Consider the following 144179-nt stretch of genomic DNA (forward strand, 5'->3'; position numbering starts at 1 on the left):
ATTTCTTTTATGAGTTTAACTATTTTTACATGTAATTGATTTAAAATCCCAATTATGGTAAAAGATTCAGAGAACTAACTAGAGTGAAAAATTATGTGGTATGAAAAAGATTAATAGCCCCCCAGAAAGACAGAGGTCCTTTGGGTGGACCATCATGTCTTAAACATGTAGAAGTATGTGCTCAGCATAGTAGGAGTGCAATAGGGATTAATTTCCTAATCACATCAATAAGTGAATGAATTATGAAAACTCTGTCAAGAGAGGACAGAAGAAGAAAATTTAGCACAAAGAAGTGGCCTTTCTATTCAGAAGCCAACACAGATAGGCATGTCCAAGCAGGCATGTCCAATGTGTCCCACGGGAAACATATCATCTGTCTCCCAGGTTAGCTATGAGCAGGACTCAACACAAAATCATAGTAACTTGCAACATTATGGGACGTTTTTGTGATTATTTTTACTTGATGGTGCAGTTTTCAAACAGAAATTTTGTAGATGACAACATCATGATATGATGTCAAGATTTGGACAAGCCTGATAAAGTGGCTGCTGAGGGCCTTGTGTTGGATCTTATTTAGAGACCCAGCACAGTCTGCTTGTTTCGAAGAAGTTTGTTCTCTTAAACAGTCAAGAATTTTTCATGTACTTGGGAAAGAACAAGAGAGTCACTGAATGTTCTAACTATCAAACTCAGCAGAATCAAGCACAACAATTGTATTATATGCATGGCTTCTGGTGGTTTAGATTTCAGCCACAGAAGTTGAAATGGCTTCATAATGCCCTGATTCATAATGTGTCTTAAGCAGGGAGACTTAAGTAGCTAGATGGATCCATGGCTGGGGATAGAGATTAGCTGGATGCTTCTTTACCAACATACACAGTGCCTAGACTGGGTTGATTTAAAGGCTTGTCTCACCCAGTATAATTGGTCACAACATCTATAAATAAGGTTTCCCCTGCTTGCTTGGGTTTCTCTCAGCACAACAGCTAGCTTCTGAAAGGGACGTCCTTAGAGAGAGCAACTAGAGAATAAACAATTCAAGAGACACAGGAATAGTCTTGATAGTACATGGCCTACTCTTGGACTTCACAGACATAACATGCTTCTACTGTTCTCTTGGTCAAAGCACTCCCTAGACTTCGCGATTCACAAGGAAAAGAGTCAGTTTATCATCTCAAAATAAGAACTTAAAAGTGTTATAAAAAAAGATTTTAAAGACATTTTATCTTAAAGCCAGCACAATCAGGTTGAGGTAAGAGGTGTCAAAGGCAAATTATCCATGTATTTGGAATCCTCCTGGAACTTCCCCTCCGTCAGTTGGCCCTTCATTGAATGCAGAGGAAGCTCTGGATGTTTGATATCGACTCAGTTCAGGAATGATTCATGTGATTGTTGCTGCCACATCCAGAGGATGAAATGGAAGGGAAGACAGCTGAAATATTAATCTATGGAGGCCTGTCTTTTCATGGGCTCTTATAAATTATACAAAGCGAGTCACTGGTTTTAAGTGGATTAGCTGCCCATCATGGAGGCAAGGTCACGGCCCTGGGCTCCAGTTAAGGAAGATTGTTTCCCCCTAGTTTAAATGATAATGTATCTAGAGAAACTTGGTACTTAAACACAAGTAGGCAAGCTGAAATCTTTTATCACGAAACCAAATAAATTTCCTTATAATGAGGCACAGCAGTAATTTTGTAAATTCTGGAGGACAAAAGTCAGAATTGAAAAACAAAAAAAAATTTCAGTCTATTATTATCCATAGAATTTCAGCCTAGCTATTTTCTAAAATTATCTAGGCTAGAGGAAAAATCACTGGTATTAATAACTCCATAGCGGTCTAACCAGGTCACTCAAGATTATCCAAATGATTGGCATAATGCCTTTAACGGTGTATCTTTCATAATAGTGTGACCACATTTTTACATTTAAAGAGTTCCTTTAAGTTTGAGGGGAGGGGAAGCTTAATGTCTATTATGCCATTTTATCTTCATGATTACACCTTAAGATGGGAAAGGAGGTAAAAGTATCTCGCAAATAAAGAAAATAAATCAGTAAGAGATGTAATGAATTATCCTCAGCTATCCAATAAATTATTGGCAGACCACACCTCAGCATCCTCTATCTGGTTCCCAGGTAAGCAGATCATCCTGCAATATCTGTGTAGTCCTCAAGAGAATTATATATATATATATATATATGCTTTCAGTTTCTTACTAGATATGCTCTCCTAAAGGTCACAGACCAAAGGATGAGGAAATAGAGTCTTCAAAGTTTCCCTCCCAGCAAGCTTGCTCCTCAAAGTCTACTAAGCATATTGAAATCTTATGGCTTTTTGACTCTTCAAAGATGGTTTAAACTATAACAATAAGAGGCTGTCAAGCTAATGAGTTTGAGAGTGACCATAGATGGCTGTTGCTATTGTCAATTAATCTGGGCACAAATCCCTAGACTTATATTTTGTAATTTAGTTACTTGCAGTAGACTGCCATCCTATGGGCTATTTTGTGCCCTCCCCCTTCTGTAGGACAGTTACTTTTCTGTTGCTTTGATAAAACAGTATGAAAAAAAAAAGTCATCTTGTAGAAGAAAGAATTCATGTGGGCTTACAATTCTAGAGGAGTAACAGTCCATGATGGCGGAGAAAAGGCAGGGCAGCAAGTGGCAGGCAGCATGGCCAGAATAGGAAGCTGATAGCTCACGTCCGGAAAGGTAAGCAGGAAGAAGAGAAGGGCAACTGGAGGTAGGTTGGGGATTTAAACTTTCAAAGCCCACCCCAGCAGTGTACTTCCTGTAGCAAAGCCACATGTCCTAAACTGCTCTCAGAGAGTTTCACCAAGTAGAGACTCAAATGCCCAAGATTATGGGGAGGGGGGACATTTTCCATTTAAACCACCACATCCTTCCTGTGTAATTCACCATCAGATCCTCTCTAATACTGACAAAGAAGCGTCTCATCCATAGATAGACTGGCAAGTGTTGAACCAGCAATTCTAACAACAACAAAAGGAAAACCAAAAGCATGCCAAGCAACAACAACAGCACCATGAAACCAACAATTTGTCATCCCTTCTGGGTCGTAACATTTGCCGATTTCTGCTATGGAAATACAGAAGTGAGGAGGGACATGTTGTCATTGAATATGGAGCTGGGGGAGAGATGTGCACAGTTCACCCTCGCAAGTAAGTTCAATCAGCTCTGGCATACTGCTGATTCATTCTACCTCTCGTCTCACTCCTTGTTGTGATTGATTTGAGTACACAGTAAATCACTTTCCAGTAGGATTTGTGCAATATCTTTCCAGTTGGTCTGTCTCTCTCTCATCTTAAAATCCTGTCACATATATCGTAACTGCTGTTCCCCACCTACTTATCGCTCAGCACCCAAAGCAACTTTCCCAACCAGACAGCTGATGATATCTTCTTGTTTCCTTATGCCCAGACCTGGTTCTCTGGCACACTACAAATCTCAAGATGGTATTCAAGTTCCTTTTAGGTCTAGAGCAGTGGTCCTCAATGCTGGTTGCACCTTATAACCATCTAAAAAGTCTATCTCTCTTTAAACATTTTGTTTTGCTTGTTGTGGAGTTTTGGCATTAATCCTAATTTCCTAAAATATTGCATTCAAAGTATAATTTATCATGGTTACTGAAAATGTTTTGGTTGTTTCCTTAAAAAATGTATTTTATGTGTTTGAGTGTTTTGGCTACATGCATGTGGAACACATGCATGCAGAGCCCATGTTGATCAGAAGGGGGTATCAGATGCCCTGAAATTGGAATTACAGACAGTTGTGAACTGCCATGTGAGTGTCAGGAACAGAACCCCAGGATTTCTGTAAAAGCAGCAAATGGCCTTAACTACGAAGCCACCTTTCCAGACCAGTTACTGAGTTTTGTGATTTTCCCTTAAATTTTTTTCAAAAGACAAACACCACAGTATGTATGTATATATGTATATATATATATGTATCACACACACACACACACACACACACATACACACACACACACACACACACAAAGTTAGGGTTGTTATCTATGTGACCCATTCTGTTTTTCTTTTTCTTTTCTTTTCTTTTTTTCGAGACAGGGTTTCTCTGTGTAGCCCTGGCTGTCCTGTTGTGGACCAAGCTGGTCGCAAACTCACAGCAATCTACCTGCCTCTGGGTCTCCAAGTGCAGGGATTAAAGGCATGTGCCAGCACACCCTGCTTTTACCTGAAGAATTCTTTTAAAAATCTAATGCCTGTGTCAACAAAGCATACCACATGCATTTCAACAGTGATAACAGACACCAGGATTTTCCATACACCTGGTTAATTTTAGGATTCTAATGCCCAGTGAAGTTCGAAAGCGACTGTCAACTTTTCTTGACTTCCTGGATTCATCTCTTACCAGGTACTCCCATGTCTAGCAACACTACAGTAGCCAGGACCTTGTATTTGCTGCTTCTTCAGTTGATTATACTCTTATTCCCCTTTGAAAATATATTCTTCCTTACAAACTTGCTCTAAGATGCTTCTCTGGGTGTCTCCATCCCACATCATTCGTCATGAGATTAGTTATCTTCTGCTGGGTACCAAATTCCCACAAACCTAACAACTTCAAGCATTGATTGTTTCACTGGGTCTGGGGTCAGGAGCCAGGGTAATTCTTTAGTTGAGTTCTTTACTTCGGAGACTTTCAGGAGGCTACAGCAACATTGTTAGCTGGGCCTTGGGAACAAAGCCTCAGATCTCATCTGCATCCTCATGGCTGCCCTGGACCTTTCGCCCTTTTGTCATAAGGTAAGGGCTTCAGACTAGAGTGTTGTTAGTCATCTGCCTCTGTGCCTTCAGCAATATGTCCTGTGTCCCTGAAGGTTGGAATCCTACAATTTTTTTCCCTCAGACTCCTTTGCAGTAGACTTTCAGACAGTTTCTAATTGGAAGAACTGGTGAGTATTGGGAAAGTGAAAGGAAGATAGAAGACATTTTTTTTTTTTCTATTTCTGGTGGCATCTTAATCAGCATTGGGCAGCTCCAGGCTCCAGCGACTTGTGTGATTCAGAAAGGCTTCTGGACTTGTCAGCGATGGCTCAGTTCCAAGCCTGTCAAATGTTCCAGGCATGTCAGTGGTAAGTGGATTCTGGGCTCTGGGGACCTGCCTCCTGCTCTGTAGCTCGAGCCTAGAGGTGTCTGCGACTTCCTGCAATTAGTCACTAATCTCTGGGCTACCTCATGCCACAGGTAGGGTTCTCTGGAAGCTGACACTGAGCTGTAGTTTGGCAGGCTGGATATTTATTATGGCTTAACATTTGTGAGTGGGAGGAAGAGGGAACAAGATTGGGCAGAGAGAGAGAGAGAGAGAGAGAGAGAGAGAGAGAGAGAGAGAGAGAGAGAGAGAGAGAGAGAGAGAGAGAGAGAGAGAGAGAGAGAGAGTGTGTAAAACTGGGATGCAGGTCTGTGACATCCTGAGCCAACCTCTCAGGGAGATCTAGAGCAGACAGGGCGCATCAGTTATCTGGCAGTGGGCCAAAATAGTGTCCCAAGAGAGCGTAGCTTTGGGCAAGATGTTGTTGAAAAACTGAGGCAGGTCCTGAAGACTGCTGATGCCTGCAGGCTGCTAACTTGCAGAACGCCCAGCACGCAAGACAACAAGACCTTCCTTGAAGGGGCTTTGGAGTGTCACTTCTTTTTTTTTTTTTTTAAGATTTATTTATTTATTATGTATACAGTGTTCTGTCTGCATGTACACTTGCACACCTGAAGAGAGCACCAGATCTCATTATAGATGGCTGGGGGCTACCCTGTGGTTGCTGGGAATTGAACTCAGGACCTTTGGAAGAGCATGCAGTGCTCTTAACCTCTGAGCCATCTCTCCAGCCCCCGCTTTTTGATATCCTCCACATATCCCTTCTGCAAGCCCCTTGAACACATTTATAATCAATTCTCTGTGCCCAGTTTCCTTTCTTTTGAAATACCCGGAGCACTTTATACTTCCTTGGCTGAACATGAACGAATACAGAAGGCATGGTGCCACCTACGAAATGAGAAGGTCATTTCTCATTTAGCATACAAAGCCAGCAGAGTGAAGGTGCAGAGGATTGCTCTGGCAGTGAGAGAAGGGGGCGGCTCAGAAAGAAGGAAGGGCCAAAAGTCAGGTGACAGCTCTGGCAGGCTCATGCTCTCCATACACCCACAAGCATCACAGTTGAGACAGGCAGCAACCGAGGGATCTAGAAACACTAAGATAGCTTGGGAAAACTCTAAGCCTGGAGCATATGTGTTGTTTCTAGCTTCCTAGAGAAAGGTACAAGTTACTCAGAAGAAACACCAGTGCCATGCTAGTGTGCCATGTTCCTACAAAGGTACTTATTTTAAACTGAAAGAAGGAAAGAAAAAGAAGGCAAAGAACCAAGCCAACCAGGCTATGTACACGTGTCTTTTGGGGTATTCTCGGGGGTACTCCATCCCGATGCCCACAAGAGCGGGGAAAGATGGTGTTGACTTTGCTATGGCACCACAGGAAGAAAAATAGCACTCTGTTTATCAGGAAGAAGGGGGGGGACAGATATTTAGTATGCAATTATCAGCCTTGGCTTACAGATGGTGTAACTGTAAAGTTGAGTACTTTTTTTCTTGCCAAAACTTGGGGTTCACATCATTATGACCCACCCCCTTGAATTTTGAAAAGTGTAGTCCTTGAAATTCCAAATCTAAACCCACTACTCTTAATCATTTTTCAGTATGAGTTTGGGCTGTAGAAAAAAGAATATTTAGATGAAAATTAGCACTGATTGAATTGTTGAAGAGAAAAGACAAGGAGACCATCCCTTACGCAGGTAGTCTTCCTTCTTGCTGTCCCATAAAGGGGCCTTTAACATTGGGGTTAGTATTTTCTGGGTATATTCCAAGGAGTGGAATAGCTGGGTCTTGAGGAAGCCCTATTCCCAGTTTTCTGAGAAAGCACCAGATAGATTTCTAAAGTGGTTGTACCAGTTTGCATTCCTACCAGCAATGAAGGAGTGTTCCTCTTTCTCCACATCCTTGCCAGCATGTGGTGTCACTTGAATTATTTTTATTTTTTATTTTTTATTTTTATTTATTTATTTATTTATTTTTGGTTTTTCGAGAAAAGGTTTCTCTGTGTAGCCATGACTGTCCTGGACTCACTTTGTAGACCAGGCTGGCCTCAAACTCACAGCGATCTGCCTGCCTCTGCCTCCCGAGTGCTGGGATTAAAGGCATGCACCACCACGCCCAGCTTGAATTTTTGATCTTAGCCATTCTGATGGGTGTAAGATGGAATCTCAGAGTCATTTTGATTTGCATTTCTCTGATGACTAATGACGTTGAGCATTTCTTTAAGTGTTTCCCAGCCATTTGATATTCCTCTGTTGAGAATTCTCTGTTTAGTTCTGAGCCCCATTTCTCAATTGGGTTATTTGGTTTGGTGGTGTTTAATTTCTTAAGTTCTTTATAAATTTTGGATATTAGACCTTTGTCAGATGTAGGGTTGGTGAAGATCTTTTCCCAGTTTGTAGGCTGTCGCTTTGTTCCACTCCTTGGAATATACCCAGAAAATACTCCATCACACAACAGGGACATATGCTTAACCATGTTCATAGTGGCCTTATTCATAATAGCCAGAACCTGGAAACAGTCTAAATGCCCCTCAGTAGAAGAATGGATAAAGAAACTGTGGTACATTTACACTATGGAATACTACTCAGCTATTAAAAACAAGGAATTCCCGAAATGTGTGGACAAATGGATTGAGCTAGAAATGATCATAATGAGTGAGTTCACCCAGAAGCAGAAAGAGTCAAATGGTATTTACTCACTTGTATCTGGACACTAGCCCAAGAGGCATGTCCTATGGAAGTCTTCACTTACTAGGAAAGTGGGTCAGAGGGGAGGACATCCTATTGGGACTCTAGGTGAGAGAAGTATGGGAGAATGGGGAAATAGAAGGATCCAGAGGGTCCTAGAAACCTACAAGAAGAACATTATGATGGGCAGATCTGGGCCCAGGGGTCCTGCTCAAACTATGGCACCAGCCAAGGACAATACATGCAGTAAACTTCGAACCCAGATCTAGCCAATGGACAGGACATTCTCCACAGTTGAGTGGAGAGTGGGGATTGACTTTCACATGAACTCTGGTACCCCATATTTGACCACATTCCCTTGTTGGGGAGACCTGGTGGCACTCAGAGGAAGGATAGCAGGCTACCAAGATGAGATTTGATAATCTATGAGCATATACAGGGGGAGGAGGTCCCCCTCAGTCACAGTCATAGGGGAAGGGAGTATGGGGAAAGTAGGAGGCAGGGAGGAATGGGAGGATACAAGGGATGGGATAACAATTGAGATGTAATATGAATAAATTAATAAAATATTTAAAAATCATTGGGGTTAGTCGCCCTCTTACAGTTGGAAGTGGTGCATCATGGGACTTTCTAGCCTTCAGTCTCATCTCTTCTACCTATTCACTGGCCTGTAGCCTAGTCACCCTAAGTGGCTTACTTGGCATGTATCAATCACCTGGCCTTCATTCCCATGTCGAGCCTGCATTTCTACTTAGTTTCTGTCACGCTGGCCAAAAGTCCTTCTATGTCATCAAGCTCATTTGAAATGCACAACTTTCTGACATTGCTTTCAACGGGATCCCCCACCCCCGTCTCCCCCAAGTACCCAGAGAACCTCAATGGCACTCCACATGGGTAGTGTGACGAGTCCATAATATGGGTGAATGCTTCATTTAAGTTAAGACCTTTGCCCTATTTATCACTACAATGTCAGACCCTAGAATAGTACCTGGTAGATGGAAACTACTCGGGGCATATTTATTGGGAGAACATCCGATGAACAAACAATATAATTAATGGTTCTAGAATGAATAAATGACCATGTACTAAAAGAAATGGTGGGGAGAGTGTAAAAGGTCAGCAAAATGGCTCAGCAGGTAAAGGTGCTTGCTGCCAAGCACGATGACCTGAGTTTGCTCCCCAGGATCCACATGGTGAAAGAAGGGAATCTACTTCAGCAAGTTTTCCTCTGGCCTTCATGAGTGTGTTGAGGTGCATTCTCATGTGAACTCTCTCTCTCTCTCTCTCTCTCTCTCTCTCTCTCTCTCTCTCTCTCTCTCTCTCTCTCTCTCACACACACACACACACACACACACACACACAAAGTCACAGTCCACAAATTAACTAAAAACAATTAAAAGAAGGGAAGGAGGAAGGAGGACTGGGAAGGGCAAAAGGCGAGAGAAAAAAGGAAGGACGAAGGAGAAAAGAAAGGAAGGAAGGAAGGAAAGAGGGAGGGAGGGAAAGACAGAAAGAAAGGAAAAATATGAATGAGTGACTGAGTGAGCCCGCAGCTCACTCTGGGTGAGCATCCCCCGGCATGGGCACTGACAGCTTCCAGGGTGGATAACTCACACTCAGCAGTACTCACACCTTCCCTTTGTCAGATTTTCTGTGACAGGAGCCCTCTCTTGTCACTGCTCATTATCTTTCCTAGATCTGAGCTGCCTTGTATCCTCTTCCCCACAGATAAAGAAGGAAATCCAACTTAGCAGGCTCAGCATGACCACGGGGAAGAGGAAGCCTCAGCTGCCTGTGTTCCAGACAGCGCCTGCACTGCAATGACTGGCTGAGACAGATCTCCCTGAGGTAGACAAAGACAGGAGCGCAGTCCAAAAGGGACCTGCCAAAGTGACTTGTCATTTAACAAGAGGAAGCTCCCCCTTCCCCACCCCGTCTTTCCATAAGAGAAGCAGACAATCAGGCCACAAATGCAAAACCAAAGAGCTATGTTGGCCAAACAACATGAGTCATACTTGGCTTAGCTTTAAAGTTAAAAAAAACAAAAAAAACAAAAACAAAAAGCAGCAAACTAAGCAAGCCACTAACCAAACAGGCAGATAATGTAAAGCCAAGTAAAACAGTCCCTACCACCTTAACTGGAAAAAGCAGCTGGTCTGAGTTAACAGTGATCATATCTTTTCTAAGACCACGTTACATTTGCTTTCAGCGAGCTTTACAAAAATATAAGGGCAGGCTAAAACTCTCTGATTCTGACAATAATTGGTTCTCTCTCTCTCTCTCTCTCTCTCTCTCTCTCTCTCTCTCTCTCTCTCTCTCTCTCTCCCTCTCTCTCCTTCTTCATCTCTTCTCCTCCTCTCTCTCTCACCCCCTTTCTCTTTCTTCTCTACTCCCAGTCCCCTGCTTCCATCCTCTTATAATTCATGCTTTCATGGTCTCTTTCCCTCAATATGCCCTCCTCTTATATCATCCTTGGCCACTGGGCAGGGCCCCAGTGCCATGTGTCCACCCTCAGATGTTGTCCTTTGATCTGGAAGGAAACAGCAATCACAGTTCCCAGAAAGGCCCTCTTCAGAGCTAGGAACTACATTTGCCTCCTGTGATATCACATGTAGGGGTGGAATCAGATTGAATATTTGGGGACAGAAGGACAGAAGACATTTCATATCAAAGCACTTAACAGATATTAGCGAATCCATCCTCCCTGGTGAGGGAAGTGACTTCGTGCTCTCAGGAAGGTGTTGCTGGGTTCCTAGCCCCCTTAGCACACGCCATGCTTTTCTTTATACAAGAGGGTTAAAATGAAAAGGAGAGCAGAGCAAAGCGAAACACTGGTATGCTTTGTGTAAGTCCTTTGTCCTAGGAAGGTACCTTCTTATCAGATTCCAAATCCAAGTCACAGCTTCTGTTTCAAGCTTGACTTGAGCAGAGGTAATCATTTCCACCCATTTCTCCTTCCAGCTAATGGGAATGTGACTATGAAGGCAGGAGTACTGAGATTAATAACAATGTAACCCAGATCTCTACTAAACACTGGATGGAGATGCTGACATACAAATGACATGAGGTGGGAAGCAGGCTAATGGCTCTGCTCCTCAAATAGAATGGTGTCTGTGGCAGAGTGACCTCTCAGTGCTCGAGAGAACGCAGACTTGTTAAAATTAAGATTTAGGAGATGGTGTGAGTGTGTGTCCCTACACATGTGTGGGAACAGAAGGCAGGAGCCAATAGTGTATGAGAGAGTGCCCTAAGCCATTATTTAAAAGGCAACCCAGTCCCCATGCTAACTCTCCTCTAGAAGACATCACAGTCTTGAGGGTAAAATGGGTTCTATTTACTTTTAGATTTATTTATTTTATGTATATGAGTGTTTTGCCTGCATGTATGTATGTGCACCATGCATAAGTCATGTCAAAAAAGAGATCAGATCCCCTGGAACTGGAGTTACAGATGGCTTTGAGCTGCCATGTGGGTGCTGGGAACTGAACCCAGGTTCTCTGAAGGAACAAATGCTCTTAACCACTGAGCCATCTCTGCAGCCCCAAACAGGTTGCATTTTTAAATGATCCTGTTTTGTGAGTTCTCCACACAGCCTTTGTTTAAGATCTTCTGAATTTCTGTGGATGTGCCTCTTTCCAGATTCACACTTTGTCAGAAAGGCAGGGGTAGCCTCATTTGGTTGTTTTCCAGGCCAATTTCAGTGTTGGCCACGTGCCTCATATTCGCATGCTGGAGACTTCAGTCATCTAGCTACATAGTAAGCACCAATTCAGTCAAGATATCTAATTCTATGAGGATGTCTTGGAGATGCAACTCTGTTTTCTCTTTCCTTTAGATTTATGCACTTTCAAAGCTGGGAGGGACAGTAGTAGCCACCTCAGTTATCTTTTTAAAAAAGATTTATTTATTTATTATTTATTGTATATGAGCGTTTTTATCTGCAGAAGAGGGCATCAGATCACACTACAGATGGTTGTGAGCCACCATGTGGTTGCTGGGAATTGAACTCAGGATCTCCGGAAGAGCAGGCGGTGCTCTAAACCACTGAGACATCTTTCCAGCTCCCTATCTTTTTAAATGCATATTTTATTTATTATAATTTATTCACATTACATCCTGATTGTTAACCCCTCCCTCTTATCTTCCCATCCTCCCTCTCTCTTCTGCCCTATTCCCCTCACCTAGACCTCTGATGGGTCGGGGGGGGGGGGTTTCTATTCCACCATATGACCTTAGCCTATCAGGCCTCTCAAGATAGCCTGCATCCCCTCCCTCTGTGTTCCCACTAGGCTGTCTTTCCGAGGGGTAGTAACCAAATCATGGGCACCAGAGTGCATGTCAGAGGTTCAGCAGTAGTCCCTCACGCCACCACCATGTGGAGAATCGGCAGTCTATCAGTTGCATCTAAACAGGAGGTCTTGGTTCTCTGCATGCATTGTCCTTGGCTGGTGCATCAGTTTGTGCAGGCTCCCCTGTGCCCAGATCTGCAGGTCTTGATGAAGCTCCTGCTCCCTCCAGGACCTTCCATACCCTCACTCTTGCCTACAACTCTCAGCACTCCGCCCAGAGTCCAGCTTCGAGTCCCAGTATCTGTCCAGATACCCCACTGAGTGGAGTCACTTAGGGGACATCTATGTTGGGGTAATATCTGTTTATAAGGGCAACTCGATTATCTTGATCATCCCTTAAGAAACTGCAGCCTCACAGAGTATAGGTAACAGGAAGCTACCCAGATGTGCCTTACCCTATGAGTCTCTGTAATGTATCCCTGGTCTCTAGTTCAGGATATGTGAGGAAAATGCACCAAATTCCAAACTGCTTTCTTTCTAACCATAAAAGATTTAAGCTTTTAAGGAACAACTTGTCTGTTCCTCAGCCTGCATTTTCCATGCCTTCCTTCCAAAGTCTTTTGTGGGAAGGAAAGCCTGCACTACAGCTCTGTTTCCTCTGCTAGGAAGATAAGAAACAGACAGCTGAGCCAAGATGGACTTTCCTCCATGAACTCGAGTACGTTTGTGCTGTGGCAAATGCCAGGAGTCTCCAGAGAGGCAGAACCCAGGGAATAGATAGACATACATAGGCTAGATTAAAATTATATAGTTATAGAGATGTAGACTTAGGCATATTGAATAATATTTAGTTGAGTCTTTGGTCCATAAGGTTATGGAGGCTGAGAAATCCCAAGTAAAACAACTCACTACCTGATCATAAATACCTTTTAATTTCTGTTTCTGTTCTGTTTCCACTCTTCATGCCCTTGGGTTCATGGAGACAATGTCATATTCTTGCAATGCCTGCTCCTTTCTCTTAAAATACTTAAATTAGATTTCTTACATGCTCCAAAGTCCATGTATTACTCCTACTTTCATTGCCTCCATCAAATTCAATGCCTTCTATATTAATCTTCCTTGGCTGTCTACAAAAAATTCTCACAAAATTTAGAAAATTAGACTTTGAGGATCAAGAACCTAGGTGTGACCTAACTGATCTTGTGATAAGCACTTCTCATAAGCTTACAATCAAGGTGTCGTTTGGGCCACAGATCAATCTGAAGTTAAAACTTGAAGAAAGTATTCTTCTAAGTTCATTCATAAGGATTTGAAAGTCCACTTCTAAGTTCATTCACTCATATTAATCTTTCTGCATTGTTCTCTAGCCATGTGGCACTTGGCTACTCTAAAGCAAGTAATGTAAGAGAGTACGAGAAGAAGATTCCAGAACAGAAGCCACGATCTTTTCAGTGAACCAATTCCGCAATCCATATCCTACCATTTCTGCTATATTTTGTTGACTAGAAGTGAGTCCCTAGGACTAGCCTACTCTCAGGAGAGAAGGAATTTCACAAGGGCATGAATACCAGAAGGTGGGGTTCTTCAGAGAAGCACGTTCTTAGATACTGCCTGCCACAACTTCCTGACTCTATAGTTATAGCAGGTATCCTATATTTTCTGTACCCTTTTGGCCTCTTTCTGTTTCTGGACATCATCTGATTGTACAGTGAATCTGAAGCCATCCCTCCTCTAGTACATGCTTATACTGATAACTGAGGACACAACTTATCACCAGCTTGCAAATTCTTTGGAAGCAGACACTATTGCTGTACTTTGCAGTGAATGGCGTAGCATGTCAATAAAGATACCATTAATGACTGACTAGATCTATAATGACACAGAAGAGAGAGCTCTGGCATGACTCTCTGGCACCTCTACTCTAATTCTGACTGATTTAATCACTTTGACCTTGGGAAAATAGAAGCTTCATAGGGCCCCAGTCTCTCCTTTACCATAAAACATAGAGATTAGACTGGAACTGGAAAACCTCAGCAATGGTATGTTCTGAAGAATCCCTTTTTATTTAAATTCTCCTTGGGGTGGCATAACAGAAATTTCCAGTGGCCTTTTCTATTCCCTTGACCCACTTTTAAGATCTGCAACACCTATGGTGGGCACTCTTCACGCTGAACGCGTCTGTCTTCCTACCTCAGGGCTGTCTCTAATGACTCTGGAGTTTGCCTGTTCTTTGTATTTGCACATCTTGCAAAAGGGGAGGGGTATTTACATCCCTGGAGGCAATCCTTAACTGTGGTCAGATTGCAGATAGTGGGTAAAGGCCTCCTGATCTCCCTGTAGACTCCACAGAGCATTCTCTGCTCTTTTTTTTTTTTTTTTTTTTTTTTTTTTTGTATTTACAGTGCTCTGCCTGTATGTACCCGTTTATTCCAGAAAAGGGCACCAGATCTCATTATAGATGGTTGTGAGCCACTATGTGGTTGCTGGGAATTGAACTCATGACCTTTGGAAGAGCAGGCAGTGCTCTTAACCTCTGAGCTATCTCTCCAGCCCTCTCTGCTCTTTCTTGACAACTAAGGCTGGTTTGGTTGCCCTTCATTCTATTGAAGTTTAGTCCTCCCCTATCTCCCTCTTTCCCTTAATCTTTTTCCTACGTTCTTTCACATGGATCCACCATTTCACCATGACCTCCCGGGGTCTGTATTTTGCTTTGAAGAGAACTCCAAACTAAACCAGGAAATCATTTTTTTCTCTGTTGGGTCTCAACCATTAAAACCAAAAACATGAGGAAACTTGGATAAAAAGAGACAATGCATGTGACCTGAACAAAATCTCAAACAGATCAGAAAAGCCTGGTCCTTCTGCTCCTCTAAGCCAGTTTCAAAGTAGACATTGTCTAAATACAGTGAAGCGCAGAAATGCAGCCACTCTTCTTTGCCTGGCCCTCTAAGAAGAGCCAGGCACCACAGTCCCCCCTAGCAAGTGACCTAGAGCAATTAGAGATAAAATACAGAGCAATCCAGAGTTCCCAGTTTTGAGTTGTCCTAGGATACACTGGGCATAGGAGAAATCCCAGCAACATCCAAAGCCTCCTGGGATTATACATGAGGCCAGTCATTGGCCAGAGAGCTTCTTAGAGAGATTTACTACCACGGAGCAAAATAGATCCTGGAGCCAAGTGAATTGATTTGGCCACCTGAACTGACTGGGTTATACTCGAGGCCATGGCTCAACAGGTGTCAGTAGCAATCAGGCCTGAGGAGGAGCTGAGACAGGAAGGGGGATCACACAGCCTTGGGAAAAGACACCACGGCTCCATTCACATCAACCTCATGAGAACTTTAGCAGCTGGCAGTTGCCAGGCATTGTAAACATCAGTTGCCATGGAGACATGAAGGATTCCCAAAAGGAAACAATAACACCCTTAAAGAACCTTTTCTTTCATAACTATGAGAGGTAACGTGCTCCTTCCTCACACTCAGGTGACATCATGAAAAAGATGAAGGGGGAAAGAGCAACACAAACGAACCATTGAAAGCAAAAGATAGCAAATTTCTAAGAGATTATTTAAATTATTAAAATGGACCACAGTTGTCAGATCAGAACCAAGTTCAATCTCTCTCTCTCTCTCTCTCTGTGTGTGTGTGTGTGTGTGTGTGTGTATGTGTGTGTGCATGCACATACATATACATGTGTTACTTAAGAAATTACTTTGCATAAATTTATGGAACCTGTAGGCATCTTTAAATTTTTTCAGGTGCCAGCGGGGCTGGAAATAAGACTTCTACATCAAGGAGTGGTCTCGCTATGGAGATTTCCCCAGGTTTCTCAACTGAGACCGCACTCCCTGCTCAAGGCAGGCTCGTTTAAGGTGGAAATCCACAAGCTGCAAATGTACCTCCAGTGTCTGGTTTAACCCGGAAGGCAGATTCCAGGGGTCTGAATACACTCCAGAAGAACTGTGAAAGAAGGATTGAGGTGGAGATGGCAGCACTTATTCATTTCATCTCCTGGGGCAGTCTGTTTTTCCCTGCCGCCTTCTTCCGCTGTATCAGTGCTCCCTGTGCCTCCCTTCTCTCTCCCGGCCTCCTCTGGCTGTCTCCTCTGCTGGTGACAGTTGCTGAGGGTTCCCCAGGGCAGGGCAAAGTATGATCTGCTTTTCAAGCTCGACCCACTTATTGATCTCCTGTCTGAGAAATGTCAGCAGCAGCCAGGAGTTCTCCCAGCTAAGGCACTTAGCTTGGCAATCTGCGGCATTTGCCCATATAAAACCCTTCCACTTCTACCTGTTTGGCTTGAAAACCCCGCCCACCACTACCACCACCACCACCACCACCACCACCACCACCACCACCTGGAGAAACGTCTTCTAAGATGAGATGGCGAGAATTAAACAGGAATGTGCTTTGAACACTGGGAAAGGAACCAAATTTAAATTGGGCAAGAAGACAGGAGCTCAGAGGCACCGCTCTTCACTTCCTGTCTTCCCTTCCCCTTCACTTATCTTGGTCTGGAGAGCAGGTAGGGACATTTTTCAAAAGAAGACAGCCAGGGACAGATACTCAGTGATTTCAGGAGTCAGAAACCGGGTCTCTGGTCTAGGATGGGGGGGGGGGACAGAAGCAGTAACCTGTTATTCTCTTCATCGTCCCCTCCCCTCACCGCCCCCCCACCTCAGTGAAATTTAAATGTGGGCTTGTAAAGAGGGAGGGGAAGAGAAAGAGACTGTGTGTTTAGTGGTTAAACCTTTTAAAGCTTAAGTGCATAAACAGGGCCTTCTCCGTATCTGTCTATAGCAATTCCCCTGACAGTTACAGCAAAATTACAGAAACTGGGTCGTTTATATAACCCTTTGTATTGTCAAAGCACATTAAACGGCTGCCTTTCTGCACCCTGCTGAGCTGTCTTCAGCTGTCAGATCCCCATACTGCAGCTCCACACACTGAGGGTAAAGGACTCTGGCAATGAGCATGTGGGGAATACTGGACCCTCAGGTGCAACAAATTTTTTTTTTTTGAAAAGGAGATTTTAATTTCCTTTGTGTATGAGAGTCCCACAGTTTTAGAAAATACTGGATGCTCTGGTTCTCGGCCAGATGCTTAGCCACCTGGCTAGTGGGCTTTTTTTTTTTTTTTTTTTTTTTTTTTTTTTTTTTTTTTTCTCCCCAGTGGGCAAAACACTATACCTGTCTTTCTTTTTGGATAGGGTTGAAAGGGTTCATTCATCCATTCACTGAAAGGAGAATTATTGAATGTTTTTGAAACTAATAGTACTTTGAATAACACAAATTGGTCGCTGGTTTTGTCTTCTTAAGTTAGCACGGAAAATGATAAGTTCCATTGTTTTACACACACGTGCGCGCGCGCACACACACACACACACACACACACACACACACACACACACACTTTAGTATTATCTTCCCTATCATATTCCCCGCTCCCTTTTGTTAGTCCCCTTCATCCCCTCCACCCCCACAAAGTGTCTCTCATTCTGCTTTCACATACATACACATCTTTACCCTCTTGTGCCCCTTAAACCTCTTCTTCTCCTTTCATGCTCTTTCTAATTTCTGTGTGTGTGTGTGTGTGTGTGTGTGTGTGTGTGTAGAGTTGGGGGAATAAAGTTCTTTATTAACTCCAGATTCTAATTTCAAACTGGATACTGCTATCACTCTAAGGAAAGCGAAGCACAGAACAGCACGGCGGATGTTGTGGTATGCTGCCGAGAGTATTGACAAGGGGACAGTTCACATGTGATGCCCACTCCCAAAACTGACCTGAAGAGCTTCATTCAAGGACAAAGTGAGGCAACATTTTACTGGTCCATTGATTCATTTAGATTCAGGACACTTCACTATAGCCACCTTCAGTCCCGAGGGCCCAGTGAGCCAACGGAAGTCTATTTATCGAAGGAGACCCTTCTGTGATCCTCTTGCATTCTTGTCTCTGCCTCCACTGTCGCTAGCCATGTGACCTTGACAAGTTGGATTTGATTTCTCCCTCTCCCTCGGGTGGGATGCCAGAGAACCCTGAGCAATGCAGACAGAGAGATGGAGATGAAGAGGGAGAAGGAGCTGCAGATGCTGATGAAGGTAGAAATGGAGGTGGAGAGAGAAATGGAAGTGGGGGGGAGTGATGGAGCTAGAGATGAAGGTCAAAATGTTTTCTGGGATCCCACCTGAGCTAGGGGAAAAGTAAAAGCAAACTGAAGGTCATGTGGCTAGTGGAGGTGGAGGGAGTTTTAACCTTGTAGCCAGAGAGGTTTCTCCCTGCTCTTCCTGGGGCTGACACTTCCTTCATATTCTTTGAGTTGCTTCATCTTGAGGGGTCTTGAGGTCCAATAAGTTCAGCAAGAAGATGGAGCCTGCCTCAGGATGGGACTCTGCAGATTTCAAATTCTAAAGACCTGGCTTGTTTGACAGCCCCAGCCTCATCCCAAGGCCTGCCTTGCTCCAGGCCAACCCACTCATGTGGACAATGTAGCATTTTTCAGAAGTACTTCTATTTAACAGACTTCTTCCAGATCCTGGAACAGGCAATTCTTTCCTTATCTCTCTGCTCCATGTGTTCATACATGCGTATCAGGAAGTTTACTCCTAGAGGAAGCAGGGATGCTAACTGGAAGATGCGCCCCATGTTGTGATTTGTGGAGCGGTGAGAAAATTTCAGGATTAGAAATGTCCCTTATTCACCAGTAACACCACCTCCAGTTTCTTTCTTTCATTCGTTCTTTCGTTCTTTCGTTCTTTCTTTTCCTTTTTTTTTTTTTTTTTTTTTTTTTTTTTTTTGAGACAGAGTCTTACTCTATATCCCTGGCTGGCCTGGAACTCACTATGTAGACCAGGATGGCTTTGAACTCACAGAGCTCTACATGCATTTGCCTCCTTAGTGCTGGAATTAAAGGCAGATGCCACCACATCCAGCTCCATGATTTCTTTAAAAGTTAAGTATACGGAAATCAGCCCCCTTCCCAGGCATTCACAGAAGTCGAGAGGAATCATACATCTACGTGCTTATGTCTGAATGCTGGAAAAAACTGTACTTATTCCAAGCCTGGAAATAACTCAAGTGTCCATCAGCAAGTGAAGAGCCAACTTGCTGTGGCATATTGATATTTTTCAGCAATAACAACACAAATTGATCAATGTCTCAACAGAGATGAGTTTGAATTCCAACAACATTAAACAAAAGAGCTAGCTGCAAAAGGGTACGTGCTTTCTGCTTTGCACTTAGCGGAAGCTCTTAAACAGGTGAAGCCAATCAATGGTGATAGGACTTAGAATTACTCGGGTTTATGTTGTTGCAGGACATTTTGGGCTACAAAGGAGAAAAGAGAACTTTGAAGAGAGTTTTCCATAACTTGCTGGGGGAAAAATGCTTACATGAGTGTACCCGTTTGTCAAAATTCATCAAAATGCACAATTGAAATGGCTACATTTTGTTACATGTGACTTATACATCTCTAAAACTGGGTTTCAAATCCATTGCGGACACAACAGAGGTGACATCCTTAGCACGGATGTACATACATACCATTGGGAACCTATTGGTGTTTTCAAGAAAAGGCCTTACATTTTCCTTCTGCTCTGCATTCACAAATGTGCATACCCTCAGTGAACTCAAGCACATAGGAAAACAAACACCCCTAAATGCTAGATATGCATTCTTGGTTGCATATGTACATATGTAGCAGACGCCTTGCTAACAAGAATTTTGCCTACCTTGGGGGTCAATTCTCCTCCTCCTCTTCCTTCTTCTTCTTCTTCTTCTTCTTCTTCTTCTTCTTCTTCTTCTTCTTCTTCCTTCTTAATTATTCTTCCTTCATCTGCTCTTTTCCTTCCCTTCTCTCTACTCTCTCTCCCTCTCTTCTCCTCTCTCTCCTCTCTCTCTCTCTCGGTTTTTTGAGACAGGGTTTCTTTGGGGAGCTCTAGCTGTCCTGTAAGTCACTCTGTAGACTAGGCTGGCCTCGAACTCACAGAGATCTGCTTGCTTCTGTCTCCCTGAGTGCTGGGATTAAAGGCATCAGCCACCACTCATGGTGGCTTTGTATAGAAAGAGTCCAAAATAGGATATTAACCAATCTTGCATTGTGAATGGTAAGGAAGGGCTGAGTCAGTTATTCGGCTGAAGAATTACCAGGCTGTTTCACCTGCTTTGCCAGGAAATGGTAGAGACGCCATACAATCACACAGATGTCTATGACTTAATGTAGGTTCAAAGTTACAATCTTGTCATGCTTGCTTAATGCACCACAATGCATTGCAATCCTATTATCTGCCATATATTAACTGTGCTGACAGATGCAGGATGGAACTCTGGGCACTGCCAGGCATACCTCATTTTCTTGGGGACCATGAAGCCCAGGAGATTCCGTCTCAGCAAAAGTTTCCATGAACAGTCATCTCTGCAACCAGATGCATGCTGGGATGGAATGGGGGTGTCAAGCAGTACCTGGTAGAGGGAAGCACGTGAGTGTGTCTGTGTGTGCATGTGCACATACCCTCGAAAGCAGGGGCAGCATTTTGCAAGCTATTTCAGAAACAACTACTGCTACTGCTACTACTACTAGTAGCAGTAGCAGCAGCAGCAGCAACAGCACCAGCACCAGAACCAGCACCAGCAACAGAATCAACAGTTGGAAAGTTGAAATGCTGAAACTTGTGAGTCAATCCAGGCGCAAAGCTTTCCATTTCTAATTCTGTACCTACTTCTACCACCTTGCAAAAAGTCAATCTGTGCAGAACCTTGCACTCTTGGCATTTTTTTCATATTCAATTCTACAGGGATGCAGGGACAGCAGGTGTGTAAGCCATTTATTTCTTTGAAAATACATCTCCCCATCAATGATGGCTCTTATAAACACTCAGGAACTTTTCAGTGTCCACATTTAGAAACAGTCAATAAAATATTCTCACCTGGGCTGATCATGCTCCCTCCTAGAGTCAAAGATGATCTAACAAAAACCGCAATACAAGGCATGAGAAGCCTCTTTTTAGTTGTTGGTCAGGGTTATTCAAGAGACTTGCAAAACATAGACTATCATTATTGCCCTTGGTTTCCTCCAAGAGGTGAAAAGCATGTCCCTATTGCTAAAGACACCCTGCAGTTCAGTAACAGGTCCCAGAGGACAGAGCAGGAACTGGCATGAATGCCTCCTCCCTGAGAACTATCTTTAATGGTACCATGCAAGCTTCCAAAGGAGGGAGACAACCAACAGCCTTACCAGCACAGCAGGATAACTCTAAGGATATAGGCATGGTGACACACATACCTCAATGTTACCACTAGCCCTCTGCCTGGACTTGTTTAACAAGAGAAATCATGCCTGCTACTAGAAATCTAGCCAACTTCTCATAGGTAGTTAAGTCTTGGGTCTTGGAGGAGAACCTACAATGTCTATTTTACTAAAGCAGCAAATTCCCTAGCTACCCTCTAAAGGTTTATTCTTATATGCACAGATAAATGTAATTTCCTCCTCTTGTCTTTTTATCTCCTAGTAATGTCAGAAGCTACACAGCTAAAGTCTCTTTTGTGCCTAAGCATGAGTGGAAGACAGCAACAATAGACATGTCAAATTGGACAGGAGAAAGCCCTTGGGGCCTAAACCCTACATAAAGAACTACAGGCAACCAAAAATGCTAAGAGTGAGAGAAATAGTCTTTCTCAGGGAAGAACATACCAATTGGTTGTCCATTACAAAATGGTAAGCTCTGAATACAAATACCAGACAAATAACATTATACAGACTGAGGAGTTTATGTTTCAGAGTTTATATGTACTTACATGTATGTACATAGACGCATGTAACAAGTGTTAATGAAAAAAGAGGCCATGAATTTTAAAGAAAGCAAGGAAGGGTATATGGGAGGATTTGGGGGGAAGAAAGGGAAGGGAAATGTGATTTAATTATAATCTCAAAAATAAAATAAACCCCCAATCTTTTTCTGGTCATGTTTTTTTTTCACCATCTATTTATCAAGCCTCTACTGCATGCTAGATTCTGATCATATAGTCAGAAACAAGACAAAAACCCCACATCCCCTCAAGAAGCTATATTTTAAATGATCCATGAATATTTAAATTGAGTCACGTGTCTGATAAGTCTGGGAGAAAAGTAATGCAGGGAGATGCAAAGTGGGCCTCAGTTTTAGGCAACCTTGTTGGGCAAAGTCTCCGTGAGGAGAATGCAGTTGAGCAAGGCCTTAAAGAGGTGGGAGGGGTCTGCTCTATAACATCTGGGAAGACAGACACCGGGATTAAGAGCAGCCGAGGCAGAGGCTATGGAAAAGGACTGTGCTGGAGCAGGAGACATGAGCAGGTCCATATCTCAGCCCTAATGAGCAAGAGCAACCACAACTAGGAGGGGAAACTGGTGAGGGTCAGACTGTGACGATCCTGGCAGGCAGTTAGAAGATTTGCACTTTGACTTGCGTGAGGTGGAGGCTTTGAGTCAAGGATTTGCGCCAACTCAGGTTTCCAGCCTGTCTCTGGCTGCTATGCTGAGAACATGCTGTCTGTCCTACAGGGGCAGAAGCAGGCCAGCTACAGTTGGGAACATTTTGATTTTCTGATGTTCAACTGAAATGCTGAGTAGGAATTTGAAGGTACAATTCTGGCTGGAGATTAAAAACTTAGAAGATATTGGCACATATATGAAGGTTAAGGTCATGAGAGTGCATTGAATTATTACAAAGCTTGTGATTGGAGCCAGGAAACACATACCTGCTTTCCTCTGCTATTTAAACAGTTAAGATGTTCTCTTAAAAAAAAAAAAGGTATGCATTTTTTCTTCAAAACAAAAATGTCCAGATTGAAACCACACTAAATTATCTTAAGATGACAGTAATCACGGTGATAACTAGCATAGATATTATTAAAAACTCAAGAGTGGTATATATAGAGAGAACATTTTTTCGACTTATTGTATTTATATTAGTTACTTTTTTATTATTTCCATTCCTCCACTGGTGTCTTGGTCCGGGGCCAGTAGAGCAGTGCCAATAAGACAGCAGAGTCTTCCAGAGTAAGTGGGACCACAGGACTGTGTCACCAGATCCAGATTCTCCTCCTCCTCCTCCTCCTCCTCCTCCTTCTTCTTTTTAGTTTTCCTTTTCTTATTTTAAGTCAATTGTCTCACATAGTTGGTCATGGTAACCGAAAGCGAACAGAGAAGGTTTTCAGATATTATTGCTTCAAGCTATTTTTAGCACCATACTTTTACTCTTCGATGGAAATCTGATGACATGAATATTAAATCCCACAGATCCCTAAGCCCTATTTATCTTCTTTAAAAGTCTTTTTCTCCCGTTACTCAGATTAATAATGGTCTGTCTTCACATTCACAGATGCTTTCTTATATACATTAGGTCAATTTCTGAAGTTTTAAATTTCACTTGTTTTACTGTTCAGTCCACAAACCACTATTGATTGTTGGGTATGGTGACACAAGTTTATAATCTCTGCTCTTGGGAAGCTGAGACAGACCAGTGAAACCCATGCCAGGTTTGATTACATAGCCAGATTTAGGCTAACCTCAAAAACAACACCTCATTTCAAAAACAAAACAAAAATTTCCGGGAGTATTTGTAGTTACTTGTTTGGATTTTTTTTTTTTCAAAATACGTGTCAGATACTTCCAACAAATGTCTTTGGACTCATCAGTGGGGTTTGTTGTATCTTCCCATGCAAATTGGCTTTAGTGGTCATTTGTATGATGAGTAACTTGGGTTTCTACTCTGGACTTTTTAATTTATTACACTATTAGAGTAGTGAAGTGAATATTTTTATTTTGAAGGACACTTGATCTAGTTAGGTTCAGGCTAGAAGGCACCACTCACAGTCTTTGAGTATCATTCCTAAAGGAGTTCAGCTTTTAAAGCCTTTATAGTATACATAGGAACTGTTCTGGGTGTGAGCATCCAGGACTTTGTTTGGGACCTAGGTAGTGATCTATTTATTAGTGCAATTTTCAATGTCATTGGAATGCAAATATGTAGCTTGAAATGAACTGACAAAAAGTATTAAGAACTTTTTTTGGATGATAAAAAAAAAAACAATGAAGGAAGAGGACAGATATGCTAGCATTTCTAGGGGAAAACCTTCTAAAGTGTTAGAAATATCAAAATTTAAAGATCTGCCTAGGCTACAGAGAAAGGTGAAGGCCTGCCTAGGCACTTTATAATATGCTATTTCAAGTTAAATATTTTACAAGTGAGCTAGGGAGATATAGATAAATATAGTTGTATATATATATATAGTACTTGCCTAGGATGCTCACAGCTCAAGGTTCAATTCCAAATACCAAAGTAAGTAACTGGATGGGTGGATAGACAGACAGATAGACAGATAGATAGATAGATAGATAGATAGATAGAAAGAAAGATAGATGATAGATAACAGAAAAACAGGACAGGTTTATTTGGGTTCAGGGTTTCAGAACTTTCAGTCCATGGTAACTTGGATTTATTTCTTTTTGCCTGTGGCAAGGCAAGTATGTCATGGTTGGCGCATGTAACAGAGGAAACTGCACACCTGATGACAGGCAGGTAGCAAAGAGATAAACAGGAAGGGACAAGACTTCCAGTATCCCCTTCAAGTTCATGACTCCAATGTCCTAATTTCTTTTTCTCAGATTTTACCTCTTAATGTTTCTACTACCTTCCAATCTTGAAGGCCATGCATTTAACACTTGGAACTTCAGAGACTATCCTACCTCCAAACTATAGCACTTTACAAGTTTGGCAAAACACATAAAACTAAAACATTAAGAAGTTAGTGAAACCAAATAGAATAAATCAAAGGAAATCCATGCTCAAATACATTATAAACTGGTATTTTAAAAGACTGAAGAAAGCCTCACATGAAAACTTCCCAAATAAAAAGCATATAAACATTCAGGGTAATAGCAACCTGAATGGACAGTTCCTAATACACGATTAAAGCTAGTAGAAAGTAGGATAGTATATATATATATATATATATATGTGTGTGTGTGTGTATGTGTGTGTGTGTGTGTGTGTATGTGTGTGTGTGTGTATAAAATTTATTCATATTACATTTCAATTGTTATCTCATTCCTTGTATTCTCCCATTCCTCCCTCCCTTCCACTTTCCCCCTATTCCCCTCCCCTATGGCTGTGACTGAGGGGGACCTCTTCCCCCTGTATATGCTCATAGGGTATCAAGTCTCTTCTTCGTAGCCTGCTATCCTTCCTCTGAGTGCCACCAGGTCTCCCCAACAAGGGGATGTGGTCAAATATGGGGCACCAGAGTTCATGTTAAAGTCAGTCCGCACTCTCCACTCAACTGTGGAGAATGTCCTGTCCATTGGCTAGATCTGGGTAGGGGTTCGAAGTTTACTGCACGTATTGTCCTTGGCTGGTGCCATAGTTTGAGCAGAACACTTGGGCCCAGATCCACTCATCATAATCTTCTTGTAGGTTTCTAGAACCCTCTGGATCCTTCTATTTGCCCATTCTCTCATGCTTCTATCACCTAGAGTCCCAATAAGATGTCCTCCCCTCTGTCCCAGTTTCCTGGTAAGCGAAGGCTTTCGTGGGACATGCCCCTTGGGCTAGTATGCAGATATAAGTGAGTGTATACCATTTGACTCTTTCTGCTTCTGGGTTAACTCACTCATTATGATCATTTCTAGTTCAATCCATTTGTCCACAAATTTCAGGAATTCCTTGTTTTTAATAGCTGAGTAGTATTCCATAGTGTATTTTAAAAGTAACTTATCTTAGAGTTTCTGTTGCTATGATAAAACACTATGACCAAAAGAAACTTGAAGTAGAGAGGTTTATTTCATCTTACAAGGCCCAGGTCACAATCCAACATGCAAAGAAGTTAGGGCAGGAATCTAAGGCAACTAGAGGCAAAAGCTGAAGCCAAAGCCATGGAGGAGTGCTGCTTACTGGCTTGCTCAGGCAGCTTTCTTATTATAACTCAGAACCACAATGGGCTGGGCCCTTCCCCATCAATCATTAATCAAGAAAATTATCCATCCATAGACGTGCCTATAGGCCAACCTATTGGATACATTTTCTTAGTTGAGGTTCTCTCTTCTTGAATATTTGTACATTGTGTCAGGTTGACAAAAACAAAGCAGCAGAGTACTGAATTTTTAAAAAAGATTGTCAGCATGATCATAAATATACAAGTAATACATTTTATGAATAAGGGAAGGACAAATAAAGACATCCCTTGGTGTTAGAAAATATAAAATAGATTGTCTCTAGAATAATTGCTACGGAAAGCTCTTCAACAAAATAAAAATGTTAATAGGAGAAAATTAAATGAAATAGTCTATAACTCAGTGAAGGTATTCTTCTATTTTGAGATATTTACAATATGTTTCATAGTTGAAAGAAATCAAGATTTATAACTTTACTTTCTGGAATTTTGAGTATAAATAGATGTGATATGTACAAATACAAACACAATACAAACAAATACAACACAAAAGTGTTGTATAAAGGACTACAAAAGAGGTAACATTTCTACATTTTCCATTGTTTTTCTCCCCCCACCCCCTCTCTCTTTGTTTTTAATTTGTTCACTTTACATTCTGATTGAAGCTCCTTCCATTGTTGCCTCCAAGTCTCACCTTTCCTCCCTAATTCCCCCTTCCCTAGTCCCCAGAAATGGGGAGCCCTCTTTCCCTCTCATCTGTCCTCAGCCTATCAAGTCTCATCTGGCCTGCCTGCATCCTTCTTCCTCTGAGGTCTGGTAAGGCCGCCCAGCTAGGGGGAAGTGATCAAGGAGTGGGCAGCAGAGTCTATGTCAGAGGTGGCTCCTACTCCCACAAGGAACATTTCTACATTTTAATTAAACTGGAAAAATATTGATTCTAAGTTGATGGCAAAACATTAAGTATGTATTTTGTCATCATTAGAGCCACTAAAATAGAACCACTAAAATAATTATATGACATATAGTAAAAAAGTCACAAAAGATAATACTGAATTCTTTTAAAAAAGGTTCATATAATGATATGATTGAGCAGTGTGTTATCTTGGATTTAATATCAAAAAAGAAAAGTGAGATGAATAGGAAAATTAGCAGAAGTAAAGCCTGGAATTTAATAATAGTAATATATCATGTATATTTTTCTTAATTTTGAAAAACGGGAGGAGTCTAAGATGGCATTGACCAGTATGCACCATAGCTGATCTACTCCAAGGAGACCAGGGATGTGAATGGAGCCACAGACTGCTGGATTTTGAGAACTGTAGGTGAGTGGGGCCCCAAACTCTGCAGACCGCCAGTGGGTCTAACCCCGGGACAAGCAACAGCCTGGAGGTGCTAAACGCACTCCCCAAACTCTGAAATGGAATCTACAACCAAGCTGCAGCTGGCACATAAAACCCAAACTCGCCATTTGGGGAGGAGATTTCCCGGAGCCCCCAACCTGAGGAGTCTCAGTGAATAGGGTGAAACTACCATTGAACCTCTCCATCCACACCACGCCAAACTGCGGAGGTCACCTGCCTAGCCCGAGTGGAAAACACAGATAATGGGACTCACCAAAAGCAGCTAGAACTGGTGTGTAGCTCGTGGTCCGTGTCCTGGGCCCAATCTGAGCCCAGACACAAAGGATTGACCTTGCAAACAGGGGCAGTTAGAAACAAGCGTGGACTGCTCCCGCAGCCCAGTGGGACCGCCCACGTTATCGGGAGACGTGGGTCTTGCTTGTGGTGCCTAACTGCTGACCTAAAGCTATCTGGGAGCATTCTGGCTTTCACTGGCGGAAAGAGAAGATACAGGGGATTCCCGCCAGCGGTCTGAATCGCCATTGTCGCCAGCCACCTGCCTGGGGTACCGGCACTGACCTGGCACTCCCCAAACAACAGATCCTAGCTGGGTCCATTCTTGCGGGCACGACAGGACCTCCCACGATATAGGGAGCCATGGGTCGTGCTTGCAGGGTCTAACTGCTGACCTAAAGCGATCTGGGAGCATTCTGGCTTTCACTGGTGGAAAGAGAAGATACAGGGGATTCCCGCCAGCTGTCTGAATTGCCATTGTTGCCAGCTGCCTGCCTGGGGTGCTGGCACTGACCTGGCACTCCCCAAACAACAGAAGCTAGCTGGGTCCATTCTTGCGGGCACGACAGGACCTCTCATGATACAGGGAGCTGGGGGTTGTGCTTGCAGGGTCTAACTGCTGATCTAAAGCAATCTGGGAGCATCCTGGCTTACAGGGGTGTGGAAATTGCTGCCTCCTTGGATACTGCCAGTGGCCTGAAACCATATTGTCTCAGGCCCACCAGGCACTGATCCTGTAATCTCCAACAGGCAGATCCTAGCTGGGTCAGCTCCTGCAGACCCAGCAAGAACTCCCAAATTCATGGGAGAGGCTGGACGCTCCTACAGAGTGTAGAGGCAGAGCTAAAAGACAGCTGCAGCCCAGAAGATCTGATCCACCTGGGGTCTTGGCTACAAAGAAACAGGAAGGACAGGAAGCTGGGATCAACCTACGCAACCAGAGAGCTTGTGTGCTGACCTTACTCTAGATCCCAAAACTGCTGATCTGAATTACAGCAGTAAGGTAAAAAGGCCCAAAGAGAAACCTACTTTGCATGACTCAGCCTGGAGCCTAAGGTGTTGAGAAACATCTCCAGGAGTAGAATCTGAATCACCTTCCTGGTCCAGGGAAATACTCCCTGATCCCCACAGGCAAGGGCGCCCTACCTATAATCAGGCATCAACTATCCACTCTCAAACAGGGAAGGTCACTACAAACCACCTCCCAACACCAGAGTCACCAAAATGACAAGAGGACAGCGAAAGAACGCTAACAAAAACCAAAACAGGTTGGCATCTCCAGATCCCAGCAATCCCAATGAAAACAACCTGGAGAACCCAACAACAATTGATATACAAGAAAATGACCTCAAGTCCTTAGTAAGTAAGATGATAAGGGAAGAAAACAAATAAAATATGTAAACAAATGCAGGAGGAGACAAACAAGAGGGCTGAGGATTTAAAAGAGTCATATAAAGAGGCATTTGAAGAATTTCAGAAAAATACAAATAACCAGATGAAGGAAATCATTAAAACAGTTCAAGACGTGAAGAGAAAAATGGAAGCTATCATAAAGGAACACACGGAAGAAAAACGTGATCGAGAAGCATCAGAAAAGAAAGCAAGCATCTCAGAGGTGGCCTTATCTAACAGATTGCAAGAAATGGAAGTACGAATATCGGGACTTGAAGATACAATTGCAGAACTGGAAACATCCATCAAGGGAAATTCTAAATCTGAAAAGTGCCTGACACAGAGCATTCAAGAAATCAAGGACACCATGAAAAGACGAAACTTGAGAATAATAGGGATAGAGGAAAGAGAAGGCAACCAACTCCACAGCCCAGAAAATATCTTTAATAGAATAATAGAAGAAAATCTCTCCAATTTGAAGAAGGAGATGCATACAAGAGGCATACAGAACACCAAATAGAATAGACCTGAAAAGAAAATCTTCCCGCCACATAATAATAACAACACAAAATATACAGAACAAAGAAAAAATATTAAAAGTGGCAAGAAAAAAAGCCCGAGTAACATATGAAGGCAAACCTATCAGAATTACTTCTGACTTCACAGCAGAGACCATGAAAGCCAGAAGGGCCTGGACAGAGGTTCTGCAAACCTAAGAGAACACAGATACCAGGCAAGACTACTATACTCAGCGAAATTATCAATAACCATTGACAGAGAAAACAAGATATTCCATGACAAAAACAAATTCAAACAGTACCTAGCCACAAATCCGGCTTTACAGAAGTTACTAGAAGGAAAACTCCACCCCAAAGGGTCAAACTACAACCAAAACAACATAGGAAATAGGTAACTATACCATCGCAAAATCACAACCTCACAAATCTCGACTATTACAATACCAAAAATGAAGGGACTTATCATCACTGGTCATTAATATCTCCCACATCAATGGTCTCAAACTCTCCAATAAGAGACACAAGACTAATGGAGTGGATGCATAAACATGACCCAACATTCTTCTGCATTCAAGAAACCACACCTCAACCACAAGGACAGACATTGCCTCAGAGTAAAAGGCTGGGGAAAAATATTCCAAGCAAATGGGCACAAGAAACAAGCTGGGGTAGCCTTCTAATATCTAATAAATAGACTTTCAACCAAAATTAATCAAAGGGTGAGGATGGACACTTCGTACTTGTCAAAGTAAGTCAATCAAGAAAACATCACGATTTTGAACATCTATGCTCCTATAGAAGGGCTCCCACATTTGTAAAAGAGTTTATTAACAAAGCTTGAACCACTCATCGATACCCACACATTAATAGTGGGGTGACTTAGCACCCCACTTTCACTCAAGGATAGGTCTCTGAATCAAAACTAAGCCAGGAAATAACTTCATTAACCAATGTCATGAATCATATGGATCTAACAGATATCTACAGAACTCTCCACCCAAACGCAAGGATTATACCTTTTTCTCAGCAACCCCATGAAACGTTCTCTAAAATTGATCACAAAGTTGGGTCACGAAGCAAACCTCAACAGATACAAGAAGATTGAAATACCTTGTATCTTATCAGATCACCATGGTCTAAGGCTGGACTTCAACAGCAACAGAAATAACAAAAAGCATACTAACACATGGAAACTAAACGACTTTCTACTTAATGACACTGGTCATGGAAGAAATAAGGGAAGAAATAAAAGACTTCCTGAAAATTTCAATGAAAATGATGGAACAACATACCCAAATTTGTGGGACACCTTGAAAGCCAGTGCTAAGAGGAAATTCATAGCATTAAGTGCCTTTAAAAAAGAAAAATGGAAGCATCCCACATAACAACTTAACAACACATCTGGAAGCCTAGAAAAAAAAAAAAGAAGCAGAAACACCCAAGAGGAGTAGATGCCTAGAAATAATCAAACTCAGGGCTGAAATCAATAAATTAGAAACAAAGAGAATCCGAAGAATCAACAAAACCAAGAGCTGGTTCTTTGACAAAATTAACAAGATAGACAAACCATTAGCCAATCTAACTAAAAAGACAGAGAAACACTATCCAAATAAACAAAATCAGAAATGAAAAGGGAGACATAACAACTACACTGAAAGAATACAAAAAATCATAAGAACCTACTTTAAAGGCATGTTATGCCACAAAATTTGAAAATATAAGGGGAAATGGACAATTTCCTCAACCGATTCCATTTGCCAAAATTGAATCAAGACCAGATAAACAAATTAAATAGCCCTATTTCTCTTATAGAAATAGAAGCAACCATTGATAGTCTCCCAACCAAAAAAAGCCCAGGCCAGATGGTTTCAGTGCAGAATTCTACCAGTCCTTCAAAGAGGAGCTAATACCGATACTATTCAAGCTATTCCGAAAGATAGAAATGGATGGAATATTACCAAATTCATTCTATGAGGCCACAGTCACATTGATACCTAAACCCCACAAAGACCCAACAAAAAAAGAGAATTTCAGACCAATTTCTCTTATGAACATTGATGCAAAAATACTCAACAAAATACTCGCAAAGCGAATACAACAGTATATCAAAGACATCATTCACCATGACCAGGTAGGATTCATTCCAGGCATGCAGGGATGGTTTAACATACGGAAATCCATCAATATAAACAAACTGAAAGAGAAAAACCACATGCTCATCTCTTTAGATGCAGAAAAAGCATTTGACAAAATCCAACACCCATTTATGTTTAAAGTTCTGGAGAGATCGGGAAGACAAGGCACTTATCTAAACATAATAAAGGCTATATACAGCAAACCAAAAGCCAACATTAAATTAAATGGAGAGATACTCAAGGAAACCCCTCTAAAATCGGGGACCAGACAAGGCTGCCCACTTTCCCCATATCTTTTCAATATAGTTCTTGAAGTTTTAGCCAGAGCAGTAAGACATCAAAAGGAGATCAAGGGGATCCAAATGGGAAAGGAAGAAGTCAAATTATCCCTATTTGCAGATGATATGATAGTGTATATAAGTGGCCCCCAAAATTCCATCAGAGAACTCCTACAGCTGATAAACACCTTCAGCAAATTGGCAGGATACAAAATAAACTCAAAAAAGTCAGTAGCTTTCCTATATACAAATGACAAACAGGCAGAGGAAGAAATTAGGAAAATTACTCCCTTCACGATAGCCACAAGCAATATAAAATATCTAGGAATAACCCTAACCAAGCAAGTGAAGGACCTATTTGAAAAAAAAAAACTTTAAATCGCTGAAGAAAGAGATTGAAAATGACATCAGAAGATGGTGGGATCTACCTTTTTCATGGATTGGGAGAATTAACATAGTAAAAATGGCCATCTTAACAAAAGCAACTTACAGATTCAATGCAATCCCTATCAGAATACCTACAAAATATTTTGAAGATATTGAAAGAACAATTCTCAACTTCATATGGAGAAACAAAAAGCACAGAATAGCAAAAACAATCCTGTACAATAAAAGATCCTCTGGAGGAATCTCCATACCTGATCTCAAGCTGTACTATAGAGCAACAGTAATTAAAACAGCATGGTACTGGCACAGCAATAGGCTAGAGGATCAAGGGAATCGAATTGAAGACTCAGAGATGAATCCACACACATTTGGTCACTTGATTTTTGACAAAGAAGCCAAATCCATTCAATGGAAAAACGACAGCATCTTCAACAAATGGTGCTGGTCTAACTGGATGTCTACATGTAGAAAAATGCAATTAGACCCCTATTTGTCACCATGCACAAAACTCAAGTCCAAGTGGATTAACGACCTCAACCTAAAACCAGAGACATTAATCCAGTTAGAAGAAAAAGTGGGGAAGAGTCTGAAACACATAGGCACAGGAGACAACTTCCTGAACAGAACACCAACAGCCCAGGCCTTAAGGTCAACAATTAATAAATGGGACCTCATGAGGCTGAGAAGCTTCTGTAAGGCAGGTGACACTGTCAAGAGAACAAAGCGACAGCCTACAGACTGGGAAAAGATCTTCACCAACCCTTCATCTGACAAAGGTCTAATATCCAAAATATATAAAGAACTCAAGAAATTAAACACCACCAAACCAAATAACCCAATAGAGAAATGGGGCTCAGAACTAAACAGAGAATTCTCAACAGAGGAATATCAAATGGCTGAGAAACACTTAAAGAAATGCTCGACCTCCTTAGTCATCAGAGAAATGCAAATCAAAATGACACTGAGATTCCATCTTACACCCATCAGAATGGCTAAGATCAATAACTCAACTGACACCACATGCTGGCGAGGATGTGGAGAAAGAGGAACACTCCTTCATTGCTGGTGGGAATGCAAACTAGTACAACCACTTTGGAAAGCTCTCTGGGGCTTTCTCAGAAAAATGGGAATAGGGCTTCCTCAAGACCCAGCTATCCCACTCCTTGGAATATACCCAGAAGATGCACTACCACACAACAGGGACATATGCTCAACCATGTTCATAGCTGCCTTATTCATAATAGCCAGAACATGGAAACAGCCTAAGTGTCCATCGGTAGAAGAATGGATAAAGAAACTGTGGTACATTTACACTATGGAATACTACTCAGCTATTAAAAACAAGGAATTCCCAAAATTTGTGGACAAATGGATTGAACTAGAAATTATCATAATGAGTGAGTTCACCCAGAAGCAAAAAGAGTTAAATGGTATATACTCACTTATATCGAGACACTAGTCCAAGGGGTATATCCCCATGAAAAACTTTACCTACCAGGAAAGTGGGTCAGAGGGGAGGACATCCTATTGAGACTTTAGGTGTGAGAAGCCTGGGAGAATGAGGAAATAGAAGGATCCAGGGGGTCCTGGAAAACTACAGGCAGATCTGGGCCCTGGGGTCCTCCTCAAACTATGGCACCAGCCAAGGAAAATATAGGCAGTAAACTTCAAACCCCTACCCAGACTAGCCAATGGACAGGACATTCTCCACTGTTAAGTGGAGAAGGAGATCTGACTTTCACACAAACTCTGGTGCCCCATATTTGACCATGTCCCTTGGAGGGGGACGCCTGGTGACACTCAGAAGAAGGATAATAGGTCACCAAGAAGAGACTGGATACCCTATGAGCATATACAGGGGGAGGAAGTCCCCCTCAGTCACAGACATAGGGGAGGGGAATAGGGGGGGAAGCGGGAGGGAGGGAGGAATGGGAGGGTACAAGGGATGGGCTAACAACTGAGATGTAATATGAATAAATTAATAATAAAAAAGGGAAAAAAACAAAAAACGGACCTAGTAGTATAAAATTCTAATGTTTGGGAAATCTGGGGTATATTTAACAATTTATTTTATTATCACCACAATTTTCTATAAATTGACATTTTTCCCAAAATGAAAATTTTACTTAGATACATTCCAGGTAACCCAAAATTAAGTCAGAAACCTGCAGCAGAAGAATTTTTAAAAACTTAAAAATTAAGTGAAAAGCAAAAATCAAAATGTGGAAGTATTCAAAACATGTCAATGATTACTATAAATGGTCTAAACTCATTTATTAAAATAATGATGAGCAGAATTTATTGCTATAAGAATATGACCCATCAATAAGCTGTCTACAAGAAACTCATCTCAAATATAATGATGTAGGTAGGTTAAAAGTGAGAGGAGATAAAAGATGTACTTGACAGGCACTAATTAAAGGAAAATGAGCATAACTTTTTAAATATCAGACAAAGATGATGTTAGAATAACAAAAATTAGCAGAGATCGAGCAAGGCATTAAGTGCTGACAAAAGGATTAATTCACTAGGAAGATGAAACAATGCTAAATATGTTTGTACTAAACACAAGGACTTCAATTACATAAATTTTAAAACACTGACATAATTAGAAACAGATTTTAGTGAGAAACTTTTCAACATTTCTTTCTCAGTAATAGAAATGATAGGCAGAACATTGACCAGTACATGAAAGAATCACTCAACAAGAAGGAGAACATGATGTGGCCAACGAACCACTGGGCAAAATGTTCTCGTTTTGTCCACAGGCAGAATTCTGCCTAAAAGGGGACAAGCTTGGATGCAGGCAGAGTCGATGGCCAAGCTCTGCCAAGAGAGGGTAAGCAAGTCCTCAATAGTTCCTGCCTCACCAATAGGTCTGTCAGATATATTGAACCAGAAGGCTGAAAACATGTTCCAATGTTATAGAGAGTTTTGGGTGACTATTCAGGTAGCAAACTGTCTCTGTCATCTTCTCATTTGGGAAGCTGCTAACCTGTACTTCCTATCTACTCAGGTAATTAATTTTATTCCTCCTCAAGTCTCTGATGGGGTTGAAGACCAGATAGTTTAGTTTTACAATTAAGCTTAGTTGTTTAGGATTTAAGATGTTTTTAGGTCTAGAAAGATGTTTTAAGTTGATAAAGATAAGATATAAGAGATATTGATTTACATTCAGAATTTTAGACTCACCAAGATAGGAAAGATGTTTTCTTCAAGGCTGTCAAATACAAATAGCCAAAACACTAAGAATGTAACAGTTATATAATTCCTGATTGTTTTGTGGCTCTTCTTGCTGTAGGTAGTTTATTGTATATATATATATATATATATGTGTGTGTGTGTGTGTAATAATATGATTATAAATATATATGAAAACCGAGATAGATTTGAACAACTTTCCACAAAAAAAAATTGTTTAAAAGGCTTAAAAGGAGAAAAACCCTGGACCTAGGTCCCCTACACATATATAGCTAATAGGTAGTGTGGTCTTCATGTGGGTCCCCTAGCAATTGAAGCGGGGCCTGTCTCTGACACAGACTCTGTTCCCTTAACTGGGCCGCCTTGTCTGGTCTCAGTGGAATAGGGTGCACTTAGTCCTGATGCAACTCGACACGCCAGGTGTGTTTGTAAGGGGGGGGGCTCCCCTTTCTGAGAAGAAGGGGAAGGGGGAAAGGGGAAGAGGGGGAAAGGGTAGGAATGAGAGGAGAGGAGGGAATGGGCTTCAATAGGGATGTAAATAAATACAAAGAATTATATTTTTTTTTTCAAAAAGGAGACCATGCTTGTTACTGAAACTGTAGCTAACTGCCCAGTGCTAGTGAAGTCCTGGTTGTTAGAGGAGAAACAGTAACCACTAATTTGCTCCACCAGCATATTCCCTCCAGCAATCTATAAACATTGTCTTCATCCCTCATCAAGGAAACTTCTTTTTGCAACAGACAGTGACCATTACAAAAAAAAAAAAAAAAACAAAAAAACAAAAACCCACAGCCAATCAATGTCAAGTTGTGGAGCGCAGTCCCAATGGATATATCTATACAACAGTCCCACAACTCAAGTTCCAGGAACATTGCAGAAGAGGGAGTGGAAAGATTATATGAGCCAAAGGATTAGCGAGCTGGCTGTGAGATTTTTGACTCCTAGTAACATCAGAATCTACACTCATGAAGTCCCACCAACATGACTGCCCAAACATGAGCTGAAGAAGGAGAATACCCACAAACATGTCAGGCTGCCTGGGGAAATGCCCAGAAGCCCTTAAGCCAATACAAAGAACTATAGACACCAGAGGAAAGCTGGAAGGAGAGGTAGCCTTCTCCAGGGTCGGCCCTGAAAACATATATACAAATAATATTTTATTAGCTCAATGGGTTATATTTTGGAATATATGCATATGCAAATCTATATGCATACAGTAACAATTGATTCAGAAAAGGTCATGAATTTGAAGGAGAGTGAGGAGTGAGTGGGACGACTTGGTGGGAGGACACGGAAGGGAAAGACATAGCAACAAAAATACAATCTCAAAACCAAACAAATGAAAGGAACTGAATAATAACACCAATCAACTGCCATTTATAGAAAATTTTATCCAACAACAGCAGAATGCACACCAAATTTTCAGGTGACAATGAAATAGTCACCACAATACAAAGCATACAACAAGTCTTAACAATTTAGAAAGAATTGAAATGATGCAGTGCATAGTCTTCGGCCATAAGGAATCAAACTAGAAAGCAGTATTAGACAAGCAAAAAGGAAAGGTCCAAACACCAGGAAGACTCTGCTTTTAACCCTGTACATTTAAACAATCTGTGGATCAAAGAAACAGTATGTGAGAAAAATTTAAAACATTTGAACTGAACAAAAGAATACTACCATACCATGAAATTCATGCTAAGTATATATAAACTGTTTAAAGAAAAATTCATAGTCCAAACTCTTTATAGTAAATAAGAAAAAATGCTGCAAATAATAACAAATAATGACTATCATAATGAATTAACAAAAGAAGAACAAAATCAGCTCCAATTAAGCAGAGGGAATGAAACAATGAAAAATAGAAACCAATGAAATATAAAACAAATAACAGAGAAAAATCAATCAAACAAAAAATGGGTACTTTGAAAAGATCAATAGAATTGATAAATTTCTATTGAGAGGAGAGAGTGAACACAAATCTTCAGTGTCAGGAAGAGAGAATACTACTACAGATCTTTCAAACACTAGTAAGATAATAAAGGAATGAGATGGACAATTCTATGCGCAAGAATTTGGCAAGCTAGATGAAATGGATCAAGTCCTTATAAATCACAAGTAAGAAAAATTCACTCAAGATGAAGTAAATAATCTAAAGAAGTCATTCAGTTACTAAATTAATTACATTTTAGTTCAATTCCTTCCATAAACTAAACCTCCAGACAGGTGATAAATTCTGCCTAATACTTAAAGAAATGTCATCAGTTCTAGAAAACAGTAAAAGATGAAGCTCTTCTCAGCTCATTTTCTGAGGTCAACAACATTTTCCTGATACTAAAACCAGACAAAATGATCACAAGACAGAAGGCTACATATTAATACGTCTCATGAACATACATAAAATCCCAAGTGGAACACTAGAAAGTTGAATCCATCAAATAATAAAAATTCAAATCAACCCAGTGGGGTCTATCCTAGAAATGCAAAAGTCAAAAAGTGAATACCTATAATTCACAACATTGGCATTTTAAATGAAGAAAAAGACAAGACCATCTAATCGTTTTCCTGACCAACTGATGCCTGAAAAGCAGATGATAAAACATGATGTCCACTCATGATTTAAAAACACAAACATTACAAATACAGGAAATACACTAAAAACAGAATGCTGCTTCCTCAGCCCGATAAAGCACATGTACAAAATCTTACTGTTTTTCCCCCCCGGCCTGAAAAAATTATTTTTATTTTGTTAATTTATTCATATTACATCTCAATGGTTATCCCATCCCTTGTATCCTCCCATTCCTCCCTCCCCCATTTTCCCCTTACTCCCCTCCCCTATGACTGTGACTGAGGGAGACCTCCTCCCCCTGTATATGCTCATAGGGTATCAAGTCTCTTCTTGGTAGCCTGTTATCCTTCCTCTCAGTGCCACCAGGCCTCCCCATCAAGGGGACGTGGTCAAATATGGGGCACCAGAGTTCGTGTGAAAGTCAGACCCCACTCTCCACTCAACTGTGGAGAATGTCCTGTCCATTGGGTAGATCTGGGTAGGGGTTTGAAGTTTACTGCCTGTATTGTCAAAGTAGAAGGATCCAGAGGGTCCTAGAAACCTACAAGAAGAACATTATGATAGGCAGATTTGGGCCCAGGGGTCCCTCTCAAATCTTACTGTTAATACAATATTCAATGGCAAGGAATGAGATCCTTTCTCCCTGTGATGAGAAAAGAAGAGTGATCAAAATTGTCCTTCTAATTTGGTAGTGGTGACTTGGGCCCTTTAGTTAAGGAAAAGAAATCAAATGCATATAGACTGGAAAGGAAGACATAAAATTGTCCCCTTATAGGCTATGTTTGTCTATATAGTATATGCTAAGGAACCTACAAAAAAGAGGCAACCCGAAATATACTCACAAAACTAGTGAGTTTAGCAAGTTCACTGATATAAGTTAAATGTATGTACTCACAGACAATTGAAAACAGCAGCACAATTTAGAATAGTTCCCAAAGAGTGAACCACTTACTAGTAATGAAATGTGTAAAGGATCAATACAATGAAAACTACATAACAGAGAGGGGAAAAATAGAAGCAGTCTTTTGAAAAGTGGAGAAAAGTGGCTTCTTATGGGAGAGTGGCATACTGTACGTGGTGGTTTGAATAGGAATGGCCCTCAAAGGACCATAGGGAGTGGTGCTATTAGGAGGTGTGGCTTTGTTGGAGGGAGTGCGTCACTATGGAGGTGGGCTGTGAAGTTTCATATGCTCAAGCTACGCCCAGTGTGTCGCACAGTCTTCACTTCTGCTGCCTGTGGATCAAGATATAGAACTCTCAGCTTTTTCTCCAGCACCATGTCTGGCTGTATTTGGCCATGCTTTCCACCATGGTGACAATGGCCTAAGCCTCTGAACTGTAAGGCAGCCCCAATGAAATGTTTTCCTTTATGAGAGTTGCCATGGTTATGTGTCTCTTCACAGCAACAGAAACCCTAACTAAGACACCATGGTCATGCATTGTTGCAGTTCCACACAATACACTCTTGCCAAAATGATTTATAGGTGTAATGTAATAACCAATCAAGAAGCTAGGAGGATTTATGTGCATGTCGACAAGTGGTTTCTACAATTTATATGGAGAGGCAAAAGAACCAGAAGACCAAAAACAAATTGGAAAAATAATAAAGAATAAATAAAACACACTACTTGATTTTAAGACATATTCCATAGCTAGGGGGCCTCCATCTCTAGTTGAGGAGCTCTAGGCAGTTAATGGCTCCCGGCGAAAGGGTGTCATTTTTCTTCAGTGATGTGGCCACTGATACACTTCCCATGATCCAATTAACAACCTCATAAACTTGCACATACAGGTAACTCGAATTAAACTCAGTAGGTTATATGCAACAACAACAATAATAATAACAATAATAATTATAATAGGAATGTAGGAGAAGGACTTACAAGGATAAAGCATTCTTGAGGAAGTAGTAGGAGAATAAGGGAAGAGAGAATTGTGTGTGTGTGTGTGTGTGTGTGTGTGTGTATGAAATTTTCAAAGAATAACTAAGAACTTTTAAAAAACAGTTTTATGCACGAAGGTGGAGGCGCAGCTGATTTTTGATGAGGTTCCAATCAGTGAGCACTGGTCTAATTTGGCATTGTTACTTTCATGGGATCCTCAGTCCTCTTGTTGTGGGGTCTGTGAAAGAGGTAACTCTCCCCCCACTGGCCATTTAGAATCTCTGGCCTTCTGGGCCCAGCCAATAGAGAAAGACGGACTCCGCAAGACTTACCCACTCAATGGGGTTTCCCATCACTAATGGATAGGTCAGCTTTTCTTCATCTATAGGTGAGAAAAGTAGGAGTGTAGAACTGTGGCTGTGTTCCAAGTATAGTTCCAAGAATAGTTGGTAGCAGAAGTTCAGCTTTTGGCTGTTGGCCTGACATGCATGGGAAATGTCCAGGTCAGACGTCCACCTTCAATTTCTTGTTTCCTTTAGTAATCCTAGATTTCTAGAGATTCCAGAGGCTTTCCCTCATGAGCCTGGTCAGCTGTGCAGTGGTGGTAGCGCAAGAAGTTCATACTCTCTGATACGTTGCCTCCCTTGCCTACTGCCTGTAAGTTTGGGCCTTCCATTGACCAGGAAAGGAAGGAAGTCAACAGAGGCAGCCAGGCACAACGGCAGACCAAGGCAAGATGCCTAACCACATGAGGTACTCATTGGCAGGTGTGCTCAGTCTAGGGTACTGATTGGAACACAACTGGGGGCTTGCACTATTGTTAATAGGTGTTTCGTGATGATCAAGTTGATATGGGCTCATTTGCATGCCCTCTTGGATTCATGTGTTGACGTTCTTACCTCCTGTACTGGGTAGTGTCTGTGGCAACTCAGACACAAGCTAGAGTCATTTGGGAAAAAAGACCTTCAATAGAGAAAATGCCCGTGCTCTTGCTTGTAGAGCAGTTTCTTAATTGGTGATTGATAGGAGAGCACCCGGCCCAGAACATTTTCTCTCCAGATGTCTCCACCCCCAGCATTTTTCCATCCTGCTTGCTACCTCTGCCCTGCAGGGACTGTCATAGATAACGCTTATGTTGCCAGGGATCTTACTAAAAGGGGCCTTCCCTCACAATTAGCAGCAGATTCCTGATAGCCACGGGGTGAGGATTGGAGGTTTTTGGGGTTCCCGAGCCTTCTCTGCTCTCCTTTAGAGCCATCCACTTTGGCCTGTGGGTACACCTGCCTGGCACTTCCTGGAGAAGAGGTGGGGGCTGTTTTTAGCACGTGCACCCTTTCTTCTACTTCTTCTGTCTTTCTCCATAAATAAGCAAAGGCAGTTCCTTCAACACCAGGAGCAAAGAAGAGGGAGGGGGGGAGAGAAATGAAAGGCTCAAAGAGTGTTACACATAGCAGTGGGCGTATTTTATGGAAAGCAGCCGACAATCAGTGTTTGCAGACGCCTTTTATTTTATATTATTTCCTCATCTGTTCAGCTTTCTTGGGCGGGAGCCAGAACGTTAATCTTCTCAGCCAAAGTCGGCCTTTTATCTGTCAGGTTCACAACGAAACGGAGACACTGGGTTTCTCAGGCCACAAGCAAGCAGACCCTCAGCACACCAGCCCAGGGTCAGTGGCTGGGTTAGCACCCTCCATGGGACCTCGTTCCGAGCCTCTCATAGTGGGGCTTTGGATTAAGAGTGGCTATAATTCTTTGGCCGACCGCCAGTGAGCTCCAGGGACCCTCCTGTCTCTTCCTTGTCTGTTCTTCCTAGAGCTGGGATTATAAGCACACGCAACTACACCCAGCTTTTTAAAACTTGGTTCCAGAGATAGAATTCAGGCCCTCCTGTCCTTCTCCCCCACCCAACTCCACCACCGGGAATTGATTACAGTAAGCAATCATGGAAATAGAAACAGGTGCCACTGTGATTTCCCAGGTTAGCTCATCAAAGCAATATAGCTTCGACTTTGCTCCCTCTCTGGGGACACTCACCTCAGGAACCTTGGGTGTCATATGAGAAACCCAGCTGTCCCCAAGCTACCCTGCTGTGGGCTGTGTGAAAAGACTGAAACCAGAGCCCCTTCTGTGACAGCCCCAGATGTGTGAGTCTTGTCATTTGAGAAACGGTCCCCTAGCTATATGTTGCTCACCTAAAACCCTCTAAACAAACTGTCTGAGACCACAAGGAAAAGCCACTTCTCTGAGTTCAATCCCCTCAGAAAAGGAAGAGCTAACGACAACAATGATGAACCCTGTGCCACCTCATCCTGTCTTGGAGTCATGTATTGTAAAGCCAGGTACTATTATAATGAGTCCTCTAGTCTGATACTGTCGCCTGCAAAACACACCTGTACAAAGTAGACCCTTTCTGCTATACAAATCAACCTTGGGCCATTTACCTCAGGCCAATAGGCTTAGATTCCAGCTGTTTCTCCACACATGTTGTCTTGGTTCACTCATTCAAACTTCCTGAGCCTTAGTTTTCATGTCTACAAAATGGGGATGATAAAAGTCAGCAACATTCACACAGAGGGTAGCCAGTCAAGTGCTATAGGGGAAGTAGCTGGCTCAGTGACCTGGCATACAAGAACTATCAAGATGTCTTTGTAGGACACCTCCGTCCCAACCAGGTGGCAGAAAAAGACAAAGTAGTCATATCACTGCCACATACATGCAAACTCAAACGGCCCTGTGCAACTGTGACAGGAAGCGCCTTCTTACTCTGATGATCTGTGATACTTACCTAGGGTCAGCCAGTGACACTGTGCAGATCCAGAGATGAGTTCCAGTGTAGGAAGCTGAAGGCTTCCCCAATCTACGTTACTTCTTAATCAATTTGAGGGCCTGTGTGGTCAACTCAGAGTTTGGGGGTTTCTTAGAATACAGCGGGCCTGGGGTGTAGCATACACACATTTCTGGGCTTTTATTGCCAGCAAAATACACATACATCGCCCCCCTGCCACACACAGAGAGAGAGAGAGAGAGAGAGAGAGAGAGAGAGAGAGAGAGAGAGAGAGAGAGAGAGAGAGAGAGAGAGGCACAGGCACACACACATAGGCACAGGCACACACACAAACAGGCACTCATGTCCCCACATACACACCCTTAATTTTAAGCTGAGCCAGATGCCTCATGCCTATAACCCAAGCACTTGTGACGTTGAGGCACAAGGATTGCCATGGGTTCAAGGCTAGTCTAGGCACATAGTGAGACCATGCTACAGAAAGCTACAATACAAATTTCCAGTGGGCTAGAATTTCAGAATCTTCTAAGCATCGCTGTCAGGCTGCCCAACCTCTGACCCAGCAGGACTCAATAGTGTATTTGAGGGTCAAGCACAATTGCAAACGGGTTCTTCAGGAGGGAATGAGGCATGCTAATTTTATGGCATGCCCCATGATGACCACACTGTGCTCGTGCCTAGAAGTCTAGGCAAAACACTCGGCACCAAGCCCTCAGCTCTTCTGGAGGCTTCTCCCTTTCTTACAATATGGCTGCTGCTAATAAAGACGTAAATGCTGCCAAGCACTTATTACAGTAATATTATCTTTATATTATCCCAGCATTACCAGGCTGTGCATAGGGCTGGGGAGGCGGGAGAACCTCTTCGGTGCTGTCAGTAATCGGAGGAAGGCAGTTTAGTTTAATGATAATGACTTACACTTACATAGCTGCCCTCATCCCAGAGGACCCTGGAGCACTTTACAAATACACTCTCACTCTGAGCCTTTCTAACAAACCTGAGCCACAGCACTGCTTATAAATAAAATATATTCTGAGTGCCTCTATATACTGCAAATGTGTGATATAAATATGTATAAATGTAACAAATATGATTTTTGCGTGTTACATTTATAATATTCACAAAAATCGAGACCCATCATGGGGGTACAGCTACAAAAGAGATGCATAAGATGCAGAAGTCCAATAAATACCCATACTGGGCAGCCATTTAGAGCAGGTGCCAGCCTGGGGCTCTTAAAAGCTAAAGAAAACACTCATGGTCTACATTCTTTGGGGTCATTTTTTTTTTTTTTTTTAACCAAGAAGGTCATTCTCAGGTCAGGTCCATTCGACCAGGCTCAGCCCAGGGTCCAGCAAAATCAGATATAAATGTCCCTGGTAACTCACCAAGTTGCTTCCAATGCCAAGGTGCTGTGTGATCATGGACAAAGGAGAAGACACCTCCAGCTCTCAGCATGGACAGCTAGCTAGGGTAACTTATGCAATTTCTCCTAATCGTTCAAGGCTGTTCTATATTAGCCCTGATTGGTCACATAAGAAGTCAGACTACTCTGAGAATGCCATGTTCTAAATAAGCCCAGGCTCAATAGACACTCTGGTTAGGTTAGTTCAGGCTTTGGGCATATGAGGTAACAAAACTTCAGATGATCACAGCTCTGGACTCTGAGTCTCTTCCAGTGTTTACGTCCCTCTAGTTGAAGTTCTAGACATTGTGGAATAGAAATAAGCCTGCATCTTGCTCTGCAGAATATGGGCTTGAGAAGACAGTCATTCCTCATTACTACATTGACAATATGTTATGTAATAAGAGTAATCATAAAAATAGAGCCATACTCCTAATCCATGAGCTAGCAGAGGAAACTCTGCTTTACTCTATGGTGAATAACTTGAAAGTCACATGACCAAGGGCATGCATAGGAAGGTGTCAGGGAGACTTACTACTCTCCAAGTACATGATGCGAGTCCCACTGTCAGTGGCCCTATGTTATAATTTTTTGAAACTTAAAGTGGGGATAAGCATGTGACGGAGGGTCAAGAGTTGTTGCCTAGCTAGATGCACACAGAGATAGATAGATAGAGAGGGATGAAGATGTCCTGACTGTGTTACTTTGGTAAGTTGCATAACATATACATACATACACACACACACACACACACACACACACACACACACACAGATATATATATATATATATATATATATATCAGATTAGCACACCATTCAAGGAGATGCTCAGGGCATGTTAATTATCAATGTCCTTTATAACCTATTCCTCTGTATCCTTTTCCTGCCTCATCCTATTCTCCCCTTTCTCCTCACTGTACATTAGTGGAGCCATTTCTGTCACCTAGCCTAGTTCCTCGCTGCCAGTTAGTATCTTCTAATACCTTAGCTGACATGATGTCTCCTTGAGTCAACTCAACAGACACTAACCCTTGGCTGGGGGAACTAGTCTTTTCAAAGCACCTTCCTCTCAGTTCCTTTCTTTGGCCTCTTCTAGCACTTTCTGAAATGGTGTCTTGCTCAACTTAGCCTCAAGAGAGAAAGTGAGGCATTGAAGGTGGTGCCTTATTTTCCTTTACCTTTCCCTCTCAAACAACTACTGAATCCTACTGTGCTCCATACAGTCTATCTTGGACCTATCTATAGCTTTCCACCTTCGTGGCATGATTGGTTGCAGCCACCATCATTGCTGACCAGGGCATAGCCGTGGTCCTCCATTGCCTTTATCCTTTGCTTTTACTTTCTAGTTTCTTTACACGCAGCTTTCAGAACAATTTCCACCTCCCTACCTAAAATCTGCCAGTGATTACTTCAATTCCTGTTGCACCCTCACTTTACTCCTTAGTAATCAAGATCTTTTCTATCCCAGATCCCTTACACTTGCCCCTACTACTGATCAAAATGACTTGCTCATCCAAGAAGAGTTCTCATCCTTCATTCTTCAGCTTAGTGTCATATCTGGAAAGTGGCATCTCCTCACTGCCCCCGTGTAAATCAAGTCCCTTAGTACCTTTGACATACTTTTCTATCCCCTTGTAATACCACAATGTATAGTTAAATGCTTCATAATTAAACGTCTGATTCCCCCATGAGTCTGGGAAGGGAAGAACTCACAGCCTGGCATATCATTGCCCCGCCTCCAACTCTCTATTAAGTACTATAGGAAGCAAATGAAGTCCTGAGTGAATGTGTATCATTTGACATAGACACAGGTATGCCAAGGACGCCAATGCTTTAGCCCTGGGTCTGAGTACAAATGTTGACAGTATGTGCAGAAAATGTCCACTGTCGCTTTCTCATGCGGATGTTTATGTTCTGAAGACTATTCTGCTACAAAGCTCTGCCTCCTTGTTTCTCTGTATGTAATATCTTGCCTCCTCAGTTGTATGGAAGAACCTTACTTCTCTATTCAACTCAATATAATAAATATGCTGAGTTTCCAGGGTGCTGTGGTTTCTCCATCCAAGAGCCCAGATTATCTAATCCAAGCTTTTCTCTATGTCCTTTCTTCATCCTCTCACTGCCCCAGTTAGGTCAAACCTGGGTTTCTGTGTACGGGTGTGTGTGTGGGGGGTGTAAAGATAGAGACTCACCATGGTTTCCTGTTTGAAGCAACTAAAACTATATCATCCAGGGTAGTAGGCTCTGCGATGTCCCATTCAGATCCCCACTCAAAGAAGGATGTGCTGCTCAGTTGTGGCTAGGAGTATCCCTATACAGCCCTCAGAGCTCAACCCCTTAAGGGTAGGTCTCAGCTGCTGAGTGATAACAAAGGGCACACTCTCCCAGGCTAGCTTCCTCTCAGAACTCAGATAAGGTACAAAAGTCTGGCCATCTTGACTCAGCTCTTTGTTTTTAATGATTGCAATCCATCTAAACTCAGGGGTCCTCCAATTTGATCATGTTGGAGAAGTTGTTAAGACACATCTTGCTTAGCCCTATGTTGGAGAATCTTGTTCAGTAGGGCTGAGGTGGGGATTGGGGACATCTTCAACATGTTCCTGGTAATGCTGATGTTGCTGCCCAGGGATCACATTATGAGAGTCAACACACAAATTACAATGGTTCTACTTATATGTTTTTAACTTAACTATGTAATGGTGCTGGTTTATTTGTTTGTTTGCTTGTTTTGTTGTCAACTTAACACAAACTAGAGTCACCTGGGAAGAGAGGACCTTCATTGAAAAGATGCCTCCATAAAACAGTCTGTAAACAAATCTGTAGAGTGACTTCTTGATTAATGACTAATGTAGAAGGGCCCAGCCCACTGTGAGTAGTACCACCTCTAGGCAGTTGGTCCTAGGTTCTATAAGAAAGCAGATTGAAGAAGCCATGCAGATCAGGCTGGTAAACAATATTCCTCCATAGCCTCTGCTTCAGTTCCTGCCTCCAGGTTCCTGCCCAGAGAGTTTCTGCCCTGACTTTCATGGATGATGGACCACACGCTATAGGATGGAATAAACCCTCTCCTCCCCAGGTTGCTTTTGGTCAGCATTTTAGCACAGCAACAGAAACTAAACTAGAATACTAAAGATGCATTAAAAAAAAAAACCCAAACAAACAAAACAAAAAACTAAACAGAACAAAAAAACTTCAAAATTTGAACTTTGACCTTTCCCTGAGCTAACATTATGTGGTATGACATTCCTTACTTCAGACAATGACATTGGGGCATAGCTCCCAGTCAGTCCTATAGTAAGAGGGAAAGATAGCTAAGACTCTCTTCTTCACTAAGCTGGGGTGTGTGGTAGGTAGGTTAGAGCTGCTAACTGTCTTTTAAGACAATGGGATTATTGGGACATAACTTCATTGTAAATTGAGGAAATTCTGCATGGAGAGCTGCAACACAGGCGGAAATAGTCATCTTCCTTTCTGTTCCAATCATTCTAGTCCTTTGGGCTCGATGTTCCACAAGTTCCTTTTCACCTTGGCATGTCCATTTAATTACGTTTTAATTCTCTGAATGAGGTGGAGCTTGAGTGGACACTTGGGAAGTAGCAAGAAGCTGGTAGGGCTGAACACAGAAATATGGTTGCTATTTCCCCAGGGTTGCCCCAAGTTTTCCATCCACCCAGGGCTTGGCTTCTGATTTTGGTCTGCTCCCAGCCTTGCCACCTCTGGGAGCTCTCCTTGCTCACAAAGCCACTTCCTCGGGCATGTGTGTAGTAGGGACTCTGGGCAAAGCCAGGCACTGTTTTAATCTACTCTCCACGCCCCTTAAGTGGAAGTCTTGAGCAGCGCACCACAAGAAAACAGCCACGAGGTGGGCTGGGGCTCTGAGAACTAATTGAAGAGTGACTCCTCTGTGAGGCGTTAATACCTTGCAAAGAAGTGAATCTACTGGCACTTTTTTTTTTTTTTAGAGTTTAATAAAAATATATATGCACCGTGAGAAAATCAGAGCAATGATTCCTTGCACCTTTGTTCTAAGAAGCCCAAAGCACTCCTCATATATTCTCATATTCATTATCCTATTTTCTTCACGTTTCTCATTAATTTTTTTTCTGAGGTGATATATTAATATGAAATTCTAAATCACATTAAGGATACCACGAACCAAACTTGTTCCCTTCACCCTAACCCCACCTTTCTCTTCTCCCTTTTCCATCCATCATCCTCGTCCCTCTCCCCAGCTGAGGGGAGGTCAAATCAGCAGCTGGTAGGCAGCTGACGGCAGGGGCAGGGTGTGTGTGTGTCGGGGGCGGGGGGGGGGTGGGGGGGTAGATGATTAGAGCAAGGCAGGTGTCAAAGCGCTGCTGTGCCCGTGGGCAGCTTTCCCAGGCCAATTGCCAGGGCTCAAGCCCCTTTCCCAGGGCTACTTGATCAAACCAGGGCTCGGAGGCGGGTCAGGGAGAGGAAGCTGCTCCCCCCCCCCCGACCCCACCCCACCCCAGCGCTCCCTCCCTCGTGCAAGAGGGAAAGAATCAGGCTCATTACCGATATTATCATGCTGCACTTCATATTTCAAAGAGCTTTATAATCGCTAATTAGTTATTGCCAGAGAATATGGAAATGGCGCCTTGCTAGAAAAGCACAGGATGGGAAGCCAGAGTTCTGGAAGCAGGTCAGCCTAAGGCTAGTTGCCTGGCCTGGCTGGCACTCAGGACTTGTGGCCATCCATAGGCATGCAAGGCACAAGGGTTGTCATCTCACAGCCACTGTCATTCTGTAGGTTCTGGACTCAATCCAAACTGTATTCTCAGCCAGAATAATCAAAGACAATGCAATACTTCCTCTTCCCAGTGTACTTTGCTTCATTCTTACTTTATTTTTGTTATTTTACTTTATCTTATTTATTCTTATGTTTATGTTTATATCTGTATGAACGTACACACCTGGAGGCCAGAGGACATTTTTTTCAGGAACTGTTTGGCTCAATCTTTTCACCCTGGGTTCCAGGGATCGAACTCAGCTCCTTGGGCCTGTCGGAAAAGTGCCTCCTTTACCAGCTGAGCCATCTTATGGATGCTATGCTTCATTCATGCCTTGATAGGCAAATTGGTCTTGGGTTTCATTCCAAGGGGATGCTTGTGTGCAAAGCAGAGGAACAGCCCTTCTAGAAGCTTCCTAAAGACCTCATGAACTCATGGTCAAGCTCTGAATTCCCTTAAGAGAGAAGAGGAACAAAGAACATATGTTTACCAAGGATCACCTCAGGCTCCTTAGAATTCCAGTATAATTTCCCTCAAAAGCTGGAGTGGGATGGGGACAAGAAAGCAGCCATTCTGGGAGCTGAATTTGCTAGCTTTGAGGAGTACTGTCCTTCCCAGGCTGCAGGCAGGGACACTTGTTAATGGGGATTGAGAAAATGCACTCCCCCAAAAAAAATCCAACCACAGTACAGGTGGTGATGGCAAATCCTTCCTCCTAGGAAAGGTCAGAAGTAGGGGCATCATGCCTTAGGAAACATTCCTGGCTACTTCAGAAACTCAGCGAGTGGTCAGTCATGTCAACTACAGATGGCCCTAGCCTTCGGTTCTTTCTGGAAATGGGGCCTGGGCTAAATATTCCGTGGTCTGATTCTACTTTCCACCCATCCCTACTGCAATTTCGATGCTGAAGCTGAGCAACAATAAAGAACTAGAGACATGCATGTGCACCTCTCTCTGTGTGGTGTCGCACGCCTTTAATCCCAGTACTCAGGGAGACAGAGGCAGGCGGATCTGTGTGAGTTCGAGGCCAGCCTGGTCTACAAAGCGAGTCCAGGACTGCCAAGGCTATACAGAGAAACCCTGTCTCAGAAAAAAAAGTCTGTATCCAACAAAACTCAGTCTTTGGACTAAAGACAGCTCTTTCCTCTGTTTTCGGTGGGCTACCTCTCTGAAGCTACTCTGTGAGTGAGATGGGTGTGCTTTGCTGTTGTAACATTGTAGGCGGAGAAGGAGCCTCATATTTCCTTTGTAGGTGGCGTCCTTCACTATGATGGCATAGCTCACCCTAAGCCAAGGGATCTAGTACCTCGTCCAGCCTGGTCAGCAAGGTCAGGGACAGCGGTGAGGAGTTGAGGTGCACAGAGAAGCTTTTGCAAAACAGCATGTGTATAGTACAAGGCTTCCCAGCTCCTAGCAACCAGTCCTTTCCATCTTACCTTCTCTCTGGTTCATGCTGAGTCAGCTGGCAAGGAAGAGCAGCAGTTCTCAGCCTGTGGCAATAGGCAAACCCCTATTGCCAAAAACATTTACAGTACTGTTCCTAACCAACAATGTTCTTCTGTTTCCAAGGTCCCCCCAAATCAAAGAGGATGGGTGTGGGACATCTGCCATCCCTTGTGATTTCTGAGGCCAAATGGCCTCCCACTCCACTCCCACAGGCTACCTAGAACCATAGCACATTTCTGCTTCCAATGTCCTTCAGTTTTCTGCCTTCCTTTTCAAACTGCCCACTTCTAGACACTTCAAACAGACAAAACACTGCTGTATTATGATGGTGACCCAGAACCTTCTTTTCTGTGCTGAATGCAATGGGAAAAGAATGAGAGGCCATGAAGCTGGGGTGGGCAGACCACATAGCCATTCACCTGTCTGGCTCCAACTGTCTACCAGCTGTATCATGTTCCCTACAGAGCGCTGTGCAAAGGGTCCTAATGAAAGACTTGATCCATTGAAATCTCTTCTGGCTTTGTTGGAAGAAAAACTGTGTAGGCATACTCACATGAAGATGCTCACGCTCACATGCACACTTACATAAGGCATGCTCAAGAACATAATGCTATCTCACATACAGGCACACTCTTATGCACACTTGACTTGTATTTTGACTGTGTCCTCAGCTTTTAGGTTTGACTTCCATCCCAATTTTATCAATGCAAACTGAGTCAAGACTGAAAAGAAAGATGAGACTGTACCAATTTCCCCCAACAAATAACTCCTTTTATCATAGATGTCTAGATGAGATGGAATGTGGGAAGGTGTCAGTCTTGGCTTTGCTCAGAGGAAACGTGAAGGACATGACCTTTCTTTAAAGCCAAACGTTACAGTGGCTGTAGGTTATATTGTCACCACAGGGATAGGAAGAGTAGGTAGAAAAGGTGAAAAGAGTGGTGCGTGCATGGCCTGAGAGCAGTTATTTCCAAGGACAAATGACAAGAAGAGAAAAATACACCAATTTCTTCATGTTTGTAGATAAACCCCTTTCTGTTGGTTTGCTCAGACCCTCCAGGCATGACCAGAGACATGGCAACTGGTAGGTCCAAGGCTCACTCATACAGGACAGAGGCCCAAAAATGCCAGCTCTGTGGCTATGCATAGGGTTGCCTCCATAGCTATTCTTGAGAAAGTGATCTCTTCTCCCCCATTTCATGAGCCTCTCGGAGAATCCTGCAGAATAAATACCCAAGCAGAGAGAGGTCACTGTCTGTATGCAGTTAGAGTTAAGGACTCAGATGCTGAGGGCAGACTTCCTGCTTTTTGAATGTGGACTCTACAAAGTGCCATCTGTGTGACTTCATTTCACCAAGCCCTGCTTTCCTTCTGGGTAAAATGAGAAAACAAGGTATAATGCCATTTATAAACACTGCAAGTGTATTCTTGCCTTTCATGGGGAAAATATGCATGAAAAAGGGAAATCCTATGGTCTGGCATTCAACAGCATTCTCACAGGGATGTCCTGCCTGAGAAACCAGTCCCAGGGCTCACTCTCTCCCTGGCGGCACAGCTTCCTTCTCTTTGCTTGTTTCACAAGGAAGTTCCCAATCCCTAACTCAGCCTTCTTCTTGTCCCCTACCCGTCTGTTCTTCTCATTTCTTCACTTCTTTCTTTTCTCCTCTGTTGTGGAAGTTTTGGGTTATATGTAAACATATTTTTTTTGTTTTAACCCCTGGTGTAGGATATGAAGGGGGCTGCTCCAGTTTGTCCACAGCTGATAACTGCCTCATGAGAGGGCACGTGATCCTTGTCAACTGGGAACTACCTCATGTAGGGGCGTGGTCTTTGCCACTGGAGATAAAAGCCACACCCAGAGAGAGAGACTGAGGTCCCTGAGAAAGAAGGCAGCTGCTGGTGCTTGCCCCCTGCTGCTCCTGGTTGCTGTTGATGCAGTTTAATGAGAAGTCGGAGATCTCCTGAAATAAAGATTGGGCTTGTTTCAAAGAACCCAACAACCCTAAACAGCAGGAAGTTGTTAAGAAAAACTACACCCCCCTCTCCTCACTAACTTTCTTTCTCTCCTACCTGGTGTTGGGGTGTTAGAAAGGATTGGGGTGGAAAAGGGAGAGAGAGCTTTAAGGAACCCAAAATAAAAATAAATTTTAAAAGTACGCCAACTCTCCTCCCCTTCTATCTTCCAGGTCTTTGGACCTTTCCCACTTGCCCTTTTGCTCTCCCTCTCTGGTCCTGAGGAGCAACAGCAATCACTCAAAGCCCTTATTGCCATAAACCCTCATCTCAGCAGAGAGCACCAGCAACAACATGTGAGCCAAAGGACCCATCTGGAGTCCTCACTCCTTTTCTTACTAACTACATACCCCTCAAGTGGGTCATGGCAGTCAGTTTTCTTTTTTCTTTTCTTGTTTTGTTTTGTTTTTTTGTTTCCTTTTTTTATTAATTTTTTCTTGTTACATCTCAATGATTATCCCATCCCTTGTATCCTCCCATTCTTCCCTCCCTCCCATTTTCCCCTTATTCCCCTGCCCTATGACTGTTCCTCAGGGGGATTACCTCCCGCTGTATGTGCTCATAGGGTATCAAGTCTCTTCTTGGCTACCTGCTGTCCTTCCTCTGAGTGCCACCAGGCCTCCCCATCCAGGGGACATGGTCAAATGTGAGGCACCAGAGTACGTGAGAAAGTCATATCCCACTCTCCACTCAACTGTGGAGAATGTTCTGACCATTGGCTCTGACAAATGGGAATAACAACATCTGCCAACCCTCTGCCCCAGGTGTGTTTTGGGAAGACATGGAGTGTCTATGAAAATGCTGTTCAGGCTGCAAAGCACCAAGTAAACCATACCCCACAGACCTTCATTCTCTTTGTGTCCCTGCTCTGTTGAGTTATATTTTCAAAGTGAGACACTCACCCCATTCCTGGGTGCCTAGCGAGTACCCAGATAGCACCACGGCAGAAAATGCAAAGCATGGTGGCTCTTAAAGCTCTACTGACCCTGGGGTCAGATTTTTGTCTGACTCAGAAATGCCGGCTTTATTCTTTTAATAATTTATTTTTATCTTATGTGCATTGGTGTTTTGCCTGCATGTATGTCTGTGTGAGAGTGTCAGATATTGGAGCTACAGACAGTTGTGTGCTGTCATGTGGATGCTGGGAATTGAACCCAGGTGCTCTGGAAGACCAGCCAGTACTCTTAACCACTGAACCATCTCTCCAGCCCCCAAATGTAAGCTTTAAACGGGAAGACTAATTAGCTAACTTCTTTTGCCTTATGCTTCCATAGGCTTCCTTGGGCCTGTTCTCATGGGAGAAAAACGCAAGAATGTGCAGGTGCCTCTAAAAGGTATGCTCTCTCAGGACATATGAATGTTTCTCTGGAGGATATGAAAGTCCTTTGGGGTTTTGTAGGGGTATGGGGGATGGTAGGGACATCTTCTGTGTTTAACTTGAACCCTAACATCTCTACACCAGCTCAACACCTTTTCTAGGTGAATAATTCTTCCCTGTTGACGTGTTTCTCTTTATATGCAGAGCAGACACCCTGAACATCAAGTCCTCAGAGACCCTATGCTAGAAAGAGTACACAGAGTCCTGAGCTCTCAGAGGCACATTTCCCTCATCTATACAATGGGGCCAGTGGCTCCTTTGACTTCCATGGTGGCTCTGCCTACCAATAGTGCCAGCTAAGTCACAAGAAAGCCACCCTCAAGCTGTTATAATGCAGAGATGGAAGCTCTTGGTAGAGATGCAAGCGGACTTTGAGTTTGTTCAGTTTCTATCAGGGAACCAGGAAATGAAATTCAGAAGAGAGAAGATCACCAAAGAAGGGAGAGAAAGAACTAGGGAGGGAAGTAAGTAGTAGGAAGACCACAGGGCATCCTTGGACTTGTGACACAAAGAGAACCTAAGGGGTCAGACTCCCAGACATAGCTGTTCAAGGGCCAGTTGCATGCGCTCTAGGCATCAAGGTTTACTATGTATAGGCGGCAGCAGACCCTTCCTCCTTCAGCCGTTCTGTGAAGCTAGTTGCCCTGTGGCTCTTCCTAAGAACCTGAAATGACTCACCTCCCATTTCAGCCTCTCTAATCTCCCATCAGGCTCCTTCTCTTCACCTTGCCCCAAGACTGCCACTCAGAGGCAAATCCTGGTACCACTTCCTGCTCCACACAGACTATGGAATCCTGGTGCCTCCAGACCACTCACTCAGGTGGCAGTGAAGGGCGTGGACTATTGTCTGGATTCACCAGCCCACACCTTGAGGTGACAGACTCTCTTCTCCCAAGCCCTTAGGAGCACACTGCAGCAGCTTCCCTGTTGCTAATTGGGCCAGGAGAGGTTTATCTGGGGGCAAAAGCAAGAGTAATGGGTGTGTGTGTGTGTGTGTGTGTGTGTGTGTGTGTGTGTGTGTGTGTGTGTGCGTGTGTGTGTGTGTAAAGATCAAGAAACATGAAGGGAATAGGAAGGCAGAAGATGAAATGAAGCAGAGAGGGAATGTGAAGGTGAAGATGAAAGGAAGTGGGAGGAAAAGATGACAATGGAAGGAAAACGAAGGTGGGGGAAGGGACTGGCAGCAAAGGAAGGAAGGGAATAGGGGAAAGGGAGGAGACAGTGTTCTGTTCTCTGTGACTCTAGTGCCACTCCCTCCTCACAGTTCCATGAAGAATTTTGTAAGAAAGAAGCCATAAGAAAGTGAACATAGGAAAGGGGGCAGAGGGGAGGGAGAGTCTGGAGAGAAAGCCAAGCACACGAGAGACTTCTGAAGCATACGTTACACCCTGGGATTTGGAAGGAGCAAAACACAAAAATTGTGACCCTCTGTGGGTCTGGCCTGGTCTGTGAGAGAACCCGGAAGTACAGATTCAAAGCTCATTCTTGTCTCTTCTGCCTTGGATGCTCACTAGCTGGTGGCAATCTGTGCTTAGCAGTAGATGCCATGTTTATAAAAATGGGGATAATGTAAATTCATGCTTTACAGCGATGTAAAAGGTAAATTAAGTGAGGCAAACAACAACAAAAAAAAATATGCCCGTGGGAGATGCAGCTGCTGTCCTGTCTCTCAGCTGCTAAACACTGGTCCACATTTGCCCGGGATGGGATGAGAGCTCCCTTGTCCCTAAACATTTGATAAATTACCACCCTTGCCCTTTGAACTACTTGCAATAACAGACTACGAAGGAGTGTGTGTGTGTGTGTGTGTGTGTGTGTGTGTGTGTGTGTAATAAAACCACATTCTTTGTCTGGAGAGAGGCAGCTGTGTGGTACCTGCACACTTTAATATTGTCCCTTCCTAGGACTCTGCTTTTAGGAACCCCATCTAAAGCAGAACAATTTGAATAAGTTGAGAGCAAGAATAGGCTTGCATTTGTGAACTGGGTCTCCTAGTGACAGGACGACCGCACATAGCTCTGGCTTTACCAAAAGGAGCCACGGTAAGTGTGTGTGTGTGTGTATGCTTCAGGCAGGTGTCCTAGGCCGGGCTCAGTACTCCAAGAAGAATGGACTTAAAGAGAAACTTGAGTAGGAGTCCAGTGAAAACAGGTTGTGTGGGGTGTTCCCCATGGCTCTCTGTGGTTTCCTGGGCTACCAAGCACACACAGCTCTTGCAAATGAGGCTGGCACTGTCCCTCAGACATTGCAAAATGACGAGTAAAAAACGTACAGAGGATGAGGAAGCAAGGGGGAAGAGATGGCTGCTGATCTGGGAAGCATGTGAGAATAGCAGAATTTGAGACTCCCGTAAAGATTGAGAAGGAGCCAGGGCACAGTTGAATGGGGGATGTGCCTGCAAACGCTTCCATTTTGCGTGCAATTAGTCTAGGGATGCCCTAATTTGCATAAGGTTCATAAATTTGCATAAAATTGCTGGAGGCCTTAACCACCAGTACAGAAAATAAAATAACATGAATCAATTAGTGGGCCTGGCTGCAACGGAAGCAAATATGGTCTGAGGGAATCTCCTTCCTATAACTGAAATCATATTGCATTGGTAGAAGGGCAACAGCCAGAGAGGGTCTTAGGAGGAGAGCCCTGTTCTCCCCTGCCCAAGGAGGGACTGGCCATCTAGAAAAGGAGTGCAATCAGATGGACTGCGAATATGGAGAGGTGTGACATGGAGGCGTAAGCCAGCAGGTGTATAGAGGTCATGGCTGATGGAAGAAGCAAGTGGGGTCAGCCACAAGGATGAATGTCTGGAGAAAGTCAGCAGTGTGGTCCCCGCATTTCAAACCCATTTTCCTCTGGCCTGAGCTCACACACTTTCCTTCATTTTAGCCTTCTCAGTATCATCTTAGGAAACCTGGGAAGGAAGCCCACTGCGGAGATGAAGAAGCAGAATTGGAGAGCTGTTACAGTTGTGCCCAGTAGACCACTGGCAAATGTCAGAGAGGGGCCTGGCCAGTGCCAGAGACTCCTAGCAATCTCCCAAGGAGCCTGGCGCTAGGCATCCGGCAGGACCTGAATAAATATTTATTTAAGAAATGACTGATGATTGTGGAGATGAGCTCTGAGAGGAGGTGAAGGTTAAACTGAGGACGCCATGGCAGTGCTTAAAGAAAACAGGTTAAAAGTGAACCACAGGATGCAATTTCCTTTAAGAAAAAAAAAGTGCCCAATTGGTCATCCCAGGAGTCTGGGGACACGTAAAGATGTAACTCAGGCATGATGCTTTGGCCCCATTAGAATTTCTGTGGGAGGGGCTTTTACCCTGTCCTCTCTGCTTGCCCACCTTTAGAGCTTTGCCATACTTTTCCACAGACCCAATTTTCAATTCAATTATGGTCTGGAACCTGCAGTCCTTGGTGAGTCAGCGTGGCCCTGGCTGACGAGGAGGCTGAGCTGGGGAGCCAGCTCTTATCTCTCATTTCCAACCACTCACCAGCTGATGAATCACCAATTTCTCTTTCCTTCTCTCTCCTTCTCTTTTGCATTGACCCTGCTGGTTTATAAGGACTCTCAGGGTCTTTTTTTTTTTTGTCCCTGCTCTCTCCCTGAACCTCCTCCTCCCCCAGAGTCACTGTTAATGAATCAAATTGCCCTTCGACTTGAATTATGGGGGGAACGCATCCTCACCTACTACTAGCAGTAGATGGGGTGGCTGCCCCCAGACCCGCACTAGCCTTGTCGCAATGACTCAGAGTGGATGTTTATTTTTGAATCTCGCATTCTTTAGCTGAGAAAATGGACTACCGATGGGAAACAATTACCTACCACTTACCCCACAGGGCTGATGGGAGCAGATGGCACGTGCGACAGAGAAGCAGCACAGTGCATTAATGTCATCAGCAACGATCACAGCCATAATGAGTCCCCATGATGGGGGACTGAAAACTAGAGAGAAGAGAGAGCAACAGCTGGGCACTTCTTCAGCCAGATCTGGGCACAGCCACCCAAATGGCTTGTCCCAGTTTCCTTAACAGGCAGAGGGTGATGGGAAGCTGTAAGGATTACCATCCCCACCTAAAAGCCCACAACTTTGGCTTTCAACCCTACCTATTATCTGGGAGCTGCTTGGCAGCCAGCATGTGGCTATTCATTGTTTACCTGTGCCCACTGAGTGGCTTTCTTCTGCTCTGTTTGAATAAAGCAAAGCTTGGGTGTATGCATGGGAGGGGTGTGTGTGTGTGTGTGTGTGTGTGTGTGTGTGTGTGTGTGTGTGTGTGTGTGTAGCCACAGAATAACTCTGCTAACTTGGCCCAAAAGGAAGGGCAAAGGAGACTCAAAGTAAAGACCAGAAAGCTAGAAGTAAGGCCAGAAGCCACATTTCATGATTCAGTGACCTTGGATGCTTTGGTACAGGAGACTGCAAAGACAAATCGACGGGTCAATTTCTTAGCTATAGAAAAGGACAAAGAGGAAAGTCTTAACTCAGGCCTGCATTCTTGATACTTTGAGGGATTTGGGCAGGAAAGGAAGAGCCATTCCTCTTCACAGTATTCCCCTCTTCAGCTTGTATCACAACCATAATTGTGCTGCCTACCCCCACGCCTTAAAGCATGGGGCAATCATGGAATCTCATTCTGAGCCCTACGCCATAGCCATAATCACTAGGTTTGGGCAGGCGGATCCTTAATTGATAAGGTTTCGAGACAGAATTTGGCACTGGAGTTGGCCGTCTCTGAATTTAGAGGCCCATGGCAACTACCCGTAGTTCGCTTACGTGGCTTCCAGAAAAGGTCATAGGACCTATAACTTCTATGACTTTTTCCTCAAGGGTCACAGAAACTTGAGTTCCCTGAAAGGCAAGTTAATGGAGTGTCAGGAATATGAGCAGTTCCTGGGCCACCTTTCCAATTTTCTGAAGCAGAATTCTCGGCACCTGGGATGCTGCTGTGATCCAAAGAAGCTCATCTCTATGTTTTCACTACAGCACTTATGGTTTCTAATGGTTCACGGGGAAGAGGCAGGTTTATCTTACTAATCCTAACACAATTTTTTTTTGGTGTATGCCTATCTATGAGTAACATGTGGGCATCTGAAAATGTGCAGCCAGGTTAAACAGAATTCAGTAATTTAGAGTTTTGGCATGAAGTGTCCCCTCTGCAGGCTGACGTACTAAAGGGTTGGTCCTCAGCTACTGGTACTGTTTTGAGAGGTTCTGGAAAGTATCAAGAGAAGCAAGGGTTAACTAAAGAAAGCAGATTGATTGGGACACGTGTTATCATGTCCTAGGTCTCCTCAAGCCTCTCAGTTTGCTTTCTAGCAATGAAGAGTTAAGCATCTCTGCTTCACCATGCCCACCCCCCCCCCACCAATCATGGATCAAACCCTTTGAAATCGTGAGCAGAAGAATGTCTCTGCTTCAGTTGCCCATGCAAGGCTTCTGTCACAGCAAAACTAGAAACCCAGTACCCATTCGAAATGAGTTGCTTCACTTTCAGAAGCAGCAATGGCATGCTTCTTTCAAAACATAAGGTCATAGGATGCCAACGTTACAAACAAACACGGAAAAGAGATGGTGCATAGCTTCTGGATCTGTCAGAGAAGGAACCTGAGGGTCAGAGGGGATGAGTGTGCAGTCACAAGGTTTATGATGCCCTAACACCCAGTCTCCGGAGAGCGCGACACGTTGCCTATTAAATTATATATACTTTCTTCCATCATTATGTGCTCCTAGTTTATGTTATGATACAGTTGTTGCTGTTTGACACACACAAGGATGATGCTTAGCAAGAACAGCAGTACTTTTATAGTCCTGTATTTGTCAGTCTTGGTAAATGCTCAGAGCTCCTAAGCACACTTGGGCCTTGGTGTGGCTTCTGTCTCATCCACTCTTCTGAAACTTCTCTCTGCAAATATCTATTTGTTGCTCCATTCAAAAGGCACTCGCCAGACCTCATTGACTTAACACTTTGGCAGCATTTGACACTACCGACCCCATCTCTTTGCCTGAACGCTCTGGCTTTATACTCATCTGTGGGCTGGGATCAGTGAGCAAACTGCTAATGGCTTGCAGAGAGATGACCACATGAACTTCTAATCATAACCGTTTTTGTGACACTTTGACCAAATCATTTCTACCTTCTAAATTTAGTAGTTAAAAATTGGCTTCTATTTTGAATACACATCTAGATTTTTAAAATTAATTTTTATTGCATTTTATGACTTAAGTATTGATTAGAGGGCAACAGATTGGGGGAGGGGCATGCTCTTCAGCTAAAACAGGCCTTTTGTTGTTCTTTATCTTTTCTGAGCCTCATACCTACCACACTGTTTTCCAATATTTACATTTTTTTTTCATCTTAGATTCAAACTTCTGGATACTTAGAACGCAGGAAAGCAGTCCCACCCTCCATATCTGTAAATCATCACTGTGCTCCTAGGTCCTAGTCCAGGATATGGCCCACAGCGGAAACACCATCATCCTTTTGGGTGAGAGTGAGTTCCATTTGAGGCACTCATGGAGTCACCTTCTGGTGAGCACTGAATTCACAAAAGACATCTCTTTCCCATTTGTTCCCTCTGTTTCATCTGCCTAGCCTCACTTATGGAATAGACATCCTGACTGTGAAAAATTAGCAGTCAGTTAAGAGGGGCCCAATATCATTTGTGCTCCATGGCAAAACAAAAAGGCCCCACACTATAAAGTATCCTGTTTAGGGGATAACGTCCTTTTCCTGGGGAAAGGAAAGAGGCAATGGGGAGCTTTCCAACCATAAAACTCATTCTCGAGGTTTCAGTGCCATCCAGGGAAATTGACAGCTTAGGTTGGGACTGTATCACCTTGGTAAACACACAGACGAAGAAGAGTCAAGAGCCTGAGTTTAAGTCTCAGCTAATGAGACTAATGCTTGACTCAACTGATGGCATTCCACAACCTTCCATTTCTATGCCTCAACATCCTGTAGGATGAGGGAATGGCAGGTGGTGACCCCTGGAGCTAAACTAAGGAGGGTGCTAATTAGTGACTGTCCCACACTGGAAATAGAAATGTCAAGTGCTACTATTAGCAGTCATGTTTCCTGTGCTCTGGCTTCCAAGGTCCTTTATGCCTTCACTCCAGAACCTCTGGCAAGAAACAAGAAACATAATACAGAGGGGGGAAAGTTGTGTCATTGTAGTGTGCCTCAGTATGACTGGAACAATATAATGCAGATAAATGTGCTCCCATTCTGCAGTGCCCTCACAGACTGGAATCCAAAGAAAAAGATGAATACAGAAAATAGAAAATATTGACATGGAAAACATTCCAAAAGTAATAAAAGAGCACATGGAAAAGTGAGGAAAACAATTCTTATATAGACAACAATTGGATATTGATTTATTAAAGAGTACTTTAATATGTAAAGTGCTCTTACAATCAATAATAGAGTGAAGAGCATTCAAAGGGTGGGGTGGGGAGGGGGGACCTAAGCACAAGCAGGCAATCCACAAGAGAACAACTACAGATTAACTTTGTGTCTACTGAAGATTCCTATATGACTGGTAATCAAAACGATGCCAAATGCAGCAGCATCATAGATGTTTTTCCATTAATCAGGTTGGCACAATAGTCATACTCAGGTCAAGTGAGGAAATATAAGCATTTACATTTGTCAGCAGTGAGTCTTTCGGCAGATGTTACCCTTCTGAGGAGCACTTTATTTTGTGATGGCAATATGCAGCAAAAGCTTTGCCCTTTGATACAGGGATCCCATGCTTAGGAATGAGTCCTGACGAATAATCAACCATCTACAAAACTGTATATAACAAGATCTCTGAGCAAAGTGAGGTCTCTAGTAGTGAAAGTGAAGCCATCTGAATGAATCTCCTTCCTAGTTGATTGGCTTAGCACACACTAGTATACTACAAAGTTACCCTCAACAAATGAATAGCCTAGTTATTATATGAAAGTCTATGATATGTCCTTACCATTAAACAGAAAATAAGTCTGAAAATGGAATGTGAATCTATTTGATTTTGAGCATGTTAAGTGTGTGTGTGTGTGTGTGTGTGTGTGTAAAATCTGGGCAATAGTGTTCTATAGTACCTATGTAATTATGGCACTATAGGGTATTTCACTTTTTCCTTTTACTCTTTTCCACAATTTACTGAAAATTTCAGTGAAAATTTTTAGTTAGCATCATTAAAATAATTTAGGGTACACCTTGACTGTTTATTCTGGCTGTTTTGCAGAAGTGCATGAAGCAACAAAAATATAGAAAAAGAATTAAGAAGTTAAAAATCGAATCCACAGTCATTTGGGCTGCTCTTATCTGGAATCACTAATTCAATACTCACAATGCAATTCACTTAACTTTCTTCTTGGGAGCTTCCCTAACCCTAGCAGCTATAACTTTTTCTCTTGGACATATCATGGAACATTATATCATATTAGCTGCCTCTGGATTCATTATTGAGTATAAGATTAGTATTTGCATTTTTAAAATTGCTAATAAAAATAATTGCCAATTAACTTATAAATTCTTAATGAAAAAATAGACTCTACCCCTAGGGATGAATATTACCATCTCAAATCTCCAAGTGAGGCTCGAGAGAAAGCTTCTAGAGCCTTTTTCTGCGTGATCCTTCTTGAGAAGTTCATGGAAGACAACTTTTCCCTTGGGTGGGAGCCAATAGTGCCACGATGCCTCTAAGTGATCATTTCATAGGCTAACTTTGCATTATTTTCTCATAGAACCAAAACAGGATTTGTGTCCATGTTTAAGAATGTAATTGCAAGGTATTTTATATTGTCATATGTAATTTTAGTCCAAGACTTATGACAGAGATATGAAGGGTTTACTAGTTTCATTAGAAAATTAAGAACATAGAAAAACCAGTGTTAGTTGTTTTTCTTTTTGTTGTTGTTGTGATGTAACCCTATGACCAAGGCAACTAATAGAAGAAAAAGGGTTTATTAGGATTATGACACCAGAGGGATACAAATCTATCACAGCAGAAAGTCATAGCAGCAGGTGGCAGACACGGTGACAGGAAAAGCTGAGAACTCTTGTTCCAAATCAGAAACTGGGAGTACAGAGTGAACTCAGAATGGCATGAGCCTTTACACTCTCAAACTCACCTCTAGTGACACACATCTTTAGACCAGGCCACATCTCCTAAGCTTCGCAAATCAGCACTACCAACTGGGTACCAAGAGTTTAAATGCATGAGCCTATAAGGAACATTTCCAATTCAAATAACCACATTCACTGCCTGGTCCCATAGTCTCATGGCCATATCACAATATAAAACATATTTTGTCCAATTCTTAAAGTATCTAAATTTTCAGTCACTGTTTCAAAGTAAAAACAAACTAACAAACAAATAAAACCAACCTATTCTCAGACTCCAGACAACCTAATAATTATAACATCCTATAAAATGAACAAACAAAAACAAATCACATACTTCCAAGATAAAATTGCAGAGACTATGCAATTCTGTATTAGTTAGTTTTCCATTGTTGTGGTAAGTCATCAGGACCAAGGTGACTTATGGAAGGACAGGTGTATTAGGGCTTATGGAAGGACGGGTTTATTAGGACTTAGAGTTCCAGGGGGATAAGAATCCCTCACCATCAAGAAAGTGTGACAGCAGGCCTGGCAGTTGGAGCAGCAAGCTGGGAGGTCATATCTTAAACCTCAAGCAATAAGCAGAAAATGAACTCAGAATAGCAAATGGCATTGAAAAGGCAAAGCCTGCTCCCAGGGACAGCATGTTTCCTACAGCAAGGCCACTCCTCCTAACCTTATCTAAACAATGACACCAACTGGGGACCGAATATTCAAATATATGAGCCTATGGGAGACATTCTTATTCAAACCACCACAAAACAGTTCTCTTTGAAGCATATTCTTATTATCAAAAGATGTATATACAAATATGTATAGTAATCATATAACTTATGTGATCACAATAGTTTTCCTTACAAATACCCAAGAGAAACAATTCATAAGATGTAAGGGTTTATTTTGGTTTATGATTGCAAAGGTTTCAGTCCATGATTGCTTGGTTCTATTACTTTAGGGCCTGTTCTGACACAGAGCATCACATCATGGCCTGGGGGTGGGGGCTGTAGGTAACACAATGAAGCATAGCTATTCACTTTATATAGGAAGAAGAAGGAAGAGAGGGGGCAGGGGCTAAGGCTCCAATATGTCCTTCGGGGTCACACTCATAGTGAGCTAACTTAGTACCACCACCTAAAGGAATTACTACTTCTCAATAGCACCACAAGCGGGGGGGCCCAAGTCTTTTACCACAAGGGCCACTGGGGGACACTCCAGGTCCAAACTACAGCCTACTATACACTACTTCAGTGATGCATGAAAGTTCAGGTATACAATTCTCTTAGTCCTTTTCAGATGGCAAAATTATATGGTCCAACTTATATATTTTCATTGTAGCCATAATATGTGAGAGGAATGAAAAAGACACTAATATTCTTATAGTGTTGTCATGGTTTTGGAGGAGCTAACATCTGGGTTTTAATAGGTAGGCAGAAAAATATGCATTTTATTTAGGTATTCCTATAATAAATGCCTGTGTGTAAGTGTGTATGTGTGCATGACTGTTTGTGTGTGTGTGTGTGTCCTTCATACCTCAATAGAAGCCCATCCCACATGTTTGTAAAAATTATTCTTAATCTAACTTCAAACTGTGCCCTGACCGGTAATTGCTTAATTGAAGTTGCCTTTCAACTCTGCTGCTTTTTTTTTTTTTTTAACCACTTGTATTTTTTTTTTTTAAGGGAAAAAAATTCCCAGGTGACATTACCAGATTGCTTTGATTTTGCTCATTCATTTTATCTCTGCTGATTCCCCTTAAAAACCATTCCATCCTTCGACAGTAGGCCAGAGATATTAAGCAGTCTATTCAAGGTCACACAGCTAAATTGGTGCAGAGCTGTGACTGGAACTTGGGCCTTCTCTACCTCTCCATCATGAAGAGGGCCGTGAGGGCTGTTGCCATGAAGGACAGGTCGCTTAAGTTAAACAGCAGGGCCAGGGACCAGATGCTCGGAAGGTCTGACAGAAAATATCATCATTTGACAAATTATCTTGATCGTTATTAATGTTATTATTCATATGCTATGTCTGCAGCAGAAAACAGGTTTATTTAAAATGCACATAATCATTTGCATTTTTCTCCAACACTTATTTTGTCTAAATTATTTTTTAACTGATACGAATTCAAAGACTTGTGAGGACAAAAAGCTAGGCTTTTAAAAAATCCATAACCTTAAATTAAGACCACATTTATTCACACTGCCGTTTGTAGCCCAGAACTTTCTCCCTTTAACCCTTCGGTGACACTAACAAACGATATTTCTACCTCTTCTCCACTCAATTTTTATTATTTTTTTTTCTAGTAATAATTGCATTGGATTACCAAAGTGCAATGCATCTCGTGGGAAGAATTTTAATGGGATTTTCGGGGAACTGGCCAGATCAGTCCACTTTGCCAGCAAAAAGATGCGTCTAATTGATGTCTATGTAGAAACAGCAGCTGGTGGTGAGAGCCACTGTACTCAGATGGGTAATTATTTTAGCGGGATAAGCACTTCTGTCGTGATAAGGGAGAAGCAGCAGAGCCTGGGGCGGGCGAGACACCGGACAGACAGACACAGATAAAGACCCAACAAGAACGTGACTGCAGGACCCCGCAGCCCAGCAACCTTAAATGGCAAGTGTCTGATAAGTCCTGATGGATTGCAGCCAGCTGGGGGCGGAAGAGAGGCCTGGCAAGGCAACTGCCTAGAGAGGCGGGTCAGAAAAGGCCTGCTCCCCAGACAGCCAGCTCTGAACCAGAGCTTTGTGAGGGGGCGCTGTGGGGCAGCAAGTGCCACTTCACCACCCTACAGAACTGCAGGCTTCTGGTGTCTGCTTGCCTGCCTGCCTGCCTGCCTGCCGGTGGTTAAAAACCCATAGCTCTTTTGGCAAAGAGTAGGTGTGTCCTGGCCAGGTTCCAGTTTGGGTAATTACAGCCTGTCAACCTAAATTCCCCCCAGGATTGCAGTTAAATATGGTACCCGTCTTCACAATTAAATTTTAGCTCTAATAGGACACTCAGTTGTCATGTTACGTGACAGTTAAATAGCGGCCACATCGTACCCCAGAGAACTACAGAGAGTTCTCTAGGGCTAATGAGTGACCTGTCTGGGCAGAAATGGGGTGCTATTTCTGATATAGACTAGTTGCTCACCATAGGATTTTGCTCATGACTAAAATTTCTGCTCATTTTCTTAGAAAAGGCGGTCCATAAAGAACGGCCACCGTTTGTTATTTCTTTACTTGTTAAGACACATCAAGACTCTAGGTTGCTGTAGGACAGATGAACCCCTTCCTGTCCCCATCCTCACCACTTGCATCAGGCTCTGCTCTTGCATTCCTCCAAGATCTCCCCATTCCTGCTTCCCCCACAGGATAGAATGCTTTCCTTTTATCCCCCCCCCCCCCCCCCCCGCTTCCAGAAACATTGGATTCTAGAGAAGTCCAGCTCAAACGCTCCTTTCACATGGAATTCCCAATCTCCTATTCCAATTAAGCACTTCTGCTTATGGTCTCCATCTTGTGTTTCTATTGTTTTTGCTGGGCAGTTATTGAAACCTGTCTAAAATAAAGTGCTTGCACATCTGGCATGCACTAAAGGGAAGCTCCCTGAGGGCAGGGGCCGTGACTATGTCTCCTTGTAACTGCACACCGTGCTTAGAAAATATTGAAGTTATAAATATAATGCTCTGCTGTCTATTGAGTATTTTCGATAGTCATTGCTATTTTTCTATTAGCTTCCTGGGACTCAAACCCAGGGTCTCTTGCATGCTAGGCAAGTACCACCGAGTTACATCTCCATCTTTCTCTTTACTTCTGATTTTGACTCAGGATCTAAATTATCCAAGCTGGTCTTTAACTCAGTCTGTAGCCTACGCAGGCCTTGAACTTGTGATTCTACTGCTTCTTCTTCCTGAGTAGCTGGGGCTACTGTGCAACTACATATGGTTTGTGAACCAATCCTTAGTGCATATACTAATTCACCTCGCCATCTCATAAAGTGTTATTATTAGTGTCCCATTTTTAGAGAGGGACAAATATTGAGGCACAGAGAGGTTAAGTAATTTGTCCAAGGTCACACAGTCAGTAAATGGTGGCAGCAAGAGTGAAACTCATGGGGCCTATCCCTAGGTACTTTCTTCTGCTCCTCACTATAGATATTTAATTAAGCACATCAATATCCCAATAGTCTTTAAAATTGCGCATCAATCCAGGCTTGGGAAAACCGGAGTCTTTTTTCAAAATACTATAAAGAGAGGAGAAATCTAGATTTTTAGGATTTTTTTTTTTTTTTCTGTTTCAGCTCTCCTAAATAACAAGACGGCTGCCTTCCCAAATTCACATTCATGTTTGTCAGTTTCCATCCTTGGGCAATTATTTCACACTGAAAATGGGAAGGTGATAATCTGGAGTATTCGCAGCCAGTCTAGCCTGCAGAGGTGTGAGCAAGGAGGAAGATAGCATGTTGTGATTAGAAAGAGAAGAAACAAACCCCAGTGATTGCAACGTGAAAGGAAAGGGTCAGCCTCATTATTCTAATGCATAGTTTTCTGCACCCATAGAAATATTTTATTCCAACAAGTTAATTCCTTTAAGTGGTGAGCGCCGAGTGTGGCAGACGCGATTATCTTCCTTAGGTTTCTTGACGCTTTCTCTGTACCCGGCTAGGGGAAGGATTTCTGTGGCTCACCTCCTGCAATTAGAAACAGCCCCACAGGGCAGAGGTGCAGCCTGCGTTCCCAGATACTCTGCTGCGGCGGTGGCTGCTGCTGCAATAAGAACAGCCTTTGAGAATATTCTCCTGCCAAAATCATTTTAGCATTTCACTGTCACACAGCGGGAGGGACGGAAAGAGAGAGAGGGAGAGGGAGAGAGAGAGGGAGAGAGAGACAGGAGGGAGGGGGGAGAACTTCATGCGCACACACAATCACCAAGACTTCGTGAGTCTTCCCTGTGTACTAGGAAATTAATTAATTTCCTTTTTTATTTTTGTAAAAAGAGGCCATAAAAACATAGTTCAAGATGTTACGTTTTCATAAGGAAGAAGTCTCAATTGTAAATGAGTTTCTCTTTTAAGACAAGGCTGTAATTAGATTGCCCATGGTGGTGATGAATGGGGAGGGTGAAGGGTCTGAGCTTATTTTCTGGGGAAAGAAACATCCTAGAAGGTGGAGGCCAGGGTTGCCTCAGGCAGCCACGCTGTCGCTAGCTCCAAAGACTGCTCTCCCGCAAAGCTGAAAGAAGAAAGGCAGTTTAGAAACCCTGGGGTTGGGGGGGGGTATAAAATAGGCAAGGCAATTTAGAGGATGAGTCAAGGTGGTTGCTTAAGCGAGACCAGCGGCGCCAACAGGGGGCGCTGTGTCTTCCGATAGTGGGCTGAGCTCCTTGATTTCTGCACGAAATTGTTTCTTTCCTTACTTGCTCCACCCCCCCCCCTTAAGTTGCCTATATTCTCTTTCTTGCAGTATTGAAAGAAGGGGGAATAGGGTGGGTGGCTGATACTCCTTTAGAAATCACTCCCTCTCTCCTTCCCTCCCTTTCTCCCCTCTCCACGCCTACATGCCTATTATAGGCAGAATTCTGACCCCTTCCAAATTTCATGTGCTTCGGCCTTAACCCCATGACCTCAGAATACAACTGTTTGGTGAGGCAATTTATGAGGTCTTTAGGGTGGACTTCATCTGATGTGGCTGGCTTCCTTACTAATGGACGAGATTTGGATGCCAGGGGCACATACACAGAGCAAGAATCATCCTGTATTGGCTAGGGTAGAAAGTGGCATTTTTGCAAGCCACAGAGACTCAGGAGCAACCAAACCTGCTCACACCTTGATCTGGGACATCTAGCCTTGACACATATCACAGCGCTGATGCATTCTCCTAAAATATGGTCCACTGGCCACCTTATCAGAAAGCGAGGGGTGGATTAAAATGCAGATTTCTGGGCTCTATCGAGATGGAATCGAATCTCTAGCGTCCAAGAATCTGCAGTCTTTCATGAATACTCTAGTTCATGCCGGAGCTCACTGAAGTTGGGACCTCCTTGCAGTACCAGTCCACTGAGAGAACTGCCACCTCTGGGTTGATCTGAAGGAGACTGCCCAAAAGCCGACCTGCCTGAACCTCCCCCCTCCCCATTAGAAAAGCGTTCTTTGCACTTAAACATTGCCCTCTCCCTGGCGGTTTTCTTTTCAGTGCAAATAGCTCCTGGATGGAGGTGACAAATTAAGTCAATAACCTTTGAGTATGAATTCATTTATCAGCTGAATTCCTGTGGGATTGGATGGATGCCAAACCTAGAGAAACCAGAGAATGGGACTACAAAGGCAGGGAGTGGGGAGTGGGGGAGGGGGAGGTTGGCAGAGCAATGCTTGTGTGGTCCACACCAGAAGCTGCCACCTTGACAAGTTTGCTCCGGGTTAGTCCCCAGTGGTAACAAGGTAACTCAGATGCCTGCTCTCTGTCAGGGAGGGAAGAGATGGAAGGAGGGAGACAGACAGAGAGGGGGAAAGACAGAAAGGGAGGGAAGAGAGAGAGAGAGAGAGAGAGAGAGAGAGAGAGAGAGAGAGAGAGAGAGACTTTTGAGCTGACTCCCAGCTGTCTCCTGTCTTCTTGTTTGTTTGCTTCTTAAAAGGCAAGGGCAAAGTCAAGCTGGCACCCCCTCCCTTTGAGGGAGGCAGCAGGAGGAAAGGACGGAGGTGATTGGAGATTGGTGCATTAAGGACTGGAGTGGATATTAGCAGGAGCAAGGTGCAATATTGTTTATCCCTGCCACAGTACCTTCATGGGCCCATCAAAACAGAAGGCAGAAGCTGAAGCTAGGATTTTATATTCCCTTTGCTCCGGAAGTTAACCTCTCAGTTGCAGGCAAACCTGAGCTCCTGGCTTAGAGCTTTTCTCCACTTTTGTGGCATCGAGTCAAAGAAAAGCCCCAATGAGGGAGGTTTGGGACTCTGTCGGTCTGAGAAGGAAGCTCCTGTGTTTCTATGGCTTTTGTTGTTACTCATTTATACATTTATAGGGATAAAAGTGGCACCCTCCCATCTCCTTCCAGTTTTGCAGTTCAAGCACAGTGTCATTTAGCCAAAGCAATTCACACTGATTATAACATACTGTGTCCACCACTCCCTGAATCCCCCAGGCGCACTAATGGCCTGAGAGCATCAACCAGCTGGCAAGGGCTAATATCCCAACTGCCGACAAGTGGCCATTCTTAGAGAGGGTGGCCAGGGGGCCACATAATAAATGACTACCTCATCTTGGAAAGCGCATCATGGGGAAAGCACTGATAATGAGCTGGAACCCTGAGCCCTTTTCAGGCCTGAGCAGATCTCAGTCTGCTCTCCTTTCCTCCCCATCCCACAGCAGTATGCTCTTCCACATGGCGTGGATCCTGGTTTCCCATTTCCCACGATAAAGGGGGAATCCAAAGTAAAGGCAGCAACAGGCGATGGCTCAGGATTCCAAATCCTGTTTCTTGGGAGCAGCAGTTGGTTGGGGATGAGGGGGGTGGGGCAGAGAACCAAACAGACCAAAACCCTGGATAATATTCATGTTGATGGCTGATAGGTGCAGTTACATCCAGGTTTCTGCCCTCTGCCCCAGGCCTTTGGCATACACCCCACCCTCCTTCTCCATGTGCTGTTCATTTACCAGCCTGTGCTTGGCTTCAGAAGGTCAGTACTCAGACTGAGGGAAAGAGAACCACTTGGCCCTTGTATGTAAGCAACTACAAGGACCTGGGAGCTCACCTATCCCAAGCAGCCTAGAGTAGTTGACCTATAGGGACAGGAGCCTGAAACCTCTGCTGCCTTGCTTTGGAAAGGCTCATTTTACTCTTCCCACGCATAGCCCTTGGGGCTGAGGCTGAGAACCCCAGAGTGTGTCTTTGCCTGCCTGCTTCCTTTTCCTGCTTCCATCCCCCCCCCCCCCACCCGCCTTGCAGTTCTGCCCCTGGGACTACTTCTTAGCCAACTACCTGTACGCACACTCTCTCATTTTGTATTCTGCTTCTGGTACCTAGCCTAGGTCTTGCATATAAAATCTTGTTTTCCTTCTGTATAGTCCATCTTTGTGCTGGCTAGTTTGAGACTTCAGCGGGCCACAAGCAGGCTGAAGAGAAAAGAGAGCGTGAGCCAAGCAGCAGCACTCACCTCTCTGCTTTCTGCCTGCAGACATGATAAGCTTCTCCATGCTCTTCCTGCCATCTCTTCCCCTCAAAGACTGAGCCAAATAGTACCTCGGCTCTTTCAGTTGCTTTTTTTTGGACAATTTGGTAACTGTATTGTAATTACTAATATAGCTTCCATTGGTACCATATAAACAAAAGAAATGCTCCCTTGTGCAGGCTGAACAAGCCATGAGGAGCAGCACCCCTCCATGGCCTCTAGATCAGCTCCTGCCTCCAGGTTCCTGCCCTGTGAGAGTTCCTCTCCTGACTTCCCTCAATGATGGACTGAGATATGAAATTGTAAGCTGAAACAAACACTTTTCTCGCTAAGGTGCTTTTGGTCCCAGCACTCAGGGAGGCAGAGGCAGGTGGATCTCTGGGAGTTTGAGGCCAGCCTGGTCTACAAAGCGAGTCCAGGACAGCTAAGGCTACACAGAGAAACCTTGTCTCGAAAAACAAACAAACAAACAAACAAAAAAAAAACAACAACAAAAAACAAAAGAAGGAAAGAAAGAAACAAAAAAAGAAGCAAATAAAGAGAAATCCTAACTATGACACTTTGTAATGTTAGATACATTATATTGGTAAATTGTCATATGTTGTTTGTGCTCACTGAGAAGCTGGTTCTAGAAGCATGCTTCTTTCAAGTGCTCTCCAAGATCCCTTCTCTGGAGAATGGCTGGTCAAGCTGATCTAAATCTGTGAAAGTAAAGAAAGCAAAAGCCAAACAGCCTAAGAGTAAAAGCCTTGGCACCAAAAGGAACAGTAGGACATTTTCTGTGGATAAATTGTATTGGTATCAGCCAACAATATTAGCAAAGCACCATTATTAGCTCTCTTTTTATGTACTAGGAACCTAAAACGAAGTGAGTATACAAACCTCCATAGTCTGATTTTGGGCCAAAGGTTCTCATCACTAAGTCAGAGGTCAACTCTAGAGTGAAGACCAAGGGGTAGCTAGCAATGGAGAAGAATCCTATGGTGACACAAGGTTGTATTAGAAATCCAGAGGAGAGACCAGCCACAAGCTAGAGGAATAAGGATTATCAGGGAGTACAAGGGGGAAAGGTAGGTTCAAAATTTTGGCAAGAATGAATCTCTTTGGACAACATTCTCTGTTCCATCCCTTAAAACTTGTGGGATCTTAGAGGTATTCAATCTCCCTATGGTCCAAAACAGAAACAAACCCAGAGAGGTGAATATCCCCAAGGCCACAAGGATGGCCAGTGTCTAGCATTTTAGACCAACTACGGTTCCATCTCATTTCTCCGTGGTCTCCACACCATAGGTTAGCGCTGCCTTGTAAGTGATGGCTGGATGTTGAGGCAAGAATGAAACCTCCCACTTGGCTGGTAAATCTTAGAGCCAGCCTCTTGTCTGCATTCTCAGTTATATCTCCCTTGTTCATTCATCCCTATCAGTATGCTGAGCACCTCAAGAGTATAAAGCTAGGGGCTTGAAAACAGGGTAGTCGCAAGAGTGATGCAACAGCGCACCCTTGTTTTTATTGCTATGGTGCTCAAGTTCTATTATGAAATCCCTCACTTCTCCTCACCATTAAAGCATAACAGCACTATGGCAAGTGGTTAAGTGCTAGGAAATCAAACAAGCCTTGTGAAACCTGCTTTACCTCTTGCTAACAGGGTGACCTTGAGACATTCCCTGAAATTCTTTGAGCCTCAATTCCTTCCTCCGTAGAGTGAGACAAGTAATGCTCAAGAGTTACCCCAGGGCTCCCAGCTCAGTAAGGATCCTATAAATTCTAGCCATTGTTATTTTTATTAAAGTACATGAAACCTAGTCATCATTAATCTGAAGTCCTCAGCAGGGAAGGACAAATCAGCATGTGCATTAATTAGGGCTTCTCAGAACAGAAAGGACTTAGCTGATAGGGGCAGTGTCTCTCAGGATAAGGGCAGGACCAGACTAAACACCATGAAAGCAGAATCTATCCCAGGGCACAGAGTCTTCCTTCTTCAAATTTACTACTGCTACATCAAATCAGTAACCCTCACAATTTCAGGCTTCCTTTGAGTCGGAAGGAAGGCAATCCATGCGAGTCTACAAGCATGGAGGTGGAAGGATGGTGCAATGGGAGAGACATAGGATGTTTCAATAACTTGGTGAACTGAGCTCATGGAAAGGACATTCCCACTGCAAACAGAGACAGCTGATGAACCATAAGGAAAAAAGGTGAGTATATAGCTCGAGAAGGAGGGAGGAAGGGAAGAAAGGAGGAAGGGAGACATGTTCTGGATTATAGCTGGTGGTCTATACCCAAGACTGCATATCCGTATAGCAGGAACAAGGCTCCCGCAAGTTGCATACATTGGAAGAAGCTCATCTGATTGCTGTTTTGTCTGGTCTTCTCCAAGGTGAATACAAGAACTAAATCTGTTCAAAGGATGCATTTAGTTAGCACTCCAAGGCTGGCCAGAACAGTTACTGGAAGCTTATTGCTTGTCTAGGAGCAGACTAGTCCACACACCTCTTTGCTTTCCAAACTTTGAGATGCCGTAGCAAGACTGTACCACTAGAAATTTCACTTAAGTATTCTGTCATTAGAATTTTCAATGAGAATAATCAAAACTTTTGTCAGTAATCCGAACTGTTGTGGACTTTGGACTCATGAAATGACCATCTTAGTTTGATCTTCTTGTGCCAGGTGTGCCTGGGCTTTGGAATTGCCTTCTAGAAGCGTGTTCCACATCCCTTTGATACCTGAATTGGCCCATAGTACTGTGTGGGCTTAGCCTCACCTCCCCACAACCTGGCCCCATATGGGTTCTGGCCACTGAAAATAATTTCCCCAGTATTTTCTATGCCTCTGCCCTATGTTCTCTATGGAGCTCCCTGAGCCCAGTCTAGGACTTATATAGACTCTGGTCTTTGCTTCTCCCTTCACTTCTAATCCCCTTCAACAACCTCCAACCCCCTGGGGGAGGCAGTCTGATTTTCTAGGGAACTCCGAGCCTTCCTTTGCCTATAGGACTGGCCCAGGTTTCCTTTCAAGAGGGAAGCCTGACAAGCTCTCGCCTGTCCTTGTTTCGACTGCCCTGCCTTTGTGCTGTGCTGTTCTTATTTCTGGCATGCTGGCATCTCTCACTCCTCCTTGCACTCTGAATCGCTTATCCTTCACGGACTAGCATTCCAACATCTCCAAGGGCTCCCTAGATGGTCCCACAATGAACTTTTCTGATCTGTATTGTCTCTTACCTCCAACTAGTGCCATAGCATGCTTTCCTGGATTGATCACAATCCATGCAGGAAAAGGGGATACATATTCCTTGCCCAAATTAGACAACTCTTCATTAGCTGTCTGTGTATTCACCTCCTATCTTCACACTGGTAGGTGAAGTGTGAAAAGCAGAACTGAATTATATGAACTTTACCTGGATAGACAAATAAATGTCCAATCACACCAGATAGGGCACTAATAGCCCAAAGAAATAATTCCACCCAAGTCTAACTTGGTGGACCAATAAACTTAATTAAAATTACTTATAGAAGAGTGGTTGAGGGCTTGTGTACAGAAGCATGGACAATTTATAAGTAGCTACACTCCTGAAGAAAATCAACCTTTCCTCTCTTCATAACAACATTAATAGGTCTACTCCTGTACAGGTGCTGCAGGAGGAATTACAGACACCAGGAATTCCACCAAAGTCCACGTTATAGCTGGAAGATAGAATTCCAAGGCAGAGACCAACATACAAAGAAGTTTATTGTAGACATGCAGGGTTGCTAGAGATCAAGGGGAGAGATGATTGGAAGGTGTGTATGGTTTTATGTTTCAGCTACGACATTGGGAAGAGCTACATGTGACGTGATCACAAAATGACTCACCACTTGCATTTTCTCACATGCTCAGTAAGACCTTAATTTGTGACCATCAGTGAAGCTTATTAATGGTCTTTGAAACAGACATTGAAGGTCAGTGCCTATGGGTAGCAATCTGGATGATATAGCATCGTGGGTATAGTAATCAGTTCTGATAAATGCAGTAAGGGGGGAGAGGGTGCTGAAGAGGCATGAAGATCTATAGAGTTACAAAAATAGATTCTGAATGGCCATGACATTGTGAGCAGCCGTGGCACTGAATGCTACCTTTTTCTTGCAATGAGGGATAAGAAATTATCCAGGAATGATGCTTTTGGCAGTAAAGAACACAAAGGGATGGTTCTTGGATCTGAACAGGCAGAGATGGTGCCAGGACACTATGAAGAATCTTCCCAAGTATTGATTGGATAGTAAATAAATATGCAAATTTCTCTTCAGGGCTCATTATTCTGAATTCTTTGTCAATAAATCACTCTACTTCATAGAAGCCCATGAATTTTGTAGCAACTTAAGTTGCTTCTATAGCTGGCTCCTCCAAAAGTATTTGCACAGGGTTTTCACCCAACATAGAGGTGACTCTAATCAAAACTTCAGGTCTTCTTGAGTGACAGCACTTAAATCTGGACTCAAGCATTGAGAATTCAGTTTCTTTTTCATAATCTGTCTCAGTGTGCATAAGGTGACCCTTCGTTCTTAGTCTAACAGCTTCTGTTTTGTCATCTGCATTTGAGCAATAAAAAACTACAGGCTAGTTTGGAAGCCTAGTTAATATGTCTGTTGCTTCCAAGTTCAAAGCTCCTATTCAATTTGAGTGAATGCCCTGTTACAATAAGGATAATTATTACCTCTTCCGAGCAAAGAGTAATAACTGTGGGCTTAGATTTTTCAAAACCTACTTTATTTAGGGTTCTTAGACACTTCAACTTCAGTTCCAACCCAGAGGAAAGGGAGAAAGTATGTTAATAGGAAAAAGGGGTTGTAGACCTGCTTAGAGGCAGTTCCTTGTGTCAATTCCACTCTCTGTTGTCAGGATACCAACAGTCCAGTCCAATAGCCAACATCAAACAGTCACGTGAATCCGTAGAGGTGGCACAATCTAGCAGAAACAACAAGGCTCCAGCGAGTCAGCAGCCATGGCAGACAAAATCAGCCAGAGTACCACAAGAAGTTCTTGGGAACAAAGCCAAGACCAGTGAACACCAGTGAATACCAGCAAAGCATTGCATGACAGCAAAAGGGTCCACCCTCTGTGCATGGCGTTCTATTTGAATTCCTTTCAAGCATTACATGTCCTCTCACCTGTCTTTTCCCGGCAAAACATCACATGCCCTCTCACAAAACATCTTCCATCAAAACACCAGGTGACACTACTGAGTCTTCACAGGAACCAGAAACTTCCACTTCAACTAACCTAGATATCTTTGCAAGAGCCAATGGTTTGTGATTTTCTATAGATCTTCTTGGGTGTAATTTCCCCCATGTTCTTCCCTTCTCTTTGCTTTAGTGAGCTCTAGCTTTAGCTTGACATATAGCATGGGTTAGTTTGTTTTGCAGTCTCTTTAGGGAGCTGGATTTTCTCAAGCATTTGAGACTGCGGAACACATTAGGAAGAGTCTGTCTCAGCAAAGGCAAATGAATACTCCTACTTTTCCTCCATATGAAATGGACTTGTTGCAGGGTTGTGAGAACTGCAAGCAGTTCCCACAGTCCAACATCCTCATTCTTCCCGCTTAGGTTCAAAAGTTCCTGTGCAGGTGACCAGAATGCCTGTATATTTGAAACAAGGGGTGACAATCTAGCAGATGTGTTGCTGCCTTGAAATGACTGGTTATCTTAAGAGGAAAGTGGTACAGTTCTTAGTCTGCTCACTAAGTCAGAACAAACTACGGTAGGCTCAATGTCTTAAGCTCAGATCTGAAATCAAGATGCTGTAAGTCGGAGTCTAGTGACACCTCTCTTCCTGGGTTCCAAATGGTTGGTTCCTTGTAGTCTTGCCTAGCTTTCCTTGGTTTGGTCATGTCAACTCTCTTTCTCCCTTTTTATAAAGCCACTAGTTTTATCAGATTAAACCTTCACACTTGTGACCTACTTGGTCCTCTGAAAGCCCTGTTTTAGATACAATCACATTAGCAATTAGGGCTTTCACATATGAGGATGTAGTGGCACACAACACAGTCCACAGAAGTACTTATTAGATGCATTCAGGAGGGCTCATGTGCTGACTACTCAAGACAAATTTGAACTTGGGCCATTTAGAATCATGACAGCTCCAGGAATAAACACAAGGAATGCATAAAACATAGTTTACTAGCACTGGCTGTATGAACATTCAGCTGTACTTCCTTTGGCAGGTGTTTAAGCCCTGTATGCAAATTTTCAGGAAGAGAGTGTGATTGGCCAGGCTTGGATCATGCATTCCAATCATAGTCTCAACACTCAGTGACAACGTATTTATTTGTTTCAGGGGATGATGTTTTCTTACTGGCTGAGTTGACCTGTGGGCATGCCCATGCACATATATGAACAAGAGTAGCCTTTTCCAAACCACACAGAATGGTTTTTGTCTCTGGCAAGAGAGGTCTTGTTAGATGGAGAAGGGAATACATTTGATGAGCAGGTAAAAACAATGCACATCCACCAAAAGAGTGCCAGGATTTGATAGAAAAAAATACTTTTGAAGGGGAAATACTGTCGGGCTCAAGGAGTGAGGAAGTTATGCATGCATTGTCAACTTTATCTTTTCTTTTCAATATGACAATGGTATGAATAATCAATCATAGATCTTCTGAATCTTCCCAGGCTCATGGAGTTCATTTCTCATATAGATTCATTTTTAATAAACAAAGAAAAAGGAAGATTAAAGGAAGAAGAAAAAGAGGAAGCGGTCCACCTGACCAAGCCCCAATAAAGAGAATGTGCTGATAAATCCTGGTCAGCATCCTGATTGGGTCGCTTATGCCCCTCCTTGAGTATGTGAGACAACACATTTCCCAGGCAAGCCATTTGACTCAGATACTGTGCAGAAGTAACTACTTTATATGCATTCTCTCACTTTATTTCCAGACAACTGTAGAGGAAATAGCATTAGTATCTCCATTTTGAGATAAGCAAATGACTGATGATCTAGAGGCAAATATATCATCAGGAAATTTCCCCAAACTTTGAAAAGTGGATGCTACTTTTAAGGTTTAGTTTTCTTAAGAACAGGCCTCATAAGCTGGAGAGGATTCAAATGTCAAGCTCAAAGTCTCAGGATATCAAATTGTCGACAAGCTAGTGGTTAGGTTTTGAGAGAAGAAAAAAATGTAGCTGATCTCTCCTTGCCCTCTAGCCTATGGATTTTACTCTATTAAAAAAGATATGGGCCATCAAGAGGCTGCAGCTGGTGAAGGCACTTGCCACCAAGCTGGTGACCTGAGGTCAGTCCCTGGAATCCACATGGCAGGAGAGCAGCTACTCCCTCACGCTGTTCTCTGACCTATATACACACTAAGGTAAATAAAATATACAATAAACAAACAGATACAGAGACGGGCAATGGAATTCACTCATATTTCCAGCAGTCAGCAGGCTGAGGTAGTAGGATTGAGAGTTCTTGGGCCTCTTACCAAGAGCCCTTGTTAAAATTTTCATGGGTCAGTTTTCAAGTCTTTAAAAGACAGGATTCATATAACTACCCCCATGCAGCATTACTAAGCTAAATGAAAAAATACTTTAAGAGGTCTAAAATAGCCAGCTGCTGCTACAAATTAAATGACAAACAGAAGAACCATTAAATTGCACAATGGTAGCAGCTGATCTAGACTTAGTTCTGTAAGGCAGCCCAACTTCACACCACAGATCCAGCTGCTTCAAGCTACAAGGGAATCGTCAGGTTTGGTCCACGCATTTTCATTTTGGAGTTGGGATAAATAGACAGCACTACCAGGCATATATGATGGGGGAAGCTTTCCTATTACAATGGAACTAGGAGGAGAGGGCTGAGTCAATAGCATCTATTTCAAGTCCTTGCTTGCCTCACATCTGCCTATAACCTTGTTGGCCTAGCAGCTCACATGGCTAAATTCAAATCAGTACAGAGGAAGGGACTGGAAAGTTTTATGGTAAAAGTATAGATTAAAAAAAAGAGGGGCTTAGCAGTTAAGAGCACTAGCTGCTCTTCCATAAGACTGGCTTTCAGATCCAAGCAACCACATTGACTCTAGCTGGAAGAGATCTAACATCCTCTTATGGTCTCCACAGGCACCCACATACATTTGGAATGCTCTCATATGTGTGTGTGTGTGTGTGTGTGTGTGTGTGTGTGTGTGTGTGTGTGTGTAAATAAATAAGAGCCAAGTCTCCAAAACAGAAAAAAAGGAGGATGAGAGAACAAGTCAGAAACTGGAAGGCACGGCTCTGGATGGCTAGGAAATCCTTGGCAGGCCCAGAGATGCTACATTGTCCATGCTGGATGAGCAAAGCACAATGACAGATAGACTCTTCGCAATTCAGGTGTTAAGAGAAAGGAACTGCTTCTCAATGGCTTTTTGCATAAATGAAGATTATGCCCCTGTGGGAATATGTATGTTCTTAAAAGTTACTTTACCTACTAAGCAATTTGTGAACTATGGAGAAGCATCATTGAAACAAATAGCAACATTAATCTTGATACTTCAACAGTTTGAGAAGTGTCAGCTAGGAAGTAGCTTTTTCTCCCTCCATTTATAACTTATTTAATTATTTTATTCATTCACTTATTATTGGAGGTTGGTCTGGTGTATTTTTATGCTAATTACTGCTTGTTGTCTCTGTGCCCCACCTGTACCTTGCCTAAGAGTCTAACTTGTTTGACCACTAAAAGGGCATCACACCTGGACAGGGCAAATGGGATAGGCAATGGCTAAGGTTCCAGGGCTTGGGGAGACAGAGAAAATCGTGGGAGGAAGGGAGACCAGAGAAGAGGAGAGGAGAAGAAGGCTAGGCCATGGGTTAGGTGGAGGAGAAGCACGTGGCTGGCATGGATGGAGACTTAGCCCAGATGATGGTAATTAGAAGGTATTTGGGATTATGGATGGGAGGTAGCTTGATAGAAATTATTAGTAGCAGATGGCATGGGATTGGGACAGGTTGTCCATACCTGCCCCACTACGGGAAGTAGTTTAGAGGATTAATATCTGCCCTGCCCCAGGTTAACAAAAGCTATTTAAAAAATAACAGGTGTCTGTATCTTGACTGATTGCTAGTGGGTTAGAAAATACTGCCATAATAATAATTATAGGCCTAATGATAAACATTATTAGGCCATACTGGTAAAATAACTGCACCGATCCCTTCATTTTGCATCTTAATCACATTTCCCCACCTCTCCTCCCAGTCCCACCTTACACACACCTCTCCCATTCTCCCCTCTCCTCTTCAGAGAAGAGGGGGATCCCCTTGGATATCAACACTCCTTGACACATTAAGTCACTATAGGACTAGGCACATCCTCCCCCATCGAGGCCAGACAAGGCATCCCAGGTAGGGGAATGGGATCCAAAGGCAGGTATCAGAGTCAAAGAGGGCCCCCAGTCCAGTTGCTGGGGACTCACAGGAAGACCAAGTTGCACATCTGCTACATATATGCAGAGGGCCTAGGACCAGTCCATGCATGCCCATTGGTTGGTGGTTCAGTCTCCATGAGCTCCCATAGGCCCAGATAAGTTGACCCTGTAGGTCTTCTTATGGAGTTGTTGACCATTCTGGCTCCTTCAGTAGTTCCCTCAACTCTCCATAAGAATCCCTGAGCTCTGTCTAATGTTTGGCTGTGGGTCTCTGCATCTGTTTCCATCAGCTGCTGGGTGGAGCCTCTCAGAGGACAGTTATGCTAGGCTCCTGTCTGCAAGCATAGCAGAAGTAACATTAATAATGTCAGGGATTGGTTCTCCCTCCATGGGATGGATCTCAAGTGGGGCCAGTCAAATAGGGCCAGTCATTGGTTCGCAATTCCCTCAAACTTTGCTCCATATGTGTCACTGCACATCTTGTGAACAGGACAAATTTGGGTTGAAGGTTTTGTGGGTGGGTTTGTCTTCCTATCCCTCCACCGGAAGTCCTGCCTGGCTTCAGGAGGTGGCCACTTCAGGCTCCTTATCTCCTGCTGCTAGGAGTCTCAACTAGGGTGACACTAGAGGCTTGGTGGGGTTTCCCCTGTCCTAGGTCTCTGGCACATTCCAGAGATGCACCCCACCTCTGATTTCCATTTTCAAGCCTGGCCCTCTCTCCTCTGCTTTTCCTACTCATAAGGCCCATTCCTTCTCCCCTCTCCATCCCCTCTCCATCCCCTCTCCTATCCAGTTCCTTCATTCATCCACAGCCAATGCCTATTTTATTTCCCCTTCTGAGTGAGATTTAAGCATCCTCCCTTAGGCCCTCATTGTTACTGAGCTTCTCTGGGCCTGTGGATTGCAGCATGATTATCCTGTACTTTATGGCTAATATCCACTTATAGGTGGGTACATACCATGTGTGTCTTTCTGGGTCAGCGTTACCTCACTTAGGATATTTTCTAGTTCCATCCATTTGTCTGCAAATTGCATGATGTTTTTGTTTTTAAAAGCTGAGCAGTATTCCACAGTGTAAATGTACCACATTTTCTTTAACCATTTGATGGTTGAGGGACCATCTAGGTTGTTTCCAGTTGTTGGCTGTTACAAATAAAGCCTCTGTGAACATAGTTGAGCAAGTGTCCTTGTAGTGGGGTGGGCCATCTTTTAGGTATATGTCCAGGAATAATATAGCTGGGTCTTGAAGTAGAGCTATTCCCAATTATCGGAGAAACCAGATTGATTTCCAAAGTGGTTGCACTATTTACACTCCTACCAGAAATAGAGGAGTATTCCCATTTCTCCAAATCCTGGTTTGTGCTGTCACTTGAGTTTTTGATCATAGTCATCCTGACATGTATAAGATGGAGTCTCAGAGTAATTTTGATGTGCATTTTGCTGATGACTAAGGGCATTAAACATTTCTTTCTGTGTTTCTCAGTCATTAGAGATTCCTCTGTTGATAATTCTCTGTTTAGCTCTATACCACACTTTTAATTGGGTTTTTGGTTTGTTGCTGTCAAATTTGTTGAATTCATTATATACTTTGGATATTCCTCTGTCAGATGTAGGGTTGGTGACGATCTTTCCCCATTCTGTTGGCTGCCACTTTTTCCTATTAACAGTGTCCTTGGCCTCATAAAAGCTTTTCAGTTTCATGCGGTCCCATTTATTAATCATTGATCTTAGAGCCTGAGCTGTTGGTGTTCTGTTCAGGAAGTTGTCTCCTGTGCCAATGAGTTCAAGGCCATTCTCCACTTTCTGTTCTAATAGATTTAGTGTAACTGTTTTTATGTTGAGGTCTTTGATTCACCGAGTCTTAAGTTTTATGCTGGGTGATACATATGGATCTATTTGCATTCTTTTACATCCAGACACCCAGTTAGATCAGCACCATTTGTTAAAGATGCTTTCTTTTCTCTATTGGGTGGTTTTGGTGTCTTTGTCAAAAATCAAGTGTATGTAGGCATGTGGGCTTATTTCTGGGTCTTTGATTTGATTCTATTGATCAACCTGTCTGTTTCTATGCCGATACCATGAAGTTATTACTATTGCTCTGTAGTACAGCTTGAAATCAGGGATGGTGATATTTCCAGAAGTTCTTTTTTATTGGACAGGATTGTTTTAGCTATTCTTGTTTTTAGTTATTGTTGTCTTTCCATATGAAGTTGAAAATTGTTCTTTCAAGACCTGTAAAGAATCGTGTTGATATTTTAATGGGAATTGCATTAAATTTGTAGCTAGCTTTTGGTAAGATGGCCATTTTTACTATGTTAATCCTACTGATCCATGAGCACAGAAGATCTTTCCATCTTCTGATATTGTCTTCAAGTTCTTTCTTCAAAGACTTGAAGTTCTTGTCATACAGGTTTTTCACTTGCTTGGTTAAAGTTACACCAAGATGTTTTTATTATTTGTGGCTACTGTTAAAGGTGTTGATTCCCTCATTTCATTCTTAGCCCATTTATGGTTTGTATACAGAAGGGCACTGGTTTTTTTCTTCAGTTAATTTTTTTATCCAGCCACCTTGCTGAAAGCTGTTTATCAGCTGTACTAGATCTCTGGTAGAATTTTCAGGGTTACTTATGTATACTATCATATCGTCTGTGAATAGTGATAGTTCGACTTCCTCCTTTCTAATTTCTGTTCCCTTGATCTGATTTAGTTGTCTTATTGCTGTAGCTAGGATTGCAAGTACTATGGTGAAGAGATATGGAGAGAGTAGGCAGCCTTGTATTGTCCCTGATTTAAAAGGCACTGCTTCAAGTTTCTCTCCATTTAATTTGATGTTGGCTATAGGCTTGCTGAATATTACCTTTACTGTGTTTAGGAATGCACCTTGTATTCCTGATCTCTCCAGACTTCTAACATGAAGGGCTGTTGCTATGAACATGGTTGAGCAAATTTTCTTGTTGTGTGCTGGAGCATCTTCTGGGTATATTCCAAGGAGTGGAATAGCTGGGTCTTGAGGAAGCCCTATTCCCATTTTTCTGAGATAGCACCAGATAGATTTCCAAAGTGGCTGTACTAGTTTGCATTCCCACCAGCAATGAAGGAGTGTTCCTCTCTCCCCACATCCTCGCCAGCATGTGGTGTCGCTTGAATTTTTGATCTTAGCCATTCTGATGGGTGTAAGATGGAATCTCAGAGTTGTTTTGATTTGCATCCTTATTCATAATAGCCAGAACATGGAAACAGCCTAAGTGTCCCTCAGTAGAAGAGTGGATAAAGAAACTGTGGTACATATACACTATGGAATACTACTCAGCTATTAAAAACAAGGAATTTCCGAAATTTGTGGATAAATGGATTGAGCTAGAAATGATCATAATGAGTGAGTTAACCCAGAAGCAGAAAGAATCAAATGGTATATACTCACTTATATCTGCATACTAGCCCAAGGGGCATGTCCCACGAAAGCCTTCACTTACCAGGAAACTGGGACAGAGGGGAAGGCATCCTATTGGGACTCTAAATGAGAGACGCATGGGAGAACAGCAAAATAAAAGGATCCAGAGGGTCCTAGAAATCTACAAGTAGAACAATATGATAGGCAGATTTGGGCCCAGGGGTCCCGCTCAAACTAAGGCACCAGCCAAGGACAATACAGGAGGTAAACTTTAAACCCCTTCCCAGATCTAGCCAATGGTCAGAATATTCTCCACAGTTGAGTGGAGAGTGTGATACGACTTTCTCACATACTCTGGTGCCTCACATTTGACCATGTCCCCTGGAGGGGGAGACCTGGTGGCACTCAGAGGAAGGACAGCAAGTAGCCAAGAAGAGACTTGATACCCTATGAGAATATATAGGGGGACATAATCCCCCTCAGGAACAGTCATAGGGGAGGGGAATAATGGGAAAATGGGGGGGGGAGGAATGGGAGGATACAAGGGATGGGATAAACATTGAGATGTAACAAGAATAAAATAATAAAAAAAAAATAATTAAAAAAAATTAAAAAAAAAAAAAAAAAAAAAAAAAAAGAAGGGCTGTTGCATTTTGTCAAAGACTTTTTCAGCAGTTAATGAGGTGACCATGTGATTTTTTTCTTTCAGTTTGTTTATATGGTGAGTTACATTGATGGATTTTTATATATGGAACCATCCCTGTATACCTGAAATGGTGCCTATTTGGTCATGGTGGATGATGTTTTTGATGTGTTCTTGGATTCAGTTTGCAGGTATTTTATTGAGTATTTTTGCATCAATGTTCATAAGAGAAATTGCTCTGAAATTCTCTTTCTTCCCTGGGTCTTTGTTTGGTTTAAGTACCAGGGTGACTGTTGCTCATAGAATGAGTTTGGCAATTTTTCTTCTGTTTCTATTTTGTGAAAAAGTTTGATGAGTATTGGTAATGGTCCTTCTTTAAAGGTCTGGTAGCATTCTGTGCTGAAAACATCTGGCCCTAGACATTTTTTGAGTTGGGTTTGGGAGACTTTTAATGACTTCTTCTATTTCTTTAGGGGCTATGGGACAATTTAAATTGTTTATCTGATCTTGATTTAAATTTGGTAGGTGGACTCCATCAAGAAGATCATCAATTTCATTTAAATTTTTTATTTTTGTTGAGTACAGGCTTTTGAAGTAAATCCCAATGATCCTTTGAATATTCCCAGTGTCATTATCATTTCTGATTTTGTTAATATGGATATTGTCTCTCTGCATTCTAGTTACTTTGGCTAAGCGCTTGTCTATTTTCTTATTTTCTCAAAGAACCAGCTTTTGGTTTTGTTGATTCTTTGTTATTATTCTCTTTGTTTCTAATTTGTTGGTTTCAGCCTTGAGTTGGATTATTTTCTGCCACCTACTATTCTTGAGTGTGTTTGCTTCTTTTTGTTCTAGAACTTCCAGGTATACTGTTAAGTTTCTAGTATGAGAACTCTCCAATTTCTTCATGAAGGCACTTATTGCTATGAATTTTTCTCTTGGCACTGTTTTCATTGTGTCTCATAAGTATGGGTATGTGGTGCCTTCATTTTCATTGAATTTTAAGAAGTCATTTTTTGGGGAGTTAGTTTTTCAGGAGAGAGTTTCTCTGTGTAACAAGAATCCTGGCATTCTTGGACTCACTTTGTAGACCAGGCTGACCTTGAACCCACAGATCTCCAGCTGCCTCTGCCTCCCAAGTGCTGCGATTAAAGGCGTGTGCTACCATGCCTGGCCAAATTTGAGGAAGTCTTTGACTCTTTCTTTATTTCTTTCCTGACCCACTGGTCATAGAGTAGAAAGTTGTTGACTTTATATGCGTTTATAGCTTTCTGTTGTTTCTGTTCTTTTTGAAGTCCAGTTTTAATCAATGATCATCTGATAAGATACAAGAGGCTTTTTCAATTTTCTTATTGGGTGAGACTTGCTTTGTGACCTACTATATCGTCAGTTTTGGAGAAGAATGTTCTGTGAGGTGCTGAGAAGAAGATATATTCTTTAGTGTTTGGATGAAAAGTTCTGTAGATACCTGTTAGGTGTATTTGATTCATGAATCTGTTAGTTTCATTGGCTCTCTGTTTAGTTTCTTTCTTCATGAATTGTCCATTTCTTAGAGTGGGGTGTTGATGTCTTTGCTATTAATGTGTGGGGCTCGATGTGTGATTTAAGCTTTAGTAATGTTTCTTTCACAAATGTGGATGCCTTTGTATTTGTGGCATGTTCAGAACTGAGATGTCATCTTGGTTGATTTTTTCTTTGATGAGTTTGAATTGTCCTTACCCATCTTTTTTGATTAATTTTGGTTAAATGTATATTGTATTAGATATTAGAATGGCTATTCCAGCTTCCTTCTTGGGTCCCTTTGCTTGGAAAACCTTTTTCCAGCCCTTTTCTCTGAGGTAATGTCTATTTTTTTTGTTAAGGTGTGTTTCATGTATGCAACAGAATGATGGATCCACCATGTTTTTGCATCCATTCTGTTAGCCTGTGTCTTTTTATTGGAGAGTTGAGTCCATTGATGTTGAGAGATATTAATGACCAATGATTGTTAATTGGTGGTGGTGGTGGTGGTGGTGGTGGTGGTGTGTTTGTGTGTGTGTGTGTGTGTGTGTGTGTGTATGTGTGTGTCATTTTGGTTTTGTTGCTATGGTGTTATTTATTTCTTGTGTTTTCTTGGGTGTAGTTAACCTCCTTGGTTTGGAGTTTTCCTTCTAGTGTTTTCTGTACATCTGGATTTGAACATAGATATTGTTTAAATTTGGATATGTCGTGGAATTTCTTGTTTTCTCCATCTATGTTGATTGTAAGTTTTGCTGGGTATAGTAGTCTGAGCTGATATCTGAGGTCTCTTAGAGCCTGCAAGACATCTTCCCAGGACATTCTGGGCTTTAGAGTCTCTGTTGAGAATTCAGGTGTAATTTTGATAGGTCTGTCTTTATATGTTTCTTGGTCTTTTAATATTTTTCTTTGTTCTGTAAATTTAATGTTTTGATTATTATATGGCAGGAGGATTTTCTTTTTTTGGTCAAATCTATTTGGTATTCTGTAACCTTATTTTATGATCATAGGCATCTCTTTATTTAGGTTGGAGAAATTTCTTCTATGATTTTATTGAAAATATTTCCTAGTCCTTGGAGTTGGGAATCTTCTCTTTCTTTATACCTACTATTCTTAGGTTTTGTCTTTTCATAGTGTCTCTGATTTCTGGAATGCATTTGATAAACATTATGAAGTGGTGATATGAGCTAATGAAAGACATGTTAAATTATATAAATGCAGGTTTATTGGAAGCAGCTCTCAGCTGCCATACAGAGAGGAGGGGCACATGCAGAAAGAGAAGAAAGAGAAGATTGAGAGAAGAAAGAAGGAAGGGAGGATGGGAACCAAAATGTCTGGCTTATATAGAGAAGGATGGGGAGATGAAGACCCTGCTCCTGGGCTGTAAGGTTCAGGGTAGGGGCATGATATGCTAGCCACACTATGCAGTAGGTAGGGACCAATGTATCAATTTCCTGATTTGTATCAGCTATGACTAGGATTCTCTTCTGCATCTCTTGTATTCTACTAGTGATGCTTATGTTTGTAGTTTCTGTTCTCTTTCCTGAGTTTTCCATCTCCATGATTCTCTCAGTTTGTGTTTTCTTTGTTGTTTCTATTTCCATTTTCATGTTTTGAACAGTTTTATTCAGTTCCTTCACCTATTTGATTGTATTTTACTGTATTTTTAAAAGGGATTTATTAGTTTCCTCTTTAAAGGCCTCTATCATTTTTATAAAATAGATTTAACGTCATTTTCTTGTGTTTTAACTATGTTAGCATATTCAGGGATTATTGTAGTAGGATAGATGGTTTCTGGTGGTTCCTTATTGCCTTGGATCTTGTTGATTGTCTTCTTATGCTGGCCCTCAGCCATTTTGTTTTCTCTGGTGTTTGCTTGGTATTCCTGGCACCCGCAGGACTACTTGGGAAGGCAGCTACAGCCCTGGGCCAGAGGCTGGATTTTCCTGAGGTCTAGCAGACCTCCTCAGTAAGGAATGTAGGGCCATAGGCCAGAGTCTGGACCTGGATGCCCCTGGGGCCCCTGGCATGCCTCATTGGGAAGATGGGTAGAAGTGTGATCTGAAGGCTGGAACTTAGGGAACAGCCCAAAGTTCTCCTCTGCTGTCTATGTCCCACTTGGACCCACAGGCAGGGTATTGGGGTGAGGGGGTATAACATGCATGATCATGGGGCCCAGCAGGTCTCCTTGGACAGGAGGATAGTGTCATGGGCTGGAGACTGGATGACATGATTTTTTTTTCTTTTCTTCCTAGTGTGGGGTAGTAGGCTTGCTTTGAAGCTTAGGTAGGTAGTGCTTACTCTACAGGTTAGAAATAAGCCATCATTAGTTCTCCACTCTATCATATTAGCTACAATAAGACAAGAACTTTTAGCCACTCCTTTTCTTCAGTGGAAGTCCCCAGTACGCTCAAATGTACATAGATTTGGCATCAATCTCAGATAAGCCTACATTTTCCCTGATGGTATGTGGGCTTTTCCTAGCAGCTCTCTTCAGTTCACCCTTCCACTATCCTCTCTTTGCCTTCCACATCAGACAAAGCCTATGAGCTGTTCCAATGCTCTTCTCTTTGAAGGCACTGCTATCGCACAGCTTGCCATGAACCTTCTCCATAGATTGCAATTGTTTCTTTATGTGCAGTAGATAGAAAGAAAACACAACTTAGGCCTATTGAAGAAAAGTTTTTACTTTAGTTACCTAGAGACTGGTTATCCTCATTCACCAGCCTTGTAGTGGTGATGATTGTAGATGGTTGCCAGCTTCTCTTTATAGAGGTAATGTTCTTAGTAAATCTTCAATAAACATTTCTTTTGTCTTTGTCTTTATTTTTTTCCAGGCAAGTTTTCTCTGTACAGTCCTGGATGTCCTGGAACTCACTCTAGAGTAGACCAGGCTGGACTTGAACTCTGAGATCTGCCTGTCTCTGCCTCCTATGGACTGAAATTAAAGGCTTGTACCACCACTGCCTGGCCAACAAACATTTCTTATAGGGCCTTAAAATGTTTGCCATTTTATAGTTATTATATACATACTGTCCATATCACACTAGGACTCTGGAACCTTAATACATGCCAGATAGGAGAATTCTAATTCATTCAAAACCAGTTTTGAAACCAAGAGATTGGAAATGAAAGGATGGTAGGCAACTATCCTTCCTTCTCTTGTTAGTACTGAGGGTGGAACTTTTGATTTGAAGACAAGGAAAAAAAATCCACGCTGGGACATCCATGTACTTTGAGAATATATTACACTGATGTGTGCACGGGAGTGACACCACTTGCCATGTCCAACCCAGTCATATAGTGCGCCAGTCAGACTGAGTGCTTTAACTAGACTGTAGAAAGCACCTGAAGGAACACAAGGGGACCAAGTTTCTAAATCACTCCACCTTGTAGGGTCAGTGAGTAGCCAGAGGTTGAGAGGAGGTGACTGAGCCCACCCCTATAAGCTTCCATCTTTTTAAGGATACAATTTTGTCTCCTTGTAAAGCTACATTAACCTCAATTTGGCTACCTCCTGGACAGAAAACATACGGGAAGTGAAGGACCTAGCCTGGTCTAGTTTCTAGCCTGAGAAACTGATTCTCTCCCTAGGTGAAAGGGCTGCTGCTGGTGATTTGCACAAGGGGTGGTTGCCTCCTCCCTCATTCTCACTGGCTTTGTCTCTATCTACAGCCAGCTTTCTAACATAACTGAACTGCATATATGAAGTGCATATAGCAACTGCACAGTAAGGACACCCATAAAGCAAAGTGGCAAGGCAGGAAGCATTGTTGCAAGTGGTTTTGCAGGCATTACAGACCATACAGGTTTGGCATGTCAAGCATGTTAAGGCATGAAAAGCAAACTAGTCAGGAAAAAAGCATAGCTCCTCCCATGGTAGGACTGAGTGCAGAGGAAAGTCAAGGTTGCTGCAAATAAACTATGTAAGAAGTTGGGAAATTGAGAAAGACACTGCTTTGTATCCCAATGAAGGCACCTGGCTGGAAGAGATTTGGAAATGTTGATTTGTGATAATTGGGTGATGAAGATACAAAGAAGTGTATAAGATTAACAAAGTGATGGGAAGCTGATATGAAAAGTGAAAAGAAACAAATTCAAAACACAGCACAATGTGATATCAACACCCACCCACCAGAGTAGCTAAAATGAAAAAGGCAATACCAAGTATTGGAAGGAAAGCAACCAGACCTGTCATACACTGCCGGTGGAAGGATAATTTAGGAGAAATCACTTTCGAATGATGTTGCTTTATATAATTTCAAGCTGACCCCAGGCCTATCTTGTTACCCAGCAATTCTTCTCCCACATAGATACCAACAAAAACATAGATACAAACAAAAAATATATACATACATTCACCAAAATGAATATGCTTGAATATTCACAGCAACTCTACTTGTGCTGGCATTGGTCGGGAAATTTTCTAAATGGTCAACAACAGTATGATAGGTAAAGAAATCATAATATTTCCATAAAATGGAATGCAGTGCATCAGGAAGATTTAACCATGCACCTATAGCTACATGTTACATCATGGAAGAATCATGAACATTGGATGGTGTGAAAGGAGCTAGCTGTAGGGAGGTGCCTAATGTAGGATTCCATTTTCTTTCTTTTGGATGGTCTTGTGGGTTGGAAGATATCCTCTATAAATACTGATGGTCTAACCCTTGGTGCCTGAGAAGGGGAACTTAATTGGAAACAGAGCTGGGTAGGGCATTCCCTTAATACAGTATAACTGGAATTCTATTAAGAAGGTGAGCGTCCCAGAGTTGCAGGCATACTGGAGAATTCCAGCGTGATGGTAAAGACATAGACTGATGAGCTGCAGACACCAAGCCTGAGGATGCCAAAAATTGCTTCCTGAACCTCAGAAGCTAGGGAGAGACAACAAAAAAATTCCTCCTTACAGGGTTCAGAGGAGTCATGGCCATGCTCACACCTTGGTGTTGGGTGTTAGAACCAGAAGGCCATACATTTCTGTTATTTCAAGATGCCCAGATTTTAATGGCTTGAAACAACCTCCTAGTTTGTTTTGGTTGCTCTGGAAAACTAATATGGAGGAAAAAGCAAATCATGCTAATTAAAGCACAGATATAGTTAGCTTTAGGAATAGGTGTGATATCTGCAAAGGGTCACTAAGGGAGGTTTTTTTTGTGTGTGGGATACTGTAATGGGAAGTTAGCACATGTGTTTAGGACCACCTGGATCAGGGTGGGTCCAGAGTCCCTAAGGAAGGGACCTACATGCAATGGGCTGATACTTGTGTCATGGAAACTCAAAAATAATATGAAGCTTGGTGTGCTCCTGCATGCTTGTGGTGCTAACAGCAACATCATTTATTCAAAGCCCGCCTGGGCTCTGTTGTAAGACTGCCTGCCTCACAAATCAGAAACAAATGTACTAAAAGTTGGCTACATGTCCAGCACTATACAATGACCAGATAATTTTCCTTTAGTCTCTGTCATGTAGCTCTGTTCATAGTTAGGAATGCTCCATCATTTCTCAATGCACCCATCTCCTCCAGCCCCCATCCAGTTAGTAGTGATCTAGTCTCTAGGTAGGGAAGCAGAGTTGAGTCCCTATCCAGATTCTAATAGCAGTCTACTAGCCCACTTTACAGCTGTGTGGTCTGAAGTAAATGACTTACAAGAGCCACCCCCCACCTCTGGCTTAAGTTTCATATAAGAAAAATGGAGACATATATATGCCCTAGAAGATTATCATAAGGATTAAATCTATTGATAGATGATACACAAAAAGGGCTCTGGCTAACATATGCTGGCTGTTGGGCCATTCTTACTTTCTCAGTCTTTGACTTTGGGAGGCACACAGCTGTACCGCATACTAAGATCCTGTGTGTATCTAAGGGTAGGGGAGACGTAGGCTCTCCACTCACTTTTCTGTTGATAAACAATTTATGTATACAGAAATGTTATTATGTTATTATGATGGGCTAAATTGCCGCTCCCATTACCTCAGAACATGATTGTATTTGAAGGCAGAGAATTCTGAAGTTCAATTGAGAATGTCAAGATAGATGATGAAGATTGGATGATCAGATGAGGAGACAGAAGAAGTATGTTATATGTTGTCCACCTCATAAGCAAACTCTTTTATCTACCCCCACAGACTGTTTTTTGTTTCTAGACACACATAAAAATGGAATTACATAGTACTTTTTTTTTTTTAGCCTGACTCTTCTGATCAACCAAATATATACATTTAATTTTTAAAAACTCAGCATACAGGGATGGAGAGATGGATTAGAGGTTAAGGGCACTGAGTACTCTTCCAAAGGTCATGAGTTCATTCCCAGCAACCACATCGTGGCTCACAACCATCTATAATGAGTTCTGGTGCAGTCTTCCAGCATGCTGTATACATCATAAATAAATAAATAAATAAATAAATAAATAAATAAATAAATAAATATTTTTTAAATTCAACATACAAAGTATTAGATACCATGATGGCTTTGGGGGAGTGTTTTAGCAGATTCTACTCTTTTATTTCCCTTACTTCCCCCTTTCCTCCTAACTCCTCTTGTTACTGCCTCCTATATCTCCTATCCACTTTTATGCCATGCATTTCCTTTTGCCCTTTCCCTGTCCCTATGCACTCCTTTTCACCTTCTTGGTTTTCTTTGTAAATTTTTAAGGCTTTATTCATATTTACACCTATTTATATACATGTGTGCACACATCACAAGCTTTTGTTTGTTTGTTGTCTTTCTGTGTTTTGATCACTTTGCTTAATATTTCTACATTCCAGATCCATCTATTTTCTTGAAATTTTCAATTTTCTTTGCAGCTAAATAACATGTGTGTGTGTGTGTGTGTGATGTTTTTGTTATCCATTCATCTGTTGGTGAACATTTAGGCTAGCTACAGTTCCTTGCTATTGTGAATAGAGCACCAATAAATATGAGTGTACAAATGTCTTTGTGGTAGAGTATGTAGTTTTTGAATACATGCCTGGTGTAGTATAGTTTCAAAAAAGTATTTTTAAGAGTGACCCAAATTGTTGTAAGAATTATCAATTGATTCATTTTTATCATTGGATGCTTTCCACTGAATGGGCATACCACAGTTTGTTACTCTATCTGCCTATTGGTGGACATTTCGTTGGTTCTTGTTTGTGGCTATCATCAATGAAGTTGCTATCAATGTTAATGTCTAAGTCTTAGTGTGAACCTATTCTCATGTCACCTGGGTAAATGGATTATCTAGGGATGTAATTGCTGGGGAATAGGGCCAGGTGTGTGATCAGAGGAAATTTCCAGTTTCCCAAAGAGTTTCTACCATTTTTAAGCCCAATTAGCAAAGTATGGGTTCTGATTGTCCTTTATCTTTGTCAGTAGTTACAGTTGTCACTTAAAAAATTCTAGTCATTTCATTCTTGTGTGGATTTGTTTGTGCTTTCTGAGCCACAAGTTGGCAAATGCAGCAGTTCAGTTTATAAGAAAGAAAGAAAGAAAGAAAGAAAGAAAGAAAGAAAGAAAGAAAACAAGGACACCAATCATCTATTTTCTTTATGAAAGGACTAGCCTATTGATAGGTCATGACTGGGACTTGAAAATATTCGTGGGATACCTCCAGAGAGGTCAAACCCTCACTAGCAGGAAAAAGCCTGTAAAGCTCTTAGGAAGTCACTGACCAGGGCTGTGAATCTGCTGGTCTGAGGATATGGAGGACATGAAATTGCAGAGACAAATATCAATCTATACCAATCGATGCTCATTGCTGAGTAAATATCTACTGTAAGTGAGTGGCTCCCAAGGGATCCAGGAGGGGAGTAGATCAGACTCAGAAAGATTCACTCCTCTTGATTTTGCATTATCTGTGCCTCCAGCCCCTTCCATTAGCATGAATAATTAACAGCTGACAGAGCTGCCATCAGCCACAGTAAGAATGCTTAGGATTCAAGATTTGTCATGGGCTAAGAAAAAAAGGCTCAAGTGTTTAAATGGGTGATCAGGGTGAGCATAGTGTTGGTGAGGAGGAAGATGAAGTATATTAAATACAATGGCATACAGTCCTTTAGTTTCTATTCGTCATATAAAATTGCCTCTAAATATTCACATAACACATGAGTGCTAAATTAGAGGGAGATACAAAAAAGCCTTTTAAATTACACTTGCCACCACCACCCTTTAATTCTCCTCCCCAGGTAGATGACGAAGTTAATAGTTGAAGGGTACTTCTAGAAAAAGACTTATCTATGTAAATGTACAGTTCCTTTGCAAACACGCATTCATGTGTGCATATGTGTAATGATGCCATCCTGAATAGTCCCCAATTATTATGCCCATGCTATGGTGTCTTTCCTTGTCAGTATATACCAAGGCTTTCATTGTACAGATAAACTGTAATTTATTAACCATTTCCCCGTGGATAGGCATTTAGGTCAATTGCATTTTTCACTCTGCATACATACGTATATCTTTATCGATCTATCTACCCAGATATCATTTATCTTTGTGTACACACATAAATGTATCTATCAGATAGAATTTTAAGAAGCTGGATTAAAAGAGGGTTTGCTGAGCCAAGCACTCTGACCATTTTGAATGTTTCCAGAAGCTGCCAAATGGCCCTCTGCAATGTCTTTGCCAATTAAAACTTCCAGCAAGGTGTACAACTGGGGCCATTTCCCTCCCACTCTCCCCAACATTGGATGTTGTCAGTCTCTTTGATGTTTGCCAGTCCAGTGGGTGAAAACTAGCCTTTCGTTCCTGTTTGTAATTTCACCGTACCAATTTCTATTGGAGCCTAATATCTCCTCGTATTTTCTATAAACCCCATCAAATCTGTAGGCAAGAAAATGGATTATGCTGCAGGATTAGGAAGAAGCAGAAACATGAAACTATCTGTCTTGTCAGCAATCTGAGCTTTGGTCTGTGATATTGAAATGTAGCCAGAATGAGGGTCCTCAAACCTCTGGCTTGGGACAGTGGATTTGTTTAGCTGTATTCAAACCTAAGCAATTAGCTGGTCATTTTGACACTAACCGAGGATGTCTTGCTGAGATGCTGTTTGTTTTAAACTCCCAATGAGCAATGGATGCTCCCAATGAGCAATTGGAGCCAGCTTATCACTTGACTGCCTTCTCAGTTCTTGAAGGAGACTCTTCTCCTCTTAAGCACCATATTCTAGGTGCCTTTCTGCTGGTGATCAAGGAGGATCAGAACCATCAGCTAGCTCAAGGACTGCCTCTGAAACCAGGTCCCATGGGTTATTCAGAAGACAAACGAATGTTTTCCTACATCTACTAAAGTGCAGTAGACTCAACACACTGTACTGACAGAGGCTACAGCCCTTCTCATTGGCCTTCATTCATCCCAGTGTCCTTTCTTCTGATAAAAATAAGGCCTTTCCAAACCTGTCCAGCTGAGCTTCACTAATGGCAATAGTTTATCAGAAGTGAGCTTGTGTGTAGTGCTAAGCATTTGCTAGCACTGTTGTTTAGTATAAATCCACTGGCTAAAAATTCTAAGATCTTGTACACACACACACACACACACACACACACACACACACACACACACACACACACACACACACCCTACACCCACTCCTAAGCCTATTCTTTCTCCTGACCTCAGTGTTTTCACCCACCCCCACGCAATATATGATGTTCTCTTACTTCATTCAGGCTTCTCACCAAATATTACCTCTCCGAGAACTTTTCTCTAACGACTTTCTACAATGGCTCTTTTGACCCTCTCTGACCCCAACACCACTTTATTTTTTTCTGTGGTAATTTTCTCTTGATAGTTTATTATACATTTAAAAGTTTTGCAATTTCTTATACCCAACTACAAATTCACTGAGAAAGAGACTTTGTTCACTATTAAATTTCCTATGACTAGACTAGTGCCTGGAATGTAACTACATTTGGTTTTCAAATACATCTTTCCTGAAGACATGGGCATTGAAAGTACTTTACAAATATCTTGTAGCATTAAGTATGCCCATGCTCCATGACCCAGCAATCACACCCTGGGGTTATAGCTAAGGACCATTCATGCATAGATCTGGAAGGGGACTGCTGTGAGGATGTTCTTTAGGGAGGAGTAGAGCGATTTCAATGCTATCTAGGTTGTTTCTAATAAAGGATGGGCTGATGAAAAAGATGAGGCTTTTCTGAAGGCCAGAGAGCACTGCACTGAAGTAAAAGCGAGAACATCAACACTCTTTGATTTTTAAAAAGAACCATGAGAGAACAATGTAGGGAAGAGGACAGTATTTATAGCATAAAATACAATTTATGTAAATAAAAATAAATGAAAACATCATATACATTAGAAAGTCCTGTGTACTACACAAAGTACACAGTTGGCCTTCAGTATATGCAGGTTTCATCCTTTGGCATTCAACAGATTTTGGATAGAAAATATTTGGAAAATGCTTTGTATAAAACATGTACAGGTTTTTTTTGTTATTTCCTCAAAATGCAGATTAGCAATTATTTACATAACATTTGCATTGCCTTTCATATTATAAGTACTCTAGAGATGGTTTAAATTATATGTCCTATTATGAGGCTGGAGAGATTGCTCAGCAGTTAAGAGCACTGACTGGTCTTCCAGAGGGCCTGGGTTCAATTTCTAGCATGCACAGGGCAGCTCAAGACTATCTGTAACTCCAGTTTCAGGAGATCTGGCACCCTCACACATACACATACATACTTGCAAAACATCAATGCCCATAAAATAAAAATAAATAAATCCTTAAAAAATATGTAGGGTTCAGACGAGACTTGATAGGCTGAGGTCAGATGTTAGGGGAGGAGGGCTCCCCCTTTCTGAGGACTAGGGGAGGGAAGGAGAGGATGGGACCAGGAGGTGAAGAGGGAACAGGCTACAATAGGGATGTAAAGTGAACAAATTATTAATAAAATAAGAAAAATATGTAGGATACCAAAGAAGTCTCCCCTTATCACAACAAAGACTATCACAGAAAACGACAACACAAAGCTTAACAGCACCAATGCTTCCACATCACAGTTCCTGCATCATGGCTCAGAGAGCAGTGTGAAAGAGAGGGCAGAAAGATTAAAAGAGCCCAAATGCCAGGAAGTCTGCTTGAAGCTGTCTTTCCTGTAAATAGCTGCATAAGCAAGAGTGGAACAATGCTAACAATGATAGACATACATGGAAGGAAGAAAATTTCACAAAGTCCCACCCTAGACAAAGAACTATAGGCAACCTATGACTACTGGAGAAAGAGAAATAGCCTCTCCCAGAATGAGCCTGCTTAGCAGTTGACTGACGAAGAGTGATCACTACTGAAACTGTATACACAACGACAACAAAATTAGACTTATGTGGGTGTACATATTATACACATTATGTATTATGTATGTAATGAAATATAAGAAGAGAGGCAAACAACTTAGGAGTTGGCAAGACTTGAGAGCAGTTGGAGTGAAGGTACTTATGAGGGGCTGAAGGGAGGAAATGGAGGAGGGGAAAGTAGTGTAATTCTATTCCAATCATCAACATATATGAAGAAAAATATTATATGACAGAATGCGCCCAAGTTACATGTAACCATCACAGCACTATATACCAAGAATTAATCATCCCTAGATTTCCGTAGCTCTACAGTTCTTGGAGCCACTTCCCTGAGGACATGAACAACTGTACTCGGGGATACCACTGCAAGGGTCTCCCGAGGAGTTGAAAACTTAAAGGAAAAGAGGAAAAAGAGCAAAAAGGGGGAAATTCTGATGGAGTGTTGAAGAGTGTTTGCAAAGTAAGAAGAGCTTGCAAATCTCTCCTAGCCTAAGGTTAAAAAGGAAAGAAAAATCAAAATCTAATGGCTCTCCCCTGTCCTATCTGGTAATGCTCTATTCACCTTTTAAACATAGCTCAGACATCAGATCTATTTTGAAGCTTTCTTTGCCCTTTCCCCATAGGATTAATTCTTCAGTTATTGACATTCCAATAGCATTTTAACGATATTTTATTTTTATCATTTATAACCCCATATAACTGCCGCTTGCTTGCACATCTGCCTTCTTTATCAGGAGATAGTGGATGTGACTTATTAATATTTACACCTCTGTCGCCTAGAATTGATGATGAAAAATTGATGGTGAATTTGAACAAACAGAGTTTCAAGAATTGCTCTAGCTTAAACTTGATCTACAAATTTCATGATTTTAGAATCAACTGGTGTTGGATTGGATAGAAATGGGGTTTCCAAATCTAAGGCTGATCTCCAAAGCTAGAAGCCATTTGTTCATTATAGGTGGGGAAAAGTGAGCATGGTGAAGTTATCTTGGACTGAGACATCTCCACAGGCTAGTAGGTCCATTACCTGTCAGAATCACAAAGTTTAGCTGGGGAATGGAAGTAGGCTACAGCAGACACACCTGCAGGACCCAAGTGGGTTCTGTGGGTTCTGCCTCAGCTATACATGCTATAGAGAAAGTTTGTTCTAGAATCTGGGTCTATCAGAAATTGTAGTTGCCATTTTACTCCACTCAGGCAAATATTTAATGAATGGTCAAGGTAACAAAGACTGAGCATGGGACAGGCACAAGAATCCATGATAGAGTTTTCACAGACACCCAGGCAAAGAGGATAGAGTTCCCAAGGTCCAGTAATGGAGCATCCCCATGCTACTGGCAAGCCTCATATTTGCTAGGCAGACTACTATAATACATCTGTGTCTGACACCAGACACAAGCACCTCCCTAGTGTTAGGCTTTATTCTGAGTTCAAGGGAAAGAGGAGGAGAGATGGTGAGAGAAGCTGAAGTATGGGAATTGGGTCCTGGGAGGATATGGTTGGGATTGTCAGATTTAGAATTATGACCCACCTGTGGTTGGAATGGTAGCTGCAAGGAAGTCAGTGCTGAAATTCCAGACTCCATAAATAGAGCCGGTGGAAGAGTTGGTGTTATCCACATGCCTGAGGATAGGAATCATATCCGGATATGTAGAGGAGAAGAAAGACTGTTGGATTAGAAGCTAGCAGGGTCTCCCAGCCACACTACTTTCCTGTTCTAAATCTAATTTGCTTTGTGAGTGATATGATTTGAATGTGTCTTCTAAATCACATGCATTGGAAACTCAGTCTTCAAATTCCCATGTTGATGGTGTTTGGGCGGTAGTTATGGTTACATGAGGTATAAGGGTGGAGTCTCTGTGATAGCATTAGTAACCCTATCAGAAGTTATTCTCACTATGTAAAGCCCCCACCATGTTTTGATTCAGTAGAGTAGTTCACACAATGCTGGCATTGTGGTCTTGGACTTTCAGGTCTCTGAAAGCAGGGATCAAATAATCTTCTATTCTCTATAAGTTATCCAGTCTCAGGAAGTAAGTTATAGTCACAGAAACAGATTATGACAGTGATCGTGGGTGCACCTCTGCACTTCTAGTATTTCAATTTTGTTACAAATAGAATTTTAAATATTTACTTCCATTCATTTATAACTATGTGTATGAATGTGTGGGTATATGGATGTAAATGCAGGTATTATCTGTGGTATTAGAAGAGGGTGTTGAATCCCTTGGAGCCAGAGTTAAAGAAAGTTATGTGTTGCACAACTTAATGCTGGGAACTAAATGTGTGCTCTCTGGAAGAGTAGGACTCACTCATAAACACAGGAGCCATCTCTTCAGCCCCATAAATATAATTTTTATCATGGACTTCCATGTGGTTTCTGGGTACAGCATGGGCCACAGACATAAACATGGCTTCTGGTAGCAACACAGACCATGGATATTCCCATGGCCCTTGGTGGGAACATGAGCCACGGACATCAACATGTCTCCTAGCCACAGCAGGGACCACAACACTGATATTGCACTCGATGGACAAATGGACCACTGACAACAACAGTAGCACATGCCATGGATATCAACGCGGCTTCAGATGGCAGCATAGATCATGGACTTTAACATGGGTCATGGACATCAACATAGCCATCAACAAATGGCTTGGACCATAGATATCAACATGGCCCACAATGACAAAAATAGCAATAGACAGACAAAAAGTTGCTCTTTAATAGGTATTTGCTCAGTGCTCTTAGAATTATCTTGGACATTTTCTGTAACTCGTTATTGCACTAGTCCTCTGAGATGGTGATATGAAAGTGAAATCAAGGCTTAAAGAGTTTTAAGTGGCTTGGAAAGGCAGCAAATCCAGCATTTGAAACCATCAGTTTAAGAGTGCCACATACACATTCTCATCCATTCTACAATGGTCTCTTTTTAAAATGTGTGTTTTCAACTGGACATCAGGAAGGACCAAGTCTTCCTGTCACCACACAAGGATCCCATTATAATTAAGAAATATATGCTAAGAGCTTAGATTGACCCATTTTCTTTGGTCATTGAGTCTCTATTTGGGAAACAGAGTAGCTTAGAAATCAGAATTGATGGTAGTGGCTGGAGGCTCTGGCTTCTGTTTTCAGAGGCACAAGGGACCTCAGTGCATGACTATGTATGACTAGTTACACCACCCACTGCCTTTCTCTGAGTACTGTTGGTGGCTGTAACTTCCATATTATTTGGGGCCAGAAATAAGTGGTACCTGATCCCCTGAGTAAATGGTCACTATGACATTGTAGAAACAAGAGTGTAAGGCCTTCAAACACAAGAAGACATTAGCCATGTGTGACAGAGTTAGTCTCCCACCATACTGCCTCAATGTACTAAAACCTTGCTTGCAATAACCACACCCACATCCCCTGAGTATCTTCTCTGCCTCCAAGACTCTACTTTGTCTACCTGTATGGAATGGTCCTGAGGCCAATATACACAAGCCTAGAACATGTGGAGAAGGAGCAAAGCTTCTTATCTTTCAGGACGCATAATTCTAAGATGTCTATTCTATGCTCTCTTCTACACAAGTGCACCTACCGATACCTATAGAGGTGATTTGTTTGATAAATGACTGGATTTTTGTTTGTTTGCTTGTTTGCTTGCTTGTTTTTGTTTTTCCTTCTTTCTTTTTTAAAGCTCCCTTCCTTCCTTCCATTTCTGGCATAGCCCATTAACAATCCTTTCTGAGTTTCCACTACCACCTAACTATATTAATTACCCTCAATTCAAGGTTAGTTTCTAGAAAGCCCATGTTAAGAGATCAGAGAGGATCCCTGATATCACATTATTGCATATCTTGAGAAACCCCAAGTTTGCGAAGGAGCCATTCTTCCAACCTTCTCTCCAAATAGATCAGTTGTGGAAGATAAGTCCAGATGAGCCTTAGTAAGGCATTTTTAAATTCGGACTGAAGATGGACCTAAACCATTCGGAATTTCCATGGCATCTTCAGTGCTTTCCAGAACCCTGGAAACTATTCCTAGACTGCAGTCTCTATCTTTGAAATCAGTGGAAGAGGCAGTCTGTCTTGTTTATAGGAGGGCTCCCCTTCTCCATGCTCTGGTCTTCTTTTGCTGCAGCCATGTGGAAATTACTTTTCTGCTCCAGTTAACAACAGTCTCTGCTTTCCGGGTGAATACATATCATTCTCTGCAGGGGGCTCAGGGAGGGGAGGAGAGCATCCAAGTCAATTCCCATGGTTGGTTCTCACTGCCCTCACATTTACCCAGCGCGCCTTCTCCTGGCTACCAAGCCCTTCTTCTTTTTGCTTAATGAAGCCCCCAAAGTGCCATTATCAAGACTGCTTGTGCTATCCTCATCAGGTGAAGACCTAGGATTTCCTTTGGAAATGTCTGCCCAGAGAAGCTCAGCAGATGTGGTGCTTCTCCGGGGCAGTGCTTTCTAGCCATTTTGCACATCATGAGACCCGAAGTAAATTTAGAATATTTGGTTGACACACTGAAGAAAAATGGAGGAGACTCTCATCTCGAAGCAATTGAGAGAATTTTCTGCACTCCAGGCCCCAGGCAGCTGCCCTGAGAGCTGTAAGGATCAGCAATGTCCTGGCATATCTGTGACCTATGTTGCATGCCAGTTGTACTAACAGCATATTAACAAGTATTCTCCATCTCTCCGGTAGCAAGGCTCAGTGTATTGCACAGCAAAACCACAGATGGCTCTTCGCAGAAGCCACAGGTCCCCTCTGAGTCCTAGTTTTGCTGCTTACCAAGCCTTCCTCCCAAACAAATGGCTGAGTTTTTAATAAATAGCTTGATTGAGATAAAATTTACATAACATCAAATTCATCTGTTTTAAGTGAGGAATTCTATGAATTTTAGCATACTTACAGAGTTGCACAACCATCACAGCATTCTAATTTCAAAAGACCTTTCATCAATGTTCCCGCCTCCCCCACCCCCACCCTACGCCAAAAGAAACCACTCCAGCATTTGAGATCTATAGGCCACTAAAAAAAGAACCGTCTAACCCGCTTGCTTTTCATCAGGCCCTTCTAGGAGTGCACAGAGGGTGTTTACCAGGTGGGTATACACATATCTGTTTACTCAACCTCTGAGTCTTTGCCTGATGTTGGCACCTACTTCAGTTCAGCAAAGCTAAGACATGTGTTCAGCCAAGCATGCACGTCAAGAAATCTGAAACAGTCTTCAACAGACCACAAAGCTCTGGTCCTATTTCTCTCTTTCTTGTGCACTTGCTATGTGCTGGAGACTCAAGACAAACATGGAGTTCACATGCAGAAAATTCCCTGGCTCTGTCAAATGTAGCTGGCTAGAGGCTCTTTCGATCTATCTGGATAGAGAGTAGAGCTAGGGAAAGGAACAGCTCTCTTAGAATGGGCAGTCCTGCATTCCAGAGGCTCCAAGCAGGCACTCCAAATGTAAGGGGTTATAGCTGTAAACTTTGAGAACAAGCAGCTTATAGTCCTAAGCTCTCAACGATAGAGGCTTTATGTCTTAGGTGCTCAAGTCAGAAGCATTGAATACTAGTACCCAGAAGCTAGAGTTGCAGGTCTCCGGCTTTCGATGCTGGGAACCTTGGCCTTCTCACCCTTGGCAGCAATACTGAAATCATCTAGCAATCAGGTCTTGCAATCCTCCTGGACTGGACTCCCATCTTCAGCTCCTGTCAGCCTTTCATCTTCTGGATTGTCAGCATTTTCCCCATATCATTTGTTCCTCTGGTATTAGCTTATTGAAATGTCTGCCTTTAGTCACTGGAACATTACATGAGACTTTTAAGTCCCCCTATCTCTATATAGATATGTACATATAGATATAGACATAGATAGATAGATAGATAGATAGATAGATAGATAGATAAATAGATAGATAGCGCCTTCTGCTATATGTAAAATAGGGAAAAACAAAAGCACTGAACTGGACTGTTCCATGGTGTAAGGAGGAAAAGTTTATTGTAAATATGAAACTTCCATGTAGCCATCTCTCCAGTGGAGAAAGAATGACCAGAAGCATCTGAGGGAGTCTAAAGCTTCCATGGCTATCTCTCAGGGGCAGAGAAAAGTGCAGATTGGCAACTGCCAAGGCTGTCTCTAGGGAGCAGAGAAGAGAAAAGGGGGGATTGGTTGTGGGTTTTTAAGGTAGCAGGCAGCTGCAGGATGGGGGGATCCATAAGCTGGAACAGCCAAGAAGCTAGGGCCAGAAGAGCCTGGTGGCATTGATATGCACCATGGGTACATGTTAATAAGGACCAATGGAACCTGGAGGTTAGTGTGATGTTTTGATTTGTAACCGGATACCTCATCTGCCTGAGGGAGGAATAGAAAAGGGAGGTGGCTCTGTAGACCCAAAGCCAGTTCACAGGTTTCTGAAGAATGCTGCCTGTGAGCTCATGCATGCCAGCAATCTTTCTATGGGGCCAGCCTTAGCTGAACCCAGATTGTCCTTTTGAATAATGCCACTGGCACTGCATGTTTTTTCAGGGGAGTTGAGACCTAACAGTAGAGACCTCTTAGTTGTTCTTGGCAGCTTTTTGGTACTGTTAGCTACCTCCCAGTATTAGGGCTCTAAGCCTTGGGTGCTGGGGTCTTTAGCTTTCTGTGGCTCTTTAGACCTCTTATGCTTCCTCGCTCCTGCTGCCAGTCCTGGAAGCCTCAAAGGTCTTGTGTGCTCTTTGCCCTATCAGCCCAGACTGCTCTACTCATAAGGAAGACCACAAATATCTGAAAAGACCATTTGGGAGAAGCCTGTCTTAGTACCTAATGTTGCACATTATGGGATAGTTAGTGTACAGGAAAGAAGACTTCCAGACTAACTTCCAAACAATGATGAACAGACTGCTTATATGACCAAAAAAAGGGCACAGCTTGTGCATGGACTGTGATTCCATCAATGATAGCCTTGTGTATGCACAGCTTCCAACTCTATGCATCATAACCCTGGCATGAAGATCAACCACAATCCTTGTATCGTACTAGTTGATGGCTTTTTGTCAAGTCATTGGTAAGGTGCCCTATCCTCAACCCTTTCTGACCTAGAATAACTGTAGGGTGACAGGACCATCCAGTTTACAGATGATCTTTCCCAGAGTGGGTCCTACAAAGCTACTGCAAGTTGCCTTCTTCAGCCTTGCGTAGGACCAAAGGGTCATGATGCCAGTGATGGCTGTGGTCCTATACAGGAGTGAGATTTCTTCAGCATGACTGTAGAGTTCAACATAGCTAGACTGACAAAAGAAGGGAGAGGCTTACTGATAGAAGCCCATTCAAGGCAGCCAGGCATTTGGGAAGGCTATGTCAGCTGTCATTCAGGGGGCCGGATGGCTTATTCCTAATAGCTTAGCTTATTTAAAGAAAACAAAACTGCAACCACAAATGGCTAACATGGAATCAATATTCTCAACAATGCTTTTACCCTCCAGCAAAACACACTTAGAGAGTGCTCTGTTCCCTGTTGTGTTTCATTTGGGAGACAGAATCTCATTATGTAGCCCAGGTTGGCCTGGAACTCTTCAGACCTCCCTAAGCCTTTCAAGTGTCAGGGATCATATGAATGTGACTCCACCTCTGGCTTCAGATCTTATTGAAGACTGAGTCCTAGGATTAATTACCGTCTCTTTTCCTCCAGCCATGGCTGACTGCATTTGATGCTTTGTGAATGTGTATAAAAGGATCCTAGTTTTAGCCATATATTCACCATCATGCTTTTCAAGTAAAATATATAAATCAATGGAGGCATAGAAAGTTTTCCTCCTAACCCCCCCCATGAAAACTATAACTTTATTTAGTGTCCCTCTGTTGTATTTTTTACACTTATTCCAAGTGCTCTCAATCCTCCATCCAAACCCTTAGATACTTTTCTACCTTCTGAACTTAAGCAGAATGTCCCTTACTGAAGACTTGGGAGATTACCTGTGAGTTCCAGCACTGCCACACCTACAGTGACAGTCTGTCAGAAGGGCCTGATCATTTATGTCCCCACCATACAGGGGCCCCCCCAAGTCAACAACGAGCCAAGGTGCAAGCAAAGGCAGGTCTGGGGCTCCCTTTCTGCTTCAGCCCAGACTGCCTTCCCCTTACCACCCCCCACCTCACTCTGAGCTTAATTCTTACTCTGTTGCTTCTGCCAGTCTAGCCTGCTTCCACAGCTTCCTCTCTGGCTTCTGGTATGGGGGTACTCTATTTAGAAATCACTGCAGCATCGTAAGTGCCACTAATGAAAGCAGCTTCATTTGGTATAGAAAGGCATCTCTTTCTGCATAGGAGTGCCATTCTCTCTAAAGGGGAAGCTGAGTGCAGTTGTTGGCACAGTTCCCATTTTACCAGGTGTTTTCCGAAGTGCTTGCACTAATTCATGGTGCTTGCGCATCCCTGCTTCCCTATTTTTTTTTTAAACTGCGGTATTGTCAGACTTAATGTTTTGCCAATGGAATGATTGAGAAATGGTACCCCATTGTTTTACTTTGGCATCCTCATATGCGTTCCTTGCTCTTTCAGCTTGTATGTTCTGGGAAAAGCTCATCAACGCCACTTACCCTTTCTTTTGAACTGTTTTTCCTTCTTTATTTGTTGTGCAGAAATTCTTGCATGTTCAGTGTTTCTTTATCTATCACAGTACGTGAGAACTTTGTGTTGTTTCAAAATAGAAATACAATTTAAAAATCATAAAAATGATATGTGTTCCCTTTCAAATGAAAATAATTCAGAAGCTGAACAATTATAAATATTGAAGTTGTTTTGAGTAATTTCCACCATGGCTTCAGGTTTAAATCCCACACAATAACAACAACAACAGTAACAATGCCAAAATCTCTGTTAGCACATAGGTATATACCTTCCAAAATATATAGTTCAAAAAATAGTATTATATAAATTAATTTACTAAATTCAATTGAGCATCTGCTATGAGTCAAGTACAAGTGGTACCACAATATGCCAATCATTGAAAATATACAATATGATAAACACACCTTTATTAGCTTAATCAATTCCCAGTTTATTATATATATCCTTCTGTGTTAAACATAAATCCCCAATATAGCATAATATCCCATTGGAAAGATCCGTCATATCTTATTAAACAATATTTCCATTAAAAAACGTTTCGGCTCTTTCTACTTTTTACATTTTAGGAAAAGTCCTTCAGTGAACATTCTTGGGCATATGTCTTCTAGCAGTCTCTGAGTCTTTCCTTAGGATAAGTGTGTGTGTGTACTGAATTTCTAGATCAAAAGAACCCATTTTCAATTTTGATATATAGTGTCAGATATCCTCCAGAAATCTTACAGCAACTTACTTTCTCACCAGAAGTATACAAGTATGTCTATTTTCTCATACTATTAACCTTTTCTTTGGAATACAAACTTTGATAACTACTGTAGAACATCTCCCCATCGAGTCCATATGACTGTATTTTCTTATGGATTTTATAAGTAGGTGAGAATAATCCAGATACAATCCAATAAGATATTTAAGTCCTTTCATTAATTTACCATATCCTCTCTTGAAACTGCTTTTCACAAATTGAAATCTGTTTCAAGCAATAGATCTAAATGTGAAATCCACAGGGATCTTTTTTTTATTAATTTATTCTTGTTACATCTCAATGTTTATCCCATCCCTTGTATCCTCCCATTCCTCCCCCCTCCCATTTTCCCCTTATTCCCCTCCCCTATGACTGTTCCTGAGGGGGATTACCTCACCCTATATATTCTCATAGGGTATCAAGTCTCTTCTTGGCTACCTGCTGTCCTTCCTCTGAGTGCCACCAGGTCTCCCCCTCCAGGGGACATGGTCAAATGTGAGGCACCAGAGTACGTGAGAAAGTCATATCACACTCTCCACTCAACTGTGGAGAATATTCTGACCATTGGCTAGATCTGGGAAGGGGTTTAAAGTTTACCTCCTGTATTGTCCTTGGCTGGTGCCTTAGTTTGAGCGGGACCTCTGGGCCCAAATCTGCCTATCATATTGTTCTACTTGATGGCCCAGTGGGTTAAACGTGCTTTTGTGACCAAGGCTGATGGCCTAAATTTGATTCCTGGAACCCTCATGGCTGAAGAAGATATTGGCTCTCAGAGGTTGTCCTCTGACCTCCACACGAACACTGTGGCACACACATATCACTCCTCCCATGAATAAACATATTTAGCAAAAATTCAAAGACATTTAGTTTCAAATATCAACACAATGTTTTGTTTTGTTTTGCTTTTTTTTTCTGTAAAGTATCTTATCCTTATGTGTCCCCACAGCAAGAATATCTGTCATTTAATGAAAGACTCCCTGGTCTACCTACAACTCCTGTGGGTCTTTTAGAGATAGACATTTCCGTGGCACATAAAAACACATACTTGCTCTGCTGGGTTCCTCTTATTAGATCCTTATTCTTTTGGTAAAATTTGAAGCCTGGTAAAAATATACAGGGGGTAACAAAGTGTGAACAATTCACTTTTCACAGCAGAATCCAAGAGCCATTTGGTGTCTCCCAACCAAAGCATTAACCTTTGTTTACTGTACCTATTGAGTTGAGTTCTAGATCGACTTTGCCTAAGCAGCAGTCAGACAAAACCATGAAAAATAAATTAACAATACAATAAAATGAGGGTAATGATTCATATTGTGACAAATTCTAACCCATAAATTTCTTCCTCACCATGATTTTCATTTTAGATCTCCTTCGCTAGATAATCAAAATTAATTACCCCAATGGGAGATTCCTTTTTGCTTCTCTGGGTGGTCTTTCCAATACACCTTTAGGTCAGTTTGGAAAAATATGCAGTGAGGATGGTAAAGTGCAAGAAATAGATACATCAGTATGATGTCATAGGATTAAAAAAAACATCTGGTTAGTGTTGACATCCAAAGAGGGCCTTACTTATTTTGGTTTAAGCTTATAGGCTTGATGGCTAGGTTTTCTAGAAGAAGCCACTGTTGAGATTCATTGTAGGAAATAGAAATCATTGTATTATATAAAGGAAGAAATTTAGTACAGAGAATTGGAGAATTTCACCATCATTGGAAATCTTAAAGCAATGTTTTCTAAGTTGCATGCCTGTTAGTGGCTGAGTATGGTATAGTACTGACCCTACCAGAGTAGTGCTCACCATGGTGCCACGTCTACAATGCTGAACTCAAGAACAGAGTGTTGCAGCTGGGAACAAGGAAATCCGAAATTCAGAATGAAGAATGGGCCATAATTCCTTAACAACAGCTTCTAGAGACTAGCAGGCCCCAGAGGCATGAAGCATGGATGTAGAAACCTCACATTCTTACAAATAACCTTGCCTAGAGAAAAATGGCCCAAAGGCCAAGGCTATGACTTCTGCCTTACATTTGCTTTCCTGAAGTCTGTCTGAGCAGAACCTATCTGCTCTTAATTAAAATTCTGTAATTAAAATTCCCAAGCTTGGTATATAGGGAAATGTAGTCTTTTGTTTCTAGCCTTTGCAATATGGAAAGACCATTAGAGAGAGCTAGGAGGCTGAACTAAAACTCGAGCTATCCGATTTGAACGTCTACCGGCAAAGGCAAGTGACTTCATACATGATAGCTAACACACACACACACACACACACACACACACACACACACACACACACACACACGAGAGGGGGAAGGGTAAGTGATAAGAATGATGGCCTCCAACGGATATCCTAATTACCACCTCTGTGATATCCTATATTCTCCAGCATGATTATCACCTTCAGGAATTCTAAATGTTGATATTGACATTATCTTTTGAGAAATTTAAGGTTTACTGGGACATCAATAGCTTACCTTTCTTCGTTTTTGCATTCAGGCAACATCTCTGTCTAATCTGAATGTCCTGTTATCTTTCCATTACAGCTGTGGGGAGGGACGCTCGTCTATGGGTGTCATTTATTGCAGACTTTTTGAAAAATATAAATATTTGCAAGGCTTATTGGTTTGTAGTATTATAAGCTATTGGGATAGGAGTTACCTCAGCAAGCAACTGGTAGAACACTTCCATTTTGCAAACAAGCAAGCAAATAACAGAGACTCAAGGGGAGGAAATATGTTGTCTCCAGTCTCAACTCATATTAGTGTCAGAGACAGACTAGGAACTTAGATCGTTGTAATAGCCTGACTGGAGTGTTGGCTGCCCTCTCCTATAAGCCCTCTCTCAAATCTCTCCAGGATAGAGAATATGTTTCCTACTGTCAAGGGATGTATCAAGCCTTATTATTGGCCAACTGAGCAGTCACGATCATTCCTTTCCTCCTGGTGTATCTGACTATACGAACTGGAAGCCACACACTCATTTTCATTCTGATTTCTAGCTGGAACAGACAAAAAGTGTAAGAGAGGAGTCTTTTCAGAGGCTGCTGTGTTATAGCCCCTGGATAGCTAATCCTTTTCATATGTTTGTTTAGTCACTATCCCTTCTTCTTGTCCTTGAGTAAGGTTGTAGTCCTTAGAGTTGTGGCAGGCACCATTAGCCATGAGTATACAAATATGAGGGCAAAATGTCAGCACTCACAGCTTGGCAGAGCAGAAAGGAGAGAAAAGTGTGTCACTGGTGACGTCACTTCACTGCCTGATATACTGAAGATCACTGCTTTTCAAGGTGAAGCTGAAATACAGAAACAGACAGTTAATGGCGTGATGTGTAAAACTCATTAGCATTATCCAAGTAGCATTATACATTATGGAAAACTATCAAAAGTTCAGCTGAATAAATAAAAGAAGCTAAAAATCACATGTACCCTCACCATCTAGAAAAGAGTCTATTTTCTACTCTCTCTCTCTCTCTCTCTCTCTCTCTCTCTCTCTCTCTCTCTCAGTGGTATAATGTGTACAGAACAGGCTTTCATTCAAGATTGCCCTGCTTCAAATAACTAATATGATATTTTTTAGGTTGTGTAAATGTGGGGCCAATTAATGAGGTTCTCGTGCCTCAGTTTCCTTGTCTTTTGATAGCATCACCTTACCTCCAAGGAGTATTCGAAAGATTAAATGAGTTCATCTTGTCAAGCCACATGGCTAAGTGCCTAGAAAGTAATCATTATTTAGCAAACACTGGTTATTATTACTGTTACATCTTTACACAACTAGAAATCCCAGTGTACACAGAGCCTCGTGATGTCTTAGTCCCTGAACAGTTCCATCCTGAACAGAAGACAATGGGCTACTCACACATTTCAGTCACAGTTCAGGGTCGGAGTGAGCCAATTGGTATTGTTTATGGTTTTCTAATGGCCCTGGGATAGTTCCTCCCGTCAATATACCTCCCATCAGTCCATGCTTACCACGGGAGGTGGAGCATCATTGTGCGGTAAGAATTTTCAATGGTTTCTATGTTGTTTTGTCACGGCTGGTGCTACTCTATTTCCTTTAGTGGATCCCCCTGTTTGGCTGCTTTTCACCACCACTGCAGTGGAGTGCAGCTATTGTGCTCCTTTTAAACAGGCGGAGTTTCTTATTATCTTCTTTTGGTTGTTGAGATTTCAAGTGTTCATCTTAGTGTCAAGAAGATGCCAAGAAATACCAGCGTTACAAAATCAAGTGACAAGCCCAAACACATGTAAATGCTATTTACAGTTTTCAATGGCTTGTGAGTCTAAATCTTCCCCAGGCAAAAATAAGTTGAAAGGCAAAGTGATTAGTTTTGTATTTCTAGTCAGAAACGCCGCTGCAGTATAATTTATGTGAGAGTGATCAATATCAATCAAATAAAACAAAGTTCAAGGGATTATCCAATAATTTGGCCATATCAACGTTTGACAGAATGAAATACTGTTCATAATAAACATGCTATTAGTTAGCGGTTTTCACTAGATTGCAAAAATGCTCATAAAATATTTATGGCACCTCCCAACAAAAGGTGTAACCTATTTTTCTATCCTGTGAATTTGGATTTGGCCATGTGACATGCTTTGATAAACAGGACTTCACTTAGAAACTTGAAAAGCGGAGGCTGGAGAGAGATGGCTCGGTAGTTGTGAGCAGTTGTTGCTCTTGCAGAAGACCCAGATTTGATTCCCAGCACCCACAGGATGGTTTACAACCATCTATGACTCCACCAGGTATGCACATGGTGCACATACTCACATATCAGCAAAGCACTCATATACATAAAATAAATAAATCTAAAAAAAATGTTAAAAGAAACTTGAAAAGCATCATTAAACTACAGTGAACCCACCATCTCTAGCCAATTCAGCTCAAATCAGAGAACTAACCAAATGATCCACAGGATGAGGAGTATGAAAAATGTCTTCTTTTCTCAAGGCACTAGCTATAGCACCATGTACCATTTATGTAGTCTTTGGGCTCAAACTCATGGCTTTGGTCCTGCTAGTTAGCACTCTACAGACTGATCTACATCCCCAGCCTTCCAAAAAAATCAGTAGACGTTACAGTGTCTCTGGCAAATTCAGTGCCAAGAACACTGGCAATTAAATGGTAAGAGAATGATTTCATAGCACTGTATCAGACTCTCTTCCAAGTCAGTACAGGTCAACATCACTGTGAGAAAACAGATATGCATGGCTTTTCTTTGAAGAGAGACACAGTAGACCATATATGAAATGGTCTGACTTATGGGGTTTGCCCAAAGAAAAGATTTCTGTCTCATCAACTCAGAATGTTGACAGAGAAATGATGTAGTTGGGTGATTGAAGGTTTCTAAGCATAAAATAGTTTGGTGGCTTCTTGTAGCAGCTCCAGGATTCAGGAAAAGGCATCCAGATAGTGACTTCTGAGCAGAAAGAGGAGTGGAAAAAAATACATCCAACATTCTCAATTTTCAAGTAGTTTCCTAAGAGATATTTTTCCCTGATGTCAGAAGAAAGCATACTCAAATACCCAGAAGCCACAGAGACCAAAAGAAACCTCTGTGGTCAGTGACACTAGACAATCTAAAATAATATAAATGTGCACCAAAGGGAACAAGAGATTATAATTCCTGAAAAATAAACTGGGAAACTGTCATATTGGGAAATTGTATGTAGTGGTATAGAGATTATTAATTTACATAAAAGACTTGAGAGGGCAACAAATGATTGGCAAATGCTTTCTTATGTTCAATGCTAGTCCAGAAGGACTAGCAGAAATCGCTGTTTTTTTTTTAATGCACAAATCACAAAAATAAAATAAAATAAACAGAAAATATGAGAAAATGTGGCCCAAACAAAGGAATAAAAGAAATCCATATAAATTCTCCCAAAGAAAGAGAGACTTGTAAATTATGTCAAACTATTCTGTGTAGAGTTACTCAATCTACTATGTAAAAATGTATACAACCAAATCACATCAGGAAATACAATAGATGGACAGAGTTAGACCATCAGCAAAGAGAGAGAAGCTAAATTAGGTGGTAAGATTTTATTGATGGAGATAGCACACACTTCAGCTGCAGGGCAGAAAGAAATCAAGCTGGAATCGAACTAGAAACATCCTTTCAGCCAACTAGCATTAGTTGTGCAATCATTGAGCTGGAAGGTACTACATAGGCTACAGAGAAGAAAAGCCATAAACATTATTACCTATCTCTGGACCCTGCATGCAACAAAAATGACCTGCCAGGCAAGATATGAGTACCAATGCAATAAATGGCATGAATGTTATGGGAACAAACAATGACTTTTTGCTTTGAGGTCAGGCCTGTTGCATAAGTGACATTTAATGTCTGGGACTATAAATCTTGTCAAAAGTCCATGGTTGGAGAGCACAGACAATGGGGAGTGAATCTCCTACAGTCAGCTAAACAGACATGTTGTAAAATGCTTAACAAATATTTATATTTATACCTACAAATAAGTATAACTCTTGGGGCTGGAGAGATGGCTTACAGGTTAAGAGCACTGACTGCTCTTCCAAATATTCTGAGTTCAGTTCCCAGCAACTGCATGGTGGCTCACAACCATCCATAATGAGATCTGGTGCCTTCCTCTGGTGTGCAGGTGTACATGCAAGCAGAGCACTGTATACATAATAAATCTTAAAAAAAAATAAATGTAACTCTTAGCTTTGGTAAGAGAGGCTTCTTTTTGCAGTGAGTAGTCATTAGTTGATCTGGTGACTCACAGCTTGTCAGAATGTTAAGAATAAGTGACTGCTGAGTGCTTATGCAGAAATGTCACATCCATATCACCTTCTCCAAGGAAGAGCGTATGGAAAGAATGTATGACACAGGATGGGGAGAGTCCTATGAAACATTGGCTTGTGGGTATGATAGGGCCATGGCAATCTCAAACTCACAGAAGCTGTGATTACCTACAAAAGGCTGACACAAGATCGAACCTGCTAACATTCTAACATAGATGTGGGAGGAGCTCACTAGGATTGGTCATTTAATGCATTGATGTGGGAGTGGGGGGTGTCAGTCATTTTCCTAAGTGGCATAGTGACATGTAGGTTGTAAAGTCTCCAAAAACAGGCTCCAAAACATCTACAAACAACCCCAGTTAAATTCAAAGGTCGCAAAATAAAGACACAAAGTAGGGAGTGGGACTAATTTGCAGGAAGAATGCATTCCACAGGAAAAGGAGCAGGCAAGAGAGAGTGATGAGGAGCTACTTTGATCAAAATACATTGTATATATGTATGAAACTGAAAAAAATTTGCATTGCATACATGTGTGAAATTTTCAAAAATAAAAATAAATAAATAAACCTTTTTGGGAAAGAAAAGAAATGGATACTTGAACTGAGGAATATAGTAATTTGGACATAAAACTTCCTTGGTAGTGAAGTGGATTATGTAATCAGGCAGAAGAGTAAATTTGAGGATAGGTCATTAAATGTTAGCAGGTTAGAAAAAATGAAAGAGTATGCATGTCTAAGGGAGTTTTGAATGCTATCAAGGAGAGGAACAAATTTATTATAGGAGTTCCAGAACAAAAGAAAGAAAGAAAGAGGCAGAGAACTCATTTGAATACATAATAACCAAACCATCCTCAAGTCTGAGGAATAAAATAAATATCGAAACTCATCAAGTTAAAAGGACTCCAGTCTTATACACTCAAAAGAGGTCCACATTGTGACACTTAATAATCAAAGACTCTTGAAAAGCAGCAAGAAAAAAGAACTTCCTATAGACACAGGGCTACTCATAGAGTCCTCAGTAGTTTTCTTAGAAGAAGCATTCTAGGCCAGAAGAGAGTAGAATCATATATTCACAGTGTGGAAGGACAAATGTGCTAAACAAGAATACTTATTCAATGAAACTCTTCTTCAAAAATACAGGAAAAAATGAAAACTTACTCAAATTGGAGAAAGAAGCTGAGAGAGTTCATAACCCCCCGGCCTGCCCTACAAATTTGGGATGCCCTACAAGTTGGGATGAAAAGGCACTAGATAGAAACATAAAAGCACATGAAAACATAAAGCCTTATACAAAAGTAAATATATAGACAAATGCAGAATGCTATAATACTATAATTTTGGTGTATAGATAACTTAATTCAGGTATATAATTTAAAATACAAATCAAAGAAAATAACTACAACTATGAACTATACTAATGGGTATATAAGTTAAAAGATATAATTTATAACATTGATAGTCTAAAGTCAGGGAGGAAAGATGTAAAAGAATAGAGTTTTTGTATGTGATTGAAAAATTGTCATCAGTTTAAAATAGAATGGTATAACTACATGCTACTTCATACAATCTCCATGGTAACCACCAAGCACCAATAAAAGATGTACAAAAGATAATAATAAATCAAATCATGTCCCTATAAAGTCAATACTTATGAAAACCATCAAAGAAGTAAAAAGGGCCAATATAACTATAAGACAAAGAAGAAACAAAAAGATGGTGGCAGTATGTCGTTTCCTACTGGATGAAACTGTCCAGTCAAAAGGCATGCAGTGGATAAATGGATAAATAAATCTCCAAGACCCAACTGTATGCTGTCTATAACATACCAACTTTAAACATTTTATTTATACATGGAGAAAAACTGAAAATAAGAGAACAAAAAAAACCCCAGTACAAATGGCTAATTTAAAGAAAAAGTAGTGTTGATACTATCAAATAAAATATAATTTCAGTAAAAAACTTTTACACAAAACAAAAGGTATATAATTAAGAGTTGCCAATTTACTGGACATATGTTACAATTATAAAAATGTATTCAACTAGTTGTGAAGTACCCAAATATATGGATGAATAATTAAAAGAAACCCATACCTGACACTGTTAATGAAGCTGAGATCCTGAGACTAGATAGGCCGCAGGCCTAAGAGAAATCTTACAACTATTATTCGACTAAAGGAGCATAGCAATAGAATGTCTCTATATCATCATCAACTCTCATCAGAGAAGCTTTCTCTTGCAGTAGTTGGGAATAAACACGGAGACCCACAACAATGTGCAGAACATGAGAGACTTTGGACCACTCAGTCTCCTAAATGGAATGTCATAAACAGCTTCCCCTTAAGGCTCACAGATCTATTCAGAAGAGAAGTTGAAAAGATTATTAGAGGCAGAGATTATAGATGATTCCAAGGAATTGGTGTCTTCCAGACACAACAGGACTGATACATGTTTGAACTTACAGAGACTATGACAGCATGTGCAAGCTCAAACTAGACCAAATCCCAGCACTGGGAAAAGGAAGTGAACACAAAGTCCCATGCTTAACCAAGAAGATATTTACAATTGATAGATTCCAAGACAGGGAAAACTCGGTTTTCTTTAGTGAGATGGTATTAGGTCTATCAACTGCACTCCGGGCCAGGCCTCATATGTAAGAATAGTTGGCCAGCACAAAATCACTGTGTGTGTGTGTGTGTGTGTGTGTGTGTGTGTGTGTGTGTGTGTGCATGTTTTATGCCCCATCTGGTATAGACCCTTGCAGGCCCTGAGAAGGTAAGAAGAACTTGGAGGAGCTGAGGGAAGGGAAACTATAGTCAGAAAATATTGTATGAAAAATGTATCTTAATAAAAAGAAAATAGAAAGAAATTGTATGAAAAGTTCATTAAACTCAATAATTTTAATTGCAAAAAGACAAATATCATATATTTTATAATCATTAAAACAAAACCAAGTTTTCAGATTTCCTAGGATTTAAACTTCTTCCAACCTGTCAGCTTGTTCTTTATGCTGCTACCAATTAATTCACTTCAACTGAGATAATAAAATTGCAACTGGAAAAAAAAAAAAAAAACGGCTGACAGACGGAGAAAAGAGATAGTAATATCATAATAGTAGGATATTTCAGTGGCCAATTTTCCTCAATGAATAGAGCAAATAGACAGAAAATCAGTAAGGACAGTAGACATTTGAACAACTACAGACCAATTAGACAAAATAGATGTACAAAGAACACTCCAGATCCCGAATAGCAGATTGCACATTCTTCTCCAGGACACATAGAGCACTGTCCAGGAATTTTAGGTCATAAAGTAAGTCTTAAGCAAGTTAAAAAGAACAAAATCTTGCCAGGCATCATATCTGACTACTGCAATAAAAAACAAGAAATCATTATTTAAAGAGGAAAAGCCATACTAAATCAAATAGCATATTCTTAAAAAGTAGATAGATTGAGGAAGTCACCAGATAAATTAGAAACTATCTTAAGACAATTATAAAATATGGCTTGTCATTTGCTTTGTTGATCTTGGCCATTTTGATTAAATTAAAGTAAAATTATAAAAACATTTTAAAATAATTTTTAAAAACCATGGTTTGTATCAAAAACAACAGTTACTGCTACATTAAAAAGGAACAACAACAACAAAAAAACCCCTTAAACTCAAAGTTAGCATCAGTATTGAACACTTAGTGTACTTATAGCATTTAAAAATAAATTAGAGCAGAAATGAATTGGAAAATCAATACAAATCAGTAGAAAAATAACATCAAAACTGAGTTGTTCCTGAAAATAACAACAAAACTGACATCTTAACTAGGCTGAAAGGAAAAGAGAAAACAGAAAAACAAACAAACAAAAAACAACCAACCAAAAAGTAACACTTGGAAACTACATTCATGAGCCTACCCTTAGCTTAATTCCAAAGCTGGGTATTGGTACTAAAAATAAAATTACACTCTAACATTGATGATTGAACGTAGATGTAAAAATTTCTTCAATACTAAGGAATTTAATTTTAAAACATACAAAAGGAACAGTGAATGTATTATGACTGAATCAGATTTGCCCCTTCACACAAGGTTATTTTCTCTACAAATAAGTTCTTGGCCCACTAATCTATCCTCCAACCCCTTCTGGGACTCCCATAATGCAAAAATCAAAAGACTTTGGTCCAAGTTAAACAAATTATAGAGAGATGCAGAGTTCCTTAATGTAATATAGAACATATATGACAGGTCTACAGCCAGACTCAATGATAAAAAGACAAAGGCTTGTTCCCTAAGACTAAGAACATACTTGTTACATGCCTTCTTCATTACTTGAACTTGTTGAGGATGTATTTGTCTTTTCGCTAAGGCTTGAGTATACAGCACATGGTGCTGTGGCTCCTTTTCTTGTTTGAAACAATCTCCTTACCTAGATCAATCTAATCTTGAACTTGCCTTGTAAACAGAGCCAGTCTCAAACTCAAGACCCACCTACCTTGACTTCCCAAGTGTTGAGATTGAGGCATGCACTCCCATGGCCAGCTCCAAACTGTGTTTCATTAAGGGATATATATATATATATATATCTTCTCAGTTGATTAGTCCCAGTGCTTTACCATTTCAAATTAAATGTAGGCATCTTATCTATTTTACCCTATTTCTTTTATTTCTCTATTGTAACTTGATGCTTTCAAGTATTTCTTCCCCATAGGTGGAGGCAATTCAAAATAAGCACATCGTTGCGGTGTGCCACCGGGGCACCCTAGTGGGCACCAAGGCCCAAAATGCAGAAAAAGCCATGACTGCCCCAGCAAGATTTCATCAAGCTCAGCTGGAAGAGGGAAAAGTCAAGGAACCGAGACTCTTCCTTGCTTGTGAATGTACTGAGTTGGCCAAAGCTGAGAAATGGAGACAAAAGATCATTGGAGATATCTCAAAAAAGTTGCTCAGATTCAGAATGCTGGTTTACGGGACTTCCCAATTTGAGACAGGAATGATGAAATTCACAAGCTGCTAAGGGAGAAAGGACACTGGGAGGTCCTGATCAAGGAGCTGGGTGGTCCTGATTATGGAAGTGTTGGCCTTAAGATGCTGGGTCCTGAACATAAAGAAGTCCCAGGAAACTGTGGTCACAAGTATTTTGAGGCAGCAAAAGATTTACCAAATGTCAGAGAGCTATTTGAGAAAGAATCCCTTTCTTCTCCCAGAAAGACACATGCTGAGCTCATGAAGACAAATGACTTTGAATACTACGGTTACCTGAGATGAAGACGATGGAGTTATTCTGTCTTTAGAACAAGAGTAGGAAGAAACTCAGAGCTGAGCTCGTAGAAAAATGGAAAGCAGAGAGAGGAGCGAGCTCGGCGGGCAAAGGGGGAAAGGAAGAGAAGGAAGAAGAAGAAGAAGAAGAAGAAGAAGAAGAAGAAGAAGAAGAAGAAGAAGAAGAAGAAGAAGAAGAAGAAGAAGAAGAGATAAACATCTGTGCTGTGACCAAGGAGGGAACGGATGAGGAAGGCAGCCAGGAGAAGGTCGGAGAAGATGGCCAGCAGAAGTTTCTTGCTCATTTTCCAGTGCCATTGCAGCAGAAGACTGAGAAGGAAGAAAACGGAACTGCTCCAGAAATATGTAAGACTCTGCCGGCCCTGCAAGCACAGAGTAAAGAAGCCAAGGGACTCCTGGGTTACTAGGATGAACCAAAGTCCTTCTCCGACTCTGCAAGACCTGGTGGGTGTGCTAGTGACCACAGGAGCGTGCCATCCTCATAGTTGCTCTGGGCTGAGGCTAGGCTGGCTGGTGCTGGGAGACCTTGTGTTGTGAGTCTAATCCTTCATCTTGCCTCTCTTCTTTTCTGGACATGTGAGCTGGCCTGATGGTAGGGCTCTGACCCTGACTTCCCAGTTAGCTGTCAGGGTACAAAGACTGTACCCATCACCTTTGTGCAGATGTATTTGCTACATACGGATGCATTCATTTTCATTTGCAATGTGTATAAATCAGCTCTTGGAAATTTTATTTCTGTCTTGTGGTGATGTCGGAAAGTGAGAAAGATTAATTAGTAGCCAACATTAAAAATACACAATTTCATTCAAATCAGATTTAAATTCAAAGACTTATCTTCTCTGGGAAACGGATGGTATGTCAATCCCAGATGGAGTTCCATGGTCAGTGGTGGAGCCACTGCTTTGTGCCCTGCACTGCTTTACTTTGCCATGATCCTCCTCTGTGAGAGCCTGGTTCACCTTCTCCTGTCTTGTGGACAGGGATTTTGAGTTTGCAACTTTACCTTTATAACTTGTTTCAAAGAAAGCGACTTTCACTAAAGATCTTTAATAAGAAAGAAAAAAAGATAAGCATATCGTATACTATAGTATATGAACCCACACATTTCACCTTTGTGTTGTCCTGCCTTTCCTTATTTCTAATGTGATACAATTCCTCCTGTGATCACTCCTTTCTGTTTTAAAACACTCTTCTTTTAAGATGGTTCTATTGGCAATAAACTTTGTTTTTCAAGAAAGTCTTTGTTTCCTTTGTTCATGGGGCCTATTTTCTTCACTCTTGTTTGTTAACTTTTTTATTGCTGTGAACAAATACCTGAGAAAATCAACTTAGAAAAGAGCTCCACAAGAAAACCAGCAGAGCCAACTAACCAGGGCCCAGAGGGGCCTGTGAAGTCTGAAGCACCAACAAAGGACCATGTACGACTGGACCAAGAACCTCTACACAGATGTAGCTGATGGGCAGCTCAGGCTTCATGTGGGTTCACTAGTAAGGGGAGCAGGGGCTGTCTCTGATATGAATGCTGTTGCTTGCTTTGTGATCACTTCCTCCATGGTGGGATTATCTTGCCAGGCCACAGGGGAAGAGGATGAGCTTGATGAGCTGGGGTGGAGGGGATGTGAGGGCTCCCCTTTTCTGAGGAATGGGAGAGGAGGGGCGGGGGGCTGGTAGAAAAGACGGGAGGGGGCTACAACTGGGGTGTAAAGTGAAATAATTAAAAAAAGAGGAAGGGTTATTTTGGTTCATGGCTTCTGATGTTTCAGTCTATAGTTAACTGGCTCCATGATTAATGGCCTGGGGTGAAGTAGAACATGACAGCAAGGAGTGTGTGGCACAGAAAAGAGTTGCTTACCTAATTATAACCAGGAAGCAAAGGAAGAGTCATCCAAAAGTTTGGGTCTCGGTATCTCCTACAATGGCACATTGCTAATGACTTTTTGATAAGCCCGACCCCCTACAAGTTCCTCCACTTTCCAACAGTCTCAGTCTGGTGATCTAGCCTTTGGCATATGGGCCTTTCAGGTGACACTTAAGGGCCAGATCGTAATAACGTGGGTAGACAATACTTTCAGTACATGGGAAATGCGACAGCATTTCTTATGGTCTCTCTGATTTGTGACGAGAATTATGGAATTATGTTACTTAAATTGACCTTTTCTCTGGGGAAAGTATATAATTTCTTTCTAGCTGATTTTGAAATGTATGTGTGTGTGTGTGTGTGTGTGTGTGTGTGTGTGTGTGTGTGTGTGTGTGTGTGTGTGTGTGTGTCTTTACTTATGCCTTCCACCAAATTCAGGACATTTTCAACCATTATTTTTCTGAATATTTTTTCAATCTCATATTTTATCTTCTTTTCTGAGTGTCTAATAATATCACTTTTAGTTTTTTTTGGAGTAGCACACGTCTGTATTTTCTGTATTGTTCAGGCTATAATTTCTGTTCCTTTAGCTATTTTTCTATAATCTCCATTCTCTTACTGTAAGCTTTAAAAAAAAAAACTTTTAAAAAAGTATTCTTTGAAGAATTTCTAGTCAGTTTTCTTTCATCCTTTGTGTCTTCCTTTTCTTTGATGAGAATTTTTGTTTCAAAATAGTGATTATTCACAATAACATTTTATGATGGTTGCACTTAAATGGCTGTCAAAAAATTATGACATCTGTGTCATCCTGGTGTTAGTATCAATTCATCCCCATCTATTGTTCTAATGGAAATCTTCATAGTTCTTGATATTTGGATGATTTTTCAATTTTATCCTGAACAATTTACAGATTTCACCTCTGATTGTTATTTACATCTCAATATGAATTACTTCTCTGATTGTGAACATCTTTTGCTTGCATATGTAACCTATACAATTGTCAACTGGTCAGGATAAGTAAGGACATTATCTTATAATGGCTTGGGCAGAATGCTAACAGAGGCTGACCTCATTATTGCTTGTCTGAAATGGTAGTCAGGAATCTTCTGGCACACAGGATTTGTAGATACTCACCGACCTGCCAGTTACTGTCATTTTCAGAACTGTAGTAGCAGTCAAGGGTCTCCCTGCACAGTTCTGTTGCTGACTACCATGCAAAATCAGAGAAAGGAAAACACATGTTTTGGGGAGTGTTCAAATGGAGTAGGACTTGTGTTGCCCTGAGGGTTTTGCCCTGAGGGAAATTGTACTTTCTCAATCATTTGTGCAGGGAGAGATGGCTTATTTATCTGCATGTTTTGTTTTTATTTGGTTACTATATGATTGGTGTTTCTGTTTCATGAGCCTCTCTTGCAAATAGGGCATCCTTTAAATCTCATGGCTAATAGCCAAGCCCATTGTGCCTCTCTTATTTTCATTGTCTTATGGGTACCTTATCAGTGTTTTCAAGCGTATTATGAAATGTGCTTACTCAGTTTTGTCTAAAACCCAAAGCTCCATTTACTTTAATGAGAGAGATTATGATATATTCCATATTAAGATGTTGAAAGAGGTTTTGCAGATACCACTGTCCCCTGTCACCCCTTGCTGCAGCCATGATCAACCCCACTGTGTTCTTCAATGTAGCAACCCATGATGAGCCGTTGAGCCACATCTCCTTCAAGCTGTTTGCTGACAAAGTACCAAAGACAGCAGAGACCTTTTGTGCTCTGAGTACTACAGAGAAAGGATTTGGATAGAAGGTTTTCTCTTTTCATGAAATTATCCCAGGATTCATGTGCCAGGGGGTGACTTCATATGCTGTAAGGACATTGGTGACAGGTCCATCTATGCATATTAACAATAAATTGGCTAGCCAAAAGGATCGATCCCAAAAGGACTTGACAAAAACAGCTAGCTTTTCCAACACTTGGCCAATATATTATTTTTCTAGGGTACCCGAAAAAGATTTTTCTCCGAAACAGCATAAAGTAATTTTGAGAACACGACGCCCCCATTCCCAGTAGGTGGAGTGGGTGTTTTTGGTGGGTTACCAATACTCATCTTTGCCTAACGGGGTTAGTTACAATTAATAAACGTTCATTTAGGGGTTTCTTTATTCTATCTTTCTTTCTCTCTTACTTTCTATTCCTTTTAATATTAAGGGAAAGGGGGGAAGGAAGGGAGGACACATGTTTGTAGACTAAAAGTAGATTATTGAATCTACTAACTTCAAAAATCTTACATTGGTATTGTAGACTGAAAAAAATTTAAGACTTTTGATTGATGAAAATTTAAGACTTCAACTTTTGCTTCATTGATAAAAATTTAAATTGTATATTGTCATTCATTTTTGCCTTGTGCATTGTATGTTATATGTTGACAAAATATTATATATTGTATGTTAGAAACTTAAGTTCATTTTATTCAATGTTTATTTAATGTATTATTCATGTACCACTAATGTCTTAAGAAAAACTGTTCAGGAAGATTGGGGATAAAAGTTGATATTTAGTTACGAAGAGATCCTACTAGATACTAACTTACTTTGTCATAGAGCAGGTTTGTTTAATTTCTTGTATATGTCTTCAAAGAAATAGTTGATAACTGTAGGAATAGATAGAGTTGGTTTTCAAACTCTTCAGAGATCCACAGAATATGGCATTTAAGGATGAGGGCTTTCCTGACAGAGAGAGACATCCACTCCTGGCCGCTTCTCCATTTGCATCACTGAAGATGGGGGCTTTCAAGAGACGCAGGTGACAGAATGGTCACTGGAAGGAGAAACTGCTCTTATCTCTACTGCTGATGACAGGCTGACTGGCTGTAATGATCAACAGTGATGCTGGAAAGTTGACTGTCCAGCTTTAAAGAGACTAGATGGACCAGCCCGTCGGATTTCCTGCTTCAAAGAGCAGTTTGTTGGATGTTTTGAGCCTATAAGGCTGAAGACTGATTGCCCCAATGAAGGAGAGACTCCGGTGACTATCCAGGCGGTCTGCTCTCTCTGTCCTATGCAACTTGGAAGTTGCCTGCCAGCACGTCCTTTATTAGATAGATTTTCCTTCTTGGGTCTCTGATGGGATTGAAGACTAGATAGCCACAGTGTTACTAGAAGCTTTAGTTTAAAAATTAAAAAACACATTTATAGATGGATAATTTCAATTTCTCATGAATGAAAAGGACTCTCTTTGGTAGGATAGTGGAATATTTTTTCTCAGATTAACAAGTATAAAAGGACTTGGTTATGTACTTGATACCTGATGATTATGTATATATGTATATGTGTGTTTATAGTTCTTAATTTTTTTTAAAGAGAAGGGGGATGTGTGGGAAAGATTAAGCTTTGTCACAGGTGGGAGCAGTCTTGGTGGGCTTTACCCTTGGGACACCCCATGAATACCTTGTGACAGACTGAGTGGAGCCATCCTGGGTCTGGAATTCAGGAAGCAGGCCTGGGAACCCCACCTGGACTATTGTCTTTCTAATGGACCAGGAGAAGAAGCTGGTCCTTCCCACATGACTCAGACAGTTGGGGAAGAGAGAATAACAAAGTTGGCTACAGAAAGAGCGTGCGGGGGCAGCAGACCAGCTGGACCAGCACGCAGGTCAGAGAGACACCTAAGGACCCGTCCCGTGGAACGGCTACCAAAAGGTTCACTCTTTTGTCTCTTTAACCTTTTTCCTTCTTGTATAAGCTAGTTGGGTTGTATAATAAAGTTTAATTGCTAAAAAACAGAGTCAACAGAGATATTTAAGGATGAAAACTTCATCCTGAAGCATACAGGACCTAGCATCTTCTCCATAGAAAATGCTGGACCAAACTCCAGTGGTTCCCAGTTTTTCACCTGCACTTCCAAGACTGAGTGAGTGGCTTGATGGCAAGCATATAATCATTGGTGAAAGAGGGCCTGAGATTGTGGAAGCCATGGGGTCCAGGAATGGCAAGCCTACCAAGAAGATCATCATTGTTTACTGTGGACAACTCTGATGCTTTTGACTTGTGGGCATCTTACTCACCAAACCATCCTCCTGTAGCTCAGGAGAGTGCCTCCACCTCATCTGCTCTCAATACGCATAATCTCTGCTCTCACTGAAGTTCTTTCGGTTCCAGGTTTTCCTCATTCCTTTCCAACTCTAGCTGAATTTCATAGTTGAGTTTATGATTATAAACAAAAATTAAATAAGAAAAATAAGATATAGAATGGATACCCATGGAAAAAACATATTACTCATACAATAACAATTTTCATACAACTATAATATTTTAAAGGAAAGCATATGATGTGTACCCCAAGTTCCATGTCATTAAGAGTGACAAAAAGAAGAAATGAATAGGAATGTGATGGAACACATGCATGGTGGAGACTCATTCTTAGTCTTAATCTCTCTTTGGTTGTTCTTTTGAAAGCTTAAGTAGGCTTTTTTATGCGTACCATATGTTTTCATGCCCATTCTTCTCCCAAGCCTCTCACTCATATTCATGTCTGCTAGTTTTGTTTTGTGGCCCATTAAGATTAATTGGAGCTGCATGTGTGAGCATGGATTTGGAGCTATCTGTTGGAGTCTGGTGGGCTCAGCAGTGGGTATACAACTAAAAACAGTGACCCCCTCCTCTCCTTGAATCTCTCACCATGCAATAGTTCAGAGGTCAAAGGCAGAGCTCCATGAGCCCCTTTTGCTTCTTTGCATGAAGTCTAGAGAAAGGCATTTTGCAGCCCATCTTCCTAGCTTTTGGCTCTTCTATACGTTCTTTACTCTCTTCACCATTTTCTTCACTGAATTTTTAACCTGGTGAGGCTCAGGAATATATTGAATCCAAACTCTCCCTCCCCTACCCCACCGCCAAACAAACTTTTAATCTGGAAGAATACCTCTAGGATAAAATAATGGCTGTGTAGCACAGTACACATGAGCAGCACAGGGAAGTTAGACAAAGATGTGACCTATTCATTCTGTCTAAACTTGTGTGTGTAAGGTGAAAACATGTTTATCCAAACATGGTGGTCAATACAGATTTGGGCCATATAATGCACTCCAAAAACCACTATCACATCATTTAATTTGGTGTATGTTTCCTTGTAGCTATTACAATGATGGAAAAATATCAATTCTTACAGTTTATTTATTTAGTGAGTCTTATTGTGAGAAAATAATTATAATAAAATGAAATAAAGAAGGAAGAGAATTAAAAAGGAGACAGCTGTTCTAAATGTGCCATCTTTCTGAAGGTCATTAACTGCATGACTATTATGAAAAGTAAAATATATTGCTTAGGTCTAATACATGTTTAAGATCTGTTAATGGAATAAAGGAAGGTGGTATAACCTCAGTGGGATTTTCTAGCATCTTCCCAGGAAGGAGAGAAAAAAAGATGTTTTTCTTTGATCATATTCTTGCAAGATGTGATCCTAACTACAGGTGATAGAGGCCACTTCAGTGCATTTCCATCCTTGTTCCAAAGGCTAGTGGGGCAAAAGGAGCCATAAACAACAGTGTTTAAACAGAGTAACTAAGTATGTGTAAATGCTCCTTTTTCTTATGGGCCTTGATCTTGTTTGTCTTGTCACAAAGGACCTGGATATGGTGCTATGCTGTAGTGGCACCTGGCTCCCCTCTGAGAGATAAAAACCAGTGGCTCTTAGCAAGTTTGTTACATGGCAATAACCATGTTCCTCTCTCGTATTGGTACCTTTTGGCATCCTGAGAAGAATTTAGTTCTCCTCAATTGTGGCTTCATCCATGTAATCATTTTGCCCCAAGAGAATAAGATAAATATGGTAAGGATATTTTCTGATCCTTTGCCATTACCACAAGGAAGAAATGGCTAGACTTTGGTCTCATGTCGGGAAGATGACACATGTGTGAGGCAGACTGCAATCACCTTGAGTTAAACTCAGCTGAGATTTCTTAGAAACTCTAGATATAACATATAAGAAGTCCAAGCAAGTCTAGCCGAATTGTCCTCTTGATTCCAGCTTAGATTAGCCAAAGTTTATGACAAAGTTTATACAAAGTTAATTTGGATGACAAATAAATATTACAGTTGCTAGAGACCCTTTGGGTTAATTTGTTGCACAACAATAATGTAAAAATACAATAGCGGAGGCAATGAGAACATTATATTTTGGGCCTGCAGTGTCTACCGAAGCCCACAGTAAAGGCTGAGGTCCCCAGGGTCCCAGTACTATAGATGGTAATGGAGGATTTAGGAAGTACGGTTTGGTGAGAAGGAATTATGTCACGTGTTCAAGAGGTTTGTGGAACCCTGGTTTGATTCTATTTCATGTCCCAGCTATGAGGTGAATAGTTTTCTTTGTCATACACTCCCTGCCACAATATGCTACCATAATATGTACTCCAAAGCAATGGGGTGAACCATATATAGACTGAAACATCCAAAAACTCAAGCCCAAATCACCTTTTTTTTTTATAAGTTGATTATTTTTTTCAAGTGTTTTGCCATAGTAATTGAAAACTGACTAACACAGAGTCCTTCGTGGGCACATAAATAACACATGCAAGATTACTTGTAGAAGTGCCCTTATGACAGTAATGAGGCAAGAAGTGATGCCATTTGATAAATGTCCTTAATGATGAATTCTACTAGTATCTATTTTAATATAGATATAGTATGGGAATTGAGGAAAAGTTTCAAAAGCCTATAGAAAGTATATGTATGCACACACAGACGCACAAATATATATGTAACACATATACATATGGGAATAAGAATTTAAATCACATTTCAAATATATGTTATTGTAATATACAAATTATACCTCGTTTAAAAAAAAAGAGCAAAACTGTGTGTCTGGATAGCTCATATAGCCATTTAAACTGAAATCAGGTCAAAACGAAGATTGTGTTTGTCCCGTGTCTCAGGCTCTACTGACCTGAGTCAATCACTACACTTTGGCCATTGCAGAAGCAAAACCGTCACACACACACACACACACACACACACACACACACACACACACACACACAGAGTCCCGCTTAGTGTGCAGTATTCTATAAAACAAGAGTAGGCAGTCAACTCAGAAATCCACCATCATCAGAGGAGCTTACCCCAAATCAGGACAGTCAGGCAACATGCAAGCTGTCACAGTCAGATCTGCACAAAATGAGGAGGAACCCGTGCTACTAGTGAATACTCAGCAGGCTCCTTTCACACAAGCATGCATGCCTCGGGAGTCCTGAACAGCTCTGGCTTGCTACCAGCTAGGGGGAATTAATACCCTGCTGATGGTTCCTTTATTATGGAGAGCAATTATCCCCAAACACACTACAGCCAGAACCTGGGCATTTTTTCCATTTACTTCCCAGGCTCCTTGAGTGTCCACTCATTTGTTTTCAAAAAAGTTTGTTCACTTCTCCCTTTCCTTCTCCCTTCTCAGATGGGACACACTGATGTTGCCTTAGTAGGCTCAAGACATTCGTCTTTAAATGTTCCATCCTGAAGCATGACATCAGTTCTGCTGGGTCTAGACAGCTAACTACTTGTAGCCATGTCTGCTCATGGGTAGAGAAGTGATCATGAAATGGGGGTGGGGGATGCTTTCCGTCTTCTGCAGCATACAACCATGCTCTGAAACTGGCAACCTGTAATTAACTCTGCTGAGTCACTTTCTATCAAACCGCAGCATGAGCGAGAAAAAAAAAATCAGCGTAGACAGCAGCAGTGGAATAAGAAGCCAGCTGGGACTCATCTCTGGTGATCAGAGTGTGAATTTTGTTCCTGACTCACTTGCCATGGAACAGTAAGCCCTGGCTCCTTAAAAGTGTGGTACACGAACCAGCAGCAGCAGCTTCCCACAGAGAATTTCAGGGCCCAGCCAATACTTGCTGCATTTTAATGTGCATTTTAACAAGATCCCCAGGTGAAGTATGGGAAAATCTGACATGGGAAAATTACTGGCTATTACTGTCCACGTGTGAGCTAATGCATAGAGAGAACTTGAAACATTGCCTAGAATACAAGAAGGCTATGTAAGGGCTACCAACAGCATGGTTATGGTTAGCAGGGGTTTTTATTCGCACTTTTTCATGTTCAAAATTGCACGCAGCCATTGCCATGCTAACCGTTTGAATGTACACAGTTCATTGTAGAATTTATGAATTTCCAGATACGTGTATGCCTTTATGTTGCCATCCTCAACAACCATGTTCATCACATCATGGCTTTCATTTAGTTCTTGAAGACTGGCATTCTATGTTCTGGATCTATGGTAGTGACCTCTTGAACTATTCACCACAAATAAAACAATATATTATGTGTCCTTTGGTGTGTGACTACCTTACTTCACTTTGTATAATGTCCTAAAGGGTTATTCATGTTGCAACACACTGCAGCACTTCCTTTTGAAAACAGAATGGTAGTCCACTTGGTAGATGACATTTTGCTCATCTACTCATCTGTCAGTAAACACTGGATGGCTTCTATATTGTAGCTATTTTGAATGATGATACTATGAACTCAGTCACAGTCATAGGGGAGGGGAGTAAGGGGAAAATGGGAGGGAGGGAGGAACAGGAGGATACAAGGGATGGGGTAACCATTGAAATGTAATATGAATAAATTAATAAAATATATTTTTAAAAAGATATCTTTGAGATTCTTGTTTTAATTATTTCAAATGTATACATGTAAGTAGAATTGCTGGATCATATAGTGCCTGAGTTATCAACAACTGTTAATTTGACATAGCCTACAATCACCAAGGGGAAAAACAGTCTCGTCTGACTGATGGTCTTTATTAGGTTGATCTGTGGGCATGTAGTAAGGAATTGTCTTACTTGTTGTTAATGTGGAAGGGTCCACCCCACTGTGGGCAGTACCATTCCTTGAGCAAATGTTCCTGGACTATATAAAGAAGCTAGATGACCAATCTAGAGAACAAGTCAGAAAGCAGTGTTCTTCCATAGTTGCTGCCTCAGGTTATTGCCTTGATTTCTTGCAGTGACTTCCTTAAGTGTTGGATTGTGACCTGGAAGTGTAAGCCAAATGACCCCTTTCCTCTTCAAGTTGCCTTTGATCAGAATGTTTTATCACAGTGTCAGAATGAAACTAGAGCATATGGTAATCATCCTTTTAGTTTACTGGGGAGTTGCCATATTGCTTCCTTCAGTGGCCCCACGATGTTACATTCCTACCAACAGTCCATAAGATTTCCAATAGCTATACTTCCTCAACAAAATTTATTTCCTGTTTATTGTGTGTGATGGTAGGCATGCTAATGGATTTGGCATCTCATTGTAGTTTCATTTACACTTCTTAATAATTTGTGATAGTCAACATCTTTGCCTGTGCTTATTGGCCATTTGTATGTCTGCTTTGGAGAAATGTCAATTTAACACCTGTGAATTGAAAATATTGTCTCCAATTATTTAGGTTGCCTTTGAGTCTCAACATTTTTGATATGGAAAACAATTTTAAATTCTCATTAAATCTGGTACTTGTGTGTTTTAGGAAGTGCTTTATAGTTTTAGGTATTATACAGTTAGGTCTTTCATCCTTTTTGGGTTTATTTTTAATACAATGTTAGGCAAAGAACTATGGTTTAAAAATATGCAATTTCAGCTTTTTCTAGTATGCTTTGTTGAAAAGATCTTCCTTGCTGAAAGGCTTAGACTCATTGGAATGTTGTGAGAATATTTACTTATAAGATCTCTATTGTACCCAGTGTATATCTCTTATATATGTGTGTATTATGCCAGCACCACACTTTTGATAACTACAGCTCTATAGGACTGTTTTAAGTCATGGGATTGTGGGTCCTCTAGTTTGTTTTAACATGGTTTTGGGGTATGTGAGGTCTCTGGAGACTCCAGATGAATTTTAAGATACTTTTCTATTTATGAAAAAAATGTGTCACTGAGATTTCTCAGGGATTACACTGAATCTGCATATTTCTCTGGGTAGTGAGGACATATTAATAAAATTGTTTTTCAATCCATAAATATGAGCTCTACTTCCATTTGCCTTGTTTTTCTTGGTTTTAACATTGTTTTTAGTTCTTCTGGTATAATTTTTTTACCTCCCTACATAATTCTTAAATATTATTTTGGTGGTATTACAAATGGGGTTATTTTTTTATACTTTCTCTTTCAGATTGCTCATTATTAGTGTACAGAACTTGCAGCTGAGTTTTTGTGCATTGAATTTGTTTCATGGTACTTTGCTCCATTCATATAGTGGCACTAAAAAGAGATTTTGTGTTAGAATGTTTAATGTTTATACAGATAAAATTAGAATATCTGCAAATGGACATTTTTTTCTTCTCTTACCAAGTTCTATGACTACAGGTGCATGCCACCGTGCCCAGTTCCCACCTGTTTCCTTAATAAAAATACTTATATCTATAAATTTCCAACTAATTAGTTATTTTTGTTAAGTCCTAGGAGTTTTGGTATGATGTGTTTTCATTTTATACCTCTCTATGTTATCTAGCTTTTGTTATTATTTATTTCTTGATCTGTTGGTTGTTGAGACCATTGTTTAATTCCCATAAAATTGTGACTATTTCACTCTTACTTCTGACACTAATGTTTTAAATTCATCCCATCGTAGTCAGAGAATCTACCTTGTATGGTGTGTGCCTTTTCCAATTCAGACTTAATTTGTTGCCTGATGCATTTTCTACCCTAGAAAACACCTCTCCTCTTTTGCCCTTTATTCTGTAACACACACCATTAACAAAAACAAGTTGGTGAGGAAAGAGTTTATTGGGCTTTTATGTTCATAGTCTATCATAGAGCAACGAGGTCAAGGCCGAAACCTTGACGCAAGAACTGAAGCAGGACCACTGACGCATGCTGCTTGCTAGCTTGCTCCTCATGGTTTGTTCAGCCTGTTTTTTATACAACTCAGGGCCACCTGCCCAGGAGTGACACAGCTCACAATGGCCTGGGCCTTTCCACATCAAACAGTAATCAACAAAATGTCTCATAAAGTTCCCCACAGGCCAACCTGAAGTAGGTAGTTTCTTAACTGAAGTTATCTTTTCCCCCAAATAACCATTACTGTGCCAACTTGACAAAAAATTCTATCCTGTGCACTCAAGGAAAATATATTTGTTGTTAAGGTGACTGTTCTGTACATGTTTGTAAATCTACTTGATTTGTTATGTTTAAAATTTTGTTCTTTCATTCCTCATATTCTATGTGTTTTTTTTTATCAATTATTGAAAGTAGAATAGTAACATATCTAATCTATTATTGTAATAATATCTATTTACTTATTCAGTTTTATTGGTTTTTTGCTTCATTGATTTTCATGGTCTTTTTTTCAAGGCATAAGTGCTTATGAATGTTACATATTCTTGCTGGTTTGGCCATTTTATCAATGCACTAACTTAATTTGTCTCTTGTAAGTTATTTGGATCTAAACTCTACTTAGTATAGCCACCCCCTTCTATTTTTATTATTGTTTAATTAGAATATTTGCTTCATTATCTCAGTTTAAATTTATGGGTTTTTTTTTATTTAAAGTGAATCTGATATGGAAAGTATATAATAGTATAATTTAAAAACTCATTCTGAGCTTGGTGTGGTAGCTCATGCCAAGAACCACAGCACTCAGAGGCTTGAAGCAGGAGGACTGCTGGCAGTTCAAGGCTAATCTGGACTATCTAGTGAATTTCAGCCATCCTGGGCTCTGAGTGTCACACAAAACCAAAATAAGCAAATAAATTAAATAAATAAAAATGTATTTTGCTAATCACTGTCTTTTGATTACAGAGTTTAATCTATTTGCATTTAGGGTAACTGTTGATAAAAAACAAAATTACTTCTGTTCTTTTTGCTGTTTGTTCTCTGTACACCTTTTAGGGCTTTTTTGTTGTTGTTGTTGTTGTTGTTTTTATCTCCTATGTTACTGTGTTACTATTTTGAACATTCTTTATTGTTTTGGAGTGAAATGTTTACATTCATTTTGTGAGTATTCTACAGCCATTTTCTTTGTTGTTACCGTGGGGAAAATTCTAACATCTTACAGTTGTAATACTCTAACTTAAATTCATACCAGCTTATCTTTAGGAACATGTAATATTCTTGAAACAGCTCTGTCCTTTTAATAGTTTCTTTTGGTCATTTAATGCCACAAAGTTACATCTTTATGAATTATGTGTCCCAAAACATAAACAAATAATTCTCTTAAAGGCAATGGTCTCTTAAACCATGCAGGAAACAACACACATTTATAACTATGCTGCTAGAATAATATTAGATCTGAGACTAATAACTTTTAAAGGTATTAATCCCTTAAATCACAAGGGGAAAAAAGTAGAGTTACAAACTATTAAAATAGTATCACTTTTTTTAGTTTTTTAAAATTTTATCAATTTAGTCATATCACATCTAAATTGTTATCCCATCACTTGTATCCACCTGTTCCTCCCTCTCTCCCGCTTTCACCCTATTCCCCTCCCTTAGGTCTATGACTGAGGGGGACCTCCTCCCCCACTATATGGTCATAGGCTATCAAGGCTCATCTTGGTATCCTGCTTATTCTTTCTTTGAGTGCCATCAGGCCTCCCCACCAAGGGGAGGTGGTCAAATATGGGGCACCAGAGCTCATGTCAAAGTATCACTTTTATAATTGCTCACATATTAGCTTTTACTGCGATTGGTCTTTATTCATAGAGCATTAAGTTACTGTCTAGTACAGCGGTTCTCAACTTGTGGGTTGGAACCCCTTTGACAAACCTCTATCTCCAAAAATATTTACATTCTGATTCCCAACAGTAGCAAAATTACAGTTATGAGGGAGCAATGCAGATAATTTTGTGGTTGGGGGTCACCACCACGTGAGGAACTGTTTTAAAGGGTCTCAGTGTTTGGGGGAGGTTGAGAACCACTGCTCTGATGTCTGCTCAGTGTTCACTCCAGGCAGGAGTCTTTAAGGGAAAGTCTGATAAATTTCAATGTTTGCTTATTTTGGACTGTCCTAATGTCACTGTCACTTTTTTCAAGGCAATATTGCTGGATATAGGATTGCTAGATGACATGATCATTTTCTCCTCTTTGACTACATTGGACTACAGCTTGTTGGGCTCCAAAATTATCCTGGCTGATGATCTTTATGCAATCAAACTGCTTTTTTGACAACTCTTTGTGTTTTAAAAATGTGCTCAGAATGTATCTTGGTGTGTCTTAGTTTACATTACTTGTATTTATTAAACTCCTCAGATATTGGGAGGGCCTCAGTTATCCTTCAATTATTCATCATATGTATCTTCTATTTCTGGGAATCCCACTATTTGTGTGTTAGACCATTTGGTATTCCATGGGTTTCTTAGACTATTCACTTCAATGTCATTTCTGTCTGTTCCTCTGGCATGGTAATTTTCCTTGTCTTATCCTCAAGTTTAGTCTTCTGCCTCCTGACCTCTACCTTTGAATCCGTCTAGTGATTGCCCGTGTGTGTGTGTGTGTGTGTGTGTGTGTGTGTGTGTGTGTGTGTGTAATTTTCAATGCTGCAAGTGATTATTTTTGTTTATTACTTTTTATATTTTTCTCTTTATTGATATTTTGTGTTGCTCATACATCATTTCTTGACTTTTGTCATGCATTCATTTAGTAAATTAGCACTTTATTTAAAGAGTTATTTTAAAGTCTATTTAGCAGTTTTCCATTTGGTCTTTTTCAGAGACAAGCCTTTGTCAATTAGTTTTGACTGTCCACACTTCTCTGCTTCCTTGTTCACCTTGTAGTTTTTCAGCTGAATCTATGTAGAAATTCTAAAATTCAGATTCTCTTCTTTTCCCAGAGATCACTGTTCTTTATTATTATTATTATTTCCTTTATCAGGATTTCTGGGTTATTTATGCTATGTCTGTGCCAGGTATCAGCCTGAGATATCAACTCCAGATTTTCTTAGGTCTTTCTGGAGTCTGCACTTTCTCTGGCATGTATGGTTCCCTTTTATTTTGTTCTGCAAATGTAGATGTTCTTTAACCTACTAGTGTCTGGTGTTTGGCTCTACAAATGAAGGTAAAAAGAAAAAGGCCCCAAGGAATAAAAAGGTAGGTGTATACTGGTTTAAGTCCACCAGAAATCCCTTCAACTAGATTGAAAAGGGCTTGCAATAGTGGCTCCATTTCTGTCATCTGAAGCTACAATGATCAAAGAATAGATCCCTAATATTCTAAGGAAAAAAATGTTCCTTGTCCATACTGTGCTCTGTTAGCTGTGTGCTAGTTATTGCAAGTAAGCACACACAGCTGCCTGCTACAGAGCTAGGGATATTGGGTGGGTAACTGACACTCTCCTGAGAGTTCATCTGAGCACAATGTAGTATATAGATCTCTTTTTGGATGTTAAATGCCTTCCCTAAATTTCCAAATAGATAACATCAGCAGATTTTTCCAGCATATTTGTTGTCTACTTGAAGAGACAGATTCCTGGTGGTTTCTGTTTTCTCTTCTCATCTTTCTACAATCCTTTTAATCCTTTTGTGTGTGTGATGTGTGTGTTTGTGTGTGTGTGTGTGTGTGTGTGTGTGTGTGTGTGTGTGTGTGTAGGGCCTTCCTTATGTATCCATGGCTGGAAGCTACACTTTAATTCATCATCCTGAGTATCGTGGCTAAATGTGCACACCACCACACCCAGCTGCAGGATTCCTTTTCTTATTGTTACAGTTTAATTTTTTTTTTTTGAGTTTTAGATTAGTGGATAGAAAAATTGAATTGTGTGTAAAATATGCATTTCTATCCATTGTGAATATATGTCCTCATCTATGTGGCTATCAAAAACATCTATAGAAACATTTCCCTCAATAAGAATCCTTATGAAGTTGCTCTGTAGATGGCCGCTCCTTGCTCTTATTTGTATCTCCTGGAAACAATTGATCTGTTCACTATCATTATACTTTTGTCTGTCAGAGGATATTCTATAAAATAGAACCATGTAGGTTGTTGGTTTTATTTTTTTTGAGGCTGACTTTTTCTATGCAACATTTAGGAGTTAATTTATTTATCTATAGTATATTTCTTTATATTACTGAAAAAGGTTTTGCCTGTATGGTTATACCACAGTTTACATTTTGAAAGACTTTCGTATTGTTTTCAGTTGTTGGTGATGACAATGTAGAGACAAGTCAAACATTAGTGTATAGGTTTGTTATGATTTACACGCCCCCCCCCCGAGCACCACATTTTATTCAGAGGTATTAGAAATGATATCATTCACATTTCACTTTCCAAATGCTTATTGTGAACATGCCGGAGGAAAATCAACGTTTTGTTTCATCCGTGTATTCTTTATCCATGCTGACTTCATGCACTTCTTTAGAATTTTTCTCTCATTTTTGGCAGAAACCATTTTATCTTTGTTCACAGAGCCCATTTCATTTCTTCCTCCCTAACCTGTGTGCTTGCCATACTGATTTGGCTAGGATTTCCACCATGATGATCAGTAAGAGTAGCATGGACATCCTTATACTGCTTCTAATCCGACAGGAAAGCATTGAGTCTGTCGTCATTAAACATATTATCTACATGGTCTTTAAATGCCCTTTGGCAGGTTGTGAAGAGTTCCTTCTGTTTCTAATTTGTGAAGAGGATGTTTTTCAAGAGGGGCTTTTGAAATTCTGTTGAATGAATCTGCTGCCTCCATTGATAGGATCATACGATTTGCTTCCTTTTGACTGCATGTGAGGTTGATTGCATTGGCTGATGTTCTTGAGTACGGAACAGGGCTTGTCTTGCCAGGTTAAAACTTACTTGTATACTCTTTCTTTTAATATTACTGGATTGGATTTTCAAATACATTTTTGGGGATCTGTATGCCATTCTTTTAAAAATAAAATATCTTATTTTTGCAGCTGTCTAAATGTATGTTCTACTGCTATTTAAACTATCCGTAGTTGAGAAATTTATCAAGAAAAGAAGTTTATTTTGGAGTTTTGAAATCTGAAAAAGCTAAGCTTAGATGCCCACATGCAGTGGGGCACTTACGTCGTATCGTCACACACTAAATGTTAGTATCACACTGTAGGAGCATTGTGAGAATATAAGAGGCATGTGAGAAAGCATCTACACATGCCATTGCCTTGTTTTGATACAACTTGTCTGTCAAAGCAACTGCTTTGCTAGGGTTTCTGTTTCTGTGATAAAACACCATGACCAAAAGTGACTTGAGGAGAAAGGTTTTTTTTAATCATTCAGCCTGTAGTCCACCATTCAGGGAAGTCAGGGCAGGAACCTGAAAGTGGGAACAAAGGCCATTTAAGAGTGGTGGTTGCTTTAAAGCTTGCTTGCTCTCGGCTTTTTATCACCATCTAGGACTAGCTGCCCAGAGGTTTCATCACTCCCGGTGAGCAGATCCCACCCACATCTATCATTAATCAAGAAAATACACTACAGGCTTGCCTGCAGGCAAATCATATGGAAGCATTTTTCTCAACTGAACACCTCTTTTCCCTGGTGACTCTACTTTATGTCAAGTTGACCTAAAACCATACATTGCAGGGACTGATCAAGTATCATAAGATTGAACCCAGCCCTGTGAAACAGCATTAATGCATCCCCACTGTAGTGTGTCCATAACCTAATTACTTCCCACTAAGTATCATCTCTTGTAGGTTTCACCCTCTCTGCATATGAGTACACATGGCTATTTGAGAGACAAAATATATCAAAGCCATGGAAGTATTTTTCGATATTTTTTTGTCTTTTTATTTTTTAATTTTTTTTGCATTTTAAATAATTTATTCACATTACATCTCAATTGTTATCCCCTCACTTGTATCTTCCCGTTCCTTCCCCCAGCCTCTTTCACCCTATTCCCCTCCCCTTGGTCTATGACAGAAAGAGACCTCTTCTCCACTATACGATCACAGCCTATCAGGTCTCATCCAGATAGCCTGCTTGCTCTTCCTCTGAGTGCCACTAAGCCTCCCCAGCAAGGGGAAGTGATCAAATAGGAGGCGCCAGAGTTCATGGTAGAGGCAGTCCCTACTCTCCCCACAACCGTGGACAACGAGCTGTCGGAACAGAGGGTCTAGGTTTACTGCATGTCTTGATCTTGGTTGGTACAGCAGTTTGTCCAGGCCCCCTGGGTCCAGATGCTCCAGCTTTGATGATGGTCTTCTTGTGGGGTTCCTGGACCCTATGGGTCCATCTATGTTCCCTTTCTTCCATACCACTCTCACCTGGAGCCAAATAATCAGTCCCAGCATGTGTCCCAATACCCCTTTGAGTGAAGACTCTCAGAGGATACCCATGTTGGGCTAATATCCACTTATATATGAGTACATACCATGTGTGTCTTTTTGGGTCTGGGTTACCTCACTCAGGATGATCATTTCTAATTTCATCCTCCATTTTCTAGTTTTAAATCAGAGTAATGTTAGCTGTACAGAGCCAGTTTGGAAGTGTTCCATATTCTCCTATATTCCAAAAGAGACTGCATGAAATTGGTGCTATTTATTTATTTATTTATTTATTTATTTATTTATTTATTTTGCTTTAAGTGTTTGGTAGAACTATGAAAAGACTTCATCTTAGCTTGGGATTTCTTTTCTGAAAAGATTTTTCACTCTACGTTTAGGTAATCAACAGGTTGAGGTTATTCAAATGATGTTTCACCTTAGGTAAATTTGGGTCATTTTTGGTGTGTAAAGTTTGTTGTGTAAAGTACCATCTATGTCTGCACAGCTCGGTGGTCAGTTAGTTAGTCACAGCCTTCCCTTATCTTCTATATGTCTGTGGGCTATGTAGTCAGTTGGTATCATTTGATTCCCAGTAGTGTGGATCTGCACATTTAACAACCCTGTCAATATTCCTAGAGGTTTATGTTTTATAAATCAGAGACAAATTGGAATTTTTTTCTGTTGCTTTTTTCTACCTTTGTCTTGAGTATTTTCTTGTTTCTGATTGCACTAGCTTAGTTTATTTTCTTTCCCTAAGTTCTTAATGTGTAAACTCAGGCAATTAATTCAGACCTTTCTTCTTGCTTAGTATAAACTTTTAATGCTACAACTTTTTTTTAAAACATCATTTATCTATAGTCCATAGATTTTGAATAATGATTGTTCATCTACATTGAGTTTAGACATTTTTATACTTTTTCTTAGGATTGTTTTCCTGACCAATAGATTTTTTTATGGTAGTGTGTTTAACATTCATATGTTTCAATATTTTGTTTTTTATCTTTGTGTTTTTGAGTTATAGAATATAGTTTGTATAAGTCCAAATCTTAGCATATTAGTATATTAGTATATTAGACTTAGTATATTAGACTGATTTTTAAAAATAAAGAAGGCATATATTTGGGTGTTTTGCCTGCATGTATACCCCATTTGCATGTCTTGTGCCCATTGAGGTTAAAGGAGGGCACCCCTGAAACTGGAATTACAGATAATTGTGAACTACCATGTGGGTGCTGAGAATTGAACTGGATCATTGGAAGAAAGCCAGTGATCTTAACTGCTGAGCTAAATCTCTAGCCCCTTGGATTAGACAGTTTTTGCTTCATGGCATTTATTCTTCTGTTCCTAAGCACAAATGCATTTAATATTATGCTTTCTCAACTATTGATTCTCTCATCATTGCATAGTTTTTCCATTGATCTCTGGTGGATTTCTCTGTTCTGAAGTCTATCTGATATCAGTATCATCCATCTCAGCTTTCCTTTGATAGGTGCATATATTTTTCTACATTATTGCTGTTGTTGTAGATTTTCTTCCTAAGATGGTATTTCACAGAACAGCCTATAATGACCTGGAACTCAATCTGTAGACAAGGCTGCCTTCAATTCTTGGAAATCTTCCTGCCTCAGCCTCCTAAGTGCTGCAACTAAGGATGTGAGTCACCACAACTGGCCTATCATTTTGTTTTAAAAGTAGGCACGGCCAAATAGCCACATCACTGCGTCTCAAGAGGAGGATTTTGTGTAAACATCATATACTTTATTCTATAAATTATGTATTGACAATCTATATCTTGGTTGATAAATTTAGATTATTTAATTGATGAAATTTGTGGTATGATTTGATTTATATGTTTCATTATTTTATGTTTGCTCTATTTTTCATCCCCATTTATTCAACCCTGACTTCTTTTGGCTGTTTGGGTAATGTTTGATTACATTTTAATGAACCAATCTGTTGACTGTATGTCTGTGAAGATTTTTGGTTGGGTGATCCAGGTCTTAGAATATACAACCCTTTCCCAGTGTACTTAGAATAAATATTTGCTCAATTCCAACAGATTTTAAGAATTTGTTATTATGGAGGGTTCTTAACCCTGTCCCATTTGTATTTAATAAATATCCACTCATAAAATGGTATAACCTTTCTTTCCATCATTGACCATATTTTTTTTCAAAACTCAAGAAACTAATTTCTTGAGTCCATTTTGTTTACTGAGTAGATTTCTTTTTTTAAATGCATGATGAGGTTTTGCTATGTTGCTGGGAGACCAGTTGTACACTACTGGGCTGATGCAGTCCTTCTACGTCAATCTCCTGAATAGCTTGGATTGTAGCCATGTACCACCGCCACACATAGCATTATTCAGGAAACATACATTTCCACAATAGTAAATATGTACTGTTTAATACTGCGGGTACTCTTCCTTTTGGTGATCCTTCTGTTTGAGGAAATTCTTTTCACAATTGTTTAATAGGAATTTTGGCAACAAAATGTTTCTTTACCTGAAACTATCTTTAATACTTCTAATGAACACAGGAATTAATTCACCATGCCCTTAGTCCTTGAAATTATTTCCTTTTGGCTTGCATAATCTCTTAGTGGAAATCCGCAGTCATTAAAAACCATTGTTCTGTTATAAATAGTGCATTGGTTTTTTTTCTATTTTTAAAGATATTTTCTTTGTTTTTAGTTACCAGTTTGATTGGTATATTGTGTTTAGTTTTATTTCATTGGGAATTCACTCGTGTTCTTAAATCTATAACTGATAATTTTTTCAAGCTATGTGAAACTTCAGCCAATATTTCTTCAAATAAGTTCCCTTTACTTTCTTCCCTTTCTTCTGGAAGAGACTCAATGGCAAGGTAAGTACCATGTGCATGGCTATGAGAAAAAACTTAAATAGTTTTCAACACAGAATTCGTCTTCCTCTGGGACTCTGATGGTATTATACGTTTTAGAATTATCTTTTAGCCTCATGAGGTAAAGTTAATTTTTTCAACCTTTTTTCCTCTCTGTTTTCTATTGATCTCCTTTCCATTATCTGCATTCTGTTATTGAGCACCTCCACTGAGGGTTTTCTGTTTTTCCTTTTTTAATCTCAGCTACTGTATATCTTAGATTAGAAAAAAAAAAAAAAACTTTGCAATCAAGTCTCACATAGCCCGGGCCAGCTTCAAATGTGCTATATAGCTAAGGATGCATTGGCACTGCTTTTCCTCCCTCTGCCTCCTGAGTGCTAGGACTAGAGGCATGCACCATCACACCTGCCTTTATACAGTGCTGAGGAACAAACCCAGAGCTAGGCAACACTCTGAAAACTGAGCCAAATCCCCCATCCTGTTGTAGCTCTTAGTTCTATCATCTACTATTCCTTCATATGTGTATGCGTAGTGTGTGTGTGTATTATATGTGTGTAAGTGTATTATATGCCTATGTGTATATGTCTATGTGTATTGTATATGTATGAATCTGTGCATTGTATGTGTATATGCAGGTGTGTACACATATCCTTACCTGGTATTTTTTGCTGTTGTCCGGACTCAATCTTTTTGTCTATTTTACAGGTGGTCACCTGTATTAGTTAAATTTGTATCATGGTTACCAAAATACTATCAAGTAAACATCTTAAGTAAGGAAGGGTTTATTCTAGCAGATAGTTGCAGAGACATTTCAGTCTACCATGACAGGAAAGTCATGGTGACAAGAACAGCTTGGCCTGGGCTGGTGGGAGGATGAGGTGGTAGCTTGTTTACATCGTGGTAGAAAGGACACAGAACTCTGGCGGAAACCAGACATGGCTATAACATTCAAAGGCCAGCCCCTAATAACCTACTTTCTGTATTGCTAAAAACAAAACAGAATTATTTAAGGGATGGAGGTATAGATCAGTAAGGGGTGTGTACTGCTCTTGAAGAGGACCTGGGTTCAGTTCCCAGCATCCACAAAGGCTGGCCTACAACTCCAGTTGCAGAGAATCTGACATCCTCTCTAGGCTTCTGCAGGCACCTATATGCACGCTCACATACCCACAAGCAGACACATGCATAACATAATAATTAAAACAATAAAATGTCTTTACTTAATTCATTAGGTTGCATGTGTGAGTGCAGGTGCCCATGTACTATAGCACTCATGTGAAGGTCAGAGGACAACTCTTGGGAGTTGATTCTCTCCTGCCACCTTGTGGAATACCAGGATCAGACTCAGGTCATTGTCCCTGCAGGTGAGCAACCTTGCTGGCCTGACCTAATTTTATTGGCTAGGCTCCGTAGTCTTTAAAAGTAGCACTACAAGCTGAGAACCACACTCTAACTCTGAGCTTATGGAAGACAGTTCAGATTCCAACCTCAATTTCTTCGGGTATTTTAGTCATACATACATTTTTACACTAATAATTCTAGCATCTATGTTATCTCAGCATTATAACTTGATTATCTGTGGACTTAGTAATTTTTATTGTATGCTAAGTGTTTTGAATACCATGTATAGTAAATGCTTGCTCTTCTTTATGTTCTATAAAGAATGTTGCTGGCTTATCTGTGTGCATAGGCAATCTGCCTGGTTGTGTTCAGTTTGCAAGGCCTCTGTGCATTGTGGTCTCAGTGTCACTTGTGTTTCCAAGTCTCTGCCATACATTTTAGCTCTTTCATGCATGTGCACAATCCAGTGGCTGGTGTTGGGCTTGTACACCTCTCTGTTTCTTTATCAGTTTTTTAAAGTCTTTGATATACAGTTTGGGTTTGCATTCACACATGAATACCTATGGGGTGAGTTCAGCAACTCCTCATAACTTCAGGCTTCTTTTCTGTAAACTTCTCAGGATAAACTCCAACTTTTCAATTCCCCATGTCTGCCCCCTTTTGAGTTCTCGAGGCAGATTTAGTCAGAATCCATTTGCAGCACACTGATGGGGAACCTCTGAACTAGAGTGCCTCATCATAGGGAAGTTCCTCCTCCGTACAGTGTGAGTGTCTACTATCGGTTTTATTCCAGACATTTAACATAGATTACATCACAAATGTCTTTTTTAAAAAATTCTTTTGATGATAGAATTGTTGTTACCATCCTTGCATTACCGACTGAGACAGTGACTCTCAGGGCCTAAGCAATTTACCAAATGGGTGCAGCTATTTATGACAGAAAAGTAGTAGAGGAGGATGTGAAATCTGATAATGCTCTTCATCATTACAGAGGCCTGCATATACTATATCATTTCTTTATATGAGTTCTTCTTTATTTCCATATCATTTTGTCCCTAATTCTACTAAAACAAATGTGCAATAATTGTTCTTTTAGAAATGCCATCTTCTCCCACTATCTTTAGAGCAATGAGTTTAGTAGGCATCTAGGATTGAAGTTCCCTAAAGCTACCATAACAAATCACCACATGCTAGGTGTCGATTGTGTAGCCCCATCGCTCTCTCTATAGTACTGGCTGTCTTAGAACTCATGATCTAGCCTATGCTTACCATGAGCTTGCAGTCCTCTTACCTCAGCCTCCCAAATGCTGGGGTCATAGACAAGTGCTCTCGTGCTTACTTAAACTGCATGTCTTAGAACAACAGAAATGCATTCTGCTGCGTTTCTAGAGGCCAAGCTTCTGAGGTTAAGGTATCAGCGGGATTGTACTCCATCCTGGAGGATCCCTCGGAGACTTTTCCCGGTTATCTTCAAATTTCTGGTGAAAGTAGGCACTTTGGGTAGGCTTCTTAGGAGGTTCTGGTCAAACTGGCCCTGCTACTTACTGACTTTCTCCCCATCCCTTCCCCCTTAGTCTTCCTCTTTGAACTCTCCCACCCCCTGAAGAAGATACCTGTTGTCAAATACTTGATTCAGGCTCTTCTTTGGGGTTACCCAATGAACACATAAGCTCATTTGCCAAAAAAAGAAGGCATGATCTCACTGCTTTCCCAACCCCACTGTTCCCCCTAGTATCCAGTGATAGGACCCTAGTATCTGGCTTTAGCTGTGGATTTCAGAACAGTAAAAAGGAGATAAAGAGGAGGCCAGGAGCCTAAGTGGGCAGGCACTGTGGTCTACAGAGTGACAGCATCACATTAGTTCATTACTTAGTGCTAGATTTCTATTCTCAGTGTTACCACTTCCTGGTGCTGGCACCTAAATTGTAACTATCAATTTGCCCTATGACCCTTTCAGAAATCATACTCTGACCTAGTGAAGAATATTCACTTGCTACATCTCCGTTTTACTAAATCATGTTTATAATCCACAAATTCAAGTGGCTTGTTCCTCATAGTTGTTGGTGCTACTGGAAGTGGCAAGGGTTTTTGACATGGCTTGCTTTTTCTTGAAGCCATCTGCTTTTGAGGATGCGAGACGCTTCAGCATCACCTTTTTCTTGGATCTATTAATCATGGTCTCCCAACCAAACCATGTTCTTGGACTACTTTCCTCTTCAAGGACTTTTCTAGTACACTGGCAGTGAGGGAAGATTCTGCATCATACAGAATCAGGCAGTCTTTCCTGGTACCTGAGAATGCATGGATCACAGTAGCATGGTCT

At 41.3% G+C, this 144179-nt stretch overlaps 1 pseudogene; it reads left to right on the forward strand.

Moving 5' to 3' along the window:
* Positions 1-51466: 51466 nt before the first annotated feature.
* On the forward strand, positions 51467-119009 carry LOC127184731 (pre-mRNA-splicing factor ISY1 homolog; annotated as a pseudogene).
* Positions 119010-144179: the final 25170 nt, after the last annotated feature.

The sequence above is a fragment of the Acomys russatus genome, chromosome X (assembly GCF_903995435.1).
Source record: "Acomys russatus chromosome X, mAcoRus1.1, whole genome shotgun sequence".
Lineage (NCBI taxonomy): Eukaryota > Metazoa > Chordata > Mammalia > Rodentia > Muridae > Acomys > Acomys russatus.